Genomic DNA, 111,768 nt, shown 5'->3' with positions numbered 1-111,768 from the left:
CTGATCTGTCACTGCAGGAGAGAGATGTGCGAGAGCGACGCCCGTTACAATATGACTCATCGCCATGAGGGCTGCAAATACACATACACAAAGACACACACACCGGGGTCCACCGGCACAGGATGATGATAAAACACTCTTTCATTGCCCAGCGAACCTGCAATGATCAGGGAACAGCACGAAAGAAAAAGACAACTCACCAACAATCCAAGAGTACAATCAAATGTATTTGATTTGTTTTATAAACACAGCAGTAAAACTTTGTGTGTTGAGCCTCTGTACTCATCAGCTCAACACATTGGAGTATGTTTCTTTGCAGTATAACACAGTGTAGCAATTCAGAATTTTTACTGCAAACCTTGAATGCTGTTCGCCTTACAGTATGGTTCATCTGTACGTATTACATCCTAGTCTTTTATTCATAGGTTTCAGGTAAGTTGAGTGCTCTGAGTCACAGGTTTAAAGGAAATAAGTGCACAAATGTTCCTTACACAAGTCAGCCAGCTGTGCTGAGATTTCAACCATGCTTAGACAGCAAGCTGTGTACAGTAACAAGTAATTCTGGGTTCAAAAGAAGGTACTGTTATTAGAAAAGCAAAACTAGCTTTCTTCATTTTGACTTGATTTGCTATGGCATAAGGGAGGAAATAACAGTTTATTTATGTTATATTACATTCCCACAGTTTCCCATATAAAATGAACACAGAGGCTGAACAGTGCATCAAACAGCCTGTAGCACAAACAATGACGCAGACTTCAGACATGTAGGCTGTGAATAATTAACACTGCTGCACTTCTGGACATCAGTGTTCCTTTGTTGTGCAATAAGCTACAAAAACTACTATAGCCCTTGTGGGGGAAAAAAATCAGGTTACAAATACATTTGCTCAAGAGTTGACTACAAAATAAAAGACGTCAGCTGAGTTGAGACTCAGCACTGCAGGACAATTAGTGTTAGCGACAGTGGAGTGGTGTACTGTAGTCGTCTCTGCCTGCAGCTCAGGCTTCCCCTGCTGTGTGACAGGCTCACTAAAGGCTTTCAGATGAAGAATTGGGAGAAATGCAGTCATTTACACACTTTGTACTACAGCACTAGTGCTCGGCTTTTCTTCGAAATGAGAGCTGAAGCACAAAGCCTCATTTATTCAGTTTGAGATTTCTGCAAACAAACTGCATAAGAGAAACTAATTCCTGGCTCTTATTTGAGCACATTTAGATGGATTAGAAATTCTCAGGGTTGTTCTGAATTAAAGGAAGGAATCATTATTAACAAGCTACCTCAACAAACTGCAATTTTGCAAGAAGAGGAGGTGTAATCACATCCTCTTAGAGAAGACATTTTTTGATGAAATTTGGCAGTGACATAAGCTGTAGCTTAGAACTGAGGAAAAAACACAGCAGGGGTATTTTAAGAGAACGGCTTCATCGGGATAAGAGTGTATGTGTGTGTGCGCGGTCTCAGCTGTCCCAGTCTGTACTCTGTGTGTCGTCGTCTCTTCTGTCCTCCTCCTCGTCAGAGTCGGCTGACACTTTCTTCATCCTCATCATGGCAGCTCTGATGCTGCGCTCAAGCTCAGTTCCTCCATTATTAGGGCTTTCTGCACGTGAAGGAACCACCTGCAACACCAAAAGAGACAACACGTTTTCATCCAGGTTTTACAAAGGTTGCATGTGATGGAGATATACACAGGGTTTTTTTCATGGTCTTTTCTTATGTATGTTCATTAGTTTTCCTTTCCTAAGAGCATAATGAACTGAGATGAGTGAAACGGTCTGAATGTGCCTTCAGAAAATCCTCTTAACCACCATAAACCATCTGCATATATGGTATACCACATTTGATCTAGATGACCTTAGAATCAAACTCTCGCCCTTCATCAGGAAAAGGCTGATTAATAAGCTCTACTTTTGCTAATATTTAAAAATCCAATGACAATACCTAAACATAAAATGAGTCATTCAGTCTATATATCCTGTCTTACTTCCTCAGCTTGACCTAAACAATAAATCCACGTTTCTATTGGTTAATGAGCTGGTCAATCAGTTAAACTTTGTGCCTTAGCGCTTGGTTGAACATCTCACCTTCTTCAGCGGGACACCCAGTCTAATGGCAGACATCAAAGAACTTCTGGCATCCTCAGCAAGGGGCGACATCCTGGGAGTCGGGGCCTTTCGAAGCTGGATCTGTCCGCGCTGCAACGAGGCCAACACTTCATCCATTGTTCCTACAGCGACACAACAATAAAGGAAAAAAAGGCACTCTTAAAATGATGCAAGGAAGCTGCAGTAAAGACAGCACTGTTTTGATTTCCACTTCTGAGAAGAAATCTTAAATGTTTCAAAAGAAAGTTGTCTCTACCTGGTTTCCATATATAAAAAAAATATATTTTTCTTGAACAACTTCTATTTCACAAATGAAATAAAAATGTTTTTCATTTTAAGCTTTGTTGGATGTTTCCGACTACCCAGAGCTGAGTGTGTGCATCAGCAGGCCTGTAACTGATGCAAGATGCCTCCTCTGGCCTCACGGTTGGGTATTCAGGACAGAACACTGTGTACACACAAACATGAGCACGCACACGCACGCGCACACAAACACACGCACACACACACCTTTCTCTGGAACAAACAAACACGACCTTGCCTGCAGTCGGACAAATTCTCACAACCAGCTCCATCCAAAGTGTTTTCCTTCAATAAATAAATATCCACAACAGTTTGATGTCAGTTGATTACTGACACATCAAACACTGAAGAATTCTGAGTGTATTTTAACTCTCACCTATATTTTGTTTGAGCATGCTCTTGGCTGGAAAAGGGGGGTCCTCTCTTTCACTTAGAGGCATCGGGCTGTCCTCAGAGGAAGGTGAGGCCTGGACAAGAGGAGAAACTGCAGGTGGCAGTGGTGGAGGAGGGGGAGGAGGTGGTGGAGGAGGGGGAGGAGGAGGTGGAGGAGGATGTGCAGTAGGACAGGTTGTCATGGAAGGTGGCGGTGCAGAGAAGATTTGGACAGGGATGTCTTTGGGCTTCTGAATTTTGGGTGTTTTATTGCGTTTCTTGGGTGCTGGGCGGACAGAGGAGGGTCCCTCAGAGGGGCCGATGCTGATGATTGACAGCGGCTGGGAGGGACACGAGACTTCTGGAGGAGACATCCTGGACTGCGGAGTCTTCAGGATGAACTGGCCCTGACTCTTCTGAAAAAAGAAGGAAGGAGAAAATGCTTTCAGTAACAAAGACTTTCTCTTGTCTGATGTTATGAGAGAGACGGCACAGACACAAGACGACGCCCACACACAGCAGTCTAATCTAATTCCTTTGTTTCAAAAAGGACCCACAGCGAGTTGACATTAAACTGACGTGACAGAGAGTATGTGTACAACAAATAACACAAACACACACATAAGTACACACATACATCCTCCTTTTCTACTGGAGTAGGACATCTTTCAGTATGAATATAAAGAAAACAGAAACAATCCATAAAACTGATTGGTTTATGAAACAGCTACTAAAGAGTGGCCACTGAGACGCTGTTCTGGATTGGCTCTTACCTGCTTTTTGTTAATCATTTACAGAATTTATTTCAAAATGACTTCCTTAGTTATTAGTAGCCATTAGCTGGCTGCAAAATGTTGATCAATTGAATCAGGTTGCACCTTTTAATTTACATAGATATACAAATAGTTAACGGCGAGGTTCACTTTCATATCATTCTACATACTTTTTTTCTCATATGGTCATGCATGAACTTTTCTTTGGGTGTTTCTTGTTACCTTTTAAATGTGGCTTTGATTGCTTATTGTGTGATCTGGTCATGTTCCTGAACTAATCAAACAACAACAAAATCTCAGCAAGGTATTTATGGAAGCAAAAAATGGAGTCCACTGAAGTAATCCTGGTTTCTTGCAATTATCGAGCAGATGTTAGATGTTAGTTAGATGTTACATGAGGAGGAGGAACAGGAGAAAGAGAGTCAACATTTTATTGATTGCTTCATGTGGTTGCTACGAGGTTTCACTGAGTGCTAGTTACCCCCGCTGCCACCCGTCCTACCAGCGCAAAACTGTGACGCATGTCACTCAAGAGAAGTCCAAGTCACATGGATTCCGAGCTGGCTATTCAGACTGAGGTCACACTACAAAAGCTCCAACCTGCACATACGAAAGTGGCCCAACTCAGACTGGAAAAGACCAGATCCCATTGGACTGCTCAAGCTTTTACTGTTACAGAACCGGTTTTCTATTATTAGCTAATTACTTTAATACTTGTATTTTATTTTACTTCCTTTGCAGTGCTTCATATGGTGAATTATGACAACGCTCTCAAGATTATTATACAACACAAGAAAGCACTCATGGTGAGTTTAGAGAGTCAATATTAAGTAGTGCTATCAGCAGACATCATCGTTTACAACACTCCAACAGTGGGCGCATTAACAGATTCAAACAGAGCAGAATCTCTGAAATTTTAGACCAACAAACTTATAGAGGGGGATATAGAAGGAGAGGGTAGAGCAGAAAGTGAGAGGACCTGACCTCTCTGAAGGATCGTAATCTGCTCAGAGTCTTCTCTCGCTCCTGGTCGACCCACTGTTTCCTCCTCTGGTCCTCCTCTTTCCTCTTCTCTCTCTTCTGCAGACAAAGGGAGACAGTGAGAAATGTTCAATGGAAAGAATTCAGACAGAAGTTTTTTTTTTGTGGTGATCTTTAAGTTGTTTTCCCGTTGCGGTGGTGACGTACCAGTGTGACTTGGTGATGCTGGTTGTAGAGGGTGGAGCTCTGCTTGGCTGGCAGCTGCTTCTTCTCATGGGCCTCCATGCACTGATCCTAGAAACAGGCACAAACTTTAAAACTATTTGACTCAGAGAATACATTAAAGTCACATCATAATGAGAAATAAGTGGATGATTAGGTGCAGAGGCTTTCACAGATAAGGCCAGTAAAACGTATAATGTGAGGCACGTAATGCATCAGTTAATGGGAACTGTAACTTTTAGACTTCAGTGTTTTTTTTTTACTGCATTGTTAAAAACTCATGCATGTGATCCTTTATCCCTTTAGATTACTGTGGGCGATTTGCTGAAGCCCCTTCTCAGGGGACTCCTCTCACTTTGTTCAGCGCCATAAAATCCTTTTTAATCAGACTAATAAGCACGCAGCCAGCAATTGGAAAAAATGCCAACTGCACCAACTGTGCTTAAAATGTGCTGTCAGCTAAAAATAAAACACAAATGTAAAATCTACTTCAGCAGCCCAACAATTATTAGAGACGTGCAGGGAACAGATAGTGAGGAAATCCCTCCATCTTCTTTCTATGGTTTTAACTAATCATTGTTTATCAATCAACCTTTCACTTGTTTTTTTTATTTACTGGTTACAGGGGAAAAGTAGCATCATCATATTCAAAAATAATGTCTAAAAATAGACAACTACCTATAGTTTAAAATAAATTCTGATTACTAGAATGGAGTGGAAATATTGGGTAAGATATATTCACGTGAAGAAGCTTGAATCATCAAAGAGAGATCAAATAAGATTATTCTGAGAAAATTGATAATAACAAAAAAATGAAATGTTTCACAAAAATGATTCTTTATTGGGAAGAAATATCACTTCGTCAAAGACATCAATGTCTGTGGTACTGTCACACACCTTTTTGTTGCGGAGATAAGCTCTCCGGGCACAGATGCTGCCTCTCTCGGTCTCCAGGTTCTGTAGCCGCTTTTTGAGCTGACTGGCAGCAGGAGAGTCTGCCGGGTGAATACTGGTGTGGAATATGCTCTGCAGCTCCTCGGGATCCTCACACACATCATAGTACACCACCTCCTCCTTCAGCTCTAAAACACAAATATGACCCGGTCACCAAAAATCCTCCAGTATCGGTTTAAAACATGCTCATACAATTAGTTGAAATCTTAAAGAACGTCATATTCTGTATTTCAGCAGGGATGGCAAAATGTATGGGATGTTGATTGAGAATTCATCTCTAGACTTCTATCATAAGTACAGTTTTTGTCAGACGAGACCCGGGTTAAAGAAAGTATTTTTTGCAGCACCACAGCGCGTTTTAAAGGAGAAATGTTGTAACTGACCAGCTTCATATAAACTGAGCAAAGGCCCTAGAAAAGTCTTTTTTTCTTCTGATGAGTATTTTATTTAAATTATGAACCTTGAAATCAAGCTTGAAAGGCCCCCCACAAAAACTCAGCAGCCTTCTTTCAAATGTGCTAATCTCACACTTTTCTCTGTCCTCCAGTTTTCTTTGCAGAGCGGTATCTGCTAGAAGACACCTCGCTGTCTTTTAGTTGGGGAAACAAACCTAAAACCAGCCAAGGTGAGGATACACCATTCAGACACACAGCGCACACACACACACACACCACTTGGAAGCAAACATCTTTCATGTCCCAGGAGGAGCAATTACGGAACAATGTACATGAGCAAAATATTTCCCTAAAGTAAAACCAGCGCACGAAACACTGAGTGACCACACAAACAGAAACCCCAGCACTTCATAATCCAGTAACACGAGCCTGTAAGAAATGAATAGACATTGTGCGACCTGGAAAGGTTTACTTCAACCTGGAACCGTTTTGAAAAAGTGTTGACACTGAAGAAAGTACACACTTTCTTCACCCAACCAACATGACCTGTTTCTCTCAACTGTCCTATCTGAATCAAGGCAAAAATTGCACAATTAAAAAAAAATAAAAATAAAAAATTGCTCGCTCACTCGCTCACGTTTTCACATTTTCTTCAACAATGTTGTGATAGTTGTCAGTACATCCATTGGTAAACTGTGAAATACTGCATGCTTTTAATGAGGTCAAATTTGCAGAAATGTGAGCAAAAATGGACTAAATTTGAATTGAATAAGGCAACTTTACTCTCTATGTACTGTAAGTTGATATTAATCACAGGCTTTTATACCTCAAGACTAACTCTTATTGCGCAGCCATTCACTATATTACTGCATTAATTCAAACATGGTTCAGGCAGATGGCAGTGTGAATAGCTTTAGATGCCAATTACAGTTTCACAGCGTGAGACAACCTTGACTTGACAACCTTTTCTCTCCGCTTTGCTATTTTATACATCAAGATTCTGCAATTTTTTAAAGGAATTGAATGCAGAGAGCTTTATACATCTAGGAATGAATAGTGTTCGAGTGTTTCATAGTGGAGTATAGTAGGACATCACCGTCTTTTCTCAATGATGTAAAAGTTTATATTTTGTTGCTTTTCTAATCAAAGTATGGTACACATCTACTGTTCAACACGTGTTTCGTCTACCTTTGATCTGCCGCCGCACAGAGTCTATCTGAGCCACCAGCAGCTGCTCCTCGTGCTTCAGGATCACAAACTTGGTGTCGTACAGCTCTAGTTGGGTTTCATAGAACTGCAGCTCCAGCTGGTCCACTGTGTCCTGCTGCTGGCCGTACTCAGACACAAAGCCAGGATTTTTGTGGCTGCTGACTTTACCAGACAGGCTTCCCATCTGCAACACAACAGAAAGAAACAGACAGAGCAGTCAGACCTGTTTTACAAATGTACCTTGCATTTGACCTTTAAACCTTTAACATTCAAATAATGGTGAATATTGTTTTGTAAGCAATATACCTTAACCTGCACAGACTCAAAACGTGGTACATCATTCTTCCCACATAGACATATGGTGAGGCTGTTGAGAACAGTTGCAGAGACCCCTTTAAAAGGTCAGCTGTCAAACCGAAACCTCTTCACATGATTGTTTTCGTTACATTACATATTGTTTGCCTTTTGGGTTGGATTTTTGGCACTTTTTGACACCTGACGTGAATTTGAGTTTTGGGAGCCTCCTTGAACATGAAACTAGATCATCCTGGTGAAAAAAAAACTAAAGATTAGAATCAATGTAAGAGTCTGCGATGGATAACCTTTCTCCACATTTAATCTCTGCTCGTTGGTTATTCATGTTGTGATGAAATCAGCTGAAACAAAATGGTACCTGCAAGGTCAGGACGTTAATGTCAGGTGTGCATAATAAGTAGAGAAGGAACTGATGCATTCAAAGCTTATAAACGTTCTTAAACGGCGTCAGTTATGTCAAAGTGAAACACAACTCACACCGCCTGAAAATGACACCGAGTGAATTGTTTTTTGATAAATTACACACCTTAACTTTAAATATATGCAAACACATTAAATGAAAAGGACTCAAGCTGTGTCATCTTCAGGCACAGTGTTGCACTCAACAGAGCCCCCACCACATGATTCTGTGTAGGTGGGTGTAGCTTACTGATCCATTTTACACACACACACACACATATACACACACACACACACACACACACACACACACACACACACGTCTGCATAAGGACTCCTGTAGATTTCACAGTTGTAAATAGTGACAGCATCCTGATACCTGGTTTTTAAAGAGCTTAATCATATGAATAATGCAACCACATGCAGGTGAAAGTGCTGAAAGTGTTCTCTGTTGTCCTCCAAAAAGCTCAGACGCACAGCTGGACTCCTTAAAGAAGCAAGTTCTCCGCTTCAGCTTTCCCAAAATACTGTGATCCTGACATCGGTATTCACAGACATGCATACAGCTATGATGTTTTTTGTATGTTCATACACACAGACACACTCGTTTAATCATGAATGCAGGTTTTTTTTTTTGGGGGGGGGGGGGCGTATCGAGGGGATTCTCTGTGTTTTTAGAGACGCTTTATAAATAGATCAAAGGACTATAGCAGCCAGAGATTCAGATCAGAGTCGAATATCAAGTGAAAGATAAAATAGAGCAAGTAGGCGCCATGTCACATCTCTACAGACTCGCATCCACTACAAAAGCAGTGTTGGCCTTAGCACTAAGAAATACAGATCTGAATGCCAGCTCAAAGCTTACAAATGAGTCCAAAAGACTGTTAGGGAAAGTGCTGACTAATGACAGCACCACTAGAAAAGCTGTGTTTTATTTTTCATCAAAGGCACACACCCTTTCTCTGATGCCATCTTTCTTGCGGTTCAGGCACATCTCTGTGGTTCTCATGTGCTGCAGAGTTTCTTTGGCCAATAGGAAGCGTAGTTTCTCCAGCCTGGGAGCTGCAGACGCCCAGGCAGCAGCTCCAAAGCGACATTTATCCTCCTCCATCTGCTTTGACATACCTGAACGTACACACAAGGGTGTGTTAGGTCCACATCGAACAAATCAGTCAAAAAGCAAAATAAAAAAACAGGACCATCCTTGTTCATATTTCCATGTAATCAGATGGAGAACTTCAAGAACACCAGAAACTAAAAAATACTGTTGGGTAAGGGAAGTACATTTTTTTTCAATGGTATTTTTTCCATTCCTGAAGCAGCTCCTTTTATCAAACCGTCAGAAAACAGGAATGCATGTGTAACTTTAAGCACACGAATTGCCTGATCTACAGTATACAATGTGGTTGTGGAGCTGGTGTATCTATAAAAAAATATTTTGGATGTTATCAGATCCATAAAACTCCCTCATAAAGACGGCTGACAAGTTATAATATATTAATCAAATCTAAATAGTCGAGGAAAAAAGCAGTAATATCCTCCTTAATTCCCTTATTGTTTTACTCAGGGCACAATTTTAAATGCTTGCTTTGATAATGAATTCTTTCCACAGAATGTATATATGTCTATGAAGAGGTCCTTAACACTTTGATGTCCCTTTAGATATATTTGACAGTGTATGTTTGGTGTGAACTCTTTATCATTCATTAATATGTAGTTTTTTTCTGCTGTGTGCTGATGAATGACAAATTATAGTCACTAATGAATCCATCCACACACAAACAGAGAAATAAAAACAGTAACTTTTACCAGCCAGAGCCTTTGAAGTCTGTGCAAAGTAGGTGACAGTGATGTCCTGAATTGAGGCGACTGCATCTTTGGCTTTGTTTTTCCACTCCTCCGCCTCCTTCTCCAGAGCGGAAATTCTCTTAGGACCCAAGTCCTCAAACTCCAAAGACTTCTGCAGAGAACCAACAGAAAAACAGTGGACAACATTTTACTAAAGGGAATTCTATTCTTTGCCATATAGGGATAAATCATAATAAAAGTTAAATAAGGGTATTTAAAACAACAACAATAAAGATCAAGTCTAGACTGTACTCTTTGTTAAAGGTGCTTGTTAGAAGTCTGTAGTGATTTACTTACAAGGATCTCCATCTTGTAGAGACAGGCCAGCTCTCTCATGTCCCTGAAAGGCTGCAGCAGATACTGGAAGAAGGTGGTGGCCACAGTGACCAGGTCCTGGTAGGCCTCGTCCTCGTCGTCATAGATGCTGAGGAGCGCAACCATCCCATCTGCGTTTCCATGACTCTGCAGCAGCTGTAAATATGGAGGACAGAAACACCATACCATGAGCATTTACTTTACTCTACACGACTTTTGACATAGAATACAACTCTGATATCCAATAGAGCTGAAAAATCACAAGTCAGCAGGTCGGCAACTATTTCTTATCGAGTCGTTAAAGTTGCGATACTGATAGACCACTGCGATGACCTTTTTCCACCTGGGTCAGCAATGTGTGGATACATCCAAGAAAGAATCAATGTAGTTAAGAGTTAGAGTTGAAAGAACAATGGATTTAATGCAGATTGCGATAGAAACCATTATTTCTTTTCTCGTTAAATAAAAAAAAGCTGTATAATTGGGAATGTCCAAAGAAGAGACTTGGAAAAAGCTGCCTTGATTGGTAATGTAGTCCCCAGTCCATCTTTTTAAATGTATATTAAATGAATAAAAGTGGAAAACGTTATTTATGAATTGCATTTTATTCTGTTTATGTTCCTTCATGCCATGCTCATTTGAAATGGAGATAAATGTATCTCATGATATTGACGAGATGTTACTGATCCGCTGATGTACAGAGTTTCATATCCCTGAAATTTAAACGTGAAGTTTTCAGCTTTACTATATTTCTAACGCACTTTAAACTATGTTATTTATTGTGTAACAACAAGCAAAATGTAAAATTACATCTGTGTGCACACTTGAGCCTCGCAAACAACACACAGCAAACAACACACAGCGAACAACACAATCACAGAGGTGTTGCAACATCAAAGCTTTGACTGAATCAAAAGGAGCTAAAGTTTGCTGAGTCATAGAGTAGGCTCCCATTCAGACTTGTAACACTGTGTGGTGCTAATCCTTCAGGGTAACATTCAAAGCACTCAAGGAGGGTAGTGTTTAGTTTATAGAGGTTTCCAAACATGTACTAAACCCCCCCCCCAACCATTTTTTGTTTTCTTTTATCGGATTAAGACTGCTACCATGACTTTTGGTACACAGTACACATGGGAAAACATCTATTTATAATGTCAAAGCTTGGTTTCGATTTCAATTTCGATATGCAAAGCAAATGATCTAAGTATAGAGGGAGTTTTAAAATCAAAGTTGAAACTACTCTATGAAACACTGCGATGAAGCTTGTATTCAAAGACACTATAACAATATTTATTATGTTTGTTTTGAGTGTTTAAGTCTATCGTTATTGACATGGAGGAAACAAAAATGTTAATGTTTTATATTATACATAAATATGTCTCTAATTCACATTAGAATCTAATAAAAAAAAACTATATTAGGAGCATTTTTCTATAACACAAACTGTATTATCTTCAGTCAGTATTGATAAGGGGCAGACTGTCTTTTTAGAATAGGTGTAGGCTACCTAATAAACTGGCAACACATTGATGCCCAGCTGTGAGCCAGATGTGACCTCTCCCCACATCTGTCAGACCCCTCACCTGTCGCAGGTGACCTTTGGCCCGGGCCATCTCCACCTGCATGGTCTTTCTCTTGAACTCTTGCAGATTTTCGAAGTACTCCTCCACATCCCGCTCGTCCTGCGTGAATAACGCGTCGAGAACAATTTTTCGCCCGCATATGTCAATGGCTGTGCTGAAGTATTTCTCCAGCCTTCTGCACGTCGCGTCAAAATCCCGCTCGTCGTCGTCGTCGTCTCCGGGTCCCGACCTCCGAGTCAGGAAGAGCAAGTCCCAAATACTGCCCTCTTCAAACTCGGACAAATCCGGGAAGCACACCGCCAAAGTGTCTGCCACGCATGTGAAATGTTGATGGATGTGTTTGAGGTCGCTGACGGAGAAGAGTCCAGCCCAGCTCATCTGCGGGTCACCTGCGGAAACCTCCGCTTTTCGTTTCTGACGTTGCAGCGTCCGGTTGTGGCAGGTGACAGCAAACTTACACTCGATGATGTTCCATTGAACGATAAAGCCGAGCTTAAATGTCTCCGTTTCTTCAAATATATTACTTTTCACTGTCACCCAGCCCTCCAGACTATCTAAACGCTCACACTCGACGTTATTCATCCTAAAAGTCATCTTTCACTTTGGCCCTTCCGAAAATGCTGCCCTGCTCTGTTTACAACGTCCGCCATTTGTATGACGTATGCTTCCTTCAGGCAATTCACACACATCCGGAACAATTCAATACGCAACACACTAGGTGCAACACAAACTCGTAAATCTACTTTTAAGGATAATGTCATATCAACCGAACAAGAAACAACAGACACCAATTTGTTTACAGCACATTTCTGTATTAGAAATATAAAAAAAAAAAAACGCCAATTCTATAATGGATGACGCGCAAGTTCTCGAAATTCTTCCTCTTGTTAAAAAACAGGTCAGTGTTTCTTGATTGTTTCGTCAAAGTAATAGTTTTAAAATTGGAGTAGCCTCTAATCTCTATCATTAAGAGGCTGAAAGCTCATTCGAGGTCGTATCTCTGTTATTTCTTAACAAAAGCGTTTGAAAAACTGGCGTTTACGAGGAGTCATGAAGGCACCGCAATGTTCGTGGCAATGTTTTCAACTTCGACCTTTAAATCACATGTTTTAGGGAATTTCCACATCAAAATATCAAGGCAATAATTGTGCCAAGCACTAATCTCAAGTGTTGACGGTGTGTTTACAGCATCTAATTAGTCTTAATTGTATGTTTTATTCAAAAAATAACTTACTTCTTGCATGAATTGTTGTCATGCCTATGACATTTGAGCAGTCTGTGTCCCATCTATTTTTGTCCCAGTTTCTGGGTTAGGGTTGGACTGCTGACACTGTTGGCTGGTCGGACAACACTGTTGGCATGAAATGGTTGTTTAGTAGAACAGACGGATTTTCTGAATTATCCAGGTAAATTTGCCATCTGCTGAATTTGCAACATTAAGAACTAATTTCATTGATTGCTGTGCATATTTTATTTGCGTGTTTCAAGTATGGAGAATGGGTTTTTTTTCCCGATATAAATTATTTTGTGTTCGTTATGTTGAGCTGAATTGTTGTTTACCAATGGTTTGGCAGGCTATAGTTTTAACAGTAAGAGGCTGAATTAAATTGTAAATTGTTTTTGCTCTTTTCAGACACAATATTTATGGCTGGTTTGTATATCTCCCGCAGCCATTCTCATGGACCTGTATGAGATCAGAGGAGGCACACTGGATGTGATTGCAGAAGAAGCAGAGCACCAGGATTTGAGCAGAGAGTCGACCACTATGGAGTCCTTTAATGTGACTTCAGACAGAGGAGGGAGGACAACCCGAGACGTATCCACCTTCCAGAGGTTTTCTGTGGACACCAATGAGTCCCTTCATTTTGAGCCCTGTGAGGCCATCACCCCATCTCCCACTGGGGCGGAAGATGGAAATGATGAGGATGACGTGTTTAAGGAGGAAGGAACAGAGGTGGGGACATTAATACAGCTTTTGTTTAATATGTATACAATTACATATAGAGTATACTTAATGTGAAAATTGCAACATAAATTCAGATGGAAAACATGCCATTAATGCTTCTTATGACAACCACATTTTCAGATTGAGCCATTTATTTGAAGGCAGGAACATTGTTTGTTCATGTTTTTTAAATTAAAAGAAAAAAAAAGGTAAAATTATGAATTTTAATGGATTTCAGAGTGAAATCGTCAAAATCAGGAATCGTTTGCAAGCAAAGGTTGCTGAGATGGAGAGCTTTGCAGGTCATCTAGAGGAAATCTTTCTCACCGTGGAGGTAAATGTCACACACTGAAGACTTAAGAAAATCATTTTTTGTGCCATTGATTTATTATCGTAGATCTTTGTGAGCAAGAGGGAATACTTTTGTTATTTTCTTTGATGGAACTCAGAAACTAGAGAAAGTTCTAGATGTCACGTTTATTTTTTGTAACTGAAGAGCTTTACTCATTGCCTCCCTTTTATCTGTCATCCTCTCTTGTTTTTATTAATGGATAACAAATATTTATTTTGTACGATTGTATAAATGTGTGCACAGGAGAATTTTGGCCGTCAGGAGCAGCACTTGGAGCAGCACTACAACGATGTGCTGCAGACGTTGTCTCAGAGGTACGATGAGAGAGCGGCTGGTTTGGAGGAGGAGAAGAAAGGAAAGCTGGAGGCCCTGTACACTCAGCTGCTGTCTTGTGGCCAGGCGATGGATGCTTCCAAAGAGCTTATTGAGACGGCCCAGGAGATCTACCGCACTCAAGACAAAAGGCTTTTCCTGAAGGTGCTGAAGCTTGCACTCTTGTTTGACTTTTCTTCAGCGAGTCATTTAAACCTGGAGATTACAATAGAAGATTTTGCTGTCATTGTCCTGATGTAGAAAGAAAAGACAGTAAATGTGATTGTGGATATACATTTTATTTTATTTTAAATATTTTAACTTTGTTGTATGTTTATTTGACATTTATTGACAGACAGTTATGCCCACCATCAAAAGGTAATTATGATGTCATTCAGTGGGTTTGTCGCGTGATGTGAAACTGCACCGTGTGATTTTAAAAGACTGACTATTAACAGTACATTGTTTTAATCATGTGTCAAAGTGTTTTTTGTTTATTTTCTGACTAACAGTAACTGCCAATACTTACAATGACAAAGTAGACCAGTGGTTGAAGAAGTACCTGTAAGCTTTTGTTAGTTTAAAATACTAATACAGTAAAAGAACAAACAAGAGCTTCTGTGTTCACAATCTAAAAGTTAAATAAAAGTAAAAATAAGTTAAAATAAAAAGTTTTTTTATTATCAAGTTATATACGTTATTGTTTTTCACTGACAAAATATTATATATGATGTTTTTCTCTTGCTATTACTTCTGGATTTATTTGCAAGTTGCATTTAACTGCATCTGTTTTTTTTTAAATGTTTGTGAGGATTTTAATTTCTTTATATAACTTTGTGTGGCATTGTCTAATAATATGTATGATATTCTATAAAATAAGAATATGTCTCAAGTGTCAATGTCCTGTGAAAAACATAGACTCTTCACTATAACTCAAGTTATAGTGAATTTGAAGTTGAAGTGTTTTCATTATTAATAATAGTAATAATAATAATAACTTAGATTTACTGTATATAGCTTCTTTCATGAAACCCAAGGACGCTTTACAAAGTGTGTGTGGGGGGGTGGGGCGTATTAGGAGGCAATAAGAGACAAACAAATGAAGGAGTCATCAGCAGTGGGTGATCAGCAGGGGGGAGTGTTAGGTTTGATGAGGCTGGATGCTTTGGTGAACAGGTGGTGTTTGAGGAGGTTTTCAAAAATTGGATATGAAGAGATGGAAAATGAAACCAAGCTTCAGAAAAATTAAGTTAAATCTATTTTTTTCTTAATTGTTGTGCAGGAGGTGTATAAAGTTGCACCAACTTAAAAAAACTAATACAAGCACTTTTTATTTGTATGTTTAGTACAGCACTTGTTCTACTTTTGTGGTTTCTCCAGCATCGAGGAGTTTGCTAAGGAAGAGAGTGACCTCACATTGACCACACGTCTGGAGTTTAACACACCGCTGGCTGACCTGTCAGATGTCAAAACCATGATGGACTCCATCAATGTCGTTCCAGGTCTGATTTACAAATCATGCTCATTTTATCCACAAACAATTGGTCAATGACCGTTTTTTTTGTACAAAACACAGACATCATGTGAGGTTATCAATCAATTCACTCTGTTGTTTGTTTGTCTCGATTGACTTATGCACTAGCAGACACAGCAGAACAAGAATTACAGAGCTAAACAAAATCAAATCCAAATTCATCCATCCATCCATCCATTTTCTTCTGCTTATCCGAGGTTGGGTCGCGGTGGTCGCAGGCGCAGTAAGTCAACCCAGACTTCCCTCTCCTCAGCAATGTTTTCCATCTCCTCCTGGGGGATTCCGAGGCGTTCCCAGGCTAGACGGGATATATAATCCCTCCAGCGCATTCTGGGTCTGCCCCGGGGTCTCCTCCCAGTTGGTCGTGCCTGGAAAACCTCTAAAGGGAGGCGTCCAGGAGGCATCCTTAACAGATGCCCAAACCACGTCAACTGGCTCCTTTCGATGCGGAGGAGCAGCGGCTCTACTCCGAGCTCCCCTCGAATGTCCGAGCTCCTTACCCTATCTCTAAGGCTGAGCCCAGCCACCCTCTGGAGGAAGCTAATTTCGGCGGCTTTTATCCGCGATCTCATTCTTTCGGTCACTACCCGTAGCTCATGACCATAGGTGAGGGTTGGAACGTAGATCGACCGGTAAATCGAGAGCTTTGCCTTTAGGCTCAGCTCCCTCTTCGCCACAACAGTCCTGTACAACGCCTGCATTACTGCTGATGGCGAGCCAATCTGTCTGTCAATCTCATGCTCCATCCTACTCTCACTCGTTAACAAGACCCTGAGTTACTTGAACTCCTCGACTTGGGGCAAGGACTCACTCCCCACCCGGAGAGAGCAATCCACCTTTTTCTGGCAGAAAACCATGGCTTCGGACTCGGAGGTGCTGACCCTCATTCCAGCCGCTTCACACTCGGCTGCAAACCGCCCCAATGCCTGCTGGAGGTTCCAGCTTGAGGAAGCCAACAACACCACGTCGTCTGCCAAAAGCAGAGACAAGATTTTGAGGTCCCCAAACTGGAAACCCTCCTCCCCCCGGCTGCTCCTTGAGATCCTGTCCATGAAGATCACAAACAGGATCGGTGACAAGGGGCAACCCTGGCGGAGGCCAACACGCACTGGGAACGTGTCTGACTTTGTGCCGAGGATGCGGACACAGCTCCCACTTTGGTCATACAGGGACCGGATGCCTCGTAGCAACGGCCCCGGGGCCCCATATCCCCACAGTAACCCCCACATGATCCCCGAAGGGACACGGTCAAAAGCCTTCTCCAAATCCACAAAACACATGTAGACTGGATGAGCAAATTCCCATGCTCCCCCAAGAAGCCCTGCGAGGGTAAAGAGCTGGTCCACTGTCCCACGGCCGGGACGGAATCCACATTGTTCCTCCTGTATCAGAGGTTTGACAATTGGCCGGAACCTCCTTTCCAGTACCCTAGAGTAAGCTTTCCCCAGAAGGCTGAGAAGTGTGATACCCCGATAATTGGAGCACACCCTCCGGTCCCCCTTTTTGAAAATGGGAACCACCACACCAGTCTGTCACTCCACAGGCACTGAAAAGCGACATTGGAAAGGCGTGTCAGCCAAGACAGCCCAACAATGTCCAGAGCCTTCAGCATCTCAGGGCGAATCTCATCCACACCTGGTGCCTTGCCACTGAGGAGCTTCCACCGCCCAACAATGTCCCCAGTTCGGGTCAGCAGTTCTCCCCCCTGCTGATAACAGCCTGGGGCAAGCCCTGCTTTCCCTTCCTAAGCCATCGGACGGTTTGCCGGAACCTCTTTGAGGCCAACCAAAAGTCCTTCTCCAAAGCCTCCCCGAACTCCTCCCACACCTGGGTTTTTGCTTACGCTACCACTGAAGCCACAGCCCTCCAAGCCACCCGATACCTGTCAGCTGCTTCCAGAGACCCATGGGCTAACCAAGCCTGAAAGGCCTCCTTCAGCCTGACGGCTTCCTTCACCACTGGTGTCCACCAGCGGGTTATAAGGTTGCCTAGGGTGCTCTGGTACCAGCTACACTTGGGAAAATCCCTATGCTTGAACATGGTGTTTGTTATGGACAATCCTAGACTACCACTCACTCCCCTCCAGGTGTCTCCGTCGTAGCCCACGTGAGCATTGAAGTCCCCCAGTAGAACTACAGAGTCCCTTGGTGGAATCCCTTCCAGGACCCCACCCAGAGACTCCAAGAAGGCCGTGTACTCTGAGCTGCTGTTAGGTGCATATGCACATACAACAGTCAGAGCCTTCCTCTCTGCAACCTGAAGTCACAGAGAGGCGACCCTCTCGTTCACCGGGGAAAACTCCAACACAGTGACGCTCAGCTGGGGGCTTTTTATTAAATAAAACTCTGTGGTTATTTTAGCAAATTTTGAGGTGTGACATGATAACACAAGCAGATAACTAAATCTCCTCCACTATATATCAGCTCCCTCCGCCCCAGTCATCAACCCCCAGATGCCAAACTCTGCCACCCAGACGTCGCTGCGTGTCTGCTGGAGCCTTTTCTCCGATGACACAGTGGAGTACTACGAGCTTTACTACAGACCCGTTTTGGAGGACAAGCCAGCAGACAGCACCCACACAGCACAAGGTACTACACAGAAATGCTGAATGCAGAGTCCTACTGCATGATAACACCATCTACTGTTGAAAGTAGTACTTATTGAAGAATTACAGTGATGAGTTTTGATCAGTACAGCTGCAATGAAATCTGTGCGTTCTTTTTCAGAGAGTAAGGTCAAGGTGAAGGAGACCCACTGCACTGTGACAGATCTGCTGCCCAATGCTCAGTATGAACTGTGGGTGACGGCTACCAACACCACAGGAATCAGCCCAGCGAGCGAGAAGGCCTTATACATCACAGGTAGTAGATGTCACACCACTGCAACTACATGATTCACTTGCAACAGTGGAAAAAGTTGTTCTCTGGTCCCCTTTAAACCCTTTTAGTCATATTTATTTTATGCTGTGAGCACTTAATAGATGGATGTTGTGGAAAATATGTTCTAAATTCTTCATTCCTGTCTTTCTAGTGCCATCGCCTCCAGTGATCAAGCGGAGGGAGTGTACAAGCTGTACAGATGCAGCTCTGATCCGCTGGGAGTCGGGAAACACCAACCCTGTGGACTCTTACACTGTGGAGCTCAGTGAGATGGGAACTGATGACACACAAAGCAGTGTCACAGAGTAAGAGCTGGGGGCAGAAGGTTTAACAGTGCTCTCCGGAATTTCTCATATTTTTAAAGAGTTCACACACAAAGAGGAAGTTGATATTAAGATAAGATAAAGATAAGATATACTTTATTCATCCCAGCAGGGAAATTTAGGTGTTCCAGCAGTTAAAGCTAATCCGCTCTGCTGTGCGGGGTTCAAAGATGTAGAGTCCAATGATGTTTATCCTCACAGGCCTGTCCTTTATTAAAACTTCTGCTTCAATGCATCCATAAACATAGCTGAATTAATGCTTACCTTGCATTTTTTAAATCCTATGGTTATAGAGCTGCTGAATCAAGACTCACTCTGCCCTAGAAAATCTATTCTTAGCTTCAGCTATGACAGCAATGTGAGCCTCAGCTAGAATACTGTCCTCACATTAAGGGCAATTTTGGTGGTTGCTTCATAGAACAGTTAAACCATTTATCCAATCTGTTCATATGTTTTTGCATAGATGAGCCTTAAATGTATGAATTTAAACAGGTATTGAGACTATAAGTTAATTCAAGGCAAAAATCTGTTAGAAGTTTGCAACAAGAAGTGTCAGATGAAATCCTATAATGATGCATTAATCTAATTTCTTTTTTTTCTTTTTTTTTTTTACAAGGATGTGATATTAGCTGGTCTAACTGTTTAATCCCACAGGTCCATAGTAGCCGTGCCCACCTGTCAGTGTTTGATCCAGCTGCAGTCAGGACGGCGTTATCTTATATCTGTGAGAGCGGTTAACATTGGCGGGCCCAGCGACAGGAGTGAAGTTATTACAGTCTCTACGACAGGTGAGAACATTTAACAAAGGCAAAGGAAAAATTACTGATTTATAAAAATCTTGCATTAAAAGTAATGTCCATTTGGGGCACTGGTGGCTTAGTGGTTAGGTCGCGTCCCATGTACAGAGGCTATAGTCCTGTAAGCCGGCAGCCCTGGTTCTGTTCTGGCCTACCCTTACTTTCACGTGTGTCATTCCCCTCATGGACCCACTCTCTCCCCCAACTTCCCACTCTACCACCCCCAAACCCCCCAGCCCCGTTTGTGAACTAGAAAACAATATCAACAATTTGTATTTAAGTTGTATAGAGGTTCAACTTTTAATATTCCAAATGATAAAATAAATAGTGGACAATTAGTTAAAAACGGTAACTTAGAAGTATACCAGTTTGGTGATTTGTATGAGCCATCTCAAAACCTCTATGGGTTTACTGATTAGGAACCAATGCAATAAACATGTAAGGTGGTAGTTGTGGAACTGCGTCTCATATTATTGGCTTGATAAATTCTAAGACTTGTGTAAATCAGTGTACTTCCAGTGATGAAAGACACAACAGGAAACTCAAAGTACTTTTTTTTTATTCTCTCTCTCTTAGTTTGAAAGGTTACTACATATCTGTATAAATCATCCTGGGATAGAAGGCTACAGCCACTTAGGAGAAGGGAACGTAGAACAATTGCTTTAAGAATTAAACTTAAATAAAGGTCTTAAATTAATACACCAACTGCTTTTTGTACATTCATTTAACTGATGTTTTCTCACCTGTACAGGTACATTCTTCTATCTCCTGGAGGATACCGCCCATCCTTGTCTGTCCATCTCTGAGGATGGCTTCACCATGTTTTATGGAGACGAGGAGCTGCCAATTAGTGCAATGGGTTTAGATGATAACACATTCGCCAGGTGATTTATACAACAGCTACTTTTGTGTCAGAGGATGGGAGCTTCGTGTTAATTAAGAGTATGTTTGTGTGTCCAGATGTGTGGCTGTCCTGGGGGACCTGATTCCAGTGCGAGGCCGACATTACTGGGAAGTCGAGGTGGATGACGGGAGTGAGTATAGGATCGGCGTTGCGTACGAGGACACTGAGAGGAATTCGTACCTCGGAGCCAAAACCACGTCCTGGTGTATGAGACACATTCTGACGCCATCCAGGTAACAAAACCTCTGTTAACTTAAAATATGAGCCTAATGTTGGGAACAGGCTCAAACAGTGGTACACCATAGATTATTCTGTAGCACTGTTGCTAATATTAACATGTCTGCGACTGGGATATTATGGCTCAATTCAAACACAATTTAACTCTTGTGAAATGTTTAGTCTGTTGATCAATTTAAACAAAATAAAAACACATTTGTTCATACACAGCCAATTCTAAAACATGACAAATCAAACAATTTGTTGTATTATCAATACTGAAGTCCTTTTATTAGACTGCATGGAGAAAGTGAAAGCTGGTTTTTCATTTGATTTAGATTTTTTTTTTTAAAAGCATGCTGATCCTCTCAGGGACTACTACTGCAGTTCTCAGAAACTAGGCCAAGACTAATTTTAGTCACCAGAAATGTTCCTATCCTAAGCAATTTCTTTTGCATCCGCTCAGTGCTAAGCTACAGTCTATGAGCTAAACCCATTGAAGGCAGCAGAGCCCATGCCTGTATAACTGTTACTTTATAATGCTGCCATGGTAACCCTTCTTAGAAGAAAGCAGGCGAGTTGAATTGTCACATAGGAAATCAGAGCAACAAATCACGTAAGCCTTTAATGTGGTTTTCATTGTGAGCATCTACACAGTGATAACACCTACCCATACATGCAATTTAAAAAACGCACATCTCTTATTATCTGCATAATTTATCTGTCATTGAAAATCCTTCTGCTGGATCATGGTTCAGTAGTTTTTACTCATAATGACTAACAAAGAAATGATCCCAAACAAGAACAGAAAGCAGTATATTGGGCATTTCTTTGCAGTGAACAATTTTTTTTTAAAATTTTCAGGCATAAATATGAATTCCTACACAACGGTTGGAGTCCAGACCTGAGGATCACTGTGAACCCATTGAGGATAGGAGTGGCTCTGGACTACGAGAGGGGGACTCTGTCCTTCTTTAATGTTGATCTGGAACAACATCTGCACACCTTCCAGTGTCACTTCAGAAATTATATCCACCCCTGCTTTAGCCTGGACAACCCAGGAGCTCTTACAGTACACAATGGCATAGAAGCTCCAGAATATGCATTCATCTGAAACCAGCTCTCATTAAACCCAGGGTTGAACCAGGAGATGAAACCTCTTTCAAATACTTACCAGAGGTCAGGGTGTCAATGCCAACAACGCAAACACCAACATTCATTCAAAATAAAACCATCTGCTGACCTTTCATAGCATTATTAAATGTGCAGGATATAAAGACATTATGTTTTCAGTTGTTTTTTATTTTAATATTCCATGGGAACAGGCATACACCATTTTTCCAAGATAAGAAAAAGCTTCACAGAATTTTACAATATGTATTTATATCATCAGCACCTGCAGCGGAACAAGTGTTTACATTTTTAAAAAAGAAATACGGGGCTTGTTTTTTGATTAAGCAAAAAGGTGCTTTGAAAATTAAAAGTGTTCCAAGGAAGAAAAAAAGAAACATTTGTAGATATTATACAACTGCTTTCACAACTTAAAAGAAAAAAATCCACCCTGAATGATTCCACACTGTTAAAACTGGCTATGTATGTCATTAAGACTGAAGAAATCAGCTTTGAACATTTTAGTGTCAGACTGTCAACCAAACAATAAACGCTTCTGTGAAGGCAACAACAAAATGAGGAAACACTAGTATTGTCAATAACAGTATTACTGACATGTAGCCACAAGGTCATGTGGTTACAAACAAATGCTCAATGACAAACTCACTGGCAGGCTACCTATAAGTCTATATATACACACACATGGTTTTTATATGGGCATGTATTTAAATATGCTTACAATTTGCTTAAACAAACTGGTTCACATTTACTGTGTGAGAGACATGCTTCGAGATCCATGAGAAAATAAAACTATGTAAGAAAAGCAAAAAACCACAACAAGTTTTAAATACTATTTTGGGGGCTTCTGTGCCTTTTTTCAGGGGAGGAGAGTTGACAGAGTCAGAAACTGGGATGAAAAAGTGGGACTTCACACATGGCAAAGTGCCTAAGGTTTGAATTTAACCCAGGATGCCTGCTTGGAGAACTACAGCCTCTACATGGGGAGTTCAACCTAACAGCTATCCTGTGCCCAAAACCTTTTTACCAGAGTGTGGGATTTTCACCAAACATTACAACTGGTGCTTCATCAAAGACAATACCAGTTGTTAGCAACATTAGCCTGATCACTACTGATCTGTACTTAATTACTGCCTTATAGAGATTGTCATCAGATATAACATCTGTAGCTAAAGATGTTTCAAAGAAATGCCCAACAAAGGTGAATAATTTCCTTTCCTTTTATCTTTGATTAAATGTTACAAAATAATAAAATGACTGGTACGCTGAAAGTTTCCTGAAAAGTTGTCAGCAGTAACATATACATTTTTAGAAATGAAGGGGGTAAAACATTGCAACACACTTGTACAATGCTATAACAGTGCATGATAACCAAGGGTGGATTTTTCCTTTTAATGGGTTTGAGAACTTGTTTGTTGAACTTAATGTAGAAACTCTGGGTCTGTGGGTATCCTGGACAGTGGGGGTGAGGATGGGTAGGGGTTATGAGTTATCTGTCTTACTGCTGCGTGTCCTCTCCTCCTCTTCATCAGAGGAGTCTCCTCCGTAGGGCACTAATCCCGATGTGTCTTCTTCCACTTTAGACTTCTTCTCGCACACATTTTTTCGAACACCTGTAAGGGCACAATCACAAAATGGAGAGACAGAGAAATGTAGAGGAAAGATAGAATAAAGGAGAGGGGGAGGGGAGAGACAGAGACAGAAGAAAGAAAAAAAAAAACCCATTGAGGAGCCCCATGTTAGCGGTGGTTTTGAGTTGATCCACGGCCAGGGGAGGGAAGATATCAAATGAAACGGCAGCAGAGCACACATCCATAACAGGCAGGTCCGGGGACACATGTTGAGAGAGAAAACAAGGGAAAGACAAAGAACATATACAAGAAGAGTGTGTTAGTGGGTTCTACCATCTGAGAGGTTCACACAGGTCTCCACTCCTCCCCCATAGCTCCATGGGGGCAGATGCCATTTATATAACAGACAACTATACAGAACAAATGTTCGAGTACTCAAACTCTTAGAAGTGTAAGAATCATGAAGTGCATACCCTTTGGCGCGGCGCTGATGGGCGGACTGCCTGGATCTTCTGTCACAGCGTCTCTCGTCCTTTTTCGGGGAACAGGGGCCGGGGCAACAAAGAGGTGCGGCGGTGGAGGCATCAGGATCCTTAATTTAAAAAAAAATATATATTATATATCTTAATCTGCAAAGACTCAGGAAGGATAACATTAAATGATAATGAGCTCTATGAACAAACCTTTCTACTACTTTAGTCTCTCCAACACTGGAGACAGGAGGTGCAGACTCCTGATGAGCAGGGCCCTCTGGAGGACTGCTGGCAGGCTGTACAAAAGAGTTCAAAACATTTAGAACACTTCATATTTTGATGGCCATAAAATAATGAAATGTTAAAAATGTCTGATCCAAGGGTTTGAGAGCAATCCAAAACATTTAAAGGCCTTGTTAAGACTCTTCCAAATGTTTAAGGATCAAACAAATATGAATTAAAAAAATACACAATACAATTACAGGAGGTCATTTGAGAGTTTTTTAAATTCAGCAACATTCCACAAAGAGGCGTATTTCCTCTCACATATCTGAACTAGTGTGACAATTGTTTAAAAATCGAGCATGGCTAATCTATTCTACAAAGGCATGATTCTAAGTCAAACCTAAAAATTGATTTGGGATTTTGAGGTGGCATATCAGATTCTAGTGAGGCCAGGCCAAACTGGCTCCCACTGGATCTGCATTTAGAGCCCAGGCAAAATGACCTGAGCCCATCCAGCTCATTGCACTCAACACTAGCATACAGAGGCACCTTTAATGCATCATCTTGGATGAAAACCCAGAAACATTTAGACAACTACATTTGCTCTTAGCACAGTTGTAGCCAGATGTTGCCCACATGCCAACTTAAGCACATAAAGCAAATGGGTAAATTTGGAAGTCAGATGGCCACATTATAAAGCAATAATAGATAGATGAATTAAGGTCTATAGATTATTCACTGGGTTAACATGTACAATGCTGACAGTTGACCAAATCAAAACACTTAATGTGATAAACCAGTCAGAATTATCCTTCAGTGAAAAGAGTCATGTGACACTTCAGCTAACCTCATCTTCTTTGGACCCCTCCTGGAAATGACGTTTGGGACTTCCCGTGTCAGGCGCGGCGTTTAACGATCCTTCAGGCTCCACTGTCTCACTGCTGCCAGGATCCTTTAGTAGAATAAAACCAACACAAATGCACTGATGCCTCAACTGGGTTTATAAAACATTACATGTCACAGGCCTTCTCTAGCTTGTTGTTTTTATGCAGATCTTTACATAAACGGTAAGCGTTCATAGTTAAGTCTTATAAAGATTGAAGTCTGCTTGTGTAGACTTAAGCCCCGTTTCCAGCAAGCAGTTCAGTTTGTCACGGCACGCATTTTGTGGCGTTTCCACTATCAAAAGTCGGGAAAGGTCCCCAAATTACTGTACCGTCCTACTTTTTGCTACCCTTCTGTTGGGGTGCCAAGTCTACCGATCTGACCTTAAAAGTTGGAGCTAAACACTGCAGTCTGTTGATTGATCGAAAGAATCGTCACTTCCTGTGCGACAGCAGTAATAAAAGGACAAACACATAACTCATTATCCAACCGTCGTCTTTTGTAGTTACCTGGACCAGATAGGGATGTGGTTTTCTAGGACACACCGGATACTGAACCATTGCCTGAGAAGATGGAGGGTTTGTCGACATGTTAGAATGACTTGGGGGACCATTTGCATTACTCCAATAACCACCGGCTCCTGGGTACGCTGAATAGCCGCCAGCATACCCATTTGCTGGGTAGTTATACCAGGACCCCTGGGTAGAGTAATTGCTATTAGGAGGAAATCCATGTGCTGGGTATGCTGAAATGAAAGTATAGAACGTGGAGTTAATAGAACATATCAGATGAACCGATAATGATGTTTTGACAACTGTGACCTGCAATTTCAAACAGAAGTTTAACTAGACTCATCGAGGGAAGTTGATACCTGATACTTTTGGTCACTGGGGATGTCTCATATCTCCAATCCCATAATTCCATTAGGCTTTTGATTTTAAACAAATTCTGTTAATTTGTATGAAGCACTGATGAATAGATTAGTAAATAAAAATAACACTTACTTTCCTCTATTATTTTGAGTCCAATAATCAAGACACAGTAAGTCTTTTTCATCACGTATTAATCAAGGTTACTACATATTAACATTCTTTTAAGTACTGCATCATTACACAGAAGGGAAGTTTACAAGGAATTATAAATGTAAACATTAAAAACAAAACCCATGAGGTAGAGCTTCTTAATTTTGTAGAGCACAGAGAAGAGTATAAATAAACAGCAAACTCTTCTAAAGTATCTCTAATCTGGCCGTATAAATGATTGTCATCTTACAAATTGGTCACGAGATGTGCAGATGTTTTACACATTTTGGGAGCATTCTTTTGTAAGTGTGGAGCTCAACTAGTATCTAAAGATGGCGTTGATAGAGCCTCCTGTCTGTGTACAGTCAGCTCTTGTTATGGTTGACAAACTAACGACCCATCACTTCGTAGGTCTGTGCTAATTATAATATTCATTGCTGCATGAAAACAGGAACATAAGTGGAATATTCATTTGAGAATTGTGAAGGAGATTAGTCAGCTGTTGTAGTTTTTAATTAAGCGCAGACAATAATGACAATGTTGGTCACCCTAGAAATGGTTACAAGCTGAAAAAGAATACTCACGTTGTGTTGAGCCTGTGGCCGTGTACACAGACACCATACGGGCATGCTCCGATCTCACCTGCCAAATGAGAGACGAATAAGCGCAAATAAACCAAGTTTTTTCCCCCTACATTTATCTTGTAAGTTATATTGTGGGTAGGTGCAGATCACTTGAAACCAATCTCTGGAAGTCAGGTGGTTCACACTATCATTTTTACTGTAGGAGGTGGGTATCAGTGAAAACTATATGCTTTCATAGTTTCACCTTCTTTTACCTCCAATGACACTCATTCAATTCAGCTAAAGTTGAAAACTTTGTGGTACAATTTCATGAACTTACAGTTTCCAGCAGACTCTCTGTTAGTTTCTTTGCTGCCTCCAGTCCAGTTGCATTTGGGTGGCTGTAAAACACAAGGGGAAGTTAAATATGAGAGCTCTGCTTTCAATGAAAAATAAAATAAATATATATATATATATATATATATATATATATAGCCACAGGCATTAATATACTACAGAAGTCAGGCTCTAAAGTAGCCGTTTCAATCAAAAAGGAACCTTTACCAAAACAGACTAAAAATTGGTTGAATTTCTTTAATGGAAAATGTCCTCATAATAGGATCCCATAAAGGCTGATCCTATCTGAATTCAGACTAATAACTTTTGTTCATGAGGCATGCCATCTCACCATTATAACCAAGTAAACTTGTGGGAAATAAATTTGTTTGTTCATATTTTTGACATTTATTTTTTCAATTTTCTTTGAGAAATGTTTATTTCTATTATTTACTTTTTCTGTTCTGTTGGATTGAACAATTAAGCTTGTAGAGCTACTGGTAAATCTGTAAGAGAAAATAACTATGGTACTAACAAACTTACCTGATGTAAACATAAAGAGGCTCAAATGACTCCCGCTTTGATGCTTGTTCAATGTAGCCGGAACCTTTTCCCCTGAGGAAGACTCGAGCCCCCGTCTCTGTCTGGATGTGACTCAGGTATGTCCCCCCTGGACCCTCAACCTTTTCGTTCACATTGAATGAAGGCAGTGCCTGGTCCAGACCCACAAAAATCTTTGTATGCACAAAACTCTAAAGGTAAAGAGAAAAAGTGACTTATTGTTTACCCTGCATTTTAAGATAGATTATTATAGTTGGAGGCAGAACAGCTTTGTAAGCAGATGCAGCAATCCAAGGCTTTTCCCTGCAGGCCAGGATGTTCTCTCTGCTACTTAATTTTGGAGGTGAGTATCAGTGAAGGCAACATGGTCTTCATTTGGTTCACTTTCTTTACCTCCATTTTTAAAATCCAGAGTTAATCACAATTAAAGGCAACGAAAGAAAACAAAAAGATCAATATTCAACGCAAAGGCACAAAACAATGTCAGATGACTGCTACAGTGTAGAATTAATGGGTTAAATCCCTGCTTGAAGTCAAATAATTATTTATAACACGGTATCATTTTAGAAATGAATCCACAGGAAACTATAGAGGCTTCATCACCATTTGTAGTGGGACAAATGTCATCATAGATATCTCATCTCCCTACCCCTGAATGAGGAGCTGCAGGCCGATGCCCCTGGCCTGGTGTTGTGTTGCTGTTAGGCATCCGTGGGACAGCTGAAATGACAGGCCGAGGAGGCTGAGGGTAGAGTGTGAGCGGAGGCATTATAGGCAACTGCTGTCCTCCTGATGCTGCTGATGCCCTCAACACGTCCTCAGAGATGATCTCCTTTATCCTTAGCACAGCTCCTGATGTTCCAGAAGTCAAACAACGTTGGATTAGATTAGATGAAGAAAGTGCAAGACTGCACATTAAGTGGATAAAAAGAAATATTAAAACAAACTACTTACTATTGACCTGATCTTGGGATTTTCCCTGAACATGCAAATACAAAGGTCTATGCCTAAAAGAAAGCAAATCAGAAATGTCATGGACAATAAAGAATGTCTGCATTCTTCAAAACAACCCTTTTTCCCCTCTATCAGGACTAAAAAGTTCATCATGAAGTAATCTTAGTACATACCCTCCTATTCTCCCCTTGTCATTTTCAGACATGTAATGACCTTTTGTTGAGACAACAGCTCCACTAAACTGTCGGATCTGAAAAGGAATTGGAAATACATTGGATAAGGACATTTAATGAATATTTAGGGAATGTATATTTGAAGCTGTTCCAAGACTTTCTTTACATCGTTTTGTCACTTTCCATAAGTTAAAGTGCAAAACTTTCATGCCTACTCTCTGCTTACCTCCTCCTGTGTCTTTCCTTTTGTAAGAAGGTCCCTGCAATTGATTGGTACATCATTAATATCGACCTCTGTGACCACCATCTCCTCTGTTATGGTTGATGCAGGCACACTTGGAAGAATCTAAAAGACATTTAAAATTAAAAAAAGGTACACTTTTAGCCCCCCACTGACAATTCAAACAAATTACCAAATTATTTTTTTTACAGATTTTTAAAATATCGTTTACCTTCGCAAGTAAGGGTGGAGGAGTCAATAGCTTTCCTTTTGCCATTAACATAGCATTTATTTTAGCAGCCATTGCTGCAGCCATTTCAACTCCTCCAGGAGGAGCTGGCTTTTCTCCCGGCTGGGAAACACTGCTGTTAGTAGCGACCCCTGGTAAGGAGACAGCGTGGGCTGCATTTGCACCACTTTGCTGCTGTCCTAAAGCTACATTCTGTTTAGGTTGTGCACGCTGATCCCATCGACTTGACAGGCACCTGAGGATAAAAAAAAAGAGAAATAAAATAATCTTTAAAGGCATACACATTACTGTTCAATTTAACAACATTTTAAAAACACATCAGTGGAATTTTAGATGAAAGATGAAACATATTCAAGATTAAAAAAGGGGAGATCAGCACCTTTGTATAATTAACCAATCTTTATTAGTATAGCGCCAATTGATAAGAAACATTTACTCAAAAGACATCACAGAACAGCAGGTAAAATACTTTCCTCTTTGTTACGATCTATAAAAAGACCCACCATTAAAACCATCATGTAAAAAAGAAAGAACATTTAGCAAAGTTACAGAGGAAGGAGAAACTTCTTTTAAAGAGGCAGAAACCAGATTACAACAGTAGAAAGTGGGATGGAGGGAAAAGCTGCTTGTGATAATGTTGTGACCCAAACACATCAGAAACAAGTTAAATGTTGTTAACTGGGGTGTTAAATGAAGGAGGGACAATACATGAGCACCCTGCACTCTGACACCAGGTTAGAAATTTATTTTAAATGTTGAAACAATTAATTATAACAATGTACACCAGCAGCATGTTAAATGTTTCCTGTAGTCTTGACATGTAGTTTTATATAAAACATTTGAATTTAAAAGACATTTCGTTGTTAAACATGGTTTTAATAAAGCTAAGAATTTGTATTTTTGAAGAAATGATCAGTGGCTGTAGTTTTTAAGTCTGTTTCTTTAATGCTAAGCTAACAACAGACACATTCAGCTAGTAGCTTACAGTAGTTCAGTTAGCTACGACGAGGCTAGGTAGCTAGCTACGTTAGCTAACACGATCCCGTTGTGTTCAGTAACTTAATGTTTTCACAGGTGGAGCAATAAAGTTTTAAACATATTGTATCATACACTTAATGCAGCAAACTTGAGTCGACTTTGAAGCGCATTAATAAGATAAATAAGACCCTTCAGACAACATTTATTATGTGCAGGCCTTCACCGTGTGTGTGCTACGCTAGCTGGTGGCTAACCTGCTTTACGTTCACACAGCGACACTAAAATGTATTAACAGAAAACTTAAGTGAACGAAAACTTACGGTGTTTGCCCTGTCATTCCCGAAGACATAGCACCAGCCCCACGTAATTTAGCAGTAAAAAATAAAAACAAATTTCTAATATATTAGACCCTGAACGACGGTAGCCATCGGTCTGCTGTCCCGCGCCGGCGACTTCTTCTGACGACTTGTCGCAAAGTCTGACTTTACCGGAAGTCGAGCTGTTTTCATGTTAAGTAGCCCCAGCTGGCGGAGTCTCACAGGAAACTGCTTAATATTAAATATATATTTTTTTTAAAAACGTGTTACCTGTTTTATTCCCAGCCTAACGACATTTAGACAGACAAAGAAATATTAGAAAATTATAACTGTGACCATGCAGCCAAAAAAAACCATTATATTGTGTATTTGCACAGATAGGGGGCGTGAGATGTACATAATTGATCAACCAATGATATTGTACAAAATAAGATTAGTTTTTTTTCTGTTTTTTTTTAAATGTGCAAATACAACTCGAGAAGGTCTAATAAAGAGGAAATATACTGTCCTCATATGAACACTAGTGGTATTCAATACGTCTTGAAAAGCTTTTAACAGCCTGTCTATATTTAGCTGACAAAACCTCTAGCAGCAGTTTGAAGTTTTGACTCTTTGCCAGAAACGAAGGAAGAAGTTGAAGGACCTTGCCTGTTGCAGCTCAACACCTTGGAAGGAAAAAGTTGCAGGAAAAAAAAAAAAAAAAAAGGGCAACAAACTGAAACAGATTCAGAAGACTAGCCTTCTGCAAACATCCTATTTAGATTATGGTGGCTAATGAAAACAACCACAGGCAAACTTGATGTACAAATACTTTGCTGACTCCAAAACTCTATTCCACTTGTGCTACTGTTCATTAGTTTAACATTAAAGCCAATTGATAGATAATAGTGTAAAAACAATGATAAAATCACATTCACTTGTTTTAGAAAGATATATAGATTCACTGTGCTTGTTTAAAAGTAAAAAACGAAGCATTTAAAGAAACACATTTTTAACAGTCTGTTATGCCTTACCGTGTTCTTTTAAAAGAAATAGTTTGAGCAGGGGAAGAAGAGTTACGACCTGAGATGAGATCTGGTATTGTTCCAGTAAATATTACAATTGAAGAGCATATAAGTAATGTACTTTCTAAGCGATATAGCCGTTGAGTTGCATTTTGTTTTTCACTGAGGTATTGATGTTCAAGTCATGATCACAGCAAGACCACAAGAAGTCTGAGATTTTTTTTTGCCTGCATTCACAAAACCCCAATGTGAGCGTTGTGCACACTTTCAGGATGAACTTAAGGAGGATTTGAATTTGGTAAAATCGATTGCTTGTTTGTAAGTTGTTCTCTGAAAGTTATAGGGTTCTTCTTTGTTCCACACTTCACGGAGTCATCAAGTTTTATGAAAACATCTGACTGGTATCAATTTTCTTTTTCTGTCATCCTGCTGACAAATAAACAAACAACCAGAAAAGTGACACATGCAGGCAAAAGAGAGGGGTTAGTAGCTGGACAGACAAATATTCAAAACATTTACAAGGCACACTGTGGACTAATAGAGGGACATGTCAGGAAAAAAGACAAAAGAAAGATTACAAAAGTAAGAGGACGGAAATTGTATTACTGCAGAAAATAGACTGCAAACATATAATTGACATTATTTTATTTTTCATTGAATAGTTTCTAATTTTCTTCCGTGCCTTCAGACCAAGATGTGAATCAGAAGGAACAAACAAATCCCCTGATTGAGTGTACAATTCTGTCATAAGAGAGAAACAAAGATAAACGTGGTCAATACGCCTCATTAACCATCATATGCCTCGATGTTACGGCATTTATATACTATTTAATGAGGAAATATTCTTAATAAGCAACAATCTTTAACATATATTAGTATCCTAATCTGAAACCAGCCTTGAACCCAACGCTGATCCCTGGGTCTGTGCATAAAGATGTTGGACAAGTGGCCAAAATAGAATGATGTTTGATCAAAAATCAATGCAAGCCGGCCTCTAGGAGACTGCTTAAAGACAGTGATAGACAACTCTGCGATCCACATCCTTCTTAACCATTTAGTTCTCTGTATACATGCTCTGCAGGACCGTCCAATTCACAGGTATTCAGATAGCTAGAATGGTTGATCTCATTTGCTGCAAATCCAGTGTAAAATTCATTGTCTATAAAAATATTGAGATTTACTTGAACATAACCTTCTGACTATGTCATAATAAAAACTCCAGATGTCCGTTGCAGTTGCACAGTGGGATGTACTGTATAAATATTGTATAAAATAAGGCAGTCTTTTCAGTAGGATAAACCAGATACAAAAATTTCTGGGAGAAAAAATTTTCAAGTCCAAAATGTTTTTCACATATTTCTGCTGTTGTCAAATGTCAAGCGGTTTACAGCATTAAACCAAGAGTAAGGGATTGTTGCAACAATGAATACACCCACGCACCCACACCTACAACCCCAACACACACACCCACACCCACACCCACACACTTCCGCACATGCACACACACAAACTCCTGATGAACAACAATAACAGCTTATTCTACAATGCAACATCCCATCCCTGGACAAATCACTGAGACGTAGACATTTCTAATATTGTTTACAGTGCAATACAAAAGTGTTCATTCAAACTGGTACTGTACTTTTAAAATAAAATAAAAATGTTTAATATGGTAATGCTTCATATTAATAATAATAATAATAATAATAATAATAATAATAATAATAATTGTGAATTTTCGAGAGTTATAGTAGTATCTGTCTTCATTGGCTTTGGCTTTCATCTCTCCTTTTGAAACTCAATTTTGTGTTCTTATTCTTGAACTAATTGACGTATTGAATTGTTTTAATCGAAAAAATATGGAACATCTAGGAGAAATTAACATACCAAATCATCTGAAGTGTTGAGGTTTCGCTCTGTCGGCAGTGGCCTAAGTTAAAGATCCACTCCCTGACCCAAAAACAAAAGCATCCCCTTCAAAATGTCTGTAATGATGGCTGAATGTCAATATGGGTGTGTTTTTGAAGGACACATGAGTATACGTCAAAAAATAACAAAAAACAGTGGAGTGTTTTTTCATGTTACGAGGTTTTTGTTTTAGCAGTGGCCTTAACTAAAGATCGACTACCTGACCACAAGAAAAAGCATTCTCTCGCACTCTGTAGTGCCAGCATGGATGTGTTTCTGATGGACACATGAATATATTGCAGGAAAAAAAAGCAGTGGAGTGTTCTTTCATGTTGTGGCTTCTGGGGGAAGAGGGAGCAGTCCTGTCATGCTGCAAGCACAGGGATGGAGATCAACAGTGATTGGACACTTTCAGATCCAGATCACACTTCATCCTCTCCTCCAGCCTTGCACACTCCTTCATAAACAAGCAGTTTTTTTTTTTACTCAAACAGCAGCTTCACAGGCAGACAGGAGAGCCCATGTGGTATTTTTGGGGACGGCAGTTTGCAGGGAGGCCCGTGAGGAACCTTTTTCAGTCACGTCACTTGTCCAGCTACACTGCGAATGCCTGAGAGGCACGTTAAGTTCATAAAGATGCTCTGTGTCTGTTAGTCACAGTTCTCATCTGACAAGACTGTAAAGCCAGCAGCGTCAAAGCTGCGGCCGTCCGTCAGGAAGTCCTTCTGTGGTTTCTGTATGGACGGACATGTGGACGCTCGGCGTGCTACAGAAGCAGGAGAGTGAAGGCGTGGAGGCCCTTCGGCTGGCAGGGAGAAAGATGCCCCAGCACGAGAGAGGAGGGCTGTCCCGGACTGCAGAGTCACCAGGGCTGCAGCAGCCTACTCTGGAGGCGGTCGCAGGCTGTGCAGCTTCCTCTCGTCAAGGCCTTTCCAGTACTTGAAGTTGTTGTCCAAGTGCTGCATAAGATTAGGGAGGTCTGCAAAAGCTGGAGAGACAACAAAAGATATTTACTGATACCTTGACATCAAATTTGGTCAGTTTTGAATGTCCTGTAATATGTTTTTAAAAGGAACACTGACACATTTTACTGAATCACAACAGATTTATTTCCTGCTCATCTCTCATACATTTCATCTCTGGATATCTGCCTTAATTTTGAACCTTTTCCGAATACCAGTCCGATGCTCATTCATACAGTATACTGTATGAAGTGAATTCAGTTTTTTTTCCCCCATTTACTGTGCTGGGCTAAATATCCCACAGTACTGACAATAGCAATAATTTAATAGAGAGCTCTGGCATAAAAACAACAATGCAGCAATCTGAGAATAAGTGTGATTAAGAACCTTTCGCTATCTGATTTAAATAAGTTAACTGTTTGGTCATGGTCATTCAGCTGCAGCTGATGGCTGTTCAACATGAGAATTAGCGCTATACAAATATCGATCGATTGATATGTCATTGCACCGCTACGTTTGGCAAAGACTACCAAGGTTTAGAAAAAACTGCTTGTCTCCTGCCACATTTGCCTGAAGAAAATCCTTTGGATCCAAAACGTTGCCCTCAATAAAGTTGCTCATTGGAAGCTGAACAGTGTGCAGACCTTTTTTTTCTTAAGGACTACCAAGGTTCCCATGTTTCCCAAAATTTGAAGATGACGATAATTCAGCTCAGTTGCTATTTTGAGCAAAATACTCAGAAAAGACAGTTGCCACTCTACTTGTATGTGTGTGTGTGTGTATTGTTTGCATGAAGCTGTGCAGTCTTACCATCCCATGCATCAAACATGTCTGTGATGAAGTAGTCTATAAAGGAAATCTGGGACTTTGGGATGCTACATGTGTTTCTGTCAAACACAGGCATAACCACTGGCAGGCCTTGTCTCTTCTCCTCGTCCGTCTGTACCAAAGACAGCAACAAAAGTGATCATCTCACACACACTAACTAGATCAATTACATTAAAAACACAGTACATCTGCTGCCAAAACACAACCGCCATGTTATTTTTTCTAATTACCTGTGCGAAATACTCCTCTGAGATGCGTCCTGCCCATTCTATGCAAAGCTCCAGAGGCCTGCATGGATTAGAGATGTCTGCACACTTAATCAGCATCCTCTTGACAAGGATGCGGTTCTCTGGAGATGTCAGGATGCCTTTGACAGATTCCTCATCACTGTTTCCCTTCAAGGAAAAAAAAGGAGGCAGAGCGTAAGCATAAGGACAGCTAAAGATAAATGAAGAGACAGCTCAGTAAACTACAGAACGAGATTACATTCACTGATAATTATGGAAAGCAGAAGCACAGGAGCTCTTCTTGGTTAACACTAGATAAGCCTCTGTTTGATTTGGACCTCCTAGTCGATGGTTAGCTAAATGAAAATAAAGGTCAAAGAGTTTTTATTTTAAATCAATTTAAACTCCATTACATTAACACCAAACACTTCAATGTTTAATCTGTGTAAACTCACAAAGACAATAACTGAGGGGAAACCGGTTTCAAATCACTTATTCACATCATTCTTGCCTTTAAAAAGCAGGACGGCTTTTAAATATCTGTGTCGAGCATTCCACACACAGATGAGAAAGATGGTACTAAGTTGTAAAATTCTCCCCGCACAAAGCTATCTGCACTGGGGCAACAACAGACCGCAAGTCCTCTGAACCGGGATCGTCATCTCTCCAGCGCTTACACTATTGTTGCTCGTAAACTGTTGGAGTGATTCTGTGATAGCGTGTGACAGAATGAGATCACAATGTTTATCAAGTGTCTGAATGCTCCTGTGTGTCCTTCCTGCTCTGACGCACAACACTGATCTATTTAGAAAAAAAAAAGGGGGGGCTAAAATTAGAGCTACTATTTCTACACAGGTAGGAAGTACAAAACAACTTTTTTTAAAAGCTTCATCTTTTTTAAATCTCACCCCATTCTCCTCCAGAGCAGCCAGCGGCTTGTTGATGCTGTTGACGAATTTGTTGACGTGTTCAAAGTGTTTGGTCATCTCCGTTGCGAGCACCATGTCAATGATGGCCTGTCGCAGAGTTCGATATTCATTCCTAGAAAGAGAGATAACAGCGATGCCAGGAATCAGACGGGTGAAAGAGGGGAATGCAGGGTGAGCAGAAGGGGAGAAAACAGAGAGAGGCTGAGATGGCAGTCTTTTAAATAGCATAAAAACCCGTGTGAACAGTTTTCCCCTTCAGACTGTAGTGACAGTGGAGATGAATGGATGCTTTGTTCACTGACCCCCTCAGAGGGGACCAGCACATGTGAGCTATTCTGTTCCAGGATTCAAATCACATTACTACCCTGTTGCTGTCAACACACACAGTAATGCTTTCATTGGCACACATGCCGGCTTATCTGATCCCCTGTGATGCTTCAGGTGATGGCTGTATCACAAACAATTTCTTTAAATGATTTTCATACAGAAAAAATAAACTTTCTGTAATAATGGAACATAAGATGAATGTATTAGCTGTCCCTGCTAATATTACACACCCTCTCACCGTCATTATATTATCAGCTGCTGTTGTTGTTGTTGCTCTGTTTATTTGTCTCTATCCGTCTCTTTCAGTCTGCATCTCCTTCTAATCTACTTTCCCAGCACAGTCTCAGTGGATGGCGGTTCAGTATGAGTCTAGTTCTTCTCGAGGTTCCTGCCTGTTAAAGGCAAGCATTTCCTTGCCACTGTTACTTTGCTAAATGTCACTAAGTGTTGTGCTCATGGTGTGTTAATGCTGGATCTCTAAATTACATAACAAAGAGCACAGCCAAGACCTGGCCTTTTTGTTGGAAAGTGTCTTGAGATAACATTTGATACAATTTGGTGCTATACGAATACAAATTGATTGACATAGATAAACTACATTTATCCTATAAAGCATATTTTGCAAAAAAAATTGAATAAATCATACCACTGGGTTCCTGGGGAAATTGCTGAAATTACACTTGGGCTGCAAAAAGTTGGCGAAAGTGCCTCTTTAAATACAAATTAAAGGAATAGTTCAGCCAAAACTGACAATTTACTTCAGCAAATTAGTTTTTGTTGTGCGCAATTTTGGGCCAGGAACCTTGTTGTATGAACATTTTCTTCTCCAGGTTTTTTTGCAGATATTGAGGTAAATGCTAACCGTTTACACTACATTCATGAGGTCTCGATAGAGCTATAAAACTATTGAAGGCTTTTTTCATCTGCATACTTCCACATTCACTTAACCTTCAGAGGGAAGTTCAAAAATGTAGAATATGTTGTGTGTTTGATGGCCTGTGATATCTAGCTGTACCACGAGCAAGGCATGGATGGATAATAAGGATGTGATCTAAGGGTGTGGTCTATTCCTTGTGTATTGACTCTCCTACCTTTCAATGTATTTGAAGATGTTGCACTTATCATCTCTCGTGGAGATCTGGAAGGCAAGTGCTGCATGGTGGCTCTCTAACACAGCTGTGTCATTGTAGAGGATGGCCAGCTCACTTCCTGCATTGCACAGGAAGCTGTTGGTGCGTCCTGGGTGGTCCACATCGTGCACTGTAGCAGCGATGAGGGCAGCCACCTCATCGATGGGATCCAAACTTTGCTGTTTGGGGGACACAACATGAAAAAAAAAATGTCAAAAAAAGTGCAAGGTAAAGGTGGAGTATATTGTGACAAAGGACTTATGGATATTTGGAGTTCTACTTGATTAACTAAACAAAGATCACACAATATAAGTATGACTGCAGAGAGAAGCCGAACTGGATGAGAAAAGTAGCTCTTCGTCAGGAAAAGGGTCTGGATTTATCAGCAGGAAAATAACTTTTCTTGTTTGCATTAAATAAATACAATTTAGATTGTTACAATATAAAATCCTGGACCATTTACAAATCTCTCCCAGTATAAAGACATAAAATGAACCCCAATGTCCCCCTCTGTGTGTAAGATGTTCAATCTCGGTAGGGACCTTCACTCTTTGTGTCTGGTTCTGTCCTGAAGTTCAAGCATTCTGGATAGACATTCAACAAGATATGGGAACATTATTTCTTGTGTTTTATTGTGTATGTATCCTGTCTCTTTACTCCTGTCTCAGCCGTTTCAAGATGCTATTCTTGGTACATGCTCTAGCAGACAAAACGATATCCTTATGTATGCTGCTAGTAGAATATATTTTTGTCATGGATAAGTGACAAAACCACCTTTAAAGGCAAAAATGCACAAGATCATCATCAGTTTTTCCTCTTGAATTCTTGACCTGTTTGCTTCACATCACAAAATGACGATTCATGCTACCATGGACTCCACACCTCCATTTCTCAATCTCTAGTATGACTTGGACACTTGCAAGCATTTTGCTTGACTTAAGAACAAAAAACAAACCGACAACAAAAAGAAACTAAGGATTATGCTGTTGTTTTGTTTTCATATCTGAATGTTTATCCATGATGGTTGTGCAGACCAATGTTGTGCCGAGTTCTTCGTTACGGACAATTTTCTCCAATACTAAATATAGACAACTGACTGATTGTAAAATGAGAATATTTATATAACCACAAAAAAAGTCTACTTTATTTATAACACTACACATAAAGACAAGAGATCAATAAATAATAGAGGATCCATTATTTACATGAGTGAAAAACATTTTCAACTCACGTGGAAAGACATGTTTTTTAAAATGATGATTTGTATATAAACAGAACAATGTTATCATAAAATGCTTGAGACACCGTGGACAGAAAGCTGCACTCATTCTTTGACATTCATGACCTCGTCAAGTTGATGAGGTCATTCATCGTTTACTGGGTAGTTTTTTCTTCACCTCTCACAGGACTACAAACAGTAGAAATAGCAAGAGTATAAAAAGTAACATTTAAACAGATCATCAGAATAAGTGCTCATTTCTAAATTAATTTGCAACATAACAGGGCTGCTAACCTGTAGAGTTCCAGGGATTCATTAACCTTGGGTGATGTAACTTCACAGTTCAGTGGCTAAGCCAATGAAAGATCACTGGAGTGAGATCAGAAATAGACTATTTTATAATCAGCTTAACCAGCGCCTAAACCAGTGAGCCACTGACACACTTGGGTGAAAATGCGGCTCTCTTGGATAACACTGGCTCAGACGCCTGACCCTCAACCCCAGCACAGAGCTGCTTTTTAATAGGAGGAAACTCTAGAATCTTAATATTGTATAAGTGTTTGGACCCACAAACAAATAAGTGGGGACCGTTTGAAACAGAATCAACAAGCGCCTCTACTGAACACAGCCGAATTGGTTCACTCTTTCTTTTAGAATAGAATAGAATTACTTTATTGATCCCAAACTGGGAAATTGTGTTGTTACAGCAGCAGGTTATCCAACACACAATATGAGTAAAAAAACACAATGTTAGCAAATCTAAACACAATACAATATTAAATACAAAGTAAATAAGTACTAAAAATATCAAAACTAAGAATGTGAATATCCACAACCAGGATTTAACTAAGCATTACTTGTCTTAAATAGGAAGATTGAATATGGAAGATTGAATGTAAATGTGCAAAAACAGAGTTGTAAATGGACAGTATTGACATTAGTTAAAGTTAGACTACCATTGCTACATTTTCTCTCAATCTGAAACTCTTTTCTCAGGATGCAATGACTTTGATGGTACAGTTGTTTAACATTGCTAATGGGCTCATTGTGCGAGGATACAAAAAACGCTTTTAAAGTAATGATCGTGAGTCAAGCACACTGACAAAGCAAACGCAAAAAAGCAACAACAAAAAAAACATTCACTTATTGGAAATTACTGAGATTTTAAATATCCTGATAAATTCAACAAAGAGCCCCAAATATTACAGTCAGAAGGGCAGGAAATATCACATATTTATTGACATGTTTGTTTGAAACGCGACGTCATCAATTATCAAAATAGCAGCTGATTAATTTTCTGTCTAACAGCAAATCTATGAACATCACCACTACCCTAAGTCATAGACCATTAGATCATATTATCAATGAATTTACCTTGACCCTCTCCTTGCAGAGAAAGTATGCAGTTGCATGCAGCACGTCAGCAGCGTGGGAAGAGTTATGGTAGGAGTTACTGGAGTGGTAGTTAGCTTCAATCAACTGTAGCCAGGAGCGCAGAGTGGCCTCGGGGCAGTTAAGGAACTCACAGACCCCAAAGCGGGAGAAGATCTTCATGCCTAGGTAGGTCAGGGGCCTGTGGGAGGATTCATCATAGAAGTTTAACGTGAACTCTCATACAAACAAACAAACACATTGGTCATAGTCCCTATACAGCCGCCTCACCGTTTCATGGATGCAGCTTCCAAGTTGAAGACGTCAAAGTCCCATGAGTCCTCGTTCTCCATGGTCTGGGCGATACGAGGGGGGATGTCATTTATGGACAGAGGAGTTGTCAGGTGACTGGGGATGTGGTGAGGCTCTGTCCACCAGAGAGGAGATGAGAAAGGAAGCATTCAGATACAGAAATATGAGTTTTACTATGGACATCTTGAGCTCTGAACAGAAATTATTGTATCTTTCAATAACAGAGCTGTAAAAAAAAGAAATCTTCTAAAATGTTGTGTACTACCTTCTATTATCTCTAGGATCTCTCTCCTCTTTGCTTTATATAACTTACGTTTTGTTGCTAAGATGTATTCATTTCCTGACAATCTGCGCAAACCATCCTGCAAAAAAGGAAAGACAGAAAGTGTCAGTAAACAACGGACGGTATGAATACAATTTATGAAGTCATCATTCTTCCTTTTAAACAGGGACATGAGCAGTTCAGCTCAGAGTAGCACCAACTACACTTCAAACAAACACTGCGAAGGGCTTCAAAATGATTTGGTCAAATAGTTAAGATAGTTCAAATGTACTGTTCAAATGAACAGTGAAATTTACTCTTGAATCAGAACTAATGTAACATTTCTTTATTCATTTAAATTGATGTTTTAACTGGATGAAATTCTTGTCACCATAAAAAATGACATTAGTATAATTAATCAGACATGGATTTTCTGATCTTCTATGCTAATAGAATGATCTCATACTACGACACAATATTTTGGATGCCATGTTATGTTGACACCTTATACTGTTTCCCCACCAGCACAGAGGGAGGGGAGGGATGAGGCTGCCAAGCGGAGCTTATTAATGTAACCAATATGCAGCTTAGAAAATTATTTACATATTCATGAACTGTAATAATAGGTATGTTACAATGAAACCCCGTTAATTTATGAACATACATCAGTACATCAGATAATCAACATTCAGTTATTTCACTTGTCAGCGCTGCATGCTGAGATAGTAAATGGAGCTTAACAGTGAAGTAATACACCATTAAAGAGAGAACAATCATCAGGCTCCTCCCGGACTGCGATTTGTTTCACCTTTGTTATATTTTTTAATGTCTAGGTTGATCAAACAGATCTAGTTAGCATATCATAGTGGTATATGGTCTTGAACTTGTATAGTGCTTTTCTAGTCTTGTGACTACAAAGTGCTTTTACACCACATGTCACATTCACACACTCACACCACATTCACACACTGATGGCAGAGGCTGCAACATAAAGTACCCCACCGTCCAACAAGCACTACTTTATTCACAGGTCGCCAGCAGGTTCATTATCTTGCCAAAGGACACTTTGATATCTGAATGCAGGAGCTGGGGATTAAACCTCCAACCTGCTGGCTGAAAGACAATCAATTCTACCACTGAGCCACAGCCACCCTAATATGGTTGATCAAATCAGCTATCCAGACTATTTTAGTGGAGCCCTATCTGATTGATTTCCATTACATTTTGAAGGTAAGTTCTTGGACCTAAGAGGATTCCTCCGGACAACAATGACCCTTAAGTTTTCCTCTAGCACTAATTCAAGTTTATGTTTGTATTTTTCAAGTCAAACATTTCTCAAAATATTTGTAGTTTCATATCCCTTAAAGAATTATTAAATCTTTAACAGGTACCACTATCATTTAGAAAATAGCAATTGTTTAAGCTGAAAATTTTAGTTATCCTATCAGCCTGATCTGCATCTCTAATTCAATACCAATAAGCTAACGTTTGCATGCTAACATTGCCGAACTAAGCAGTGGCATGCTAGTATGTTGATGTTAGCATTTAGCTCCAAGCCTATAGGCAGCACAGAGCTACTAGCAAGACTGTGGACTCCTTCGTATGTTTAATGTCCTTAAAACCAAAGCCAAAGTTTGGACCCATTTGTCATTGTTAAAATAATAGTAAAAATAATTTGTATTTTGAGAAGTGGCAAGAAACTACAATGATATCAATTTGAACTAAACATGTATTTCTGAAGTGGAATAAACGGATGTACCTAGACCGCTGTATGTCAAGAAATTGTAGAAGGTGGAAAAAAGAAAAGAAAAGAAAAAACAGCATTTAGGCCTCCATTATCAGCCTACAACATTTTTGCTACTTGTCAGCTTTTAAATCACAGGCCTAAACCACACAGTTGTTCTGGTGCATGATAAATATATATATTTTGGGCATAAGTCAATTCATGGGTGTGTATCGCAGAGTGAAATGTTTACTTCACAAGTGAAAAAGGAAGAGGAGACTGGCTCATCTTTGACCCGAGCATTGTCCGATGGTGCTGCTGCCTCTGTACACACTGGTTATTTAAAGTCTTTCCCTAGAAAGATTCAAACTCATCTCTTCATTTTTCACTGGGTCTCCTGTGGTCAGAATTTGCACACCTTTTGCAGCAAAGTAGTGGAATTAAAATATGCAATCAGACCTGTATGATCTTTCTTAAATCTTCACCCGAACCTGATCTCACACCTCCGATTTGTAAAGGCTCAACAGCTTTCATCACTCAGGCAGAGCATTTCTTTCTGCAGAAGCACTCTGTGTCACAGTTCTCTGCCTCTGTGTATCTGTAGTACATTTATAAGTAAAGCCATGCTTATTCATCTGATCCAAAGAACAGGATGTTTCCAGGCCTGTGTAGTCAAGAGGAAGAGGTTCATGTGAGTGTGACTATGTGCAGAGTCTGTACAGAGAGAGAGAGAGGGAGGGGGAGGCAGAGGGGGGACAGAGAGAGAGACAGAGAGAGAGAGCGAGAGAGAGGGTGGGGTGGGCTTTCCTCTTCAGCCTACAGGAGCACAAAGGACAATCTAACACTTCCTCTGGGGTTGTTGCCAAGACTGCCAACTTGGCACTCTTTCTACTTCTGTACTTCACCATTTCTGTCTGTTAATCTCTGTCTCTGTCCCTCCCCCAAATATGAACAGAACTCCTCACAGAAGTCGACAAGTTCTCCTGCCTCTCTGTTTATGTCATTTAAAGCATAATCAACGTGAGCACTTCAAGGACGTTCACATAGACAAACGTGTTATCACTGTGGAATCCCGTGAATGCTCTGCGTGTGTGTTATCATATGGGAGTTGATTCATTTGCAGGGGAAGGAAGCTGTTTGGGTGTTTTGGACTTCTGGTGGAACCGGGTTCCTTACAGGACCTGCTGCTTACCGTCATCAGCCCCCCCACGAGGTCATTAGTATGGGGGTCCTCATCCTTGGTGCCTAACTGCGGGGAGTAGAGCTCAGTGGTCCTCAGGATCTCCAGTACCCGATCCAAGGCCTCTGCCACAGGCATAGGGCTGCTTTCCTGCGCTGCATTGATGATGTTTATAACCTGGATGGTGTAAGAAGTAAACCATGTTATGATTATTAATACTACTAATAATATCAAAACCAACAACAATAAAAATGATGTTCGAAATGTTCAACTATTTTTAATGATAAAAAACGTCAATGTTTATTTGTAAAGCACTTCTAGAAAATCAACAACATTTTGACGTTTGTCATTTTGAAACAAACATATCTGGGGGATAAAAAAGGCAAAGCCAGATCTGACATCATAAATGAATGACAGTTAAGGTGAAGTATTCACATCATCTAGGAACCTGTGGTGGGGTCAGCAGCAAGCATGTGCATAACAAGAGTTATAGCTATGACACACATGCACGGCACGCAGGACACACACACACACACCATACACACACACACACACACACACACAACACACACACACACACACACACTGTGCTTTATTCTGCAGAGGATGATGCCTTCAGGGACTGACTCAAATGATACAGCAGTGGAACTGCTGTGTGTCATATGACCCAACCCTGGGGACTTTTTTGTGTTCCTAACGATCCAGGCTGCCAACTACACAAACCACAGAAACAGCAGGTCATTCTGCTCCAACATGCTGTCCTGTGTTAGGCATGAAATGTGGCATTTTATCTCCCCTCCACACAGTTTGCCTGGCCTCTAGCCTCAGTCCCAGTAGCGGTACAAGAAGTGCTCACAGCGGTTTCAAAGCCAATGTGTTTGGTCATGAGATGCAACACTTTAGTACAAAGTGCTGATCATATGATGTGTGCTCGGAGCAGTGATAGGGAGGGAGATGAACCCACCTTGGTGATGGGAGCCTCTATAGTCATGGAGTGGATGCGAGCCATTGAGGAGTGCCTTCGCTGTGAGCTCCCTGTCAGAGTAAAAGAAATACCCCAAAACATCAGTATTATAATTCAAAAACAAATTCAACTGTATTTTTCCATCTCCTTTATAATGAGTGTGTTTGTGTGTGCCAATTGACACCAAGTGCAAACAGACAACTGGGAAGCGTTCGTAAGTGGACAAGATACGCCCAGAGTTTCCATCATCTATCTCCCTTCACTCTCACCATCGCTCCCCCGAGATGTTGTAGATCTGACGTCCAGAGAGCCTTTCCTGCGGTCTTTGTGCTTACTGGATTGGATGTCTGGAGAGAAGAAAACACCGTACTTGAACATGCACACAAACATGCAAGATAGGTGAAAGGGCTGTTGATTACAAATTATAGGACTTGAAAATCCCAGTTTTGACAACTCTGGAAGGCCAGAGAGAAGAGATTAAAAACTTATTCTGTATCAACCCTTTAGTTTAAATGTAACATTGAAATTAGAGCCTCTTGTCAGAACACTGAGGGGACACAGTCGTGAAAGAGTTAGTGTGAAATATACTGTGCTCCACAGTATTTTGACGGGTGTCGCAAAATAAATCACCTGTGGTGTTATTCAAACACAAAGTTCACTTCAACTTCAGACAGAGTTGTCTTGCACCTACAGCCGACAGTTTTATAGAGCAGGGAGAATTTCAGGGTGGATCTTACCTGTCTGAGACTCTGCCTGCACTCGCTCACTGGATTTATCACTCTGAAAGGACAGATGACAGAAGAATATTGATACAGTAAGCTCCTTTAATTCATTATTAATCCACAAAACTGGAGACGCATCTTACCTTATTATTATCATTTAAAGGCCAGTTGATAGACACATAGTGTCTGGTTTTTCTGTGAATAAAAGAATCCGATAAGTGCAGCAGGAGAAATTTAAGAAATATAATCATTATTAATTAATGTACTTCCCTGTATATTTATTAAGCCAGTAGAAATGTAAATTACATTTAGCAAGCCTGTAGATCCCAAATGAACTCACCCTCCCTGCCCAATTACAGGTGTGATCTTCACATTTTGCTGAATGCTGTCTCCATTCTTTTTTTTGGCATAATAAATCCCCTGCCACTCCTGGAACATCACAAACAAAGCCAGAAATTAAAGATGCACAAATATACACAACAAATTTAGGAAGCATATATTCTTAATAATTGGCAACATCTACACATTTGAAATGTCCAGATAGTTGTTATGGAATAGTTGGTTGTGGCATGATTGCGGTGGATGTAAGGTGGCGTGGTGCACACGGTCAGAGTATTTCAGAGGAGGTGAGCTTGCTTTAATGGGGCGGGGGAGTGCTCCAGGAGTCTGCTGTGCTTGTTTCATGTCCCCCCACCTACAGTCTGCTGTGGCAGCTTAAAAAGAGCCTTCCTGCTGTTCGCCTGTCTGGAACTGACCTTCTCTCTCTGTGTAGTGAGATTACAGCACAGCCATCATCTGCTGTTCTTGTGCACATGAAACGGAGCTGCTGGATGGCCAGTGGTGCATACTTACAGCACACATGGATGCATGTGCACGTGTGCATGCACAGACACAAAGGCAGGAGTGGATAGGAGTGGATCTACAGTAACTGCAAGTGTGTTGTGATTGAAATGCAATACTCTATGATGAGTTCTATGTTACATGTCCAAACTATTTATGTAAGAATATCAACAAACACTACTAAAAGTATTGTATAGTAATTGAATAAATGTACATTACCTTTCCTTTCCGTATGCAGGAGTTTATTGTTTCAAGGAGATCAGGCTTATTCTTCTCACTTTTAGGCACTTCTATTATTTCCTTCCCTATTAGCTCGCCTTGTTGGTAGCCCATTATAGACTCATATGCAGGGTTCACGTACTGTGAAAGAAAAGCAAAAAGAGAGTTTAGGCTTATCGGCTAATCTGGTAATCTACTGATTATAAAATCCATTATCAGTAAATACATAAATAAGACAAAAACCCCTAAGAACATATAAAGCTTCCTAAGCAAAACAAGTCCTATTTATAAAAAGGAAACACATTTATTGCACAGGCTAAAGTTCTTCAACGTTGACAAAAGGAACCATTCAGAGGGACAGAAACCACAACTATCACTTCTGAGATCTTGGATCATGAGACATGAACAGACAGTAAATAGGATAGGAGAAAAAGGGGGGGGGGGTAAGAGAAGTAGAGGGGGTCAAGGAGGGTAGAGAACCATGAACTAGTAATTAAAATAAAGCATAAATATGTGGATTTAAGTTGATTTAAAACCCACCTGAATGACTTGATCTTCAGATGTGATCTCTATGGCCTCTTGGCTTTGTTCTAGAGCTGTGAATATAGCATTCCCAGCCCTTGTAGAGAAACAACAGTAACATGAAAATAGTCATTTATGAAATAATCAGAGTTTCAAGCATTTTCCAAGTACATTTATTTACATTATGCATTTATACTTTGTATTGCAAGTGTTAATCTCTTGATCTCGGTGCAAAAACTCTGAATAAAGGCACTATGTGACTAATGTAACTATAACATTGACAAATACACAACTTACCTCAGTTTGAACTGTGCCCGCACCTCTCCATGCTCCAACTGTAGCAGCTCATTATAGCAGGCCATCGTATTGGCATTCTCCACATATCTCTGAGGGTCAGAGGTCAAAAGCAGGCCACACGGATCAATCACAGACAACACAATCCAATTTTCATGTCAAAGCTTGCATTAGAGGTTATGTTGTAAAGCTGTAACAGCGACTCAGGGAACTCAATGCACATGTCACCAGAGCAAACTCGAAGGATTTACAATCTGTGTTGATGGTAGGGATATAAAATACAAATCAAAAGAATAATACATACACAGTCAGCAGAACACACCAACAAACTTTCACACACACACAGACAACGTCTCTCACCCTATTAAAGCCGGCATTTATAAGGGGCATCACAGAGGCCTCCTCTCTGTCTGGCCTTAAGAAGAGAGCACATGTTAGCACCATAACATCACTATGACAAATGCTTGTTTAGAGAACATCAGAGGTTTGCTTTATCTGAAAGGCCTCCATCGAATCACACTTTTTTAATTATGAAAACACCCCTAATCATAAGCTTCTTGGAAACACAGCGAGGCAACGGGTAGAAAGGCAAGGGGGGTTGGGGGGGGGGGGGGGGGGGGGGTCACAGAGTTGTACGTACCTTTTCACAACGGCGACTATCACAGTGTTTTCTGAAGAGTTGACCGCTCTAATTGACCTAAATGTTAACAGAGAGAGTCTTTTTAGCCAGTGAGCAGGCTGGTGGAAAAGCCCATGGCATCAAATCAATTTATTTTTCAGTTTTTCACGCTCCGATTCTCCCCGGCAGGCAGAGCCCAGTGGTGGAGCTCTGCGAGCAGGACTAGGCCTCTGAAAGAATGCAGTGTACAGGGCCACTCATCCGCCTGTGGTTTTCCCCAGCCAGTGGTCATAAAAGGCCCTTTAGTTCCCCTCTGGAGCCTGTGCGTGTACACTGAACATATGGATTGGTCAAAATGAATAGGGTTAACATACACGCTGGGCCGGGCAAATGAATGTTTGTAAATGTGTTTTTGGTTTGGGCAGAAGCTAAAGATAGAGGGTGGTATGGGCAGGCACCGCTCATTTCTCACCGACATGACTCCACGACATGGGGTAGCATGAGAGGCAAGTTAGTGAGCCCAAAGTTAGCTGGCCATTTACTTTCCCCACAGAGGCATGGCCAACTTGTAAGCAATTGCAAAGTAAGGCAGAAAAAAGAGGGCTGGTATCCGTCCTGACAAGATCATCTGCTCTGGAACAGTTATCCAACACAGTTTAAATTTCATTCACTTGTATCAACTACAACAGTAAAACCCAACCAAGGGTACTTTTACCCAAAGGCTGCACATGGAGATTCTGGATACCTAAACTGATATGTCAAAAAATGTATTATATTTGATTTGAATATAAAAGGTCTACATAATAAATCAGCATCAGAGAGCGTGTGAAATCTAGTTTCAAAGCGAGCACAAGAGTCCTAACAGTTAGCCTATAGGGAGGAACAAATGGCAGAAATATTTGGCTCAAAGAAGTGGATAAATAGAAATGGCCAAAAATTGGAATAGTTGAAAATCTCATGGTGAAATCTTCTTTAATAATACTACATTAAATGGATAAAACGAGTTAACATTGGAACATTTATGGATAAAGGTTTCAATCGACGGTTAAAGAAAGAAATAGTGTTGAGATAAAGAAAGTTGATAATGGTAGTAATTCAAATAGTGAGCTGAAGTAATGGATAAATGGTCCAAATAGTATTAAAATTACAGAACACATTCTTAGGCTAGCCAAGTAATGTAACAGTAGAAACAGCCTTAAAACATAAAATAAATGGAGGAAATTGCTCAAATATGTATGAATGTTGTAATAGTTAAGTTTATATTGGACAAAGAGTCAAAATAACTTGGTGATTAGCGTTAGATATCCCTAGCTAAAACAGTTGGCCAAAGGTTATAGACATGTGGTTGAAAATGTTACCCTTTAAACAATCCAGTGGTAGTACTAATGCAAACAGAACCATATGACCTTTCACCTGAAAACTGACAATAAACAAAAACAAAACAATACCCACACAAACAAATTATAGTCTTAAAAAGCATCCAGCTTATTCACTTGGAACATTAAAGATGCCAAACACAAAATAAGGTAAGGGTACAACGATGATGATGGTAAAAATGTCCTACCGGCATAGTGCTTCAGCATCAAAGTGTCTGGAATGTCTGTGGTCAATGATGACGAGGTCATGATGCTTCTCCAAGAAGCATTCAAGAGCCGACTCGGGTGTTCGTGCCAAGCTGCACCTGAAGTTGGCCTTCTCACATGCCCAGCAGAAGCCATTACTCTGACTGTCCTCTTTGGCAAAAACTAAAAGTACCTGCAAAAAAAGAAAGAGATGACTAAGCACATAATGTCCAACAGGGTCATTTTTTATTTCATGTGACTTGTTGCCGGGTAAAAGACCCAGAGTAAGATATTACTTTGAAAAGGCAAATTTACAACAGCTATCTGCCTCCATCCTATACTATGTGATTATTACACTAAAAAGAAGATGAGAGAGCTTCAGTGAAATGGGATTCTGCTGCGTCAGTGTATCATAGATCTGACTTGTCAAGTCATCACTGGTGCGTTCATGCTCATTCGCGTCTGTCGTCCTGATCGGCCTGCAGTGCGGGCTTGTCTGTGACCTCAGGCCTCCAAGGGACAGGCAGGCCCTGATTGATCAGGCTCAGCTCACACTTGGCTGCGTCACAGATTTTATTGTCCGCTGCCGTGATCTATGACACAATTAGTCGAGGTGGCCTTGAGTGGCTGCAGCCCCTCCCACCCGTCTGCCAAGGCTGTGGCAGAAAGTGCTGCTGCTATCGTCAAACCGGCCATTGATAGCCCGCTCTCTCTCTGCCAGCATACTTTCATATAACCCCTTACTTGCGTAAATACCGGACCTGAGATTTAGGCCTGCCTCCAAGAGCAGAGCTGCACTAAGAGTAGATTCATGAGTCACCCTCTCAAACAGACGTCATCTCCCACTGTTGGCAGGGAGCAGAATGAACGTAAAGAAGGGAAAGTTTGTTCTGCAGTTTTCACTTTGCATCACACCTGTAAAATGAGTTAGGGCACAAGACCTGACTTTGTAGAGAAAACTGGAGCTTCTGTTCTCTGCACAATGAAGGAACAGAGGGCTGGCTGTGTTGACACTTGTCCTTTTGATTCATTCTGACGCTCGGTGTGGCTTTATTCAAGTACCAAAAGGCCTAAAGCAGAGAGAACTTACGCCTGAGAGGGGTGTTACTAATGCAAACCATATTCCGCTCTTGAACATTTTCCCTACAAGCGGCGATAAGTGTCCAGGTCATAAATACATCAACGCTGAGTTCTGCAGCTATGTTTGGTACGCACAGGGAATTAGATCAGAATTCCACATTGGGATGTTGGTAGAAAAGTCAACATTCCCGCAGAGGTGGAGGAACAGGGAAATATAGGTGGTAGGAGATAAGGTCTTTTCAGAAGCCTGGACTAAGAGCAGTGAGCTAGGCTCAGTGAGCATCCAGTCAAAACAGAAAAAAGTCTGCAAAGTTTCTTTAAGAGAGCACACACACTTTTTATGCTCCAAAGGAATGCATGGAAAGGAAGAGAAAGAGGCAGAAAGACAGCAATAGGGGATGGGGGTTTCTCAGGAGGGGTAGCAGCATTTCTTTGGCAGTGTCTGATTGCTCTGTCGAGAAAACATCATTGTTGAAAACAGAGAAGGCCTGGCCAGATCCTGTGAGCGGCGAGAAAAGAGGGAGGTGTGGAAAGGAGGAGGGCATGACAGGATCAGCTGTGAGTGACAAAAACAGGAAGGGGATATCTCTCTACCTCATTTTCCTCCTGTGCTCACACTGGAGCTCGTCGGATAATAAAAAGCTGAATTACAGGACGTCTGATAATTTGCTTTTCTTTGAGTCTCGCTGATTTCTTATCATCATGTAAGGCTATGTTTGGCAAAATAAACAATTGTCCTGTGTAACCGAGTAAGAGGTTCTTTTTTCAAACACTTCTGTCTGCTGAAGCTGTCAGAAATGTTGCATTTTTGTCTTAAAACTAGGGCTGGACTCGTAAAGGATCTTTTGGGCCAATACCAATAATGATAATTAGGAAGAAAACTCTGTTACCGATATATTGGCCTATATCTTTCTTTGATCTGATGTTCGATCTTTAGCGATAGATCGATATAGATATACACATTTATTGTGTTAATCCCTCAAATGCAGTTATCAAACGCTTGTGGAAAGGATAAACAGTACAACGAAGATAAAATGGTCACTCAACTGGAAAGTAACTACGCATGCACGTTTGTCACCAATCGACACTTTGAAGGGTGATAATGCTTTTTGTAATCCATAAAGCACACTCTGCTGGAGAACTATTACAAGTGTAATAAAATGATACTCAAATGAAATGCTGTTTGGCTGATGAATAAGTCTAGAAATATCGGCGCATATCTGCAATAAAATGAGCCGATACTGATAGTCACTGGATACGCCAATATCACCATCCGATTAATCGGTCGGGCTCTACTAAAAAAAGAATGACACTTAATCTAATAACCGAAAATCAGTTTTCAGCTCCTTCATGCAGCCATCAAATAATATCAAAATGACCCATGTTTTCACACAACAGCAGCACATGGAAAAAGGAGAAAGCACAGTACCAAACTGTATAAAGACCCACTGAATGTCAGAGAAAGTCCTGAACTGGCCCATGGATCATCTGTCCAGTCCTTCCATAACACACATTGTTCATTATGGTATGTTCTTGGTCCTAAATTGGCCTTGTTGCGTTGCCAACCCTGGGATGTATGGCATACAGTACGGCCTTTACCAGTCTTTTTTCTGTTTACATTCCTATTCTTTGGATGTTTGCATGTGCACATTTTTTTTTTAAATCTCTGTGCAAAGAAAACCAGTTAATGTTTTGAAAGACTAATCCTAGAAAAATGCAACCAAATATTGTCAGTCACACAAAGTTGACTTCCATTGTTCGAAGGAAAACATTTCACTGGAGCTGCGTCAGACCCGTCATTTTGTGGAAACCAAAGACTGAATATTAAGATAGACCAAGAAACAGCAAAAAATATTTAGAGCTCCCCCTGCTGACTGGGTGCAGTATGTATGTAACATTATAATAGACACCTATATGGATTTAGGTATCTTCTTGCAGCATTTCCAACCGGATTAGAAGATTAGAGGAAGAAAGGTGAGAGGAAACGGAACGAAAACTAACAACACAGTCATTGAACTTTCCATAAACCTGAGTGTCTTCTCCAAACAGACCCAATAATCTGTTCTGTTGTTAACTGTAACATTCTGAGGGGTCTTCGGCGTTTATTGGGAAGTTATGTGGCATCAATGTTGTAGTTCCTTCAGCCAGCTCCCTTCTGTGCACGTCTTGCCGCCAAATTCTACAATGCTACAAATCACAATTCATTTATCTAACTCTTTTGTCCAAATCAATTTACATCAGGGATCAAGTTCAACACAAGCAAGGATCCAGAGAGGAGGAAACAACGTCAGTGAGTGCTAACAAACACCTTTCAGTCCGAATGGAAACACAGGTGCTGACAGGCAGTGCACAGAGGCAAAGCAATGCTTTTTTTGATGCTGTTTTTTAAAAAATATATATAATTTATCGTCATCATCATCAACAACATCGTCAGCTTCGCGATGGTAGATTTCTAATCAGCATCAATGTCACCAACTCAATATGTCAGCGGGCAATTCTGTCTTCAATTCTGTACGATGGAAGGAGACGGAGAAGTGCTGTCCATATTAATATACCATCTACGATGGAAACACATTCAAGCACATCGCCATCAATGATTTGGATGTTCAGCATTATCTTACAATACCTGAAGTGGGTCTTTAAATAACTTCATTGGTCCAAATTGCACCTCTGTTAATGTGGTCTGAAAGACAAGAAAAAGAAGAATACAAGGGTTAGAAAAATACATCTTATGGGTCTTACTTACATGTGATATTCCTTCAGTCAAGTCTTTGTTTTGTCCCCATAAGATACGTTCATAGCTCTTATTACACATAAGTTTATATGATTTAAATGCACAAATCTGTAGAACGACAAGCAATGTAAATTACAAACCCCCCCTTAAAAAGATGTATTGTTAAACAGAATCCACTTTGATTAGGCATCACCAGCCTGTGAATGTGTCAGGCGGGACAGGAAGACTCTGTGGTCAGAGACTTCAGAGCACTTTTGAGTGCGCACAGAGCTGATTACTTTAGTTATGACTGACAGACCCAACACACAACTAAAGGTTCTGATTATTCATTTGAATAAGTGAGTGCAAAATGAACTGTTATCATATATATGCCAGGGCAAATATTATTTTCTCCAAGTGACTCAAATTTTTATTTATTTTTTTGGATCCTGCATGTTTACATATTTTATATTCAATCTTCTTTGTGATGGTTTATGGTTTATGTTCATGACACTTTGAATCGCCTTGTTGCTGAAATGTGCTTTATAACTAAACTTGCCTTGCCTTTACTAAGATCTTCTATGAATGTAAAAGTGTTGAAAATTAAAAAAAAGCTTTCCACAGAAATAAACACTGTAGAGGGCTACTGATATATCTCATGGCTCTTCCATCATATTTGCCAAATCTGTCCTGTCTAGGCAATATATTGAATTGAATTGAAAGCCTTATATTTGTAAAGACTCGGATGTTATGAAAGAGAGACAGATTACCCCTGCCAGTCTGTGTCATTTTTCTAGGGGCTCTAAGACACAACACTCAGCTCATTTACCCACACTTGACTGCATGAAAATATATTGAAGCCAGAGCAATAACTCATTTGGACAATAACAGCTGCATTTCTAAAATATCTGATTCTGCTTTGGTACCACCACCTCCCAATCTTCCATGTCCATGTTCTCATGTAGGCCCCCTCTCTATACCTCGACCAGAAGGTAGATTATTCCCCAAACAGTCCAACATCATCCACTTTTCAATTATTTATCAGGAAAGATGGCCGATTACTGGTTTCAATGTCTTTATCTCAGCCTTGAACATTTGAAGAAATCATTCCCGATATTGAATTATAAAGTCACAAAGACATTATTATAATAATTATAACTGAATCACAAAATACTCCATTTCACTTTGAACCAGTAAAATATCTAAGTTAATAAACATGTGAACATTATTTCTTTATCTATTAATGTTTGTCCTTCAATTTTGTCAACAATTTGCCTACAATCTCCCTCCATAAACGGGAATGCAGCTTTCTAAGTTGCAAAGAGAAATATTATCAGAGAGAATAGGGGCACCTAAGCCCCCCTTAAGGACACCATTAGTAAGTTAGTAAGTCTGTTGGTATACCACATTTCACAGATACACATCACACAGTGCTTTACATGAAAAGTACAACTGTAGCTCTCATAACCTGGAGCATCTGTTGATGCATAAAAAAAGACTCTGAAGATGAGAAAATAAATTACTCTGTAGCACATTTTAAACAGACACATCATCTTGGGAAGTAATTTCCTTTTTTATTTATAGAATATTTCATTTCCTTATCAAAACCTTTGTCCTAGTCATGCAATTATTTACTGGATTTGATGTGGAATCATCTATTTTTATAACATTTAATTAAAATAGAATATAATTTAACTTCCAAGTATGTGAAACAATTGTGAAAATTTGATATTGATCCATGAGACCCAACTGCTGTATGTGTAATAGTATTATTGCAAAAAAGGGAGTGTCTGTGAAGCTCAGTTGCAAGAGAAGGCGCCCCACATTCAAAGGATACAGTCCAAGTCACACTGGACGCAGGTTAGATTCCGGCCCTGATCCTGTTTGGTGCATGTCATCCCTACTCTCTCCCCCCATATTTCCTGTCTCTCTCCAAATTTTCAATATAATAACCTCCCCCCCTCCTCAATGTATTTATTTCAGTATAAAATAGAGGTGGGAAAAAAATGTATTTATACAGAAACCGAGATGCTTATCTTCTGAGATTTTAAATCGATTTTGTTTTTGGCTGATCAGTCACTCTCTGATAAGTGTTTAGGCTAGCTCTTTATATTATTCATAAATAGACTTTGAATGATGAATCCAAAATCGTTTTGAATCAAAAATAGATTCTGAATCTAATCATGACCCCAAGAATCGAAATTTGAATTGATTTGTGAGACACCCAAAGATTCCCAGCCCTAGTATTAAAGCGGTAAACTGTTGTGACTTCTGCCAAAACTGAGCTTGCATTTTTAATGAAAGTGCCCTGATACAGAAATGACAGCATCTGATGCAACAGTAGACATCATTATGTTGCCATATAAGGAAATATCTTATTCATATCTTTATTTTCAGTATATCCTCCTAAAGTGCTTAAGTAAGTTAAGTTACTTGGCGTCAGTTTTACCTCGGAGAGACTTCTGATGAACAAAGAGAAATTAAAAAAACATATTTTAGATTTGTCAAGAAGTAAAAGCAATGAAATAAATTAAAAATAAAGTTAATTTCCACAAAGACAGGTTTTCAACTCATTACACTTTCCCTTCATGAGCTTACTCTTTTCTGTCTGCAAATAATTTTGCTTCCTTCCTACTAAATGGAACCCAGCTCAGGGGTTAGTATCCATAGCAACCAAGCCCCTTGCGGACCGCCATCCCTCTAGAATTCCTCTTCTCCGTAAACAATCCACACATGTGAGGGGGAATACAGAGAGGAATTTCAGAACATGCCGGGCGGCAGTAAATCACTTCTTGCTAAATTGTAAGCCTTTTGAAAGCTTCATGAAACAACAAAGGGGGGAAAAAAGCTGATTAGCCCTCGGTTGTAGCCAAATTGACGTCATCATGACACTGGGCCGTTTGTTGTAGCTGCTCCACAAACAGGGAGTATGGCATTGGGATGTCAGCTAGCTCACACTCTGTGATCATCTGATCTTTTACAGACACGAGGACCTGGTCGCATGATACGCTTATGTGCACTGAAGAGACAGTATGCATGTGTTAGCGTGTGTGTAAGAGTGCGGGGCTATATAGTAGGGCCAAACATATAGACATACCACAAACCCATGATTTTCTGAAAGGGTGTGACCAAACAAGGTCTAGTCTTTTCTCTTGTCCGACATGAATTAATTGACTGCGATCATGCTCAAATAAACAATCTTGGGATTACTTTGAGTGTGCAAAACAATAATGTCAGCGTTCAGTCATTTAAGTCACAACAGCTGCTCTACAGTATAAATGAAGGGATTTATGATCATATTTCAAGACAACTTAAAACATATTGAATAACCTATAAGCTACATTTACACAACAGCTGAAGTTGGAAACCAGCAATTTACTAGATTTTAATCTGGTTAGCTAAGAAATAGCTGAGCTAAAATCACTGTTTGGTTGTTTTGCACAAGCAATAGAAAATGCATAAATGCCAAGCTAACATAATGTTGCTTGGAAATAACTAGTTGACATTCTTATTAGCCAAGATATTGATGATATTGTGTGGATTTATAATAAGGGTTCAACATGTGGAAACACCACTAACTCGTGCTTTTCCAAGTTTTGACAAAACAGGATGTCGTTTTTTCTTCTCGTCAGATATGATTTTCATTACTCTCCCCACCTGTGGAGGTTAAACAAAACACGCACTCTTCTATAAAAGATTACTGCTGGCTATAACCATATACTGTTAATATTAAAGGACAAAGTGACGTCAGCCATCTGTTATCGGCAGCAGCCGCCATGCTGGAAATCCTTTCTCAGCCTAACTTTCAGTCAAACTAACGACAAAGCCGAAACTGAGGCGGGTTTTAAGACTCTTTGCGAACCGTTACATCGCGCCCACCTGTCAATCATGTCAGCTACATGCCACACTATGGATAACACTTATCGTTTTCAAAATCAAAATCAAGAACCGTTTTTTTTATTCTACCTGTAATGTTATCTAAAAAAACAGGTAACTGCTCGCATTAGCTGCTATGTAGCAGCTGCTAATGAGTTAGCAAATGTATTGTTTTACATTGAAATAAAGCTAGATTTTCCCTCAGATATTCACTTTTAATTGTCTTTCAGTTGTGTTTTCATTAAGAAGAGGTGTAAGAGGGGAATGTTTGTTCATTACCCCAAAAATGATACACCCTACGTCCTGGTATAAAACAGTACACAAGTATAACAGAACTTAAGCTTTCCAGCCTGAACATGACCCCTGAAAAAATGATCTGCCCTGTGTATTTGGTGAATTGCATATTTGGTGAATGATGTCATTATTAACAAACCAGCTGTGGTGGTACATATAGGGAGCTGGGTCACAGTCACTATCTGAAGAGGCCCGGCCAGAGTAGCATGAAGCACTGTCTCCATCCAAGGAGACTTCCCTCTCTACCCAACACTGACACAACCAATGCAACTGTAGCTGAGGTTGTATAACTCAAATAGCCAGCCAGCCACACACGCAGACAAACACACATAGTTGAACCTGTCTGCCAGCCTCTTTGGGCAACACACTCCTCCAGTACAGTACACACACACACACACACACAACTGTGTACACACTGCATTGAATCACTCAGCCATGCATTTGCATCCCACAAACATCATGCTGGCACTGAACCAGAGGCAAACAAAGCAGGGGAAGTGAGTGAGCATGTAGGCCAGAGAGGCGAGGAGTGCGGACTCAGTGCGTATGTCAACGTAATCCAAAGTCCCGCCCTCCTGCTATATGCTGCCATTTGCACCAGTCACTCTAAGATCTCTCTCTCTTAGGCCCTTAGTCCAGCAGGGCAAAGTTGTGATGTAGTGGTGCCTGATGCCAATACTTTTGGAGTTGAATACACTACATTCTAACTCTTTATTCATCATTTCTGTCATCCAACAAATTTATACATTTTTCTGGCAGATTACACCTGTTGGGCCTCAGCCATGTGTGTTGGACAAAGGACTCGGGCCTGTATCACAGTTCTCAAGCCTGACTGGAGTTATTTAGGAGGCAACTAAACAAAGGAGTCTTAGCCCAGCAAACCCCCAACAGAAACTAACAAATAGGTGTGAAAAGTGGGGGGGTGGGGGGTGTCTGAATTCTCTATCCTCATTGGAGGAGGCCTGAGGTAAACCCACAGGCAGTTCCAGTCTTTAAAATCAATCACCAGGCATTGCTTCCTTCTCTTCAAGTGTGGTCTGCCGACCCAAAGAGGATACCCTCTCCACATGATGGTCTCCAGCATTCGAGACAAACCCTTTCCTCCTCTTGGCTTACATATGTTAAACTCCAGAGCTGAGGTTGTACAGTCTAGGTAGCTCTTCACATGCTGAATTCAAGCATCAGAGGATTCAGCTGACTACTTCCACGGCATATTTTTAGGAGTTTTGGCGCAATCAGATGCTATCAGGTTCAAGCAAAAAGGACAGTTTATTTCCTTTAATGTTTCGTAAGACGTCATTGAACGCAAGTGGACAGGAGCGCTGAAGGAAGCCCACTGATCCCTGAATCCACAAGGACACATAAAGAACTCAGCTCCTGCAACCAGAAGACCACAGAGCAGCGCTCTGGTCGAAGATCTGAATCCTGCTTCCCTCCTCCTACATCTGCCACGAAAGAACCCTGCCTGAATCTGTTGATTTAATATTCAACAGAGTGACGATTTAACCAACTTTGCAACGATCACCAGGAAAAGTAAGTGCCTTGGTCCGGGCAGAAATAGTTACGTTTCTTTTATAATCACTAATAATTATGCATCATTGTTGACGAGACGTCACATTCTGTTTATTATCTGTTGTAAGCTGCTGCATTTGTTTTATTGTAATGAACTGCTGTGTTCGCCTATGTATGTAATGCTATGCTAGTTTACCTTCAGTCAACGGCTTTCACAATCAGAAAGACCACTGTACCCGCCGTTGAATCAAAGTCCGGCCACTGGCTTTCTGGTGTTTAAGTAACAGTTACTGATCTCAGCTCAGAGAGCTCAAACTGTTTCAAAAGGTAGCAACACGGCTTCCTTTGTTGTCCACCATTTTGTCACCATGTGACGAAGCCACATGGTGCATTGTCTCTCTCCACCATCTTGTTTTCTCTCTCTCTCATCCACATACATATATACACACACATTTACACCTCATTCACAAGCCTTGCTTGACAATGTTTGTTGCTTAGATTAGTTTATAACAGTTATTGGTTTGATTAAGTTAATTGATTTTGGATTGATGTTGCTTTGTTTAAATAAATTATGTTATAATTTTAAGAGAGCAGTTGTTTGTGATTACTGGTGTATTTGCATTGTGATATAAGCTGGGTGCGAGGGCTTTGTGTACGGATTTCACGCCTTCAATTTATTAAATATAGTTATTAATTATTAATAATATTAGTAATTAAGTAACTAATTTGAGTGATATTTTGGTTATATTTCCCTGATTACAGGGTGGTGCCCCAAGAGTGATTAAACATAGTTTAATGATATTGTTATTTATATTATTAATAATTAAATATAATTATTAAAGAATAACCAAAGTTGACTCGATACAACCCCAACACACCTCACAGATTCCCTGGTCAATAACGAGCTGTGCTTGGACACTTCATGGCCTCCATGTTACCCTTATTGTAACCTTTAAAAATATTCAAATTAAAAAAGCGTTAAGTGTGAAAACACTAATCCAGCCCATTATGTATAATGTTAGATTTAAACCTCTGTAAAAAAAGTATAACCCAAACTGAAAGGTAGGATATATGAAGGAGTGTTTTTTTTAGTCCACATTAGTTTATTAGCTGTGGGAAATAGGCTGTCAAATCGGTAGCCCCGAGTACTTTGTTGTTAGTTTCTGGTAATTTGACTCAGCAAAACTAATTTTGGAAACGTGCACCTTGTACAAAACAGACAAAATATGCAAAGAATTAAAGGGCAGTAATGGAAGCGCTTTAAGAAAAAAAAATGACTTCAAACTCAAAAGATTGCATGGGAGTTTATCAAATGAATGCAAAGGATTGCATTTTCCAAATAATCTGTTGTCAGATACTTATTAGAATAGCTTGAACAGGTATTGGTAACAATCAGGATGATCTCAGACGTCATGCTTCAGCAGGGCGTTTGCTTTCATATTGTTTAAAGTAAGAAGGCGGAAACTACCCGGCAAGTGTGGAGGGAGTGTAAATGTAAGCTATTTGGTTAATCCACGTCTTCTTCAACAACATGTTCTCAAACGTTGTGCAATACTTAAAGTTTTACATACAGTTACATTACAGTTTTTTTTCATAAAGTTACATTTTATTATCTGTAAAACAATTTGAAGTTGTTTTTTACAGATCAGCTAGTAGCCATTATTTTCATTCTAATAATACTTTTAAATGGTGTTAGTTTAAAAAGTTAGTTTCTTTTTATGTATTTTTTCAGGGGTTTTTTACAAGTTGGGATTTAAGTGTGTAAGTCAAGCATGATGTTACCTTCGAAATAAAATAATGATACTTGTCTCTTCACATGGACGCACACAGTTTATCAACTAAACACTGGTATCAGGTAGCAATCTGTGTGGAGAGACTAAAAAAAGTTTAATCGTGGCATCCCTACATTCCTAAACTTTTTAGACTGACATCCTCAAACAGTGTCATGTCATGTGATATCACACCATTACCATTCTTGTTCAGGATGATCTGACTACATCAGAACTGCTGGGTGTCTACAGCCACCTCGAGCTGAATTCAGGACAGTGTTCTGCTAATTCAACACACCTAATGTATTTACATAGCGGAGTTTGCCTCTGACCCTATATCCTGCTCCCAGTGTATCCGGCCCTATAGATCTCCTCCTCCTCGTCATCCTCCTCCTTCTGCTCTCCTCCAGCCAACCAGCTTTTCAGTCTCACACTCATAGACACACACACATACACACACTACAATATACGCACTGGGAGAGTGGCTTTCCACTAAAGTGAAAAACAGGAAATTAGATGACATTGTTCGGTGCGCCGACGTCAGCAGTGAGAGATAGAAAGAGTAAACAGCTTCCTCCACCCCAGAGCTGGGACCAGGATGCAGGGAATCTTGGGATGCCTTCCCTGCTCGTGATTCTGAGGAAAACGTTCATGGCTGCCCGGTTTACTAACAATCTCCAGATCCCCTCTGGCTTACATGTTCTCTCTCCCTCCTGCTCTCTTGATAACTCTTAAAACTTCTCCACATGTGGTTATCGGTGGACTGTTGTATGCATAGCCGATAACACAACAGACCATATCATCGTTTCTTCATTATAAGGTTTCAAAATATTGGTGGGGTGTCTTGTGTTCATTTGTCTACCTGTATTTGTTTATGTGTTGTTGTGTAAAAAGTGTGGACCAAAATGAAAGGAATCAATGTTCTTCATTAGGTCTGATTAAGAGGACCAGCTTCAGCCACAGGTTTGGACGCACACTTTGTACCAGACAGACAGACGGACAGACAGAAACACAGACAGACAGATAGACAGACAGACAGACAGACAGACAGGAACAAAGACAGACAGGCCGACAGACAGACAGGCAGACACTCCAACTCTCACACACACTGAGCTAAGTGTTGGTCTAAATGGCTCTGAGTGACACATCAGCCTCACAGCATGCTGAGACACACAGATAGTAGTGCTAGATTCTCACGCTGTGTGTGTGTGTTAGCTCAAAGAGAAATATTCACTTTCATGTGTGGCCACTCACATTGACTGCCCAATACATCTGCACTGAAGCCATCGATATCAACCAGGTTTCAAACCTCCCACCAGATCACCGTCTCGACAACCAATTAAACAAATCAACTCATTCTTGTTACTTGAAAGCAAAAGTCTGTGTTCATGCTTTCATGTATAAAAAAAACAGTGAGGGTACTTGAGATATTCATAAATGTTAAATAAAAAAATTAAAAAACAATCCCTCAAACTTCCTAAAATAAGTAAACCACGACAAGTTGAATAAAAAATGTATATGTTAGTCGGATAAATCACACACATATATAAATATAATGCTATGAGCCATCAACTGTAGGTTAACACACATTATCTGAGTTTGTGTGTATGTAGAGCCCCAACAGATAATGCAATGTGAAACCATAACGCAACGTGAAACCATAACGCAACGTGAAACCACAGACTGGGACAACAATATTACTCTGTTGTGGAATCATTATGAATGCACAAAGATAATAAAAATAAATTAATAATAATAATTAATTAAAAATTAATCCATTTTATTTATAACGCACGTTTCGTTTGAGTCACTGATAGATGTAATGCTGGAAGAGTTTCATTACTGCACTGTAGTGGGATGTAATCTGAAAATGGCTGAAGAGGTGACGAACACAGAGACCACAAATGACCGCCAGTATCAGGAGGAATACTTTTAATGCACCGTTTAAATCCTCCCCAGCTCTATGTTGTTGTGGTATTTTACAGGGAGAAGAGTGATTTAGTTACTGGGTTCTTGTTTTGTAACATTATGTACGTGCTGATGTTCCAGTGCTGTAATGTATCTCTTTCCATTGGTTTTTCCCACCATATATCTGGTAACAGGCTTTAAATGGGGCACCTTACTGAAAAATCTCAGCTTTTTGAGATAAAGAAATGTTCAGACGAACTGAAGGATTCATCGTTGGGTATTACACCTCATATGAAAAATAAATGACATTAAACTATTGGTGGCAAAAGCTGTAAAATGAAAAGCTCGCTATAGTCAACATATCTCAACTCGTTTATACAAAAGAGCCAATGAAGAAAAGTACTGTTCGTAAATAATGTTTTCAAAGTCATTCAGTAATCTCAGCTCAAATTGTAGTGTTTTTTTTAAGCTGGATCAGATGCACTGTATTAAAATGATGTGCAGCCCACCTTTAGTTCTGGGCCCAGAGCAAAGCAAATGATGATAAAGCAACAAAGTGATGAGTATGTGCTAGAAGTCAGAGCTGAATGTGTTGGTATTTTTCTGTTGTCTCTCAGCAGGGGTTTCATTTTAATACCTACTAACCCTGACCGAAAGTAATCAAAAGAGATGAACCAGTATTATATTAGGCAGCATATTTTAAATGGCTGGGTGTAGTGCCGGTAGGAGGAGAGGCTAATGCAGAAACACACTCCAGTCCTGGTTACATGTTACGTTTGCTGTGTTTTTTCTCATATTAATATTCTCTTCTTTCCAGATGCAAAGCAAATGATGCCCCTGTGTCTTTCTAAATGTTTGTTAGAAGCATATATCCACAGACACAAATGACGACAATGCATTCAATGGGTAAATATATCATGCAATATAAACATTTGATTCAAAAATGTGTATTTGTTCTTATTACGCTGCATTGCTTTTACACCATAGACCGAGAGAATTACGACTCCCGAGTAAAAACAAAACTCTGAATCCTTCACCGCCTAAATGAAGATGAGATCGTCATCTGATGTGCGAATGCAATTGCAGTTAGTCGTAAAATAAATAAAGAACCACAAGCGTCCACATGTCTTATCCATAGTGACCGAAGCTTCAGTCAGCCAAGCAAAAGACTTCAGTTGAGTCACTGGCATGGCTGCAGGAAACTAGGCCACCGTGGATCCGTTTGTTCCAGAACATCCTCACTTTCTCTGAATTTCTATCTGCTGCTTCCCTCTGTCTCGCTGCCGCTTCAGTCTGTCTGCCTGGTGGGACACACCACAAAGGAAAGAACATCCCCTAGAACAAAAAACTACAAACATCCTGTAAATATCCAAGTCATTTTTTTTTTTTTTTTTTTTTTAATGTAAAACAAGATTCAACTACACGTTTGTTATCTTTAACCGTGTACTCTCCCCCCAGCGTTTTCTTGATTTCATATGCGTGTCAGATGCAATGTCATGAGATTTACACATACCAAGATTTTCTTCTCATATGTTCTATGCTGATTGTTAAACATGAGGCATGACAGAAAAATGCTACACTAAATATCTATTATATTACATGAATATTCTTCACTGATCTTCTTTTACTGTCCAGCATGAATGTTTGAATATTAACACTTTTTCAATCACTTATTGTAATAATGATCTCATCAATGAACGTACAAATTATCATGCCATACGAGACTATCAAATGTTATCCTCGCAAATGATTCATGACATCATTACAAATCACCACTATATTAAAACCCATTCCCCACAGGGAAAGATCAGAACGAATGGGACTTTTTTTCAGGTCTTAAGCCATGCCCAAATCTCTGATGACGAAGTACATGAATCCACAGAGGTACCATGTATTCTATGAGTGTCTCTAGCTCTGTAGGTAGTCCACTATGTAAAAAGCAATGATAGCCAAATGAACACAAAATATTTAGTCATGTGTTTATATTCTTTTTCAGCCATGTAAAGTCTACAAGGAGGGCTCCACCAAGACTAAACAGACACACACCAACAATCTGCAGCTTTTTGCTAAATTGTGACTTCATATTGTTTCAACCGCTGACAACACAGACAAGGTCACGCGATCATTTTTAATGCAAAGACCAACAGATGACCACTTGAACAAAGATGTGTGATGTCATAATGGTGTGTCCTTTCCTCATTTTTCTACCATCTCAAGCCCTCACTGACTCACACTCTCTCGCACTGCACTCCTGCCTGACGTCTTTAAAGTCTATGAGGGTAGGCTTCAGGTTGGAGATTATGATTGGGCCTTTGTCCCATTTCAGAGAATCAAGATTTTCGACTTTCACATTCACATCGCAGAGCAGAGGGTGAAATCTTGTTTCTGGTTTGACATCAGAAACCAGCAGCTGCTGACCAAAGCTCTGGCACAGTATGTTATGTAACAGTTCAGGCGAGTTATATGCTAGCTATACATTCTGCTCACATAAAAAGACAAAAAAAAAAGCCTACACAAAATGCTTCAAGGAATAAAACTGAAGCTGTGGCACACCCGCAGATTTGAGAAAATAACACAATCATACACAATACAACGAGACAGACACATTGTTGATTATAAGCCTGCGATGTGAACTTCCTCTACAGCCTGCTCCAAAAAACTGTGATTTCTAATCAGTCACGCTAAAGAGTGCAGATATACACATTCGTTGTTTTGCAAGCAACGCTCCCAGAGTACGCCCTGACCTTTATTCTGTCTGCAGTGACATCTCTCCTACCTCACCAGATAGTACGGAAATTCAAGCATACAGGAATGCACACACACACACACGCACAAAGGGGGAAGACACCGTGTATCTCACAGGAGACCGAAGTTGCCCTGGAATTCAGTCCCAAATGCCCTCGAATGACGTACGTGGTTTAAAAATACAGAGTTTGCAGAAAAAGGATAGGTTACTTCATCCTTGGTGACATGTCCCTGTTTCTCAATGGTTGTAAGCATCGCCTCAGATGTCACCAAAAGAACATAAAATGTTCATTTCTGTTCTGTTTTCTAAAGTTCAATGAAGAAAAACAGATATACCCGACATATTCATCAGAATACAACGTTGTATGTTTTGTTTGTTCTTCTGCCTTGAATAAAATGTGTGTGTGTATATATATGTATATATATAGAGAGTGACACACACACACATTAGTGACATCAGAGAACATGCCGCACTACCTCAGCTCATGATGCTGCATGGCCTTGATTGCATACACTGTGCCCATAGTGGGTTAGAGACTGTTCAGAGCGCTCACACACACACACACACACTGGTCTACAGGGATATAAGGAGAGCAGGAGATGCACTTATTAAACATGGAGGGAAATAGCCTACATACAGCTGTATCTACATGACTGACAATCAGCTAAGTTACAACATAATAACACTGGAGATGAAACTGAGGCGTGTGTTTTTGAGGATTATCAAATAAAGGCAAATAGATTAAATTAAATCAACCCAACTTAAGTCCTTTTATGCATCTCCATTTGTCTTACTTTTCAAATTCCCTTCTAACTCTAACCTTTATGAAGACCGGAGTGCGTCAAAACTCAGAGTCCAATATGACCCTCAGCTTCATAATCTGATTTTGAGGATTCAACAGAAATATGAGAAAGAAATCCAACTTTCTAACCTTGGCACATGATACCCTGCGCCAGGTTTCAGAGCTTTAACTAAATGGACAGCATTTCTATAGTCTTCCGATCACTCAGAGTGTTTTACATTACAATCGCTCACTTTTTTTGTACACACATTCACACAAATTATGTGCCATGCAAGGCAACCAAACAACTAATCAATCACACACATGAACACAAATAAAAAAAAATAAAAAACATAAATTCAAAAGCAACTCAGGGCCTGAGCCGACGCTCAGCCATCACCATCGGACTGTCGTCCCCACAACCACCGCCGTCCTCATTCATGCACAGCCTGCTCCGACCTCCCCCTCAGCGGACCAAGCAAGTGGTCAACAGGAATACAAGGAATACAAAGAAGGAATCTTTCCTGCATATTATCCCATATAATCATTGATTGATTGATTGATTGAGGTTCCATTGTTTCGACAAAGGACACTTTGACATGAGGATCAAACCACTCATTTTAACTATTTAACTCTGAGCAACAGGCACCCAAAAGGAAGTCACAGAGGTCCAGGTTTAGCTTAGTAGAGCAGGGGCCCTACAGAGGCTAAAGTCCTCAACGCATCGGCCACAGGTTCAACTCCCTTCCCTTCGGCCCTTTGATGTATGTCTACCCCATACTCTCCTCCCCACATATTCTGTCTCTCTTCAGCTGTCCAATAACATGCAAACAGGCCAAAGAATAATCTAGAATAAATCACCAATCATGCTGAAAAGTTAATGCAGCCATTTCCACAAAATTAGTGGTTTGAAGGTATCCTCTTTTGTCAAGTACAAATAAAAACAATGGATCCTACATCTCCCATGATGCAACAGCCTCCTTCCTAAGACTTTTTTTTGCTTAAAAGGATCTTCCCTCTGCTACCACAGCTCCACTTTGTAAAGCAGGATTTCTCTTACAGCATTAAAGTAACAATCTAGAAGATTCTAATTTAATTCTCCTCTGTGGCACCTTTAGCGATAAGCGGTAATTTGTGTGTTTGTGTGTTTTTGGACCCCGGCCATATTAAAGGTTTACTGCAGTGCTAGTTGAGACCGGAATAACCGCACACCTCCATAGACAAAATGGAGATCAAGAGGATGTGTTGGGTTAGCAGTGCTCAGCCTCTAAGGAAGACAAACCTTTGCTCGGGGATGGAAAATGATTTCCTCGAGGAACATCACAATGACCTCCTAATTTATAAAACACTGAGAATGGAAGGGCAAGACGCTCAATCCCAATTTTGTTACCTAATTTTTGGCAAAGGGTATGACTTTATATAACTGTAAATAAATGAACCCTGCTGCTGACTTCAAATGACTATCCTCCAACCTGGTCACAACTACAGAAATAAATCTCTTTTGACAGACTCTGTAGTTCATCGTGTAAAACATATTGTGTGTAAATTAGACGGTAAGACTCCTTTAAAGAGAATACTGTGTGTACAATAAACGCTTTATATCTACCACCAGTGTGTAAATGAATTAAAGACAGTAGACAGAACCTCGAGGAAGGCGAGCACTTTCTCCAAAGCTCACCTTCAAGGTATTTCTGTCCTTATCCAGATTACCCTGAAATCCTCATAAGACCTGGACAATCCTAAGCCATCCAGGGCTCTGGGGCAGCCCCGTACTTTAACCTCCTCCTTCTCCTTCTCCTCTGCCCCCAGCAGCCTCCTTCACCACCACTGGACTTTTTAAAACTTTGCCGTATGTTACTCATCTTAAATAAAACAACAGATTTTCTTCAACCTAAACACATGATTTATAAACATTTGTGTAAGTTTGTTTTTCCCTGTTTCCAGCATTAGCATTAGCAAATTGTCAGGCTACTTTCTAACAGTTTGTCTATTGTCATTTGCTGATACAAGGCAAGGTCAGAGGCCAATAAAGCAAGAGGACAAGCTAAAGGAGCTTGGCAAGTCTAAGTGGGACACTGCGCTGTGACTCTACAGTGTACTGTAATCTTACCGGGAACCTTTCCATTGCAGTCAGCCACTCCTCCCTTACGGTGCAGCCTAGTACATGACAACAAGAAAGCAGAGGGGGAAACAGTGACACAAGCTACACAAGAAGACCGTCTGGTCCTCAGTAAGAGATCATTACTCAACAGTGAATGTCCTGCCATAACAAACTGTACAATCTTAATTACCTCAGTGGCCCTGTGGCCTAAAGAGAGGATTAGAATTAGAAATACGCCCATGTCGGCCACCTCAGCCCCGCTCTATCTGCAGCCCTGCGTGGCTCCACCTCTATGGTGCAGCTATAAGATGTTTTTGAAAATATCAGAAGCTTTTCCTCAAGGCTCTTCAGATCGGTGAGGGCATTAGATAATCACCAGCGGACTCCCCCTCCTCTTCACCTGCTAAAACAGGAGCACTGATGTCACCGTTGCATGAGGGATCAGTGAGTGACACGAGCTGGAGCAACAGGCTTGGCACATAAACTGTCCTTGATTTCACAACACATACACACACACACACACCCACACACACAAACTGAATGAGGGGGATTTGTTGACAACACGCCAACACACATTCATGAAAGCTGCTAAACAGACGTAAACATGAAGACCAGATATGTTGCTGCAGTATTAATAAATATATATTTTAAGTAAAACAATTTTTCATTGCAGTTTAAAAAGGAAAATGAAGGCAGTCACAGTACCATATAAGTTACACCAGGCAGACAGTAACTTTCAGTCAGAATTATAAGGCAACTGAACACCCCACTGTGTAATCCACATTTCATAATGAAAACAATTGAAATAGCCAACCACTGAACTTATTGCACTGGCTTGTTCTAATATGATTAGAATTTAACTATTTCAATACCAGAAGTTCATTTGGACCCAAGGAATAACAGCTGAGCTCTCGGGTAATGAGGATCCTAACAGATAAACAAAGATTTCCAATGATCTTTATTTCAACATTGCACAGCAAACAAACATTATATAAGATAAAAACAGTTTTCAGAATATATTCTAAACATGTGTTGCAAAGATGTAAATTCAGGAGTATTTAAAATTCCACTTCAAGTATTCAGTAGTGATCACTTTTCCCCGAACAGGTATTTATTCCTTATAAGATGTAAATCCTTTTTGCCTCTTTCTGCCTTCATTACAACATTGATATTTAAATTGAGTATTATGATTCAGTCAGAAAAAGGGGGACGTTGTTTCAAAACTCTTCAGCTAATTCGATTTTTAAGGATTGACTGACAACCTGTCAGCAGATCCTTTACAATATAATAAAATATAAATTATATTGTAAAGTATATAAAAGCACTCAAATATAAAATATACAACTCAAAAACAAATTTTCTGACAAAGCTTAATCCAGAGTGTCACATTGAGTATTCATATAGAAGAGAAAGATTAAGTGGAAATAGACCTGATATGTTAAATTACGCTATATAGACATTAGCATATAGGAACTAATCAACCACATGACTTATGTGGTACGTATGTGTTCAGACATATACTTCATGAAGACACCGCCGACTCTCTCAAAGTGACACATGCTTCAAACAGATGATGTGGGAGGAATGTACTCAGGCAGGTGTGACAGGTACAATAGAGCCACTGTTGCTTTTGGACGGGCGCACAGGAATGTCGAAACTTTAGATTCATTGCTCGAACATAATGATATGTCTTTCATTGTCTTTTATTGTTTCAATTGTGTGTATGACAATTATTTTTAATGTGGTAAGTGCTCTCATAGTTTCCATTACAGTAAGTCATTTCCTGCTCTCCGAAGTGACGTCTGAGTTCGTTACTCCCCTTGTCACACCACTTGTGAAGGCTGAATGCTCTGATGTGAATGTGAAACAGCAGAATAAATGCATCAGGCCAGTGGAACAGGGTAGAAGGGCAACAAGCCGTTCTGAAAATGTATTCTTATCATTTATATGTGTAAACATACTTGCCCAATAAAGTGGTTTCTATAATGAATCTGAAGTGTCCTGTCAAAAATTTAAAAAAAAAAAAGGAAAGACAGGACTTTGACTCTAAGTTTAGTACATATAATAAATATAATATATAATAAATCAAATATGGATAAATAAAATGAAAATAATGTCATGCTAAAGACTAAAGGAGTCTTGAAGAGAGCACGTAAAAAAAAAAAAAGACGGAAAAACCAAGATGGCAGACAAAGTGACAGAGTCTGACACTATAATGACATTAATAGGCCTTTATATAAAATACTATCTGTAACTGAACTTATTCACTGTATCAGTAAAGGAGTAGAAAAAAAAACGTGCTGACGAGCAGAAAAGAGTATGGAGTAGCTTCTATACGAGCATAAAGACCGCACCAGTCGAGCACCGGTCACATGATGAAAAATCACCAGCGCCTGCTTTCTCGCACTGAATTTTCCTGAATATTATGTGCAGCGTTTACACATCGGGTCAACCCGACTTGCAGAAACTTTACTGGAGGGCTGGCAGGAAAAAGAGCCAGGATGAAACAATTCAGCCTTCTAAGTTCACACATGCAGCTCACCCCAAAAAGCTCCGGATATTGCCAGGAGTTTTAGCATGTGTAAAAACATCAGTATAGAACTGATAGATTAACTTTATAAAATCAGCAAAATATCTTACAGGCCTTTTTGTAAATATACATTTAGTGTTGAATTTTTCTAAGAGAAGCTTTAGTCATTTATTACTAAGCAGAATAACGCAGTCAGTCTCATTTTCCCATTCTGCATTCAAGCCCCAAATGATTTTCATATCACGCTTAAACAGATTTTGATATTACTGTTCGGTGTCAGGTATGTACATTTTGCATAATATTGAGCCTGGATTTTTGCAGGGGATAACATCAAGCTCGCAAAACTCAGAATTTCTTTTTCGAGAAGGGAGACTGATCCGACCAAGCCCAACTCGTAAATTCAGTTTTGGACTAAAATGTTGTACCGAAACCAAAATGTGTCCTAACAACCACACACACCGCAGAAACAATGAGCACCATCTGTGCTCTGCCCCGTAAAAAAAAAACTGGGCGGGATATATCAACGGAGAGAGTACAGTCTATCTTCAGAGCGAAAGGCAGGGCACACTCCAGAGAGTTTTGCGTCATAGCCGGTCCATTAAAATGAGGGAGGAGACAAGCGCGGCTGGCTTATTGTGCTGTTCAGCAGGTGAATGAGTAAATTGCATGTTTACTACAGCCAATAAGCTGCAGACCTGTTCACTTAACTCCTGCGAGGCTCTTGTCTGCTCAGTGCTTCTTTAGTGAAGAAAGGAAGCTAAATTAAGTCAAAGCCTCCAAAGCAGTTTGATTCGAGCATATTTTCAGATCAGCTGCCAAATGTTGCAGCAAAGACCCATCCGGTTTATAACTAAACCATTCATAACTAAAGCTACTGCTGCTTTTTGTAAACCATGACCCAGGACGAATAGTTAAGCAAACTGTACTGAACACAGACCTTTCTTTGGTTTATTCTGGCTACAAGAAGAGTGGTGTGATAGAGCATGGAAATGGCCAAAGTACTCCAGTAATCAGACACGGCTGTTAGCATTGTTAGCATGCTGTGTTATACATGTTTAGAGCAGGCCAAAATCACCACATACGGCTCCTTTCCAGGGGAGATTAAGCACACGCCTATGGACACTGTGACACTATGCCAGAGAGATGACTCTCAGATGAACTCTTCCTCTGGAGGAACAATGATGGTGTGTACATGCCGTACTTTTCAAAACCACCAAGTGTGGGATACAGACCTTTCGTGATCCTAAAGAGGGTATGCACATGACATCACTGTATGATCTGAGGGGGCATTCACATGAGAAATACAAATCTCAAGAAGTAAAAACATATGATGCTAACAACCGAATAAACAGACCTGGATGTTTTAAGAGGCAGTCAAAGAATAAAGACAAATAAATCACTGAAATTTAACAGACAAATGGAAAAAACATTCAAAAGTCAAAGCATTTTATAGTTTTTTGACTTTCTCTCAGAAGTCTGAGCAAAAATACTTTAACATTGTGATCAATGTTAGATACAAAACAATAGTGCAATGAAATGAATGCCTTCTGGGTTCGGGAGACATCGAATCAGAAAATAATTTCTATTCATGTCAGTGTTAACATCCAGTGTCTATCTTGTATGTTGTGATGTGTCAGATTATTGACTATTTACCACACATATTTGTTTGTCTCTGGGATGAGAGGTGCCCAGTTGTAGCAGCTATACAGTTTTTAGATAGGCAATGTATGTCACAACAAGTGACAATGAAAGTTAAATGAAAACTTTACAGCGAAAATGTTTCTTTAATACTCATTAGCCAAAAAGTCAGGCTTGAATGAGGATTTTTTATTCTCTCAGCCATCTCTCATAAAAAAAAAAAAAATGTAAGGAAAAAAGGTTGCATGAGCACACAAATTCAATATGTTTATGATAATTCTGAACTGTTATGAAACTGTCCTATCTGTCTTTACATACTTTCATTTTGTATTTATATAGTTTGCGGTTTGTGTGTGTTGTTTTCTATCTTGGGTTTCAGTCCCGTTTCTGCACAACCAAATGCCCTTTGGAAATTGACTGACTGATTTATTTATTAACAGGTTAGTTTACTAGCAATACTAGAGAATTTTGCATTACGATTCAATAGCCAAATGACTTATCTGAAAGATCCCCTCATTGTCCACATCAGTCTCTAGGTAAATTGGCCCTAAAAGTCTAAATGCACTTAGCAATAATCCACATATGAAACATGGTAGCATGGCATGGAGACACCTGCAGATGTTCAGAGCTTACAACGCCCTGTAAATTGGGAGAGACACAGCCGAGGAGGAGCTTAAAAAGGCCACCAGTGGACCCGAGCCCACTCACATCTACATTCCTGTGAGCTTCTGAGAGAGAACAGAGAACACGACTACAAAGTAAACACTTGCAGCGCTTTGTTTTTGAAGAATACCCTTTCCATAATCTTATGAAACTATCACATGCTGACCTTATGATACAAAACTCTTAACCTGGAGGGGGAGCAGAGCTAGCCTTGAATGTGGCCTTATTTGTTAAGACTATTTTGAAAACAAAAGGAGGTTCTGTGTCAGGCAAGTACATGCACCCTATTGAAACCTCATCAGCGAGCACGCTCTCTAGCAATAAGAGACTCACTGTATCTACACTCAGAGTGACAAAGGCATTTATTATGTTATCCTAATTTGATTTCTACACAGGATCAACGCACACTGCTTCGGCAGGAGTAGACTTTGGTGTCATTATATCAAGTTTCCGAGCTGCTTGATGCTCAAAAATAGATCAGTTACAGGAAATAAAACGTATAAATAAAGTTGTAACGCATGACATCAATCACTGGACGGTGGGCGCTCCATAGGCCCCATCTTGCTTCCTTTAAACTCCTTCTGCTCAAGTTCTAGTGGAGATAAATGACAAAGCAACAAAAATAATTACCCCACCCTTCTGCCCCTGCAGACACTCCAGACAGGAAGGAAAACACTGTCACACTGCAGATGTGTTTAGATAAAACATAATGAACAGCTTAAGTCATATTTTAAAGCTCGTCAAGACGTTTTCTTTGATGTCAGTGAATGCTAAAGATTTGACGGACAAAATGTTTCAGTCTTAAAGGAATAGTTTCACATTTTTAGCAGTGTTCTTCATCCAGCTTCTTCAGAGGATTGATGGCACTGTAATGTCTGTTTGTTAAATAGAAAGTTAGAGCTGCAGTTGGTCCGCTTAGTTTTGTTTATAACTAACCTGGCTCTACGTAAAAGGTAACAAAATTTGCTTACCAGCTCCTATACAGCTTACTTATTAACACATTTCCTCTTGTTGATATAACACATACAAAACTTTGACATTTCAAGTTTTTTGTTTTTTATCTCCTATCACAATTTCAGCCACTTGCTGCAGATAGCTAACCTTAATAATTCAACAAGTGGAAACTGATTTTTATGCTACTTGTTCATACAAGGACCTATAGACTGTATAAAACATGGACATAGTCCCAGTGATGTCACCCATTGGTTTATGAAGAGGCGTTTTGAAGTCAAATGATGGTTGTCGCCTTTTGAAAATGCTATCACTACCTAACCTTTGATAAATGTGGAAAAAAGGCAAAGGGGTGGAGTAAAGGCGGGCCTTAAGCCTCTTGGCAAACAGCTACAATGCACCCACTTGTCAGTTAAATCAGTCACTCCCCCAATTGTGCAAATGTATGAATATATATTTTAGCCCTAATATTGGGCTGTAAACATGTCAAATTTGGCCAGAATGTCCTCCTTCTTAGTTTCGATTAAGGTCAGAAGTGGTCCGTATTTGTTTGGACAAGAGAGGGAAGGCGGTTTTAAGGCACCCCCACACCTGCCGATTTGGACGCCCCTCGGTTTGCCAGATATGAGACCAGTTAGTACGGCTAACCAACAGGGGTTACAGTGATGGAAGCGGGCAAGTGAACTGGCTGAAATTTATTGAACTCATTGAACTTCTTAAGATAAACATAAGCATAAAACGAAAATAATAAACTGTTTCTGAGACATACATGTGGGATTTGTGTTGATGTTTCTGTCTGTAGAGCACCACAACTTCTGCTCTGTGGGAGGAAAACTGCTAACGGTGGCAGGGTGCCAGGAGTTAGTGCCATGCTCTGAGCTATAAAAGCCTATTGTACATATACACATGACATCCTTGATGGACACAGATAAGCAGAGTCCGGCACTCGATCCAATCAGCAGCTGTCAAGACAAAGACAACAGCAGGGCCATTGAAGTCAGAGGAACGTCAGCATTTCTATTGGAAACCGCTCCTACTGTACGTTAAATCATAAATGTCACTGTGACTTTTTTTGAAAAAAGCATTCAGATGGAGGCTCTCAAATGTTTAAAAATAGTGGTTATGTGAGTAAAATAAAACAACAGTTTTGTGGGTTTTTTTTTTTTTAGAGCAATGGGGCAACAAAAAGAGGAAGAGCAGAGAAAGTTTGATCTCCACATGAAAGAAAGCGAAAGAGAGAAAGAGACAGAAAAAGAACCAATATCAGTCTGACTCCTCTCAGCCGGCAGAAAAAGCACAGTGGATTAATTCATCACCATGCCGAGCCTTTGCCCTCCTCTGGAATAAATTACCCAATGACTTGAGACTTAGACTAAACACACACACACTCACTCACACACACCGCTGTCCAGTGAGGACACACAAAAACAGCGAGAGTGAAATCGGACAAATGGAGAGAGACTGCTTAGGTCACCGGTGTATCATATTTAACTTCACACTCTTTAAAAGTCTCATGCATCACGAGAGCCGTTTAGCGGGGGGGGGGACTTTTAAAGTTCTGCGAGTCAAGCAAACATTCAAGTGTTAGTTTGGAAAAGCAACTTTGTGTGCCGAGTCACTGCTAAGGATGGGAGGGTTTTAATGGGGGAAGTCTGAGGTGCGGCTGAGTGATTCCACCACTTATGTTAATGCATGCAGAGGCTGGAATCAGAGTGTTTTACTCTCAAGATACTTATGAGCTTTGCACCTTTTATTGCCCTTTTCCATTTCTATCAAGGGGTAAAGCTAAAACTGATTCTACGTTCATATTGAGGGAGGGGAGAGCTACTTGATTTCCTTGAGTAGAGGGTGAAGCAGACTGAAAGAGTCAAGGCCAGATAAATGGTGTTGTGTTTGGCTGAGGTCTCTCTCTGTCTGTTTGGCCACACACACACACACACACACACACACACACACACACTAAATGTCCACTATCACAAGACCTTGTACTTGAGCCTTATCATCGACGGAGCAGCCCAGATGGTAACACAGCCTTGACAAAGACCCACATCACACTCCCAAACTTCTATTCAATGTTTCTCACACTGCAGACAACTGCACATACACAGTCCTCCCCTCTCTGCCTCTGTCTCTCTTAGTGTAAAGGAAATGTAAAAAAAAAAAAACTGTTTTCTACATTTTGTTCAAGGCACTTTGGCAAAACACTAAACCTGTGCACTTCACTGTGTCTAATGGCAGCTGTCTGAGGATGTGAATGAATGTGTGTGTGTGTGTGTGTGTGTGTGTGTGCACCCTGCAGGATCACAACACACACAGATCCTAATGACTGGAAATGTAATAATTAGATACACCAACTCATACAGTGCAGGTTGTGCTAGGGCTGCAATTAATTATTTTCATTATTGATAAGTCTCCCAATACTTCCCTCATCAGTCGGTCTAAAAATAGTGCAAACTCAATTTTTCAATCACACAATTTCCCAAAGCCATATGTGAATAGTTTATTTTGTCTGACTAACAGTACAAACCCAAAGTCGTTCAGTTTACAACAACACAAGATAAAGAAAAGCAACACATCTTTGGGTTTGAGAAGCTGGAAGCAGAGACTGTTTGGCATTATTGTGTGAAAAATAAAAATCTTTATCAAAAAAAAAAAAAGAGTTGCATATTAAGTTTCTGTCCATACACAAAAAGGATAATTTGCCTTTTTTCTTTCTTCCAGGTCTGCTTTATAGAAATGCACAAGGTTCTGGTAAGGCTCTACTTTAAAAAAATAAAATAAAATAAAGAAGTTGACATCTCCTGAAAGTTTCCACTCCCAAATATATTCCAGATGAAATGCAAAACTGCAAAAGGCCTTATTAAATCCAGTCGGTGCGCAAACACAAAGGGCAGTTATTGATCTTTTAAAGAGAGAAGAAAATCAAAAGAGCTTCAACATGCAGCGTAGGGATATGTCCCTGACCCCTGAATGCAACATGGGGGAGAGATCACGTACATTTTTCCTACGAGTGCCACTATAACTTACTTTCTATACATTAAAAATGAAACCTCTGGCACTCACTGGGGCCAACCGCAAAGGACATTAAGGATGACACCTTCCATAGCGAGGATTAACCATTTCCAGCTGAAGGAGATTTGTATACCATTAGTCTAACTCAATCAGGGGACTAATTCAATCAAAGGGCACAGTGGGCGTCTTGACATGGGGGCATCTGTCACACTGACTTCTCACTGCATCCCGCACTGACATTTGGCCACAAAATTCAGCTTGACAGAGGCCCCTCAAATAGCCTGCGGTCTGTCACACAAACGCAGACATACTCAGGGAAAAAAAGAAAAACACAGACGCACTATTAAATTCACAGCTTCACGCTTTCTTTTTTTTTTTGCACTGATGCCTTGTGTTTGCACACGCCTGCAGATGCACTTGTAAACATGACAGTACGAGCTTCACTTGCACACATTACAAATACACCACTGCTCAATACTTCTACATTATTTCTACAAATGCAATGAAACATTTTGGATGCGCACATGAAAGCCGGGTCATTTTTTTTCTTTTTCTTTTTTTTTTTCTCACTTCCAAACGGCTGATTTAAATAAACTGATAGGTTGTACTTTTGTGCTTATTCAACCTCTTACACAATGCATAAATGCCAAGTAATACCAAGAATCATCATCTTGATTAGAAACACCTATCTAGTTCAAGCAGGCGCGCCACATTTTGTTATCCTCTGTTAGTGTAATTATTTGTGGGCCAATACACAAATGGGACTGTTATTTTTTGCGATGATATAACAACCCGCTGGCAAACTATTTGCTATTTTGTCATTCAATCTTTCTCAGTAACGACTCATTCACCTTTCAGATATGCCTGTCACACTCAGATTTAAATGTTTCTGTGAATGACTGTCCAACTTTATGAAAGAGAGGACAAATCACAGAGAGTTACAACTGGGCAGAAAGGTGAAGCAGAGGCCAAAGCCTGTCAACTGAATAGGAAACGTGTTTGGCAACAGACGTCAGAGCTTCACGCTTAGATTTCTGTTCTATAAAGAACAAAATACACGTGGAGCAACTGAAGACTGAAGCAAATGTTTGCTCTATCCACTGTTACTTCAAAACTACAAAGAGAACAATGCTGCAGGTTAGTGCGGAGGCCTGTGACCCTGTGACTTTTCACTGAGTGTGTGAATCATGGCCTAGTTTCTCTTATTTCTAAAAAAGCAAAAGTTGGATTGTCAAGCATTCAGAGAAAAACTACAAAACAGAGGCTGGGCCTGTACTGCAGAGATATAGTGGTTTTTGCTCTTTTTGCTTTTTGTCTTTGTTGGAATCTATTTATGTTTTCTCTATAATGTTGATATCAAACATCAAGTTTTATGCAGATGGTTGTACTAAAAATACTTCTTTGAGGAAATATACAGTTGTGTTATATATGGAGAAAAAAAAAAAAACTTTATGTAACACACACTCCTCACCCTCACAGTTTGTTCTTGTGTCTCTGTAAATGTAAGTGTGTGTGAGTGTGTGTGTTCCCTCACCTTGCAGCTCAGGGGTTTTAGGGGTAGTCCCGAGGCAGGATTTCCTTGATGCTGAGTGGTATTAGTCTGCTGGGGTGAGTGGGAATCCTCGGACTCTTTTCCACTGTGGTAGACCACCCTATCAGAGATATGAATACTTGAAGCACAGCCCATGCTTCAGCCCACTTCAGCCTTCTTCCTTTTTTTTTTTTTTTTTTGCGCAAGTGCTCTACTTTGAGGCTACCAGAGTGTAATTCGTCCTCTTTTGTAGTGTTTCAAAGGTTCACTCTTCCTCCTCAGGGTTTCATGTTTTTAAATATATATATAAATACATATGTATGTATCATCTAGGCCACAGCAAAGCCAGTCCTCCAGTTCCTCTGACACAAGGCATGAATAATATATCTTTCTATCCCCCACCCCCCCCCACCCCCCACCCACCCCCTGACCAGGAAGCTGATTTCCTCCCTCTGCTTTTTCACATGAACTTAATTGGAGATGTTTTAATCAAAGCAGCTGTCTTATCCTCGAAAACTTGGATCCCGTTGGTCTTCAGCAGACGGTTTTATCCCACACTCCGGCTCCTCTTCAAGCCTTCTTCGTACCACATCACCATTTTCTCATTTCTCCTCACAACTTCACTGTTATCAAGCAGGCCTGAAAGAAACACACACACACACACGCACGCACACACGCACGCACGCACGCACACACACACACACACTCACACACACACAAATCCACGCAGTCTTTCCCCCTCCTCTGCCTGCTTCATGCAATAGTTTTATCCATTTGTTGTGTCCAGGGTTTCATGTATATTCTTCCTCCCCCACCCCGGAGCCATCAAAAAATGATGCTTTTTTTTTTTTTTTTTTTTTCTCTCTCTCTCCCTGTTGAACAATCCGGTTGGCCACTCCAGCTCAAGACACGGGCCATAAACCGGTTCTCACGACACTTTGCTCCAGTCCTGAGCAGTTCATCATCAACAGGCTGAAATATTCACACTGCAGACTGTTATTCTGGACACTCGCTCCGATGTCAAACACCCTCCGTCAAACATAATGCCATGTAGTCCGGCAGAATACTCCATTTATCACAGATTTTTAGAGAGCGAGGGAATCTTGGTGGATGCCTTGTAGCCTATTCTCCATTCAAGGCATCCGCTGCCCAGCTGAGGATGATCCGCCTTGCTGTAGAGGTCCAAACCCGGGTGCAATTGGTTACAGCCTTACCAGGATCTGCGAGATTTTTCTCTCATTCTGTGGCACGAAAAAAAAGAAAGAAAAAAAAAAAAGGATGTCGAGGCTGTCAGATTGTAATCTGTGGAGGTACCACCTCTGGAGAATGCAATCGCTTCAGAGAGAGAGAGAGAGAGAGAGACACACACACACGGAGAGAAAAAAAAAATCTTTAAAAAAAAAAAAAGAGAAGAAGAAGAAGAAAAAAAGAGAAAAGAAACAAGACCGCTCCGTGTCCACAAGTTTCAGATCTGAAATCTTTGGGGCGGCAGGATCGTCCACGGTTGACGCGAGCGGAGGTGAGGCAGACTAGAGCTACATAATGCTTATTTTATGTTTGTCTTTTCTCTGCCTTTTCTGGCGTTTGCCCTTCCAATTCTTCAGCACTGCTTGACAGCGGCACATCCAATAAAAGCACCCGCAAGGATTGACCTACAGCCTTTACTGACGTTAATGCAAATGAGCTCGGCGCAGCTAATCGGCGTCGTGCTCTGCGCCGCTGGGTGGTCCTCCGACAAACGTGGGAACTTTGAAAGCAGGAAGAGGGAGCTGTGACGGAGGGGAGCTCAGAAGCCGAGCTGCAGCCTCTCTTGTCTGAGTGTTTCCGCACGAAGTACATGAAAAACCGGGCTGGAGATGAACGTGGTGCGTTTATCTCGACTCTGGACTGCTTAAAGATATGAATTTGGTAACCTATGGGATACAATTTAGGCTTATATTAAGGAGTGGTGAACTTTTAAAAAGGGGTTCAATAGGTAGGGTCTAATTGTGTCATCAAGCATGGTTCTGCATGACCTGCTTTTGAAGCCTCAAGTTTTTTTTTGGGGGGGGGGGGGGCTTTAGAAGAGACCTTTGTGAATGACAGGGTTGGGGTGAAAGGGGTATGAAAGGGTGAGCAATTATAGGCTGGGCTATTAAATACTGGTGTATTCCTTATCTGGTTTAGTATGATAGCCCAGTTAACCACATTGTTAACTCTCAATATATTTGCAATAGGCTACTTGGATTTCTGGCTGTCTAGTAGTTCTTTACTGTTACAGCCTCAGCACCCAACACCAACTCCTTCATGAAAAATCAAGACCCACATTTCTGATAGTCTATTTTCAGTAAAAAAAAAAAACAAGTGACAGAATAAAGAAATGAAACAACCAAACATTTTTAAAAATAACTTTTTTTTCCAGGCTCACCTTTGCGACCCACTAAAAACAGCCTCATCATAACCCACTTTACTGTACATATCATTTAGTTTCTATTTCTCTTTTGTTGTTTCTTGTTTTTATTATGGGTTGATTTGACACGTCAGTCTGCTACCTTTCTGTATAATTTTTTATGTTGACATTTACTGTTTGAAAAAACTGGTCCCACCTTATTAAAAATACTAATAAGCATTCACTCCATTCTCAATTGCATTTGTTTTGCAGAATTGTATCACTAAATAACTTCATATATTTCTCTAAACTGAAAAAGTTGTATTTTTTTTTTCTGTCTTTATAGACTAGTTAACATTGTAATATTGTCAGCTTTTACAACATTTACCTCATCCGGTAACAAACCCCAGTAACAGATGATATCAGCCCATAATGTGGGCTGATATCTGTCATCTGAAGTGGTGTGTTATAGAACTCTGTTTCTATAAGGGATCAAGAAATTAGTAGTCTTGGTAGCTATAGGTTTATGGAATCATATTCTGTATAAATCCTGAGAAAGTTACAGTAATGTGATGCTTTGACATGCATCAGAGCTTGACCGATTAATCGGCCAGACGAAAATATTGGGCGGTATCTTATCCTACAGTTCTGCAATTCTACAATTCAATTAGCAGACACTTTTATCCAAAGCGACGTACATCAGAGAGTAAGTACAACACAAGCAAGGATCTAGAAAAAGGGGGAACAATGTCAGTAAGAGCAAACGATCAGTTTTGAGTCCGATTGGACACACAGGTGCTGACAGGCATTGCACAGAGGCAAAGCACAACATTGACGGCAGGTCTTGAGAGCTCTAATCAGTATAGAAACCATCTTATAAGTCGTCGTTTATCAAACAAAAACCAGCGTCACAACCATCATCATCATCATCAATAATATCGGGACCATCATCATCAAGTTAGTAGGTATTCATGAAAGAGCTGGGTCTTTAGCTTTTTCTTAAAGGTGCAGAGGGACAGTGCAGATCGAATGGAGTTTGGAAGTTCATTCCACCCCCGGGGGGCGACAGAGGGGAAGAGTCCAGTCAGAGTCTTAGTACCCTGAAGGTGAAGGTTGGATCAGATGCCTTTCATTGGCAGAGCGTAGTGGGCGGCAGGGAATGCAGACCTGGATGAGAGCGTTAAAGTAAGGAGGAGCCGTTTTTGTCACTGTTTTGTAAGCGAGCAGCGGAGTTTTAAATTTGATGCGAGCAGTAACTGTAACAGTAACTTATCCAGTGACTATCTGTATTGGCTTATTTTATCTCCGCTATGTGCCGATATTACTAGATTTATTTACTAGTCAAATAGCATTTCATTCGAGTTTTATTGTATTACAGCAGTTCTCTTTCCGGCTGTCACCCGCAGAATGTGCTATTAGTTTTAAAGAAAGCATTACCACGCTGCAGAGAATAAAGTGGTGATGCATGTGCAGTTAAACCCATATAGGTCGAGCCCTACATCAGATTGCAATAATGTGCAACAGGATGCTGCTTGTTTGTGGGCTATCACAAGAGATAATCAAACAATTCAACATTGCAATCCCATACATGACGGAGCTGCAAGAGACAGGAAGGAAAAGGAATGACTAAAAGTAAAAGATATGGAGCTAGAAAAATGCAAACTACATGTCTAATGCTGCACAAGTCCTTTAGATTTCTCATAATGAAACAAAGTGCAAAACACTCGTCTGTATTCAGCTTAATGCCTGGAGAGAGCCATGGACTCTTTGAACTTCTAGTCTTTGTGGCCCGCTTCACATAGACAGAATAATATTATTAAGCTTGTTGTTTTTTTCAAGACCAACAAATGTCATCACTGTACGTTCTGTGACTCATCACCTTGTTTTTGTACTGGTGGAAATCCCCTTTAACACATGTCCAACAGTACTAGTCTAGTCTTGCCTTAGGGAGCCATTGGCTTTGTGAGAATTGGCTTTTTGCAATACTAGCAACCATTCACCAATCCACACCATTATTGATTCAGTGATAATATCAATAATGATCCCTCCCTTTATTTTTTTACAGCTTTAGGCAACGAATCATAAGATGGTGTGGCTGAGTTGCTTTAAGCAGGGCATGACACTTGACTGTAAATCACGGCCTCAAATGCTTTATCACTTTATGGAACAAAAACAAACAAGTTCAACACTACTGAGAGTGATAAATTATAATGTTTATATGTTTATAATGTTTCACTGACACCGACTGCATTATTGGTGGGGGATGACTTTACTGTCTTCACTGTTGACTTCTTTGTTCTTCTGTCATTTATCATTGTTTTACTCCATGCTGCCATATTGTTTAACTTAGTCAACTTGTAATGTTTTTCTGACGTTTGGTTTACTACAGCTTGTTCTGTCTGCTTTATACTGTATGTTGAGTGTTGCAGTGTCAAATGTTTAATTATTTTTTCTATTGCCGTGTGTTGCTGTAAAAAAACCAAATCCTGTTGCGTTGATTAAGTGAACATGTGTTTCTGATTTCAGGCTTTCATTATCAATATTTACATACAAGCCTTTAAAATACACAAAAATATATTTTTTTCATCTCACTAAAATTTGGATTATAATTTGAAATTGTCCTATTTTATTACTTCTTGCATGTGTCTGACATTTTGTCCTATAAATGTGATTCTGTCCGCTGCAGTGTTTTTTCTGATACTTCCACTAGGGGGCGACAGATTAAGATTTCAAAGTGTGAGACTCTCAACCTGTGTTTCCTTTTTTATGGCTAGATTAAAAAGAATCCACTCTTGTACATTTTTTCAGGAGTTTAATACAAATGTTTTACGTATACCTACACAAAATTAAAATGTGAATCTTTTTTTCTGAGGACACCAAGCGGTCGAGTTCTCATTACTCTATTACTACAACCTAAAAATAATGTTAAAAAAAAGGATCAATAGTTCCAGAATTATAGGATTTTGTCCAATTTGATCAAATTTTAAAGACAAAAATTCGTTTTTAGTATTGAAGAAGTCTTTTTTTGCCTTAAACCAACATGTTCATTGTCACAGTTCGTAGGACTGATTAGTTGAATTGGAATTTTTTTAAAAGCCTCAGAACAGCTGGTATTCTACAGCTCACAATGATGTAAATGTAGCAACTGAACATTTCTCAGTTTCACATCACTATTTAACACAATCCAGCCTTTTAATCAGTTCAGAGTCTGAGTCTCACACGGCTCTCAGACACAACAAAAAACAACCTAAACACTTGTTCTAACAACACTAACATGCTGTTGTGTTATGGATTGTCTGCACATGTTGTGCTCACATTTGTCTTCCTTTTTTCAAACACACAGTTCTTGGCTGTGATCCAATGCAAAACAGTCATTCCTGTTACAGTAGACAAGTTAAAGGACAACTTGTTCGAAGCATTAAATTAAAGGCTGAGCATGAAACCTCGCTGACGTCAATTCACCAATGATCCTCTCTGCTGTGACACATTATGAATGCTGCGCTTAATAGTCCTGAATCACTAATAGTTCTAATGAACGCCGTCATACCAAACATTAATTCAAACTTCCAGTAATCCGAACAAAGAAATAATAGTCAACTGACAAAAATGTTTCCTCCTTTAATTTGTTTTTGGAAAATGTTATTGATTCCCTCACCAAGTGTTTGACCTTTTATTGTTCATGTAACTGGATATCAATTATCGCATTGAAGAGGCACTCCAACCAGTTTAGAGATAAAGGTCTTACTGTAAGTTCTGTCCAGCCTGTAATTACTTTTGTTAAAAACATTTCATGACTATTTGTCAAATCTTCCCCAAATTCACAACAGATAGCCTTTATTTCAACTGAGGGCATGAGACAGAAAAAGTGAAGAAGTGGACGTTTACCGGGCAGAAAGACACAACGAGAAGCTTTTTGTTTATTTTAGGAGATGTGCTGTGTATCTGAAGCTTCGTCAAAACTACACTTAAAGCTAGGATAGCTAGTCCTCTAGCTAGCCCGCTTTGACTTGAACTGTTCTTTTAGGCAAGGCCAGCACATTTATAGAAGTAAAATACTTAGACACTGCAGAGGTAGATGTCTGTATTAGGTTCTCAGTCATCCAGGTGAGGGGCATGTCTAGACGAGAAAGATTTGCCACCCTAAAAACACTTAACTGTGATTGGCTATTTGCCCTGTCAAAGGCAGGATTTAATGTATGTAGCAAAAGGCTGCTAGTATTTTTCTGCACATACAATGTATAATATTTTCTTTTGGTTGTAATTTAAAATGTCAATAAAAACTTTGCACATCTATTTCATAAGACAGGTGTATAGGAAAATAATGCACTGTATGTTTTGAACATACATCTGTTTGTATCAAAAATAAGCTTATCTTGCCATTATCTTGTGTTTTAATGTAGATATTATTGGTGTAGTTAGAAAGGAAAGTCATTTATAGTTGTGTGTCTTTGTGCACACCTCACATTTCAGGCCACCCCTGCATAAGTCAGTGCCCCCTCGGGCCACCTCGATCAAAAAACTCTGGACACGCCCCTGATCCAGGTCATGGTAAATTCAAAGCTTGATCCAAAGTCCAAGACCTTGGTTCAAGATCTTCAAACAAGTCCAGTTGCCTTCGGATCAAGCTTTGAACTGCAGAGGTAGGTAGGTTTTTATGCTTGTTATATGGATTTACAAGAATACTCAATCCTCAGTATGACTACAGTCACATCATTATTCATCGATATTATAAGCAGTGACATTTAATGTAATCAAGAAATCAAACATCACAAAATCAGAATATACTGCAAATCTGAGGAGTTTACAGTGAAAGTCAAATTTAAGTTTATTAAATATTTTTTATAAAAACTATAAATGCTCAAACTATATGAAAAATACTTCTCTGCAAGTCGTATCTTCTCTAGTGGATCTGGTATGTAGAGCTGGTTTGTTTTTCCCTTTCCCAATTACAGCCATTCTGTACAGCAACTGCATTCACTTAAAGTACTTTGAAAAGAAAATGTGCACATGGTAAACCAGGGGAAACATGAAGGCAACGCAGATTCACTGTTCTAGCATCACCGTGTCACAGTTCTTAGTAAAGTTTGCATTGACTATAAGAATAAGAGTTATATATATAACTACAACTGTTCTCAGTAAAATAACAGCTGGGCGATTCATTAATCTGCACACCTTGTATTCACTTTGTCTTTGCTTCTTGGTTGATAAAACTGTATTTTTTAACTAAAGCAGGTACCTGCAGACACTTCACACAGCTCCAAAGTGCAGTCTCTGATTCAAGTGTATTTATTGATTCAACTATTTTTTCCATTGGTCCATTTTTATCCACCAATTTCTCCCATTGTCGTTGCTTAAGCTAAAAGCTAACTGCTAACTGCTCTGGACTTCATTCAGACTATAACGCAGTCTTCAGTCAAGAGAACCTGAGGCGATGACTTCAGTTTTCCTGCAGACATTGAGGCCTGATCATGATCCTGATCAATTGTCCTGTTAAAGGCAGCTGCAGTGCTGCTCAATAAGGCAGCTGTACAAACATGCAATCCATCTGCAGAGGACTACATACGTACATAGGACACAGAGAGAAAATTAGGTATGGCTGAACATCTGGAAAGAGTAGTGACTATGATTCAAATAAACCAGACACACGGCACGGTCACCTATCTACAGAGGGATTCAATGAATGGGATTTATCAGCGCAGGAGGCCAAAGCTACAGCCTGATGTTTTTTACCCTGTAGTTTCCAATCCAAAACCGCAGTGTGACAAAGGTGAGGCAGGTTGAGTGGGGAGTATGGTTGTGCTCAGTGTCACATAGTGGGGATGTTTTCACTGTAAACCACTTTGGTATTTTCAAATGAACATGTTGAAACAGCAGGACTTGGAAACGGTTTAGTAGATATGAAGAAACTGCCCCTTTAAATGTTCTCCTGACAGAACAAATGGATCTAGACTGGAATATTTTGTCACACATTAGTTCAAATGAGTGACAGGACTCAGGCTTGATTGCATTGACAGATTTTGTGTTGTGCAATAATCAAAATGCAAGGAAGTGTGGTCAACAGGAATGCAAAGGAGGAGAAATCCTTCCTGCATATTATCCCATATGCTCTTGTAAAGCGTCTCAAGATAACACTAGGCGCTATACAGATAATGATTGATTGATTGATTGAAAATCTGGCCTAAGGATGACATCTTGAAGGGATGCCTTCACAGTTAATGTGTATAATAAATTCCTCTTAGGGGGGGAAATTGTATTCTCAATCGTTACAGCTGAATTTGCTTTTTTTAAATTTAATATCTTCTACAATGCAACTGCTCATTTTAACCACTAGGTGGCAGCAGAATACAGATATACTGTCACAAAACAACCTAGTGAGGTCATATTACAAAACTCTATTCCTTACCAAGAAATGTAATCACATAACTGTTCATGAAGGTGTCTTATACCATATACACAAAAATATACATACATAAAAAGAGTTAAATTTAACTCCGGTAGGAAAATTCTTGAGAGCTGCTCAAGGTTTGGGTACCCAGAACCTTATTGGTGAACAACTGAAAATGTTAACCTCTGCCTTAGGTAACTTGTGAGGGGTCAAGCTTGGGTTTATTCAGGATATTAAATCCATTTCATGCATTTGTTTTTCACAAACAAACTTTTGTTTGTTGATTTAAATATCTCAAATACTAGTTAGAAAACGATACTGCTCCACATTGTCAAATTAGAGCTTAGATTGGGACCAAAAAATTGGCCCGGCGCTTCCATTTATCTGTATTTATTGGCCCTTGCCCAATGAAACCCCCACATTTTTTTTTTTTTTTTACAAGTGAAGTTTTATTTTTTATTTTTACCTTTCCCAATTTCCCTAACTGGTCCCTTTGTCAGTTTTGATAAATAGTGCAGCACTTTACCTCTTTGTATATTAAAAATGTCACCTAAAGAAACCTTTCCCTTACCTGTTTTTATGTGAGGGACTCTTTACCACCTCACTAACGAGAAGAAAAGAGTGAATTGACAATTACACTGAAGAATAGATGTTGCACTTCAACAACTGCAATTAAATTTAAACCTACTTAGCATAATCTGTTTGGATCAGGTTTCATAATACATGATGTAATACCTCTCCCTCTGACACATCATAGATTAGTTAATGTTTACAGACATGAAGGTGTTACAGTAAATCTATCAGCCAGGTGAACAGATACCAGGTTCACAGGTCTGTGTGACTCACAATGATCTACTTTACACAGCTGAGAGTGTGATATTCTACTCCAGAGTACAATCAACTTCATGAACTGCACAACTCAGGTTCAGTATACCTTCATCAGAATTGTGCTCAGGTTTATATATGTGCCACCTTATACTTCTACATTTCTACATTATATTACAAAGGGCAATATTGCATTTTATCTTCTGCAACATTTTCTTGACGACGTCTTCCTAATTGAAAGTTTCCACTGACATATACAATCAGCTTCTGAAAATATTATGGAGTTTTTAAAAAGTCCAACTCGAGGACAGAACAATGCTGCTTACTTGGCGTCTTCTAATGATACTCCTGTCCTATTCTTTGATTAATGTTTAAACTTATTTTTGTACTTTTAATTGAATATATTTTACTGATAATAATCCTTTAACTTAAATAAATGATCCTAGTGAGGTCTTTACACTGGCTCCCAGTCTGTCAGAGAATAGATTTTAAAATACTGCTGCTGGTTTAAAAAGCGTTTAATGGTTTAGGGCCAAAATACATCAGTGACCTTCTGATAAACTATGAACCATCCAGACTGCTCAGATCGTCTGGGACAGGTCTGCTCTCTGTCCCGACAGTCAGAACCAAACACAGATGTCATGATGTATGTGAAGCACTATGAACTGCCTTGTTGCTGAAATATGCTTTATGAATAAACTTGCCTTGCCTGGTGATTCTTGCACAGATCTGAATTATGGGTTAGAATTTGTAAGACTACCATATCGGTCCATTAAGTAATGCAGATATTGGAAAGTTTATAAAATTACTGTATATAATCAAAAAGACACTAACACAAAAATGACACAAAAAGTTTTGAATTAGATTTAATAACGTTATATAGTACAAAACATCACAACAAAACATGATTAATTCTTTAGGCGTCTTTGCTTTTCACTCAAAAAGCAGCCAAGCAGTTCAGACAGAAGGACTAGTAGCATGTAACTGGCCCAGTTTGCAATAGGAGAAAACAGTGGAGGCAAAAAGGTGTACAATATGTGATATGGACCACCTACTTCTTAAGTATAAAAACACCAATTTTTGGGAAATCCAATAAAGAGTATGAAAATATAAATAGAACTTTGTCTGTTCAATCAATTAAAATCTTTACAAAAATACTAGTAGAAATAAGAAATTAATCTTGTTCAATACCCTACGTAACAACTTTTTGTACATTTCTTTACGTAAAAAAATATGTTGGAAAAAGAGAGAGGAGGTAGTTTATCTCCCCCTGTGCCCTTTGCTAGGTGACTCTCAAATACCAAATTGTACCTTGTCCTCAAATGTTCTGGCTTCAAGATGAACAAGCCATAAACAATTCAGCTTCACAATAGCCAGGCCAGAAATGCAGTTAATATTGAGATTACTGATTGATGTGATGTTCATTTGTTGCTAATGAGCGTAAATATCTGAACAAAGCTGTTTGCAAAAGCACTCTGATGCACAGCAATGCCAAGTCAAAACTATTCATACAGGTTCATTTAGGAGAGAAAGACCCAATCTAGAAAAGGACTCTGGTGCCACCTGTTCTGGTCAAAGTAACCATTACTTCAGGTGTGACACTCCAAACACACAAATGTTGAATGTGTGTACTTTTTAAGATGGGTTTCCTAATTTCCCAACAGCACATTTTTTGTATCACAAAGCTCCAACCTTCATTAACCTGTGTCTACATACACGATCAACTGACAATAAAGATTCAACAATTACGGTTCTGTTAAGATTTGGGACTGAGGCTTTAATCTTCAAAGCTCAATAAAAACTGCCTATTTCTGGCATGACTAGTGGAAGTAGGACTGCAGGGTACCACGGCGGCGGACATCGGTTGTCCAGCAGTGGAAGCCACCACCCAGGGAGTTGGCATGGCGGATGCTCACCTTAATGGTCTTAATACCTGCAGAAGAAAAACATATTTACAAATCATTACACAGTATAAAAAAACCACATACTCCTAAAATATTCTTAATATACAGACAATCTTCAAATATTCATTTCAGTAAAAATGAACAAAAAATGATGCAAATGTTGAATGTGTTATATAAATGAATTTACCAAGACTCTCAAACATTTTTTGAATGGAGCTTTCATTGGCGTCAACCATGACGCGCTTCTCATCCAGCATCAGGACGTTCATGGACAGCCACTTAGACGACATCCACAGAGGATGGTCTAAACAAAAAGGGAAAGAGCGTAACAGTTGAAGATATCTGAAATATCTGCTTGTGCAAGAGCAGATAAGTTACTGTTTGAGTACCAACCATCAGGAATCAGAGGTGTTGGAGGTTTCACAATAGTCCAGCCGGCCTTCTTGAACATGTCAACCTGAGGTCAGAGGACAAAGATCAGAGGTCAACAAGGAGTGCTTTGTGCTGTTTTTACTTTATAATTAATCTGTTACATTAGATGTCAGCACAAGACACTGAGAAACTAGTCCTCCCTGTCCCACAGTACCTGGCGACATGGGCGATCAGGGTTTGACAGCACAAGTCCTGGCCCGATGATGTTAAAAGTGGCATCGATGTGCATAGGGTTGGGGTCCTTGAAGGAGATTATATGGATCTTGTAGTCTGGTGCCAGATGACGACGCATCCACTCAATTCCCATATAATTTGTAACCTGCAAAAAAACAAAACAGAAGATGTTTTTTTTTTAAATTTTTTTTTTAAATTGTCAATGTCTGCAGAGTTGTTTTGTGTCTGAATTAGTTTGAAGTGAACAATTTGGTTGCATGTCACTCTGCATATGCCTGACGTTTGAGAGAAAGACTTTTGGATAAGAATGAAGAATTTGACCTTGTGTTGCATTCAGAAAGGGAGCCTTTTATTTCAGATAGCAACCATGTTAAAGTTTTATCAGCCTTCATACCTGACTCCTTTGGACAAAAAGATCCCTCCCAGCTCGGATGAAATCTGCAGCATCAAAGCAGGGCTCGTGTTCTGTGGTCACAAACTTCCCCTCGGCGGCCAGCTTGTGTCTGTCTTCTACGGTGCGGATGGGGTAGTCCTTCATAAAACCAGTAAGAAATAGAGTGTCAGTAATGAACAGTGTCTTGCCTCGTGGAGTGCAATAAACAGAAAGGGGGCAAAAGTGCAGAGGTAATCAGAGGTCCTCAAATACCCTGCACACTTCTCATATTTCATAACAGGGTCAAATGAGGCCTTACCTGATCATACAGTTCATCAGACATGGTGGGTTTAGGAGCTGTGGTCCATTTGGCACCTCTTCTGAAGTACTCCTTGATCAGAGGTCTGTAGGCTCGGTACTCAAAGAAGCGAGCCCTCCACGCCATAGGAGCCTCGATAATCTCATTTCCCACAACCATAAGAATGTCTCTGGGCATGGCAGCATACATTCCTGCAACAAATGCATAACACATGATTAGCTGACGTAAATATTTCCCAGAAATAGAACTTGGTGCTACAAAAGTGTTTTCATCTCATTTAATCCCAATTAAATCCCAGGGGGAAATTTGTTTGCTACAGTTGCTCATAACACCAAAAATCAGTAGGAAGAACAGATACATTCACAATATAAAATAAAATAAAAATAGTAATAACAATTTAATAAGCATAAGTACAAAGTGAAAGCAATAATAAAGTAGTATAAGTAATAAGCTATGTTCAAGCGCAAGTAATTGAAAATATAAACAATATTTACAAATATGAATATACACTGATGGATTAACAGCGTAGATATTGCACGGTTCCTGTATAGATAGCACTTTTGATGTATAAATATTGTCCAGTTTTCAACAGATTGCACAGTTTTAGTAGAGAATATATAGGTCTACACAAACTAAAGTAGCAGAAGAATCAGGCTCAATGGGCCCCCTATAGGTTTACAATATTAAATCATTGGATCATTGAAATGGAAAAGGTGCTGTAATGATTTCTACAGTGATATGTAGCTATTTTTAAATTTTACAGTTGAATAAAAATGGATGTTATATTAAACATTTCTCATAATTTAGCATGCCGAATATTAATCTGCAGTTAAGCCTCGTACTTCTAGTATTCTACAAAACAAACTGAAACACAGGAAATACTTAAATACATCAAACAAGCTGTAAAATGTTTTTTAGCTATGAACTACTTCACACACAAAGGTTAAGTGAAGAATGAATATGGTTGGGGACAGAAAATACATAGAAATGCTTCTCTGTGGTTTGTGTGCTTTTCTTTTTACCTGATGATTGGAAGTCTGGAGTTTTGTACTCCATCGACCAGTCGAGGGGTTCTGGCCTCACCACAGTGACGCCCTCTTGGCGCAGAATATTGCACATTTCTTCAATCTCGGCAACAGCTTTTTTCAAGTGGTCCGCAGGAAAAGACTGGCCCCCATACTGCTGGTAGAAGGGCCAATACTTCTCATATGTGTTGGCCTGTGGAGAGGTTTACAATACAAAACATGGAGTTAATCCCAGTGTCCAGTGATGCAATTTAGATGCTGTTTTGCCGGCTTAACATTATGTGATTCTTATTTTTCTCAGAAGACATCTTGACAATTAAGCTTACTTTCACTTCCACAGTGAAGGGAGGCACCTGGGCATTCTCAGCACGACCCACAATCACCTCCTCCAGAGGATCCCATTCATTGTAAGCGCAGACAGGACACTCCTGCTGTACAGGTTCAGTAACATGTTCCTCTTCAACTGCACGATGTGAATGTGCAGCAGCTGCACTCGAAGTGCTCTGGAAGGTCCTCTGCACCCATCCAGTCACCGCCCGGCCAAGCTAAGGAGAAAAAAAGAGACTTAAAGGAAAAACAAAATCTGCACAAATCCACTAAATTTTGTGCTCTGGGAGTGAAACATATACTGACAAAACTTTCTATTACATGCCAATTCTTTAAAGTTAGTGGACACTTTTGTTAAAAATAAATAAATGGTTTACTTCTGAATATAAAATGTTTGTTTATTTTACGCAAAACTAAATAAGCGCAGTTACCCAATTGAATGTTTAGTTGTGTTAACTTTTTCTTTCATTAAGAGTAAGAAATAAGAATAAATGATATATTAAAATGTCTGATTTGACTGGCTGCTCACACATTGAAAAGGCGGATCAAATTACTATAAAACTGTGCAAGGTGATAAAAAAGACAGAAGACCTCAGATATCTTAGCAAAATGCCTTCAGCTTGCTTGGTGCCGAAGTACACGTGTTATTAAGGAGCGTTATCTGCACAGACAGGTTAAACTATGTGGCCCCTGCTGGCTCAGGATCAGCTCAAATGTCACTGAGTTTGGGAGCGCATCTGTGCCAAACAGCTGTTCACTGTCACTCAGGGAGCGCAGGAAAAAAAAAAAGTCTCTCTCAGCGATTAGAGGCAAATCCATTCTTTGACACAATCAAATTTGATTTAAGAGCGAATAGTCGGTTCGTTTTTACTCTTTTTTTTTTTCTTTAACGATTTTTAAAAATGTTTATCAAATGTAATCAAACAATGAATAATAGCCAATCAATCTGATCCAAAGTGAAAGAAAAGCCAAGATGTAGCCTGATGAAGAAAATGTCGATTTTTTTTTCTTTATTCACGTTGACTGTAATGTGCTTTCTTTCTTTCTTTTTTCTTTTCTTTTTTTTTTTTTTTACAAACCACTACTTTTCCTAACAATTTTGGAAGAAAATGAAACCACCATTATACCAACCATGGCTCCGATCAGATGGGCAGCCTCGGCCCCCCTGCTACCTCCTCTCAGACATCTTACTCGCAGCATTTTCCAATGTAATAGTGAGTGTCGATGAAAATTACACGGCAGCTCAGGATCCACTTCGCAGTTTGCTCATGAATGAAGACGCCTTGGCTTTATAGCAGTGGGTCTACGTGTCTCGATGACCATTGGTCGCTTCAATGTTGTAGGGCAACGTGACTTGAGAAAAAAGCATTTCTGAAACACAATCCCTTACGCCAGCAAATTCTTATCAAGTGGCCCACTAAGTTCCCAGGGAGAACATCTGAAAATGTATCAAGATTTATCTCCATTGTGCAGAAATAGTTTCGTCTTCCTGCGAAGCTGTGACTCTGGAACTGTCTGAATTTAAGTGAAGAAAATAATAAGGAACAGTTTAAACAGTCTCAAAGCATGTTTGCAAATGACCTATATGTCCTAGCTTGCTTGCAACTGGATAAAATAAGGCTTGGAACAGGTGATTAACACAAAAATCAAGCTTGAAAGTTTTTTTCTATGTATTTATTATGTATTTATTATGTCATAATAGGTTTCACTTTTTTTTCTTCTAATTTTTCAATTTTCCTGATTGCAAAAATACAAGTAGATTTTTTTTTCTTCCCAAAATAGAAGCACATTTAATAAAACATCCTGAATAACAGATTTACTGAGAACTCTCTGTGGATGAGTGTTATGATTCAGTCTGTCATACGTGCTCATTTGGCAACTTTGAAACCAGTGTACATTTACGATATCATTTTGTTAAGTGACCAATACACACTTGCAAGAGACAGAGAGTGCAGAAAAGGGAGAAAAGGGAGAAAATGGAGCTCACATAATCAAACAGATAGATAGCACTGTCCCAGCTGTGTCACCACATGCTTCTCTGCAGTGTGCTCACAAGAGTTTCGCAACCCAGAGACCTCAATGACCCTCGATATTACTTGCCCTCTGGAAGAAAATAAAACCTGGCTAATACCCAAGGTTCAAAAGATATTCACAGAGGATGCCATTCAGATCCGGACAGAGAATTTATTAGATCATATCGTTGAAGCTGCATTAATAATCTCATGGTCCTTGGAGGTAGATGAACATTAAACAAGCAGATAAAGCACTGACAACACGAGTTTAGAAAGCAGGCTCGTATGACTGGGGGGCAAATGAGGGATTTAGCCCCACTCAGGAAGTCACTGCATCCAGGAAAGAAGTAGGCCAGCACAAAATACACTTTGGATGTTATAAGGCAACCAAGGGCACAATCACACTACCTTGCCCAAACATGTTTGACCCCTAAAGTCCAGTGCTCTGTACACTTCCTTGGCCCTGCCACGGTTGGAAGAGGTGTGCTTTGGCCCAGTATGGTTGATCATGCACGAGCACGGAAACACAACGTGGACATGATGTATAATCAACTACCATCTTGTCATATTGAAGTTGCTAATCAATCAAACCACCTGAATGTCAAAAAGATTACTGAGCATTGTGTTAGTTTGACAAAGACGTGAATATGAATATCAACCTTATCATGCAAACTGCAAATATTCTGCCGTTTGTTCAGAGGTAACCATACTCAGGGGCCGCTTGGGCCTGCAGTGTGAGTGCAGGTCAGTCGGGGACTGAGGAGGAGGGACCATCGTGCTTCAGCATGGTACAGGCCAGGGAAACTAGGCCTGGTGTGAGAGATGAGAGAAATTTCTTCCAAGAATATGAGAATTGCTAGTTCTCTAAATAAACACGAACACGATGTGATATGATTCAGGAAACCTTTTATATGTGAACACGGAGAGAAGACATTCAGAGAGGTTCTTTCCCTTATAACCCTAAATGAAGAGTTATGAGGCGGCCTCAGACAGCTTCGATTGTACCTACCAGAAGGCCAGAGGGGTTCATCAATTGTTTTTGTTATGACGTATAAAAACATTTGGTTATATTGTAAATATGCAGAAAGAAGAAGTTGATTTGTTGACTTAGTCCAACTATAACTGGACAGACTGAAATAGTTTCAGATTTCTGGAAGTTGGACTGAAACACACAGGTAATGTGGTTGGGGATTGATTTACTTTTATGTATACACCTCAATCGGACCCAGACTGGCCCAGGCATTCTGCACATGTCCACCACTGTCCCTGCTGCAGGCTTCGACTCAGAAGTTGAAAAGGATAAATGCATAGCATAGCCTAAGTCCTGTTGACGTCTGCCATTGGATATCATAATAAGCAGAGGGAGGGTTAGCGTCCATTCCATTTGTACCTAAAGTAAAGAGATGAGTACATACAAAATGTACAGAGCTGAAAAGTTGTCTATGTTTTCACTGTTAGACATATAACCAGCCGCTTGCTAACTTGATAGCAATGTCAACCGGAAGAAGATCAAATACTAACTGGCCCGAAAGGGGTCACACTTACGTCATTAAATGGATTCTCCTCCCGTGCTTGTGTACTGAGACAAGGACAGTAATACAGTCAAGTCAGCAATCATCTGTAACCGTATCTTAACTGTGTTTGTAAATGTTCTGACTGTTTGTTTGCACATCTTGACGTGTTAGCTAATAGGGAATGTGTTTGGATGCGCTCCAATCAGTGGGGTTAATGTTCAAGCTTTTTCCTATGTGTTGCCTTTTCTCTTGTCTGTCTCGCTTTGTGTCATCTGCATCCACCTCTGACTCTCTGGGCTCCTGGATCTTCATTTATCAGTCATACCTGATGAACCTGCCCACCTGTTTACAACCGGTCATCCAGCAGCATTTCTACACCTGCTCCTCACCCACTGTGTGCCTGGTTGTTAATAATATTGACTTTTGCCAGAACATAACCAAAGCCTTATAATGGCAACTATAATACAAAGGAACCTGGACCAATATGTACGGTCAATTAGCTCCACACACCTTGTGTGTAAGGGAACGAGCTGAAGGACTACTGTGACTTATTTAACGTAAAGAGAACAGTCTCAATTGCTCTGTGCATGTTATTCTGTAATATTCTGTCAGGAGTGAAAATAATCTAAGTAGGAGGATGAGACGTTCATAAGCTTGTTCTCTAAAGTTTATTGAGTTTTAGTGTTTTAAAAGTGAACTTATTTATGTCACTATTATTATCTTTTGGTTCTTGAACTGGCACCTAATGGGGTTGTTTTTTAAAGAACCTGAAAACAATCTAGTAAAACACAAGACACAACCAGAGAAAGGTTGTTGAAAACAATAGAGAGTTATCATTTCTTTGAGACGACGAAATTTGTAGAAATTGGACCCACAGCCCTCCAAACTGAAGCTGATTTGACCTCTGTAAGTGTAACATGTTCTTCTCAGCTCACAGTTATGAGCTTTGCTTGTAGAAACAATTGTTTGGGTGCCAGGAAAAGACAAAGAAAGGTGCCACCTGCAGGAATATAAGGCAGCTTCAAGGAGACTAAGACAGTTGTAATAAATGAACTATTTTTCAATCTGTTGTCACCAAAAACAATCAAACAAACACACTCAGGTTACAAATGTCTAGTTCTTGATAATTGTGGGTCCTTTACATTTGGGGAAGGTTACTCAGGACAGAAACTTGAGAGTAAACTAAAGTGACATTTGGGGTACTAGTAAGCTTTTTTCGAACCCCTACCTCACTTTTAAAGTTTTTATTTTTATTTATTGTAGTGTTTTACTCCACATTTTATTTGGAGCTGCAGTTTAACTGCAGATTAAACCTTTTTTCAGACCTGAAAAACCAGAGAGACATTTTAGCTCTAAACCCCAAAAAGGTTTCATTATGCATCTTATTGAGAAATTGGAAGGAAAATGTATTATTTATTTATTACAAAACAGTGGAATAATTCAATGTGTGTCCAAATGCAACCCTATCTATTTTTCTAACATTGTGATCATTTCTAGACTACACAGATGTTCTTGTGTGTGAACCTTTGAAGAAGGTCTGATGTAGCTCTGCATCCACAGGCCTTACGTGTCAAAATGTACAAAATATGCACAGGCCCTTTTAACTGTATAATGATCAGTATAACTTTTTTATATCATAACTTTTTTGTAACATAACTCAAAATTTTACACTATAATATTCAACTTTGACAAACAACAGAAATCCCACCTCCCATAAATAAAAGATTTAACAAAAAAACCCATCTCATGTAGCCTACACAAAAATACATTTAAGGGCTAAAGGAAGGGAAATTAAACAAATAAAATGCAAATAAGTCTGACAAGGGAATACGTTACAATAATATAAGTGTACATAGTTTTGTGCATGGGTAGTTTCAACCTTTTCATACATTGTTTTTAATTATAAATTCAGTGTCAGAGCATTTCACAGTGAAAGGGATTCAGCAAACATATTTAGTGATGGTGATGAGTTTGTTAACAATTAATAAAATGTTGTTGTTTTTTTTTTTCATTTAAAACGGCTCCAAACAAAATCTTGGTGTAAGAGAAATTATTCTTTATTTATGTATCTGCATGTAAGCCCGTCATGCACTTCGTTACACATTGACCGTTATAACCTGAAACTGCTAAGGCTACTTTTTTTGTCACCCCAAACTTTCGTGAATGAGACGTTCGCGGCTCCGCCCACCGCGTGAACTGAACCCAGACAGTCTGAAAGGTTTACAGACTGTTTTTTTACACCCAATAACACCAACATCTTTCAACTGTCCTGACACTGACCCACAGGGCGAGAGAAAGAAGTGGGTGCGTTTTAAAATATCCTTTCGTTTTTTTGTTCTTTGGTGTTTATCAGTTCTGTGTCACCCAGAGTTTAAATTGGCCTTCCAAGTCTTCCTTTTCCTCTTTTCTAATAAAATGGGCTGAAGCGAGACACTGCTGATGGGCGAAGGTTTCTTACATCGACCCTATTCTAGTGTAGGGTATTCACTTATTTGACCTGTGTCATGAACACAGCCTACTTTTTCAGAAATGCTCCGCCCCTCTGAACAAAATCCTTGTTTGCAGCATTCCCCATTTTGCAGAGTGGGCTGCACATTTTATTTTATTTTTTTCCCCCCCTCAAGACGTGCAGCGTTTAAAATTGGTTCAAACATGATGATGTATTTCATTTCCATCATTTTAGCAAGTATTCTTATGATACCACTCGTACTCAAAACTTTTTCCCCTTATGTTTGGAAAGATATTCTATATTTCAAGGATTTACTGTGGATTTTAGTGAGGTTTGTTTCGAGGCGCAGAAGGAGACCTCTTTTTCTTGTCTTGGACCGTTTTTTGGAGCAGACCGCTGCACACCCAGACAAACCTTTCATTGTGTTTGGAGATGAAAGCTTCACTTACGCGTTCACGGATAAAAGGAGCAACAAAATAGCCCACGCGATGCAGTGTCAGCCTGGGTATAAAGCTGGGGACACCGTCGCACTCTTTATGGGGAATGAACCCGCCTTCATCTTTACCTGGCTGGCTTTGGCCAAATTAGGCTCCCCTGTTGCTCTCCTCAACCACAACATCCGCACCAAGTCTCTGCTGCACTGCTTCAACTGCTGCAAGGCAAAAGTGATGATAGCAGCTGCAGGTATACATGGTCTGTGTAGGCCCATACTAACTTTTACGATCACAACTCAAAATAAAGGCAGTAAGGCCTGCGCCTTCACGAGACAATAACTTCAGCTAGTCTCTGGTTAGATGGAATGTAAAAAAAAAAAACCAACTAAATTATGGGAACTATTTCTGTTTTCTAAATGTTTGAGTTAGAATTCATTTTCAAACTGAATAGCTACAGTGGAGAAAGTCCTTTGGGAATATAAGTTTGAAACATATGGTGTTCTAGTAGCCTGCAGTAGACTGTCTTGGGGATATTATCCTGAATCAGGCCCCTGTTAGATTATTTTAACACTAACATTTGGAAGGCAAGAGTCTTAACTTATCATTTAAGGGTAACAACATTTAAAAAATGTGATCCATTTGACTTAACATTATATTTGAATTAACTTCATGAAGCCTCCTCTCAGTTCTCAGAAGGAAAGTGACTGTTAAAGGGTCTGTACATAGCATCTAAGGCGACTGCAACAACTGTTAACCAATAAGTCAGAGATGAAAACAGTGTTTCTGGTCTAAAAAAAAAAAAGAAGTGTGTGCCGTCATTTTCTCCTGAAGTAAGCCCTTTAGTTCACTAACATTCCTGCAGCCTCTAAGCACTTGCAATAAACCTCTAAGAGAAGGTTGAGGAAAGTAGGTGTTATTTGTCTTCCGTAAAGGTTTTGATCATACTTGCATTTTCTGTAAAGCTGCATATTTCATGACATCATTAGGCCAATATCTCAGCAAGGCTGTATAGTAATGTAAAAGTAATATCTAGTGGTTATTATATTACTGTGTGCACCTTTCCAGAGCTGAAGGAAGCAGTGGAGGATGTGCTTCCTTCACTGATGGAGCGGGACGTCACCGTCCTCCTGCTGACCGAACACTGCGACACACCTGGGATAGAGAGCTTTTCTGATAAAGTGGACAAAGCGTCAGACGGCCTGCTGCCCCATTCCCTGAGATCACACCTCACATTTAAAAGCCCTGCAGTCTATATCTACACCTCTGGCACGACAGGTATTGGTCTGCCTGATTTTCACTTTGATGTGATAATCCGTACGAGCAACATGATCCTCACAGTTTTAAACGTGTGTGCTTAGTGTGTCTCTTTGTGTTTCAGGTCTACCTAAAGCAGCTGTGGTCAATCAGAACCGCCTCCTGACTGCTCTAGCTGTTTTATCATCTAACGGTGTATCAGCTACTGATGTCATCTACGTCAACCTGCCTCTGTACCACACGGCTGGATTTATTATAGGCTTTATTGGTGCCATTGAGACAGGTGAGGTTATTGAGATGTAGCAGTCGTACACTCAGAACAAAAAACCTTGTGAGGGTCTGTGTGAGATTCCTAGCAGACTCTTTACCTTTGTACAAGAGTGCTGAGTTGTTCATGCATTTCAGGCTGAAAATACTTTTACAGATATTCACAAGTCTTCCTTCACCTCTAAATTTTGAATGCTCAATTAACGTGTTTAAGCAGTCCTTGTTGCTGCTAATGCCACTGTTGTCTTTACCGGTGAAAAGACTGCTGGGATGCCAAGTGCACAGTTACTACATCAAGAGTGCTTTAGAGCAAAGGCTCTCCTGGCTAAACTGCAGCAGAACATTGAATCTGCTCCAATACTGTAAGTGCTGCAGTTCACTAGTCTTCTATGATGTAACCAAATGAACTCTGACTGCAAACTGACTTTCAGGCCCCTAAGGAGCTGCTTGTGATAAAGAGCGACTCGGTGTTAACCTGCTTTTTGTTGGACAGCCAGGTGCAAAACACGGGCAGTTACCTTGTGAAAGCTTGATAAAAAATTGGCTTATTTTTCGGTAGCTTGCAGCGTAGGTACAAGCATTACAGTTACACACTAAGTCCTGCAGTAAAAGTTCAAGTGAACTAAAATAAAGCTAAATAAACAAATTAGAGAGCCATTAGATAAGGTAAAATAATACATTGTCACTCTTAACTTTAAATGAGCTAAAACAAAAAACTGATTATCTTTTAGTTTCTGAGATCCTGTAGTTAACATGTAGTGGTCAGTCCTCATCTCAAGGACCAGCTGAGGCTTCTGTATATTATGCAGATTCATGAAAGGTTCTCACACATGACCTAAATACAAGGCTGGTGCTTGAACATTGTGGACTGAAAAGTGATGCCCTCATCCCTCCTTCTCCCTCTGGTTCTCCTGCCCCTGAGAAACTAAATGAAAGAGTCTTTTGTCCCTGTGAAGCATTAATCTGAACAGAGCCGGGTCACCCACAACCAGATTACCTCTTGTTTCTAGCTGCTTTTCTCTATTCAGGGTAAAGTTCATGTTGCTATTACATGTCGGGTTAAGCAGCCTGAGTAACACGGATGTAAAACAATTGTGCACTGGATGCAGGGACATGTCATCCAGTTTAACATTGTTAAAGCTCTCAGCCTGTCGTTAGGTTGACTGGAAGTTAGGCTTAGACAGGTTTAACAACATAAATCTTTTATTTTTGGGCCATGTTCGCCTTTATTGGATAGAACAGCTGAAGAGAAGCAGGAAATGTTGGGAGGAAAGAGCAGGGGATGATATATAGCAAAGGGCCAAGGTCGTATTTGAACCCACGACCGCTGAGACGAGGACTATATCTGTAGATAGGGCGCGCAACATAACCTCTAAGCTAAGTCCCAACCCACACAAACTATATTGGTCATTAATGAAAATAGACATTACTATACCTAATGAACGGCATGCATTGTTTATTAGTTGTATCAATGTGTTTGTAACTGAATATCTAAAAGGTTTTGAACAGCAGTAACAGAGGTGAACATCCCTAATCAATGAAGCTGTTGTAATCACATTTCTGTCCTGCTTAGCCCGTTACAGATTCTTTGTTTTCTGTCTGATTTTGAAGGGTCAACAATCATTCTGAAGAGGAAGTTTTCTGCCTCTCAGTTTTGGGATGACTGCAGGAAACACAGTGTGACTGTTGTGCAGTACATCGGGGAGGTGATGCGTTACCTCTGCAACACACCCAAGGTAAAACTGGTTCTCTGTTCAGAGCTTTTGACGCAGTGGTTAAATTTACTTTGCAGCAAGCAGTGTGGGCGGTAGAGTTGGTCGTCTCTCAACTGGAAGGTTGGGGTTTGAAATGTGTTATTATCTAACTCTGGTGCAATTACATTTAATTGTAAAAATAAACAGTAAAAATAAACAGTAAATACAATTAAAAATGAAAAATTAATTTAAAAAAATCCCTAGAAAAGCTCTATACAAACTCAAGTCTATTTTGACAATATTTCTACATAGGCCTAGTACAGCTATGTTTGCCTTTTTTGTGTTCTAATGTCATTTTCTCAAGATCATGAGATAATTATTTTGTTATCCTCAGAAAAAAAGCTTCATTACCTCAAGATAGTAGATAGATACTTTATTGATCCTGAGGGAAATTCAAAGCATCCAGTAGCAGGTTACAGAGACGTACATGACATGAAACATTTGTTACAAATAAACCACAAGCCGACCCCCCCCCCCCCCCTCATACATATATATTAACCTGAAAAAATAGACTTATACAAGAAGTGTACATAACCCGTGCAGGGATAAAAATATATGTGCAATTTAAACAAGAACCTATAAACAGTTGAGGAAATAAATCTGTAATTAGACCTGAATCTGAACCTGAATAATGGCACAGTTGACTAGATATCACAAGAAAACAAAAAGTTCAGCTGATTTTAGCTGATCAGAAAGTAATGTTTACTGGTAATCACATCAGTCTGTTGTTAAACGAATGTGTTACAAAGGCAGAAAGTCATTCTGTTAGAGATCACATTCACATCTTTCTTCATCATTCAAAGAGGAGGCTAGCCCAGTTCTAGTTTTGTGACTGAACCCGATGCTTATTTTCTAGTTTTCCAGAATCAGATAGCCTGTACTGTCAAACAGCTGTACAAAAATGAGATGCCGCTCCTTCAATGATTACAGCAAATCAAAACACAAGTTAAGACAAATACAAAAAAGAAAAATCACTATTCATATGCCCTAGATACCACTATCCTTAGGGCAGTCTGTAAAGTCTCTTGTTATTGCACTGTTCTGTAAAGGGTGTTGTACATATTAACCCCATGACACCTGAAGGAAAAGTCTAATTCACATGGATTAGGTTTTTCAACGGGACGCTGTGGGAGTCTAACGTCCTCTGCAATCCTTACCCTTTGGTTAAAAAAAAATATTTCCTTAATACATCTGCAGAGGCAGAGCGCTGTAAAACCGGCTGCAGCTAGCTGCCATTGAGACAGATATACTCCGACATTTACTTTCCAAATCTGTACATTCCTACAGGGCAACACAGCTGGCTTACCAAAATAGAAATCATTAAATCCCAACTATCGGGTTCCTGCTTTCTGCGTCACTATCTGTAGGGGTCTGACCAGCAGGAAACGTTATGAATATGTTCAAATATCACTCTTTATACAATAATACACATTTTTAGAGTGTCAAAATAATAGCATACATTTAAACTCTGGAATATTTGTGTACTGTATATGGAGTACTGCACTCCCGCTACATGTATGGCCATTCAGAGTATCGTATTGCATCACATGAAGTGCAGTGTCGTTTTACTGCTTGACCCTGTAGCAATGAGAGGAGGCAGTTTGTCTGTATCTGGTCACCTCTAGGAATAGATGCTGGCCTTTACTGAGGAAGACCATATCAAGTAACTGGGTAACCAAATCTCCCAGGCCTAGTGTATGACTTAAGGGTCACATGTTATGACAAAGAATTCTGTTTCTTATATGAGTTTCAGAGGAAAAAGGCATTTTAGGTCAAAGGTTTTTTTCTGGGGTGAACTGGACTATGATGTCACATTCTTGTATTTAAACAGAGAACAGCCATACTTAAATCAAAAAGTAAATCAAAGATGATGGGTCTAATGAAATTTTATTATTATACATTTTATTATAAGACATGTAAGTTCACGTTATGTATCTTTAAAAGAAGTGCAGTTACAGTTTATCCTGGTCGTTGAACTTTTTCAAATAATGAGGTCATACATGATTTATTTCTGTGTCACTTACATAATGCTTGACCTCCTTTATTTTTTTTTTATATCACAATGCAGAGAGACAATGACAGGGACCATAAAGTAAGACTCGCCATTGGAAACGGTGTCAGAGCCGAAATCTGGAGAGACTTTCTCAACCGCTTTGGGAACATTGAAGTCCGGGAGTTTTACGCCTCCACTGAAGGAAATGTGGGATTTGTCAACTACGCTGGGAAAATTGGAGCAATTGGAAGAGTCAACTGTTTCCACAAGGTAAGAGTGACATAAAGTTGTGATAGTTTCTGTTATGGTATATTGCCATTCTGTGTGTGCTTCTAAAAAAGTTACTAAAGGCCCATCTATTGACATTTCACAAGCTTTGAACAGCATCTTAGGGCCCAACTGGTGCTTTAAATGGTGAAAACATTATTTTCTTCTTTATTTTTTTAAAGAGACTTTTTACCTTTATTAGATAGGACAGCTGAAGAGACAGGAAATATTGGGAGGAGAGTGTGGGGGATGACATGCAGCAAAGGGCTGAGGTGGGATTTGAACCCACGGCCACTGTGATGAGGACTATACTGCCCCACAAAGGCAAAAGACCTTAACTCGCCAGAGTGTAGAACTGTGAAAAATGACTTTAAAGTCTTTTTGTTGTCCAGCCAAATGAGTTGCAGGCAGAATATTGGAAATGTGGCAATTCTATGTCTTTTTAATGAGGTTATTAATGTTCATAAAAATCTTTAGCTCAAACATGACCTTTGACCCTTATTTGGAAGTTAAGGTACTCTGCCTGTGCATTGCCTGTACAATAATAACGGGTCATGCCAAGGCAAAAGGCATTAACTTCCATTTGATACTGTATTTCACTTGGTTGCATGGTTAAAATAACACAACCAACACTATTTCTTTGCTACACTTTAGTCAAGCAACTGTGTGTGTCAGAAGTGCTTGATGACAGATATTAAAACAAAGGCATAACACCTTAACTCCACTGCAGTAAAACAGTAACTTCACTTTGATCTGCAGCAAAACAAAGACAGAAGACCTTAACTCAGTTTGAGCATTCAAGAATGCTGCAGTTCAAAGGCAAAGACTCTTATAAGTGAAGTTACTGCACTCTGCCTTGGTTTCTCGAGGGCTTTTGGAAGTTAAGGCAAATACAACCTACTATTTTCTAAAAAAAAAAAAAAAAAAAACCCCAAAAAAACAATTGACTCAAGATATCTGTCCACATGATAAAGCACATCTGTAATGCTCCAAAAATGACAAAAACTAATTTTTGAAAAAATTGAAGTTACTGCCTTTTGCCTTTGTAGGCATCCCGCACATTAGTTTAACATCTATGTATAAAAAACAGTATTTTCAATTTAACTACAAGATATTTTATTGAATGTCTTATATGTACGTACTTTTGAAATTATGTGTGACAAATGTCTTTATTATGCAGTAAAATGGTCCCTGTCTGTGTTATGTGATTATATTAAGTGGTTTGGTTAGTATTACTGTTGCTCAGCCTAAAACGTCCATGTGTATAGAATGATATATAAAAAACCATAAATAAAACTTATCATTTAGGTAATCGGACAGTTGAAGCTAAAAAATAAACAAAGTTTGGAGATGCGTAGTTTTCACTGTAGGAACCCTGATGAAGGCCTAGTGCCGAAACGCGTCCGTTGCGCTTGTTTTGCTGTCTTACCTGGATAAAGGAAACCTAAAGGACATTTATGTGATGACTTTTTGTCTCTTTCTAGTCTTGGTGCAGTCTTGGAAATGGTGTTCTGAAAAGAAACCGCAGCCTCCAATATTTCAAGCAGTAAAAAGTTTTTACCTGACATGTTGTGAAGAAGTTCAAGTTACATAAAATGAATTTTGTGACATTCCATAAATAATATTGGTGTAATAAGTTTTGCCCTTGGTATAGGATGAATTGGTTGTATAACGTAACACTGATGTGTTTGTGTTCTCCTGTAGAAGCTGTTTCCTTACACATTAATCAAGTATGACACCGAGCTGGATGAACCCATCCGAGATGCTAATGGCCTCTGTGTGGAGGCACCCAAAGGTGAAGAAACTTTGCAAGTGTTGAACACTTTTTTTTAGCCCTGAGGGTTCTTTTCCAACCCAGTTTAGACCAAATAGTGGGTGGGTGTGGATTGATTTAAAAAGGCAGTTCGACATGTCTTTTTTTGTTTCCTTTCAGGTGAAACTGGTCTGCTGGTGTCCAAGATCACAGACATCGCTCCTTTTGTCGGCTACGCCCAGAATGAAGAACAAACGGAGAAGAAAAGACTTCGAAATGTTCTCAAGAAGGGAGATCTTTACTTCAACAGTGGAGACCTGATGAGGATCGATCACGACAACTTCATTTACTTCCAGGACCGTGTAGGCGACACCTTCAGGTACAGAATGTTTAGCAACATGATAAGGGTTTGAAGCAGCTGGGATTTAAATCAATCAATCATTCTTTGTATAGCGGCAATTCATAACAAATTGTAAGACACTTTACAAAAAGAGCAGGTAGACCATACTCTTTGTTTGTAATATTTACAAAGACTGGACATTAATGCACCATGAGCACGGCACTAAGCAACACTTAGCAAAGTTACTGTGGCAGGCAAAAACTGAGAGGCAGAAGTCTCGGGCAGAACCAGACTCATTTCAGGTTTTGAACTTTAGGGGTGCTCAAATCCGTTACAGATTGTGTCGTAGTTCTGTTCAGGTGTTTAATTCTCCAGCTGAAACAATCATTTTACTAAACAACAAGAAATAATCTTCTTTATATTAGATCATTATGAACTACAATAATACTTAGTGACATGTGTTTTAAAGCACATAGTAATCTATTTAGGAGAATTGAATATGGAATATGCTTTCTTTGCATTTTACACGTCATTATTATCATATAGTTTCTAGCATCATTAAGATTATCACTGACTTATTAAATACTTTAGTTCTTAAAAACAAAAAAACATAGTAATGATTATTACTACACTTTATTCAAATGGATAGAAAATTCAATAAATATATTTACAAAATACAACTCAAGTTTGAAAATGTGGTGGGCACTCATATACCGGGGTACTGAGATAAAATGTAAGGGTGCTTCAGCATATATACATATATATATATATATAAGTTTGTGTTGGTTTTTAAACAAATACATATACATTCACTGTTAAATGACTAAAAGGAATCTGTGTTACAGGGTGAATACAGTTTGATATGAAAGGAGGAGTTGGAGATGTGTCATTTGTTTATCAGTTACTGTAGAGTTAATTCTTCCCTGGCTTATTACCAGCTATACAATTAAAAGCTTTTTCTATATACTGAAGAAAGAAGGTCTTTATTCTCCTTGAATAACAGATCAACATTTTCTTTTTGACACAAATCCATTGTTTTTATGCAACCCTCTTCCTATTAGAACGATTAACTCTAAAAAAAAAAAGACATCCAACAGAAAGATTTTAGTCATAATAAAAACGTTATCCATTTAATGTTGCAACACTGAAGTCCTCTGCATGTCATGCACCAGGTTCAATTTTCTATTTGTTGCTCAGACATGTCTGTAAATTATACTCAGGCCTCGGGGTAGAGAAACACAACATTGAAATAAAGTTGCAACTTGTTTGATCACCCAGGTGGAAAGGAGAGAATGTAGCTACTACCGAGGTGTCCGACATCCTGACGATCAGCGACAATCTCAAAGAGGCCAACGTTTATGGAGTCCAAGTGCACGGTGATGTAATTTCCACTCTATATTAAATTACAATATCATGACTTCAGAACACTGACAGACTGTTTGATTTTCTTTTCTCTGCTGTGCATTGTAGGACATGAGGGGCGGATAGGGATGGCAGCTGTCACTGTGAAGGAGGGAGTCCAGTTTGATGGAAGTGCAATTTATACCCATGTGATCAGCTACCTGCCCTCATATGCAAGACCTCGCTTCATAAGAATACAGGTAACTTTATTTTACATGCTCAGAAACATCAGGTGTTGTACCTGTGTAGCGTATCTACATTTAATATTTAATATATATAACTCGGGGCACCACCCTTGTTAAGTAAGGAAACTAATATTACTTGTAGTAATTAATGAATCTATAAATCTGTCTCATATCATTGGGATGAATTCTCAAGCAGTAAAAAAAACATAAAATTACACAGACAAAGTACTGAAAGTTTATATGAAAGTTTAATAAAGAAAAATTTAAAGGAAATGTATAGGTAATATCAGTATAATTACGACAGTGATATAACTTGAATAATAATAATATTGAATTGTTTTAAGTTGCCATGGTGAGATCCTTATGTCGATTTTGGAGTTTAACTATATCGTTTGAGGGATTTAACGAAGTGGGATTTTGAGAAATAAAAATAAAAAGGGAACTTAATAAATTTGATGAAAGTTGACTCTGAGGCTTTGATTCGGATACCACAAGCTTGACTCAACACCCCAATCTCATACTAAAAACAAAGTGGTTTGAAACAAGAATTAACAAAAGAGACGTCTAAGAGAGTTTTAGAAGAAGAAGTTGTGAGAGAAATTTACAAGAAGCGAGAGCTCCTGAGAGACGAGCTACTTTATCCTGGGGATGACTTTTGACGAGGGGGCGGGGCCTAATATCTAACCCGCCTCCGATGTTTAAATTTTAATTTAATCCACTCCGAGTTCTTTACTTATGAAGAGCATAAATAAGACCTTTGATCATACAAACATCACCATGTCAATATTCTTATGTAGGATTATTTCCGACAGTAAACATTTCAGACAATTATGCAATGAAATAGACATTACGTCCAACCTGAAGACAGTTAGACGATTTCCGCCTGTATGGGAATGAAATCAGCATTATACCATTCAACATTCAAAAACACATTAATATAGTATGAAGGGTATAAAATCATATCTTAGAATACAAAATGTATAACTAGGACAAAATCACATAGTAACTATCGTACTCCCTCCGTCCTGAAACTCAGGTCGGTACAGCGCTCTTGCCACTAGGGGGCAGTAGTGCTCCACGTAAGATTCAAGTAGAGTTCATCAGGTAATGTGATTTAGGTTTTCAATATCTAAGTTCGTCATAGATGATCGTAGCGGAATCCAACTTGCATGAAAGTGTTAGTCTTGATGTCATGGATACATATATCCGATTCAGGGATTGAACCAAAATTATTTTATAACAGAAATGGATTATGTTGGTTAAGGCAGTTCGTTCAATGGGTCTAAAAGCTATTAAGTCCGTTTGAGATAGCCTGGATCACATCAAAGGCCTCCCCTGCCGTGTTGATGAACTCGGCAGACGGCTGTCTTCCTTGGAATGTTTATTCTGAGAGTCGTTCACGCGTATCCAGGTGGTCTGGTTTGCCAACTTGGATTAAAGGCTTTTTTTTTTTTCTTTTTTTTTATGATGCCCTGTTCTTCACATTCCGATGTAAAGTGTCTTTCACAGTTAATCAAATGAATGGCTTTTGTTATCAGTAAACAGGAAGAGTGGGGGTTTTCATTCATGTCCTGTGAGTTTTGGGTTGATTTCAGGTCAATATGTTACACCTGTACCTGAAACATGTTGTGCTTTCTTTAAACCAGAACTCTGTGGAGCTGACAGGGACCTTCAAACAGATGAAGGTGAAGCTAGTGGACGAGGGGTTTGATCCAGGACGTATCCAGGACCCTCTTTACATCCTCAATGACTATGACAAGAGTTACGTACCTCTGACAGCTCAGGTATTCAGCTCCATTACATCAGGAAACCTCAAACTATAAGGAGGGTGTTAGTGTGCAGGGTGGTTGCTTTGGGCATTTAAATTGACTTACACATCATATGTGCAAAGTTATACAAATTAAAGCTACTTTGAGCAGTTTTTAGCTGGTTATGAAACAGAAATGAATACAGATGCCTTGATATAACCTACAAAAGAGAGAGAGTATCGGCAAGAACACTGATCAGTTTATTTAAAGTAATTTTGCATGCCTGTACAAGCTGCTGCAGGGTGGGTGTCAGGTGAGGCAATTCAAAGCACAATGCCAATTATTTTTTTTCTCTTACTTTTTCTTGGCAACGATCAGCAGAGGTTCAAGCGTCGCCAAAATCAACACAAACTGAAAGTTTCTCACAGGAGCTTAGATTTGGTAACAAACATTTTATTGAAAGCAGTAGATGGGAATCAGTGGGTAGGCATCGTTTCAGAATTTATGTCAGGGGTAGGAGACAGGCTGCGGAGGAGGGGAGCTTAATAATGGCAATGTAAATAAATGTTTATTTTCTGGAAAGCAAGGATAAATGTATAGTATATTCATTTGTAAGACTGCTGCTTGTAATTAATAAAAAAAATAAAAAAATAAAGTATGTAGGCCTTTCATTTTTTAAGAGTTTGGGAAATAATGTAGAACAAGACATGAATGTTATATGTTTGTGCAAATATATGTAAATAAAAATGACTTACTTTGAAATTAAAGCGATTCTGTCTGTAAAACTAGTTTCTGTTGATCCACTACATTTTCCTCGTAATGGTTACAACAATGAAGCCTAAATGGTGTAAAGAAAATCCTACGTTTAACATTTTCTACTTGTGTAGAAACCACAAGGTGGGGACACACAACCATGCTATCAGTCTGTTCTGAATACAGTCAAGATATGGAGTGCTAAACGTGATACACACTGAATAGATTAATGTGGAAAGCTAAAAAATGACATCATGTTGTCTGTTGAACATGTTACTAAAGCATGGATTAAGATAAGTTGTATTAGGCTACTACATATGATCCTGTCTTGGAAACAAACAGGCCTCAGTCACAGAAGCACGACACATACCAGAAGATTCAAGTTTTGTCTTCTTTTGACATGTGAGGGTCACAACAGATTATCAATCAAAAAAAAAAAGAAAATCAACCAAGCAGATGGCAAAACATGAAAAGCTTGCACAGAGGTCAAGGGTTAGGACAAGTAAGTGAGTAAATAAGAAAGTTAGACAGTATTAGTGCTTGTAAACTGTTTTCTATTAAAACGTAGAAGAACCGTGACTGAATACTGACTG

General features: G+C 39.7%; 6 protein-coding genes across 8 annotated transcripts; 2 read left to right on the top strand and 4 right to left on the bottom strand.

The window, feature by feature from the left end:
• Positions 1-206: 206 nt before the first annotated feature.
• On the bottom strand, positions 207-12,434 carry LOC109987049 (WASP homolog associated with actin, golgi membranes and microtubules). Its single transcript, XM_065952802.1, has 11 exons — positions 11,773-12,434; positions 10,172-10,345; positions 9,836-9,986; positions 8,982-9,151; positions 7,292-7,496; positions 5,652-5,836; positions 4,740-4,826; positions 4,536-4,631; positions 2,783-3,194; positions 2,083-2,225; positions 207-1,617 (listed from the first exon to the last, which is right to left on the bottom strand). Exons 1-11 carry the CDS (start codon positions 12,364-12,366, stop codon positions 1,459-1,461), a joined length of 2,376 nt encoding a protein of 791 aa, XP_065808874.1. The 5' UTR covers positions 12,367-12,434; the 3' UTR covers positions 207-1,458.
• Positions 12,435-12,922: 488 nt separating this feature from the next.
• On the top strand, positions 12,923-22,315 carry LOC109987002 (fibronectin type III and SPRY domain-containing protein 2). 2 transcript variants are annotated; one of them, XM_065952804.1, is made up of 14 exons: positions 12,931-12,948; positions 13,075-13,178; positions 13,443-13,726; positions 13,956-14,051; positions 14,313-14,546; positions 14,737-14,759; positions 15,762-15,883; positions 18,339-18,503; positions 18,642-18,776; positions 18,946-19,099; positions 19,772-19,905; positions 20,666-20,798; positions 20,875-21,051; positions 21,899-22,315. In XM_065952804.1, exons 3-14 carry the CDS (start codon positions 13,451-13,453, stop codon positions 22,146-22,148), a joined length of 1,899 nt encoding a protein of 632 aa, XP_065808876.1. In that variant the 5' UTR covers positions 12,931-12,948; positions 13,075-13,178; positions 13,443-13,450; the 3' UTR covers positions 22,149-22,315. The 2 variants fall into 2 exon arrangements, with proteins under 2 accessions (XP_020493557.2, XP_065808876.1); XM_020637901.3 differs by having other exon boundaries at positions 12,923-13,178; positions 13,406-13,726.
• Positions 22,316-32,183, bottom strand: LOC109987003 (KH homology domain-containing protein 4). The gene is made up of 14 exons (XM_020637904.3): positions 30,694-32,183; positions 29,378-29,630; positions 29,152-29,271; positions 28,926-29,002; positions 28,753-28,805; positions 28,448-28,650; positions 27,781-27,989; positions 27,242-27,302; positions 26,923-26,980; positions 25,826-26,061; positions 25,279-25,383; positions 24,417-24,502; positions 24,207-24,325; positions 22,316-23,775 (listed from the first exon to the last, which is right to left on the bottom strand). Exons 1-14 carry the CDS (start codon positions 30,720-30,722, stop codon positions 23,645-23,647), a joined length of 1,740 nt encoding a protein of 579 aa, XP_020493560.1. The 5' UTR covers positions 30,723-32,183; the 3' UTR covers positions 22,316-23,644.
• Positions 32,184-32,322: 139 nt separating this feature from the next.
• Positions 32,323-80,948, bottom strand: pde8a (phosphodiesterase 8A). Of its 2 annotated transcripts, none has more exons than XM_020637964.3 (22): positions 78,923-80,948; positions 53,521-53,577; positions 49,817-50,007; positions 48,274-48,330; positions 47,994-48,048; positions 47,637-47,725; positions 47,358-47,436; positions 46,818-46,958; positions 46,099-46,187; positions 45,902-45,953; positions 45,774-45,816; positions 45,306-45,383; positions 45,037-45,107; positions 44,085-44,249; positions 41,221-41,269; positions 40,887-41,022; positions 40,599-40,797; positions 37,967-38,184; positions 36,528-36,660; positions 35,623-35,787; positions 35,375-35,504; positions 32,323-34,590 (listed from the first exon to the last, which is right to left on the bottom strand). In XM_020637964.3, the coding sequence occupies exons 1-22, from the start codon at positions 79,073-79,075 to the stop codon at positions 34,484-34,486; spliced, it is 2,457 nt and encodes an 818-aa protein (XP_020493620.1). In that variant the 5' UTR covers positions 79,076-80,948; the 3' UTR covers positions 32,323-34,483. The 2 variants fall into 2 exon arrangements, with proteins under 2 accessions (XP_020493620.1, XP_065808873.1); XM_065952801.1 differs by lacking the exon at positions 78,923-80,948 and adding an exon at positions 68,604-68,633.
• Positions 80,949-89,350: 8,402 nt separating this feature from the next.
• On the bottom strand, positions 89,351-94,343 carry gatm (glycine amidinotransferase (L-arginine:glycine amidinotransferase)). The gene is made up of 9 exons (XM_020637987.2): positions 94,183-94,343; positions 93,051-93,269; positions 92,722-92,917; positions 91,700-91,890; positions 91,402-91,539; positions 90,988-91,152; positions 90,795-90,858; positions 90,589-90,705; positions 89,351-90,430 (listed from the first exon to the last, which is right to left on the bottom strand). The coding sequence occupies exons 1-9, from the start codon at positions 94,249-94,251 to the stop codon at positions 90,318-90,320; spliced, it is 1,272 nt and encodes a 423-aa protein (XP_020493643.1). The 5' UTR covers positions 94,252-94,343; the 3' UTR covers positions 89,351-90,317.
• Positions 94,344-99,140: 4,797 nt separating this feature from the next.
• Positions 99,141-111,193, top strand: LOC109987023 (long-chain fatty acid transport protein 2). The gene is made up of 10 exons (XM_020637954.3): positions 99,141-99,710; positions 100,526-100,735; positions 100,839-100,997; positions 102,593-102,717; positions 104,804-104,998; positions 106,700-106,790; positions 106,929-107,127; positions 108,367-108,464; positions 108,559-108,689; positions 110,321-111,193. The coding sequence occupies exons 1-10, from the start codon at positions 99,230-99,232 to the stop codon at positions 110,495-110,497; spliced, it is 1,866 nt and encodes a 621-aa protein (XP_020493610.2). The 5' UTR covers positions 99,141-99,229; the 3' UTR covers positions 110,498-111,193.
• The last annotated feature ends 575 nt before the right edge of the window (positions 111,194-111,768 follow it).

This window comes from Labrus bergylta, chromosome 3 (assembly GCF_963930695.1).
Source record: "Labrus bergylta chromosome 3, fLabBer1.1, whole genome shotgun sequence".
Taxonomy (NCBI): Eukaryota; Metazoa; Chordata; class Actinopteri; order Labriformes; family Labridae; genus Labrus; species Labrus bergylta.
This window is presented reverse-complemented; position numbering and strand designations above follow the sequence as displayed.

Bases quoted from the DNA above. Each gene is read 5' to 3' on its own strand.
- LOC109987023 (XM_020637954.3), top strand. From the start codon at position 99,230: ATGATGATGTATTTCATTTCCATCATTTTAGCAAGTATTCTTATGATA. The intron at 102,718-104,803 runs GTAAAACTGGTT...ATCACAATGCAG, and splicing joins ACCTCTGCAACACACCCAAG to AGAGACAATGACAGGGACCA. The intron at 108,690-110,320 runs GTAACTTTATTT...TCTTTAAACCAG, and splicing joins CTCGCTTCATAAGAATACAG to AACTCTGTGGAGCTGACAGG.
- gatm (XM_020637987.2), bottom strand. From the start codon at position 94,251: ATGCTGCGAGTAAGATGTCTGAGAGGAGGTAGCAGGGGGGCCGAGGCT. The intron at 92,918-93,050 runs GTAAGCTTAATT...ACCTCTCCACAG, and splicing joins CCTTCACTGTGGAAGTGAAA to GCCAACACATATGAGAAGTA. The intron at 90,859-90,987 runs GTACTGTGGGAC...CTCTGACCTCAG, and splicing joins CTGATCGCCCATGTCGCCAG to GTTGACATGTTCAAGAAGGC.
- LOC109987003 (XM_020637904.3), bottom strand. From the start codon at position 30,722: ATGTCTTCGGGAATGACAGGGCAAACACC. The intron at 28,806-28,925 runs GTATGTACTAAG...GCTTTCTTTTAG, and splicing joins GACAAGGGGAGAATAGGAGG to GCATAGACCTTTGTATTTGC. The intron at 26,981-27,241 runs GTAAGTTCATGA...CTCATTTGGCAG, and splicing joins CAGAGAGTCTGCTGGAAACT to GTGAGATCGGAGCATGCCCG.
- LOC109987002 (XM_020637901.3), top strand. From the start codon at position 13,451: ATGGACCTGTATGAGATCAGAGGAGGCACACTGGATGTGATTGCAGAA. The intron at 15,884-18,338 runs GTCTGATTTACA...ACTATATATCAG, and splicing joins CTCCATCAATGTCGTTCCAG to CTCCCTCCGCCCCAGTCATC. The intron at 18,504-18,641 runs GTACTACACAGA...GTTCTTTTTCAG, and splicing joins CAGCACCCACACAGCACAAG to AGAGTAAGGTCAAGGTGAAG.
- LOC109987049 (XM_065952802.1), bottom strand. From the start codon at position 12,366: ATGACTTTTAGGATGAATAACGTCGAGTGTGAGCGTTTAGATAGTCTG. The intron at 10,346-11,772 runs GTGAGGGGTCTG...CCATATTTACAG, and splicing joins CCAAAGGTCACCTGCGACAG to CTGCTGCAGAGTCATGGAAA. The intron at 4,632-4,739 runs GTACGTCACCAC...CTTTGTCTGCAG, and splicing joins AGCATCACCAAGTCACACTG to AAGAGAGAGAAGAGGAAAGA.
- pde8a (XM_020637964.3), bottom strand. From the start codon at position 79,075: ATGGGCTGTGCTTCAAGTATTCATATCTCTGATAGGGTGGTCTACCAC. The intron at 53,578-78,922 runs GTGAGGGAACAC...CTTGTCTTTCAG, and splicing joins TAAAACCCCTGAGCTGCAAG to ACCACATTAACAGAGGTGCA. The intron at 35,788-36,527 runs GTGAGATTTAAA...TTTTCCTTGAAG, and splicing joins CTGCTCTGGAGGAGAATGGG to GGAAACAGTGATGAGGAATC.